Below are 144,179 nucleotides of genomic sequence, written 5' to 3' on the forward strand. Positions count from 1 at the left end.
TTGTTTGAAATGAAAATAAGCTGCGCAGAAAAAGGAGATATGAGTGCATTTGTCATTTCCTTAAAATTTACCTCCTGCCTAGGAAGCAGGCTGGGAGAAAAGAAAAGCTAGCCATGAAATGGTAAAGTCAGGAGGCACATGGTCCATAGTTCAGTCAACCTTCCACATTTTCCTCCTCTTAGACAGTTGTCCTTAAAAAATGTTCATCAAGATTATTGATTATGCACCTGCTTCACGCCATCTTCCTCCTGAGAAATGTAGCAATGCGCTATGTTTAATTGCTCCTATAAAGTGGGTATGACTCTGCTTCTCAGTTCCCCATTTTTTAAACCCTTGTTGTAACTGAAGTTACCAGACACAAAAATAAGAGTGATTACTAAATCCTGACACAGTTGTTTAATTCATTTACATGAATCGCATAGGTTCATCATTTTTAGCAGGTAGAAAGCAAAGCTTTTGATATGGGTTTTGACTTATGTAAGTGAACTATATGCTTTGCTAACATTCCTGATAGGTTTTTTCTTGTGCCCACATCAAAGACATTCACATCTCTGATCCTATTTCCTCATGGTAAGGTTTTCTGATTACTTCCTTTTTTGAAATTTCATCTCAAAAAATGAAATCAGAAACATGAACTTCCTTGATAATTGTGGGGAAAATGCCATGATCTCTTTTTTTTTCTTGCAGTTAGGGTCTTCCTTAAGAACATTATATCTGTTGATAACGTATTCCTTTATATAACCCAAGGAACATTGCATTTAATACATTTTCCATCAATGACAAATTACTTCTTGCAGCCAAGAGATAGTATATGATGTTTAATGTAGACCTCAGAGATCATTATAACTTGAAAAGTTACTTAGGTAATATCTAGGTGTCCTATCAGAGAAAAGAGATGGAATGATTCCAGAGGTTCATTAGTCTATAGGCTAACTTGTTTATTACTCTATATTACAAGTACAAATTAAGATCTGTTTATAAAAATAATAGAAAATATAGTTAAAAATTTCTTTTAACTATCAGGCAGAAGAAGAATTTCTGTTTCAAAATAGTACAAATCTTAATAAAGAGTATTAAATCATAAGAAAAATCTTTTTAAACGCGTTTATTCTGAAAATCATCTTAAGGAATATGGCTTCTTTTAGAAGTAAGGGATTTAAAAAAAAAACTTTAGGAGATTAAGATAGTTACTTAATAAAGTTAAGATGGTGTGCTAAAACATGGCTAAATTCAGATGTAAGAATATCACCCCCACCACCTAGGAAGATAACAAGGAAAAGTGAAAGTATATGGTGTGACCCCTTTAACCCAATTATCCTTTAAAAAAAACACTATCTCAGTTTACAATTTGGCTGTAAAATCACAAAGGATAGAAAGCAAAAAAGAAAGACTTAGAAGAACTTAGGAGAATATCAGTAGGATGTGACGTTATTTCAGTTAAGAAAGGACTGCAGTGGATTCTGATACTAATTAGGCCTAACTTCACAGATTAGGAGTACAGTCCTCTATAAAACTGCTTTCATTTCAGACATAGGCTATGAGGGGACCCTAGGGCATCCTCACTTCTGACTAGCTAGCTACAAATTTAAGGATTCTCATACCCTTCCCACTACATTTGATAATTTGTTAGAATGACTCACAGAACTCAGGTAAGTGCTATACTTATGATTATAGTTTTATTACAGCAAAGGTTACAAGTCATATACAGCCAAAGGGAGAGATGCATAGGGTAAGGTCTGGGAGTGTTCCAAACACAAAACTTCTGTTTTCTCCCTGTAGAGTCAGGACATGGTACTTTCCCAGCACATCAGTGTATGACAATATATATATTGCCACCTAGGCAAGTTCACCCCAGGTTTGGTGTCCAGTGTTTTCATTTCAGTTTCATTACATAGGCATAACTGATTGAACCATTGTTCACATGATTGAACTCAATCTCTAATTCCTCTCTCTTTTTCAGAGGTTGAGCTAGTATCACCTGGCTCAAAGCCCTAACCCTCTAATCACATGGTTTGCTTTTCTGGCATGGCCAGCCTCCATCCTGAGTCATCTTGTTAGCATAGATATTAAAGGGCTTACCATGAGTCACCTAGTTAGCATAAACTCAAGTGTGGTTTCAGAGGCCCACCATGAATAGCAAAAAACACTCCTATCACTCTGGGTTTAGAGGATACTTCAGAGTAACTAGGGACAAAGGCCAGACAAATTCATTATTAAATGAAAGGGAACCAACATATTATAATAGCTTTATAAAGAAAAGAAGATAAAATAATGTGATATTACGCTTGAATTTTTAGATTGTTTATGTAATTTGATTACATATTGTTCTGGGGCACTTAATGAGCCCAACTATAAGGTGAAGGCATTGCTAGGCACTTATTGCACTAACTGGTAGCAAAATGCGTTTTTAAGAGTTTTTTTGAGAGTTTCACATATTCGGAGTCCATTTTCATTATACAAAGAGTGACTTGAATTACCAGATGGCACAAAATGCTGAACATGTTAGATGATTTTATATGATAGAGAATATGGCAATTTTTTTGGTAAAATTAAAAAAAAACTTTCATTTTGATTCAAAATCTGCTTCATTGTGTAAATTAATCTGATTTTTTAAAAAACAGTCAATATTCAAGTTCTGACTTATTTGTGTTAATCAGCATTTTGCATGAGAACTCTGGTCTACTGAAAGTTACTCAGAAACTAATATATTCAATTATGATTAAGACTTGATATTTATTCACTGAGTTTCATATTTAAATGTTCGTAATTAAATATTTATGTAAGGCTAAATACTTTCTTTTATTATTATCTAATAACCTATTTTTCAGTATGGTGCAGGAAAATGAGGTGAGAGAGGATGGCTATGTCCCAGGTCTCAGGTGAGTCCCTGGGATACACCCTGCCAAGGGAGGGTCCTTGGCTTTGCGCAGGAAAGAATTCAACAATGAGCCATAGTTGAGTAAAAGTAGGTTTATTCAGAGAGATGCACACTCCATAGACAAAGTGTAGGCCATCTCAGAAGGCCAGAGAGGCCACAGGCCTTGGGGGTGGGTCTTTAGTTAGAAGTAAAAGTAGATACATACTCCATAGACTAAAGTGTTGGCCACCTCAGAAGTTGAGAGGGAGAGGCTTAGGAGATACACATTCCATAGGCAGACTGTGGGCCATCTCGAGAGGTAAGAGGTGGCCTGAGAGTATGGGATTGTCTAGAAAAGTGAGATGGCCAGCAGGTGTGGAGGGTGGTTAAAGTAAAAGTAGATACATACTCCATAGACAGAGTGTGGCAAGAGAGAGTGACCATGAGGTGTGGGGCTGTCAGTTTTCATGGGCATAGTAACTTCATATGCTAACAAGTGGGAGGATTTTTCCAACTACTTTGGGGAAGGGGTGGGGATTCCTAGGAATTGGGCCACCGCCTGCCCACTTTTTGGCCTTTTTTGGCCAACCTTGGAACTGTTATGGCACCTGTGAATGTGCCATTTACCATGCTAATATATTATAATGAGCATATACTGAACCTCAGGGTCTACTGGAAGTCAAATCTTCAATTGCTGTGTTATTCCTTGATTGTGCCCTGCCCTCTTCCCTCCTGTCTCAAATATTTGGGATATTAAGTGTTTGACTTTTCTGGTTAAGAAAGTAACAGGTGGTGTTCACTTGGTTCCAATTAAGAAATATGTTTCTAACTTTACATTTTAGGATTTTTCATTTTATACCCAATGATTTCCAAAACATTAGACTATGTTAATCTTATTTCATTTACCAAAAATATAATAATGAAAGCTATTCTAGAATAATTTTATAAAGTCTTAGCTCATTGGGTCTAAAAACAAGTTTTGAACTTCAGTCATTTTACCCCCAAAGACTATATTTTCTAAAGGTAATAATCTCAGGCTTTTTCTAGTTTGCAGAAAGGTACTTCCCTCTGGAAAATCCCCAAAATAATTTTTCCTCAAAGATATTCAGGAAGATGGCTTAGAGAGAGGCATACTGATTAAAGAAAAATAAAATAAAATACACGAATGAGAATTAGATCTGATTCTTTCATTGTAAAAATCACTAGAATTATTAGCTGTGTAAGAGTTTCTTTCATTTTTTTTCTTTCCTCCCTTTCTCCTTTTTCTTCTTCCTTATTTTTAAACAAATGGTGCTTACTGACAGAGACGTTTTGAGTTTGCAGATACAGACTTTCCTTCTTTTCGTCATTTATAGTTGTTTAAAATGTTGTTAATATTCTACCTAAAGTTGTCTCCTTGTAAGTTAAATTTTGGCACTTTTTGAAAAAACTACTCAATATCTTAGTATCCTCGAGTAAAAAGTAATGAAGCTCTTTATTTTTGTGTGTTTTAAGATACTTCCAGAAATTTAGCAAACTGCTTTATAATCCAGCTGTGTGATAATCAAATCCAGAATATTCTACTATTCATATCCCAAGTATGCAGCCCTAGGCAATTCAGAAAATTTATGGGTATTCAGCCAAGCTCTTTTTGAAAGTATTTCTCTCTCTGTTCTTTCTAGTCATCAAGCTAGCAGTTGCTAGGTGAAGACCTGGAAAAGAGCCAGGTTTATGAGTAGGAAGGCCACTGGAGATCAGAGCCTTCCCTAATTTCATTGTAGAAGACAGAACAGTTTTCTTTGATACTTCCTCAGCCAAGATTAATAGCTTTGTTCATCTCTTACCTCCATGGGCTTAGAAATAGCCCACAGCCTTATCTTTCTATCAACACATTTTCTCCTTTCCCTGTTAATACATTATCTCAATTTAATATTCTCCTATAAAGGATCTGACTAGTGAATTCACACTAATAAATTAATAATGATTAATAAGACCCAAATATATTTTTACTCTCCCAAAAGGATACTGCACCTTAGAGACATTGCTTTGATTCAAAGGAACAAACTTTTAATGTTAGAATTTTATAAAGACAGAAGAGATGATCATATTTTTCTACAGATGATTGGTTTATAATCCAGTCAGCACAAGAAAATAATAAAAACTGCTTAGATTAAAAAAAAAAAAACTAGACTGATATAATAAGAGACGTTTGAAAAATCAATGACTTTCTTATATGCAATTTTATATCTAGCTAAAGTAAAAGATATAATGAAGAGAGGGGGTGGGATATCCTTCACTGACTAGCAATAAAGAAAGCCATATAATATATCCAGGAATAATCCTCCAAACATTTGTGTATCCTGTGAATAAAGCTACAACAGTATATTGAGAGTTGTAAAGGAAGAGTTAAGTTTGTAGATCTGTACAGGAAAATTGCTTTTGTCTCTAAAGAGGTCAATTCTTACTAAATTAATTTTTGAATTCTTAATATACTTACTAATAGGGTTTCTTTTTTTGGTGGGTATGGGACTTGATTCAAAATTCTGATTTTCATTTGGAAGAATGAAATTAAATAAAAACATTCTTATAAAAATAGAAAAAAGGAGAGATTTGCCCTAAAATGTCTTCCTATTGTCAATATCACTGTAGTGCAAGAGTAGATCGACAGAGTAATAGATCAAAATATAAAATCACTCAGAATATATAGAGTAGATAGATTAGAAGGATAAATCATCCTAGTAAGTGGTCACATTTCATTCACAGCAGTCACGAGGGAATCATTCTTAAAAGATTTCTCATAATTCAGCAACTCATTCAAAATGAAGCCTAACTAATGGCATTTCTGTTTATCAAGTGGAGTCCCTGTTCCAATCCCCTGAGCCTCATTATTGTAGTGTACCCTCCATTCTCTCTGCCATCATCTGGCTGCTGAAGATGTTTGCCTCCAGAGGCAACCGGAAGTGTTGAAGAATTAGCACTACTGCTAGTAGCTTTTAACCATAGACTGATGAGAGTTTCTGCGTAAAATCTCTCTCATCCCTAGTGTGGACACCTCCAAGGCCTACATTGACTCAGGCTTAAACTCCAGTTGCCTACACCAGTAAAGAGCTGGATAAGATACTCTTTCTTTGTTGTTTTCAGTTTCTCTTTCAATTCCTCATTCTCCTACTAGTGTTTGCTCAGATCGCCGTCCAAATAACTGTATCCCTTTGATTCTTTGGAGGTAAGGGGGTAAATTCCAGGGGCTAACTAACCCACCAGTTGCTGGTTATAGGGCTTCACAGATAAGAGCTGCACAGACCATGGGCATCATGTACTAGAATCCATAACACTGTCTTATAGGCACCATGCAGCACAGGGTCATGGATGATATATCATTTTTTCCTACTTCTCTTTTTGGAATTACAATGTTCTTAAGAGATTTTAAATTTAGAGTGCAGGTGTTAATTTTTCTGCACAAAATGATTCTTTGCTAACATTTTCATAATGCAGTATGTTTTTCATATTCCCATAATTCAAATTTATAAGCAAGAATTACCTTCAGTTTGTGTATTTGAAATGAATTTGCATATTAGTAAAAGAAGAATTATTCAAAAAATGGTGCTGGGAGAATCAGTTAACTATTTGGAGGTGAAAAACAAGTTATTTCTACCTCATATTAAAAACATAAATACCAAATTGATCAATGAATTAAATGTAAATTTAAAAGCACTCTAGAGCAACTAGGAAATATTGCAGAATATCTTATCTTAGGGTGGGAAATGACTTTCTAATAATAAAAACAGTGAAAGAAACTACAAAACATTGTTAGATATTACTATATAAAATGAAACATTTCTGTGTCCAGCATAAAGAAAGTTAAAAGGCAAATTAAAGAGTGGGGAAATATTTTAAGAAGTTTTGTCAAAGGGTACTAAACCACAATATTAATATGATGAACTTCAGAGACAGAAATAAACTCATTGGCTTATGATTTGTCTATATTTTCTAGCTGGGTGACTTGGGGAAACTAATTAATCATGATAAATCTCCATTTTTCATATTTATTAAAGGGACAGAATAACATATCTATTCCTAAGTTTGTTTTGAGTGTTACATGAGATTATCTAAATAAAGTACCTTGCAGAATGCTTGGGACATGGCTAGAGTTCAATGAAATCTAAGTAATATTATCCTTATAACTGTGTTGCATCTTTATAAATGATTAAAATGGCACTTTTTAAAAAAGAGTGAGTATGTCATAGAGAAATCAAAAAAGGACATGAACAATTTACAAAAGAAGAGATTCAAATAATTGAGTACCAGGCATTTATTCTAAGTACTTTATATGCATTAGTTATTTTAATATTTATACCAGTCTTATGAAATAGATACTATTGATATTTTCCTTTCTATGGGATGAGGAAACTGAGGCACAGTGGGGTTAGGGAACTTGTCTGTGATCACACATCTAGTATTATATTTATTTCTCAAAAAGTTTCAATGATTGTTTAAAAATATTATTTGAAAATTCCTTTACGTACTGCAAAGTACCAAAAAAACTTTTGACTATTTTTATAATAATAATACAAATATTTAAAATATTTTTGATGGAAATTGGTTAAATTATTTCCCATTATCCTTACCAGTCTTGGGAGTACTGTAAAAATTAAACATGGTTTAGTTACTTGGGTCATTCTTTTTTATTTACTTTCTCCTATTCAAAAACCTGAAAATATTTGGTTTGTGGAAAAGGAGACTGAGTGACTAGGGATAGGAGTGGGAGGAAGACTCAATAATGTAATAAACATTTTTCCAATAACAATCTAAAATAGAAAAATTATGGCAAAACTAGAAAAATGGAAAGCTGGCAACCCAAAGGTCAGAAAAAAATGGGAAATTATGTAAGAAAAATTAATCTACTCATATAAAAAATTTCACATATAGGAAGGTGCTTCGTTGTTTAGTCATAGATGACAATAAGAGGGTCTAAGTCTGGACAGCTCAACAGCGTCATTGAGAGCCTCTGGATTCCCTAAATGTGTATCATATTCTACACCTAACAGGACAGGAAGGCTGAGCATCAACACTGGAGGTGGTGGGGATGAGTGTCATATAGGAAATTACCTCGATTCACTGGAAGCCTGAAAGTATACAACCAGAGAAACTCTCCTAGAGGTCACAGAACAGAAAGACAAAACTAAAAATATCAAAGCTTATGATTTATTGAATCAATGTAAAACAAAGAGTGAGAAGCAAGAGGAAGAAGATAGGGTAGATTAATACATTTAGGAAAGGGTAGTGTCAGGAGGGCCACAGTATGCGAATCCTGTTTTACTTGTCAATGTCTTATCTTTCTCTCTGCCTTATCAGCCATTTCCACTGTCAGAGTGATTTCACGGACCTGAGTTGAGAGTAGACAAGGAACTTAGCCAGTGGAAGGTGCCTGAAGTTAATAAATCTTTGTGCTATAGGAGAGACACAGGGGCAAATATGCCTGGCCATAGCTGTAGCTTGCCCATTAGCATGTTGAACAGTTGTAGATTTTATCTACATGTTTCAGGCAGAGGATATGTGAGCCAGGATGGGTGTCACCATGGGTGAGGGGCAATTTCAAATATCATGACTAGTGAGTATCTCATAAATATTTGGTGTCTCTTTTGTCTCATAAATATTTAGTAGAATATGAAATTTTGCTGTCTCATGTGCCATATGAATATTTGGTGCCTTTGCTCTTTCCCTCTTGACCTGTATTGATCAACTTATGTTCTCCTTACTTTATGTCTAATATAGCTCACAGATTACTAATTTACTACTTATGTTTAACATGTCTTATGAGTTTCTCCTGTGTCTCACAACTACTTTTATGCTTACAATCTGTATTTAATTTTTCTCATGAGTTTCATTGATTCCATTTGCTCTTCTTGTCTTCTGTAGGAGAATTAAATGTTCATAAATAATACAGCAAACACATCTCATAAACACACCTTACAGAGAGAGATCAGTAGTAATACAGAGGGAAGACTTCTTTGTGTTTATGGAGATTAGTTCCTCCTCAGGGTGGTATGGCTCTGCAGGAGCTAACAAAGGGTGAACAAGATACTCCTTTTCCCTCTGGGTAATTCATGCATTCCCTCTGAGCTTAAATATCTGGACTGTCTATACTGATTTTCATGGATGATTTATAGACAGGCACTGAGGGAGACTCTTCACATAGCTGTAAACTTTTGAAGCATTCCTTTTATAAACGGTTTTATGAAAGTCTCTTACCATCATGTCTTTACTAAAACTAATAAATTATTTACTTCAGGTTGACAAGGCTTAACTAGAAAAACATACCAAAAATTTAGAGTATCAGAGGAAAGAAGAAGGGGAATACAAATACTTTCTCAGGCAGATGGCTTCTAAATTATTCAAAGTAGAATTAAGCCTTGCACACAGAATTGGATTGTGGGTAACATGTAAAACTGGGACTCAGCAAGTATCCTGGTCTATAGAACTTAATGCAATTGACTTCTGTTTTGAGTTCAAATCACACATTTGATTTCGACCATTGAGTACTGTAAATTTCAGCTGAACTTTAATTAGCTGAGTTTTAATATAGAGGAGAAAAATCCCCACTACCATTTACAGTATAAGACTTTCTTCTTTGTTTTTCATTTTGGATCATGGAAATCACCAAAGTTTTACTGTTGTGTCTTAAGATTATGATCTGAGGTGGGTAGTCCTAATCCAACATTTGGCAATTTCTGTTTTCCCAGGCAGTTACTCTCTACTATGTCTGCCGCACTGAGACAAATAAATTTCAAAAAAAAAAATTTAGTTCAGAAAAATTTAGAAATTTGAAGTTTCTTACTCAGGTAATTTAATAATAATCTGCAGACTGTTATTAAGGCCAAAGCTGCAAATGTCCAAAAGCATTGGTGGCAAAATACTTTCATGAAAATAGGTGCCAGTTTCATCACAGGAAATCATGACAGCGCCAAAAACTGCACTGTTCAGAGCTCCCATATGGTTTTAATTCTAAAAGCTGGCTTTAATCAAGGTGCTTTTCATTTTTAATTTTTATGAAAAAAAGCAGTTTGCCATGTTTTAAATGGGCTTTCTATTAAAAGATTATGACAAAATATTCAACATGATTTTACAAATTAAAGATTATATTTCACAATAGTTTGATAATGAAACTGGTTGTCTAAACCTATGCAAAATATTGCTGAATTGATGTTAATAATGTGCTTGCGTGAACATATATTTTAGTATTTGCCCATTGAGTAGCACTTTTCCATGAGTGGAAGGAAGCTGAGTATGTGTTTCTGGCAAAGGGACTACAAAGTAATAGAGATTTCAACACAAGAAAGAATAGGTAAACATAAGTATACATCTAAAGTCAGAGATGCCAAACAGGTTTTATCTTTGCATCTCCTACAAACATTAACACAGTGTTTCATACAAGGTACTGCTGAGCATTTATTGAATAAATAAATGTAACATTTTATCTTTTTTATACATATTTTTACAAGTGATTTTAAGAGAAACAGATTATCTTTGCAGTTCCACAAAAAAAAAAAAAAAAAGAACACAGTCTTCCAGAATTGTTCCAAGACCAGTAAGAGTAGGAGGATTATCTATGAGCATAACATGACTGGAATCTCCCCAGAACTAGAAATTCCCTGTATTATTAGGAGAAATACTAGGCAAAAAAAAAAATACCAATTGTGATACTCAAATATTGTGCTATCCTACTCTCCTCCACTGACTCTAATCTCCATCCCCTCACCCCTAGCAATTTCTCCCTCTTCTTAATACTACTTCTTGCTAATAAAAAATATATTGAAAGAGGGCTCACATCCAAATGATTGGCCCATGAAGAGAGAACCTAGATAACTGGAGAAAGCCTCCTCATGGAGGAGGTAGAATTAAAATAGATCTTGAAGAGAGACAGGGATCCAGATAGGTGATGGAAAAAGAGAATTGTGGGTCAGAGGATGAATATCAATCACTCAAGAGAGTGAGGTACCACAGTTTAGGGTTTGTGATTGTATCTTGTACAAAATATGGTTGAAAATATAGAGTAAAGTTATATTGTGCAGGGTCTTCACAAGAAGCTTAGTTAGTTTGAAAGAACTCTTAGCAAATAAAGAACAAAAGGGAATTTCCTCAAATTGATAAAGAGCATAAATATAAAAGCCCACAGCTAGTAATGTGCTTAATGGTGAAAGACCAAATGCCTTCACCCAAGAGTTAGAATATAAAATGTCTGCTCTCATTATTCCTATCCAGTATTGTACTGGAGGTCCTAGCCAGTGCTTTAGGGTAAGATAAAGAAATAAAAGCCATACATATTGGAAAGAAAGAAATAATATTATCTTTATTTATAAGTGACATGTTTGTCTAAATAGAAAGTTTAAAAAGACTACAAATTGCTACAAAAACTAATGAGTGTAACAAAGTCATAGGATATAAGGTCAATACACAACAATCAATTACATTTTTCTATATTGACAATGGAAAATTAAAATAGAAATTAATAACAAATATCATTAAAATTGAATTAAAATTGAAAATATATATGGATAAATACAACAAAATGTATCTAAGATTTGTTTGTTGAAAGCTATGAATCATTGAGAAAAATCAAAGAACATCTAAATAAGTGGAGAGCTATATCTTGTTCATAGTCTAGAGGAATCAATATTGTTAAGATTTCAGTTCTCCCCATATTGATCTATATATTTAATAGAGTCCTAATTAAAACCTCTGCAGGCTTTTTAATAGAAACTGAAAAATGTGTATTTTAAAACATGTACAAAAAAGCAAAGTACCTAGAAAAGCCAAATAACTTTTTGACAAGGAAAAAACAAAGTTGGAGAATGCAGAATGTCTGATTTCAAGATTTATACTCTAAAGCTAGAGTAATAAAGCCAATGAAATATTGGTATAAGGATAGACAGATCAATGGAATAGAATAACATGTAGAAATAAATCAATGGAATATAATAGCATCTAGAAACACATATATACAGTTGATTTTGGACTGTGCAAAATATACAGTTGATTATGGACTGTACAAAGGATCAGTCCTTCTATACCCCATGTTGTTTGAATCAACTGTAGTCAATTGATTGTTTTTTAACAAAGGTGCCAAGTTTATTTAATGGGGAAAGAATAGTCTTTCTAATAAATGTTGCTGGAAAAATTAGACTTTGAAAAAAAAAACTCACACTGTATTTTTTATAAACTTAAAAATGAATTTTCTATCTAAAAGTAAACCTAAATTTATAAAACTTCCAGAAAGAAACATAAGAAAAAAGCCTTTTGACCTTTCGTTAGTCTGGGATTTCTTAGATATGACACCAGAAGTATGAACCACAAAAGAAAAAGTAGACTAAGTGGACTTCATCAACATATAAAATTTCTTCTCTTGAAAGATTCTGTTAAGAAAATGAAAAAAGAAAGCCACAAGGTGAGAGAAAACATTTGAAGAACACCTATCTTATAAAGAATTTATACTGAAAGTATATAGAGAAAACTTTTAACTCAATAACAAGAAGACAACCCATTTAAAAAAAATTAGATTGAAGGTTTGAACATACATTTTACCAAAGAAAAGACATAAATGTTGTGCTAGTTATCTATTATGGCATAACAATTTACTAAATAACTTGGTTGCTTAAAATAATGATAAAAATTTATCTCACAGGTTTTGTAGGTCAGCAAATCAGGAGCAGTTTAACTGGGGTTCTGGTTTTATTGAAGTGGTAACCAAGATGTTGACTAAGGTTGCAGTCATCTCAGCCTTACCTGGGGTTTAATGGTCTGCTTTCAAAATGGCTCACTCACTTGGCTGGCAAGTTCATGCTGGCTGTTATCAGGAGGCCTGAGTTTTTCACAGTGTGAATATCTATAGAGGGTTTTGTTTTTTATTTTCATTGAAGTATAGTTGATGATGTGTTCATTTCTGATATACAGCACAGTGATTGAGTCACACACACGTACACACAAATACATACTCTTTTTCATTACAGATTATTATAAGATATTGAATAAAGTTTCCTGTGCTATACCGTAAGATTTAGTTGTTTATTTTATGTATAGTCGTTTGTATCTCCTAATTTATCCCTCCCCACGCCTTTCCCCTTTGGTAACCATAAATTTGTTTTCTATGTCTGTGAGTCTGTTTCTGTTTGTAAATAAGTTCATTTGTCTTATTTTTTTTAGATTCCACATATATGTGGTAGCCTTTCCCTGTCTGACTTACTTCAGTTAGTATGATAATCTGTAGGTCCATCCGTGTTGCTGCAAATGGCATTATTTTATCCTCTTTTGTGGCTGAATATTATTCCATTTTACATGTATAACACAATTTCTTTATCCAGTCATCTGTCGATGGACATTTAGGTTGCTTCCATGTCTTGGCTATTGTAAATAGTGCTATTATAGACATTGGGGTGCATGTATCTTTTCAAATTGGAGTTTTCTCTGGATATATGCCCAGGAGTGGGATTGCTGGATCATATGGTAACTCTGTTTTTAGTTTTTTTTTTTTTTTAAGGAATCTCTATACTGTTCTCCATATGAGTGCACCAAATTAAATTCCCACCAACAGTGTAGGAGGGTTCCCTTTTCTGCATACCCTCTCTAGCATTTATCATTTGTGGACTTTTTAATGATGCCATTCTGACTGGTGTGTGGTGATATCTCATCGCAGTTTTGATTTGCATTTCTCTCATAATTAGTGATATTAAGTATCTTTTCATGTGCCTAATGGCCATCTGTATGTCTTCAATGGAGAAATGTCTGTTTAGGTCTTCTGCCCATTTTTGGATTGGGTTGTTTGTTTTTGTTATTGAGTTGTATGAGCTGTTTGTATATTCTGGAAGTTAAGCTCTTGTTAGTTGCATCATTTGCAAATATTTTCTTCCATTCCATAGATTGTCTTTTCATTTTGTTTATGGTTTCCTTTGCTGTGCAAAAGCTTATAAGTTTAATTAGGTCCCATTTGTTTATTTTTGCTTTTATTTCTATTGCCTTGGTAGAATGACTTAGGAAAATATCGTGATGATTTATATCAGGGAATGTTTTGCCTATGTTCTCTTATAGAAGGTTTATGATGTCTCATCTTATGTTTAACTCTTTAAGCCATTTTGAGTTTAGTTTTGTGTATGGTGTGAGGGAGTGTTCTAACTTCATTGATTTACATGTGGCTGTCTAGCTTTCCCAGCACCACTTGCCAAAGAGACTGTCTTTTCTTTACTGTATATTCTTGCCTTCTTTGTTGAAGATTAATTGACCATATGTGTGTGGGTTTATTTCAGGGCTCACTAGTGTGTTCCACTGATCCACATATCTGTTTTTGTGCAAATACCGTGCTGTTTTGACTACTGTAGCATTGTAGTATTGTCTGAAGTCTGAGAGGGTTATTCCTCCAGCTTCATTCTTTTTCTTCACTGTTGCTTTGGTAATCCTGGATCTTTTGTGATTCCATATTAATTTTAGGATTCTTTGTCCTAGTTCTGTGAAAAATGTCCTAGATAATTTGATAGGAATCCCGTTAAATCTGTAGATTGCTTTGGGTACTGTGGCCATTTTAACAATATTAATTCTTCTGATCCAAGAGCATGGGATATCTTTTCATTTCTTTACATCATCTTTAATTTCATTAATCAATGTTTTATAGTTCTCTGCATATAAATCTTTCACCTCCTTTGTCAGATTCATTCCTAAATATTTTTTTAATGTGATTTTAAAAGGGATTTTAAAAAGCTTTCCTTTTCTGATATTTCTTGTTAATGTAAAGAAACAACATATTTCTGTATATGAATCTTGTCACCTGCTACCTTGCTAAATTTGTTTATCAGCTCTAGTAATTTTTGTGTGCAGTTTTTTGGCTTTCCTACATATAATTTCATGTCATTTCCATATAATAACAATTTAACCTTTTCCCTTCCAATTTGGATCCCTTTTATTTCTTTTTCTTGTCTGATTGCTATGGCTAGGACTTCCAATACTATGTTGAATAAAAGTGGTGAGAGTGAGCATTCTTGTCTTGTTCCAGATACTAGTGGAAAGGCTTTCAGCTTTTCACTATTGAGTATTATGTTGGGTGTGGGTTTGTTATAAATAGCTTCTATTATGTTGAGATGTGTTGCCTCTATACCCACTTTGGTAAGACTTTATCAGGAATGGATGTTGAAATTTATCAGATGCTTTTTCTGCATTTGTTGAGATGTTCATGTGATTTTTGTCCTTTCTTTTGTTGATGTGATGTATCACACTGATTGATTTTTGCATGTTTAACCATCCTTGTGACTCTGGGATGAATCCAACTTGATCATAGCATATGATCTTTTTTTATGTGTTTTTGAATTCAGTTTGCTAGTATTTTGTTGAGAATTTTCCCATCTATATTCATCAAAGATATTGGCCTATAATTTTCTTTTCTAGTAGTGTCTTTGTCTGGTTTTGGTATCAAGGTAATGGTGGCTTTATAGAATGAGTTTGAGAGTGTTCTCTTCTTTTCAGTCTTTTGGAAGAGTTTGAGAAAGATCAGTGTAAGTTCTTCTTTGTATGTTTGGTAGAATTCTCCAGTGAAGCCATCCAGTCTTGGACTTTCATTTGCAGGGAGATTTTTTTTTTTTTTTTTTGGTTTGTTTGTTGTTTTTGTTTTTACAGATTCTGTTTCACTTCTAGTAATCAATCTGTTCAAATTATCTGTTTTTTTCTTAGTTCAGTTTTGGTGGACTACATGTTTCTAGAACCTTGTCCATTTCTTGTAGGTTGTCCAGTTTGTTGGCATGTAATTGTGTATAGTATTCTCTTACACTTTTTTTGTGTTTCTGTGGTATCAGTTGTAGTTCCTCCTCTTTCATTTCTTATTTTGATTATTTGGATTCTCTCTCTTTTCTTCTTGGTGAGCTTAGCCAGAAGTTTGTTGATTTAGTTTATACTTTCAAAAGACCAGATCTTGGTTTTATTGATTTTTTTCTATTTTTTATCTCTATTTTACTTTTTTCCTCCTTGATCCTTTTTTTTTTTTTTTCTTCCCTTTTCTTCTGCTGACTTCAAGTTTTATTTGCTCCTTTTTTTCTAATTCTTTTAGGTGGTAGGTTAGATTGTTTATTTGAGATTTTTCTTGTTTTTTTGAGGAAGGTCTATATCACTATGAACTTCCCTATTAGGACTACTTTTACTACATCCTGTAGATTTTGTGTGGTTGTGTTTTCATTGTCATTTGTCTCAAGGTACTTTTTAATTTCTTCTCTGATTTCAACATTGACCCATTGGTTTTTTTTAGTAGCATGTTCTTTAGTTTCCATGTGATAATTTTTTTCCCGTTTCTGTTTCTGTGGTTGATTTCTTGTTTCATGCCACTGTGGTCAGAAAAGATGCTTGATTTATAGGATTTTTTGAATGTTGTCATTACATGGCAGCTGGCTTACTTCAAAATGAGTAATCCAAGAGCAGTCAAGGAGGAAGCAACGAAGAACTTTCATGACTTTGCTTCAGAAATCACACAGTATCATTTTCATGATGTCCTATTACAGCCCTATCAAATTTGGAAGGAAAGTACATAGATATGTGAATACCAATATCTTGGGATCATCTAGGGGGGTATCTCAGATGCTGGCTACTACAAATAGTACAGAAATACATGAAAAGAAGTTTCACATCTTTAGTCATTAGGGATGTACAAATTAAAACCAGAAAGATAGAGCAGTATAGACCTACTAAAATGACTTTTAAAAATCTGACACTACAAAGTCCTAACATGGATATACTTCCAGTCCAACTGGAATACTTTTCTGTTGCAGTTAAGAATGTAAAGAATGTAAAATGGTACAGCCACTTTGCAAAACAGATTGTTAGTTTCATACACTAACCATTTGACCTAACAATTTTACTCCCAGGTCTTTAAACAAGAGAAACAAAACATATGACTGCATTAAGAGCTTTATGAGAATGCTTTTAGAAGCTTTACTCAGAATCATTAAAAACTTGAAATAATCCAAATTCTCATTAATCAATGATTGGATCATCAAATTGTGGGACATTCTCATACAGTAGAATCTTACAATTCATCAATATGTATTATTTATACATGCCAGCATGATTGAATCTCAAAAGCACTATGCTAAGTGAAAGAAGCCATACACAAAAAGCTATATATGGTATAATTCCATTCATATGACATCTGGAAAAAGGAGACTATAGGGACAGAAATCAGATTAGTGGTTGCCAGGGGCTTGGGATAGGAAGAGGGAATTGACTGACTATGAAGGGGTGTTGGAAACATCTGGATATGATTCTGTATCTTGTTTGTGATAGTGGTTATACAACAATATACATGCATTTATCAAGATCTGTTTGAAAGGGGGGAATTTTTCTTTATGAAACATTATACTATGATAAATCTGATTTTTAGAAAAGCAAATGTAATTTAGTTAAGTATTATGCTAGCTTCCATACTTGAGTATTGCTATGAGAAAATTGGGTTTTGGTAAATATCAGGTGAATGTCTATTCTGAGGGAAATTACAAGTTAAGAAAGCTGTTTGGTTATGGTAAGTGAAACCAGTGATTGCATGGAAGGGGGAGTGTGTTAGTTTCCCCAGAGGAACAGAACCAATAGGATGGGTGGATGGATGGATGGACGGATGGGTAGGTAGGTAGATAGATAGATAGATAGATAGATAGATAGATAGATAGATAGATATGTAGGTAGATAAATTTAAAGGAATTGGCTTATGTAATTGTGGAGGCATGGTAAATCCAAAATCTGTTGGGAGAAGCTAGCAGACAGGAGACTCAGGTAAGGTTTGCAATTTGCGACCAAATGCAGTCTGCTGGAGAACCAGGAAGAGCTGATGTTGCTCCAAAGGCAGTTTGCTAGAGAATTCCCTTTTGCTTGAAGGAGGTCAGCCTTTTGCTGGATTCAGTGATAGAACAAACTGATTCAGTTTCAATTTCAACTGATTGGATAAGGCCTATCTTCCTTATGGAGAACTCAAAGTCCACTGATTTAAATGTAAATCTCACTCCAAAACCCGTTTACAGAAATATCCAAAATACTGCTTGAACCAGGTATCTAGATACTATGTCCCGGTGAAGTTGACACATAAAATTAACCATCATTGATTCACTGGAAAGGGGCATAAAGAAGCTTCTGAACTGACAGAAATGTTCTGTAGTGGTTACATAGATGTGTACATTTATCAAAACTCATCAAGTTTTAAACTTAAGATTTGTACATTATATTGCATGTAAATTTAATGTAGGGAAAAAAATCCAAAGACACCATGGGCAGCTGTGTCATGACTGATGTGATATCTCAGTCACATAGAGTAAATGTATGTGAGTATGTGTATGAGAATGAGTGCATGTGTGTTTGTATGTGTGTATATGTGTAAGGGCTGGTAGATAAATGATGGAGATTTTTCCTGCTGTGACTTTTTCCTGTATCATTTGTCTCTCATTTATTCTTGAACCACCCACACGCATCATAAAAACCCACCAATGCCTTCACTCACCATTATTTTAAAAAATTCATTTACTTTCTCCCCATATCTTTGGAAGCACATGGGTTTCTTCTTCTATTCTGCTCTCGTCTTCAAATGATTACTGACTAATTAGGCCATTAGCTACGTATTACTAGAAGAGAGAGTTGAAATATATGCTTATTCTTACTAAATGACCAAAGAACTATAACAAAACTTAAATTGCATATTTATATTTTATTAATAAATGAAATTTAAAAGCTGACAAAAATACTTACCATTCTAGTCATACAATTTTGACTCAAAAAATTCTGCATTTTTTTTTTTTTTACCCAAATAGGCTCAATGTCATCAGAGGACAAAGTAATGAAATCTTGAAGCTTAATAGTTGGCCTTTTCACAATTTATCCAAGAGCAAAGGAGAGCACTGTGATCATTTTAAATATTAAAAAACATTCTATATTTCTATTTCTGTGAAAAATAATAACCTTAGTCAAACCAAAGGAAATAAGGAAATTTCCAAGTGAAAAGTAACCAGTATTTGCAAAATCAATCTGTAGATTAAGGTGAATATTATTATGTGCAAAGTAATCTCATACATTTTAAATGCAGTAAAATAAACTCTAATTTTTTAAACATAATAAATAGTATTTTGCAATGTAACATGCGAATGTTTTCAATACATGTATTTTGTTTTTCTCAGATTCTCTGGTCAGGAGAGAAGGAATTGTAAATTACATCTAAAATCATTGTTGAGAAGAGTCTAATAGTATTGTTTTGATTTTGAAAGGAAAGAACATGGCACTTACTTATTCTGTTTCCAATTATACTCTAACCTGTAGAGTGGGAATAGACTCTTAGAATTAGGATAGACATACCTAGTACTAGCCATTTATCCTCTGTAGTTTTCCTGGAAGGAGATAAAACTCAGGCCATAGCTTAAGTGTTATCAGCGCTAATCTATGACAAAGCTACTTAAAAAATTTTTTTATTGAAGTATAGTCAGTTAACAATGTTGTATCAACTTCTGGTGTACAGCACTATATTTCAGTCATATAGGAACATACATATATTCATTTTCATATTCTCTTTCACCATAAATTAATACAAGATATTGAATATAGTTCCCTGTTTTCTATGTCTGTGGATCTGTTTCTGTTTTGTAAATAAGTTCATTTGTCTTTTTTTTTTTAGATTCCACATATGAGTGATATCATATGGTATTTTTCTTTCTCTTTCTGGCTGACTTCATGTAGAATGACATTCTCCAGGTCCATCCACGTTGCTGTAAATGGCATTATTTTATTATTTTTTAAGGCTAAGTAGTATTCCATTGTGTAAATATACCACAACTTCTTTATCCAGTCATCTGCAATGGACGTTTAGGTTGTTTCTATATCTTGGCTATTTTTTTGAATTAAGGTTCCTCTGGATATATGCCCAGGAGTGGGATTGCTGGATCATATGGTAAGTCTGGCATGAACCAGGATCAGACTTCTCTCTCAGGTCTAGGGAATACTTTTCAAAGCTCCTAAGGGTTCCCTTGAAGCCACACTAAGCTGAAAGTTAGAGGGAATATCCCCTTCTTATCCTCATAGAGAGTTGAAGTGGGGACTCAAAGCAGGGATCTCTCAAAAATTATTTATGACAATCTCCTTTCCTTCCTATTTTTGTCCTCTCTTTATATCCTCCATAGCTTGAGGAATCCAGAGTCCCAGAACGGGTATTTATTACCATTTCTTATTCTTTCGGTCTGCCTGACCCTTACATACACATATGTATATATTTACTTTCCTATTTTCTATTCATTGACACTGTATGGCTTATTTTCCCTTTCCCAAGTTCACACTAAAGCAAAAATACTACCAAAATAAGCTTACAATTTAGTGAATTAGAGACAAATTTGAACACATGCCTGTAGAGCTACTTTTTTTTTTTCAAAGTGAGGTAAAACTGGATCTGGGACAAGAGATAAAAGGGTGAGTTAAATCTTTTTCTTAGAGAAAAGAGTAAACAAATGTCATTTCTCAAAGTAAGAGGGTGCAGAAGGATTTTCTACTCTAGTGAGGAGGGAGTAGAATGAAAGGGATGCTGTGCCTGGCTATCTTTGGTGTGCCTGTCCCAGTTGTATTCCCTGAAGACAACCAACACACCTGGATACTTGCAAGTGTTTCTGAACAGAGGGGAGGGGGAAGAGTTTTTTACTGTGGTGGCCATGAGAATATGAGAAGATTTAGTCCTCTGACCAACATGGAACTCCACAGACCATGTTAGGAATTTCTCTATTAATTAGGGCAGTGGTAGAGATCCTCCACTATTTCAAATACACACACAAATTACATGCATTTAGCTTTTGAAGATAAGCTCTATTTCTAAGAATAGAGAGTGTTACTGTGACAGAAAGAAGAGAACTGCCTATAGATAATAAAAATATTTACTGTGGGCCTCTACATACACTGGATATGTGAGGCCTGTTATAAAAAGCAACTGAAGTCAATATTACTTTGATTTTAACTATAACGAGTTACAGACAAATTTTGAGCAATCTTTTCACAGGGAGATGTCTGAGAGGCTCAGAGAAAACAGACCACTGACTCACTCAACACTTAATAAATAAATTTTTGCACTGAGTAGTGAGTATCAGGTACTGGCCTACATGCACCAGTAAGCATAATCTATAACTTTTGGTTTCCTGATGTTAATTTTCACTCTTTATGGAAATGGTTCTCAAACTTTGTCAGACATCAGAATTATTTACAGAGCTTGTTAAAACAGATAGCTGGGGCCCATGATCAGAGTTTCTAACTCAGAAGATTTGGGGTAGAGATCAAAAATCTGCTTCTCTAACAAACTTTCGTGTGACACTGAAGCTGCTGGTCTGGGAACTACTTGTTAAAAATCATAGATTTAGATTATCCTTGATTTAATAGGAGAAATTATTAAAAAATGTATTTTTAATGGTAAATTAAGATTTTCTTAAGTAGTAATTATCTCTCATGACTTTAATGATGGTTAGAATATATTTTGTAGTCATAACAATGGAAAAACAGCACAAAGTATGACAAAGCTCAATTAAGGAAGTATTTTCCTCTCACCACTATAGAGAGAGGTTTTTTAGACCTTTTAACAATTCACTGGAAGAAGTCTAAACAGCGCTGGGCCCTAAGTACTAAATAATGCACCAGTGCATATTAAATGCTAAAATATTGCCAAATTGAAAGCCAAGGTGCCAGTTGTTTTTCTTGTGCAGCCCACCACTGCTTCTAATTATGTTCAAAATATTCATATATAAATAACTAGGTTAAAAGGAGATACTGCTTATCTTGCAGTTAGGCTTATTTTGGTAACGTTGGAAGCATGACCATTGACATGGTTTAAAGATTCATAGCTTTAGTTTTGTCTGGCCAAATATTTTGACGAAGTTATAATTTAGTCTAAAAGTCATGGACTGGCAAGAACAATGTGGTTTGTGAGACCAGACTGAGAGTTTTATCCAATTTGGATAGACATCTGTAGTGACTTTCAGAGTTGGCATTAGAATTCTCTTCAACTAAATTCTTTCCTTAGCACCTGTATCTAGCCAGTCCCCAAATTCTCTCAAAATTTCCTTGTAGCAGTAGCTCTCATTCCCTCTCTTTGTACTTTTGTTTAAATCTTTACTTCTTCGTGAAAATTCTCCAAGCTCATATCACTGATTTCTTTGTCTTAATTTGAAATACTCCCATATTGTACCTTAGACCAATCCAAACCTTCCCAACATAAACATTTCTCTCTACATTGGTGCCTTCTCCTCTGCCACTATAAATATGCAAATCTCTCCCATTCAAAAACAGTTTATTTAACCAATGTCCTGTTGAATACTGAAGTTGTTAACCAGTGTTTTGTATTTGGAATAGTATCTTGCTCATTCTTTTTCTCAATGAACACAAGAGCCATGATTGTGGCACATTCTTGGATGGGATAATATCCGCCTATTAAAACAATAGTTTAAATCTTGACATGGAAAAATGTTTGACATGTTTTTGAAGAAAAAAAAAGTCTTTATACCATAATACTTACAGCGTATTTCTTTCTTAGTTACAAATAACACACACACACATACATATATATAAAATTCATGGCAATGGTCAACTCTGGGTGATTAGATTGGAGTAATATTTATTTTAATTTTAATATCTAAGTATTTTGGATATTTTACATCAAATATATGTTATCTGCTTTTATTTATAAAACTTATTTACAGCAAATAAGTTATAAATTTCATAGAAAAATTAAATGAAAATATGCCTACATATGAAAAAATTGCTGTTAGGAAGTTGGATTTTTAATTTTTTTTCTGCTTTTGTACATTTCAATTTTTTATACTAGTACTATATAAAATTTAAATATTTTATTAAATAGTATTTATGAGGATTAAATATTTAATATTATTAAATAGTATTTACATTTAATATTACAGAGTTGGTAAAATGAATGTTTAATTAAAATTATATTTAGTTTATGTTAGTATGTATATGCGAAACCATTTATAATTCTAATAATGCCACTTTTTTGTGTAAAAACTTCAGGGCTTGCTCCTTCCTGGTAACCACAGTTCAAACTTCTTAGCCTAGAAAGCAAGCTTTCCATAGACTAGGACCTGTAGGTTATTGCTTTTCCTTAGCCAATGGTGCATCTCAACAAGATTTCAATGCTCTTGGTTGGAATTCCCATTCTTTCCTATTGTGCCATTTCCCTACCTCTCCTTGACCTTGCTTTTCTACATGTTTATACTCAGCTTTCCTCAAAGTCTTAGGCCAAATGCTATCCTCCATGGACCTGTTCCAGTCTAATTACAGCATCTGAGTGTGCTTAACATTTTGGTTTTAATTTTTAAGTTCCCTTTAAGGTCTGTGGGAACAAACAGTATTTGTAACAAAATCAGTATTCTGAGTCTGAAAGACTGTACCCCAAACCCAACTGGGATGAATTATCAAAAATAAAGGCCTTGTGAGACCTTAGAATAGAATAGCTTCCATCCAATCTTTCCAGTGAAACCCTTCTATGTATAGGTATGCTACGTATACTCTTTCCTTCAAACTATTTAAAATCCTTAAGGACAAAGAATATGTCTACGTGTCTTATTTAACTTTCAGTGTGTCTCCCCATCTGTTTTACTTTCTCCCCTAGATTAAATAAAGGAAAATCACAAAACAAGGGTAGTCCATAAATTTTACTTGTTTAAATATGTCTCTGGAGAATGTACAGTTGAAGATTATGAACATGTTATGTTCATATCAAGGTAAATGTAGAAGTCTTTGGTAGAAAAATCCTGATTTATCTTTTAGCTAATTTTTCAGGTCTTTGTAATTAGGATATTCCTTCCACTTTCATCATTGGGCAGGTATGGAAGGGGAAATAGAGCAATTAGAATGGCCTCAAATCTTTATCATTGGCTCTACAATTTTCCAGAAGTAGTAGCTTTCTGGAATTATGTAATGTCTTCTACCAGTGACAATGTAAAGATTTTATTACACTTCCTAGTGTGACGATGTGCTATTGTCTGGCAGTGCTGAGGATCATGTAGCACACAATGATAAATAAAGAAGCATTCTGTACATTCTGAGATCTTCATATTTTTTATTTTAAACCAAAAATTTCATACTAGTTAAAACCTACTTTTAAACAGAATGATGTATTAATTAAATGTCTTGTCATAACTGTTATAAGCTCTGTTAGAAAAATAAACATCTCACAACAAACTACAGTGTCAGCTGTTTAATAAATACATAAACCAATGTTAGTAGTCAATCAGAATTATATGAACAGTTTCATAGTATATTATGTGAAATTACCATATTCCCCAATCTTCTGTGTCATTTAAGGCAATTTAAATTTATGTATAATTCAAAGTCAGAAATAATAATAAACTTATTTAATGAGAATTTGTTTCTTTCTTAGAAGTATTTTATATTCAAATATTTTAACTTAAAAATACACTCTATATTAAAATTCGTTTTTTACAAAGGCAGGACTTGTTAAACGAAACACACAGGTTGTATTACTGATAATTTAAAAACATTTCTAATTTTCTTGCAGAGGTTTAAAAAACTTTAGTGAAGTAGCTCATAAATGTAGAATAGTTTTAAAGTTAAATATACACAAAATGAATTTCTACATTAATATGTGCAAATTAATTTTCTTATAATTTAGAATTAAAATATTTTATATTCAATATTCTTAATAAAGTCTATGTGCCAGACTTGTCATTATGTGGAATTCTTATTAAAATCACATTTATCTGTGGTAGAGTATAAGTGTTCCTTACACAGATCACACATTTTACATCCTTGATGACTGCAGTCTTTTTTTTTTTTTTTTTTTTGAATTGTTGGGTTAGATGATTTTAACTGAAGTAGGTTATGGAGATTAGAAACCTGATTAATAGAGTTAGCTTAACAAGATAAATTCTATGCAGGAAAGTAATCCAGGTAGATAAAAGAGTAGTGTTATTACTCTCAGGTATTTCATCAACAGCTGCCCAGATAGTTGAACAATTGTTTCGTATAAGTAAAATAATTTAACTATGCAGTTTTATGACAGTCATTACATAGACTTGAAGGTGATTTTATCTGAGCCAAAGAAAAAAACAAAGGAACAAATGATAAAGAATAATAAAAATGTAGGAGGACGTGAAGGGAAAGTTTTCCTGCAGCACTGATTGGTTGTATCATATTTTTCTCTTGTCATTAATATAAGACATACAAGATGCTGCAAAATCTAAATCTAATTATGATGGTTTTATGTAATATTTTTCCAGTTAATTCTGTTGAAAAGTGAGATGATCATATGAAAGTATGCTTTAGAAAGGAATACAAAGAATAAAAATTTGTTAATAGAACTGGAAGAAATTTACTCATTGTCAATTAAGTTAGGATTTGCTGAAATTGTTCCCACTAGCATAAAGTATAAATAGGAGGCTGGAAGCGCTTTTATAACCTAAAGGTCTGCAAGCTCTGAGCTCTTAATCAGATAGTAAGGCTCCATGTTGAGTTGTGTGTTTTCCAGGTGTACTGAAAACTGACTTCACATGTTATATCATAAGTGGGTTCTCAAATATTTATGAGAAATGAAATGTCCCTATACCCATGAACATTTAGTGCAAGATACATTAGTGTAATATTTATTTAAGCACAACTACGAACATGGCATCTCAGATGCCAACAATTGCAAGATAGATGACAATTTCAGAAATGTTAAATTAAAAAAGTGGATGTCTTAGAATCAATGAATAGGAACATGTATAATTAGCTGCCCATAATAAATTTGTCATTGAGAAATTATAAGAGAAAAGGGAAACAATCTGAAAGAATGCTGGTTTTATATTTCTTTGAAAATATATCTTAGTTTGCATCACATGAAATGGAGTTTTTAAGGTCAATATAAATAAGGACAGTTGTAAGTTAAATGTTAAGAGTAAATGAAACAGAATACAATATGCACATGATTGAACTCCCAAGTGTCTATATTTCACTTGATACATTTATCAAAATATATAGATCTCAAATCCCTTAAAACTGAAAGAGCTAGAACAGTTGTGAAAATTAAAAATTCTTAGTTTTTAATGGGTATGTCTTTGTTCAGTGTATACATTCAAATCAGTTTTAAAATCAGTAAGAGATGTTTGGAAATACAGAACTTCATTATATCATTATAGTCAGTTATTTTTCACAATTAGACTTTTAGGGCATCCTCTTAGGAAAAGTGAGTGGAAAAAACAGGAGTAGGGAAAGGAAAGAAAAGCCCCTGCATCTAACTTACTATACCAGTACCAGAAGGAATAGAATTCTATGGAGAAAAAAATTTTGTAGTCAGTGAAAATCATATTTCAGTGTCTTACGGATGCTTGTTGTCATACATAAGAATATCTTCAGTGGAGATTAAGTACATAAAAATACTTGGAATTTATTCTTTAGTAAAGTGTTGCATCTGATGCATCTACTAATTTTAATTTTTGAGTGTTGAAAAATTTACCTCCAAAGAAATATTTTAACCTTAGATTTTTAAAATCTTTATAAACCAAAGCTAAATTGAACACTAAGACATAAAGTTTTAGTGAATCTTTGAGTGTTGCAGAGAATATTTATGACTTCAGAACTATTAATATAATTTCAGAAAAGATATCAAATGCTTATAAATCCATGTATACTGCAGTGTAAAGATATCTCCAGAGAAGTAAAATGTGTAAAGTTATATTGTAGTGTATGTATGGCACACTTCTAAATCATTACATAATACTCCAGGGCACAGAAATGCTGTTGTACCAAAAGTGTTGTTCAAGTTCTTAACTTTGTTAACCATTTAAAGTTTCATTACTTGCGTTTCATATCAATGAATCTTAAAAGGCTCCTGTGGTCATATTAGTTGAAAATAGGCTCTATTTACATAAATTATTTAATCTAAGAATACCCTGTTTTCCCTTACCTTTTAATTAATTCTAACTAGTCAAAAATTAATTCTCTTCTCACAAGGAAAATATCAATTATTCAAGTAAATATAAGCTCTAATATCTTTAAGAATTAGATCTTTAAGTAAAAAGAGAAAGCACAAGACATCACATGCATGACTACAATCATCATCTAGTATTGAACTGCCTGTCAGGAAGTTTGTCCCTTCCTATAATAAGAGCCCTGGTCCATTATAAATTAGTGCAAACTAGTGAGAGTGTCAAAATATAATCCCTTTATTTTAAGCATTTCATTTTATTGTGCTCTTTTGGATAATTCAGCCCACATGAAAGTTTATAAACATCATAATGTTCATTTTTTAAAATTTCAACATTTTAATGAATAGATGTTTTCCACTTTTTCCTTTTTAGGGTGCTGTCAGTTATCCATTTATTTTCTTTTTTTATAAAAGGATGGTACTTGTGACAGGCAGTCTGCAAAATACAATTTTTACATTATCCTTGGTGATCAAAGGTATTTTATAAAAGTCAGTCACAGTACTGAATTATGTCAATGCCCCCAGTCTCTCATTTGGGGAAGGAAATGTATTTCAGCCTAGCATCATAATTGCTTGGCTGCAGGGGACGGCTCATGGAGCTGCTGTTTGTTGGCTCCATATATTTTTAAAAATCCTTTTTAGGATAGAATATAGAGTGGGTTTAGTCTTTATCAAAATGCAAATATCTGGCACTTCGATTAACTCAAGTGCTGGAAGACAGCAAATCTGGGAAGTTAATTATAAAAAACATTTTAAATAAATTCCTTTGTTGCTATAGGCAAAACTCTGCACTGCACATGGGACTGTTGGACTTATAGCCAACAAAATCAGACTAAATAAGTCTATAAGGATATGGTGATTGTGAAGAAGTTCCCATTGGGGAAGACAAATTCTCATAGCCTCTGTATCAAGCTCTCAGGGTGAGCACCGAGCACTGTACAACTTGAGGGGGCACTGTTCACACAGGTATGGTGTGAATGGCTTTCCCTCTAGTTAGGTCATGCTTCGGTCTCTTAGAAGATCATTAGCAGAAAGACTGAAAGGCAGTCATGGACAATTCTGTTTGAATTACTTTTTTCTGCTTTGCTTCGAAGTTTTCTCATGCCCATGTAGTTAAGACACATTTAAAAATACCTGCCAATTGAATATTTTAAAGATTCAAGAGGTAGTATGACATTGTTCAGTGAACACTGGCCTGGCAATAAGAAAATAGTTCTCTTCGAAGGCTGCCACTTAGTCACTTGGGGGTTTTTGATAAATCATTTAAACTTTCCAAGCCTCAGTTCCAAGATTGACTAAAAAGGTGTATTAGCTTATTTCTAAGATATTGTCTATCCTCCCCAATTGTATACTTTTAGAATTCTGATGAGTGGGGTTGAGATGATTAGGGAAAGGATGTCCTTAGACTTCATCAAAGGGCAAAATAATATATCTTAACATAGCTTTTAATTTGAAAAATGCTGCTATCTACCTTGAGTAAGTATTGGAGAAAACTCATTCAGAAGTGTGGCAGTTTGCTTGAGGAAGAGTTTCTACATACCTTGTGAATGTCAACCTGATAATTAGACTAATGAAATGGTGAAGTAATCCACCCAGTTTATCAGGTAAGAAGACATAAAACTCCACATCTGCAAACAACGAAGCTGTTCCAATTTTGATGTTACTTAACAGTGTTCCTTTTTAATATTCAGCTTCTTAAACCAGTATTCTAATAAAGTGACATTGTATTATTAGTTTTTTTTATGGCAGTAGTAACTTAGCACTTATTAATCCAGTCATCTATGACATATATAAACTTATTCTATAAGAAAGAGAATGGAACTATAGTGACAAAGAGGAAAGAATGTTCGAATTAGTATCGATCTTAGAAAAGAAGAAAACATAATAACACATGCATAAAACTACAGTTTCAAAAGCAGTATCCCTCAAGATTAAGGTTTTATCTGTTCATCTCTTGAATGAGTAAAACACGAACTATTTATTCATCTAACTGTTCTTGTCTATTCACTGCCAATTGTTGAAGTGTTTGACAGCATTAGTATAACTGCCTTATTATTTTTGCTATCTGCATGTTTGGTGCAAGGATTACTATACCCTTGTAGTGACTCAACGTCAAAGCTATCTCACAGAATTGTCTCTCTGGGAAGTGTAGGAATGGTGGGTACCTGTAAAGTGTAATCAGTGCTCTTCAGATGATCTACATTCTATGCTGATCTAAATAAGTTATATATTACAGTAAAGTGCTACAATGACACTAGTATCAAACAGTAGTAAGACATTTTTCTCTGAAAAATTCAGCAGCAATATAAGTCACATGATGATGAGGATGCTTGTCAGTATTCATTCGTGTGACAACCAACAACTGGCATGACCTAGAAAATTTGTCTCCTCCTGTGACTTCTAAAATTACAATTTTTAGGAGCAATTATTAAAAATCCAGTTTTCTATAAAGTACTTTTTAAAAAATCTTTTTAGTAGTTGCACCTGAAAGTTTCATGTGCATTTAATTTGCTGATATCCATTTTTATTTCTTCAGGTTTCTCACGTCGGTAGGTTACTGCTCTTGTGCAAACACTTTGCAGAATCAGCTTGTCCTTGATGGAGAAGAAATATTGCCATTAATTAAGAAGCTAATTATTGAAAGTAAACAATAATAAACTGATAGTAATTCTTTTTAGAATTCACTGACCTTTTTTGAGGCTGATACCCTGTAATCTGCTGAAGACTTAATTTTATTACTATTCCATTGGAGTATCACCTGTCTAATGATAAGGACTTTAAGCAACCCAATCAAGAATGTAATTATGAAGATGATGAAAAATATTCTTAGATAGCTTGGGCTAGAGAAACATTCTGTAATGAAACAAACAAAGAAATGGGTTAAAAAAACAGAATGAGTAATTCAGAAGATTCTAGCAAGTAAACAACGCTCACCATCTAAACAGAATCAGAGATATTTGCAAATCTACACTTTCAAAACAGAGGACTGCCATGATTCAAAAAGTAAACTCTCTAATTTTTATTACATATTTATTATTAAAATATCTTCAACAGAAAATTCTCCTCAGAAGAATAGCCACAGTTAAGGTATTCAAAAAGATTATTTCTTTGCAGCTTGATTCTTTAATTGTTATTTAGTAGAATATGTCCAAATCCCTTAAATAAATATAATTTTATCCATAACAGAGAAAGGGACAGTTTTTTTTCGTGTGTACTCTTAATCACAAAGGGAGAATAGGATTTAAAAATTACTTAACAGCTCCGTTCCTTAGCATATATTTGTCTTATGCTTACTCTTCATTTGTTGCACATCAGTAATGGAAAATAAACATCTGCAGAACCTAAAGCCAGTACTATTGTAATAGATGGATAAATATTTCCTTTGAAACTGCAGTGTAAGTTTTCATTATTATTACACATACCTTCTCTAGGAAATGGGCGTGTCCAATTTGGGACAATACCCAAATCTCTTTTCTCAACTTTTGTTAATTAATTTTTCACTTGTCTGTTAATCAAATCTACCCTCTTTTGCTTCTAAAAATTCCACTGTGTGTTTTTTCAAGAACAAATAAATACTATCTGAAAAAGGGAATGCTGTGTTAAGAGCAGGGGCATGCTAGGTCTCTGTTTTAGCACTAGATCTTTGGCAAACTCTAGTTGGAAAGTCTACAGGCTCTGTGGCTGCCAGAGGTATTACCCTAATCTAAGAGGAACATGGTTGCACAATACACTAGTATTCCACAGAACTCACCCGCTGCCCCAGACTCACAAAATTATCCCTTGGTCTAAAGAAACATGTGTTTTCCACCCACTCTCCAGGCTTTGGGGATTTCACCTAAATGTCTTAAGGTCTCCTTGAGAAGAACCTTTTGGAGGGGCCCTGCCAAGGCTTAGAAGAATGATCACCCAATCATGAGTGGATTTGTGTCTGAATTCCCAGGGATGACCAAATGTACTCCTGAATAAGTCAAGAACTCAGTAACAAGGGTAAGGGCTTTTCTCCATGTGGGAAGACTTAGGGCCCAGTTTTCTCTTGGTCATAATAATAAGTATGGTTCCTTGAAAGAAAGGGTGAAGAGAGACTGGATGACTACTCACTGAACTAGAAGCACCACATGCAAGTACAAGTCTCCCTTTGTTACAGGCCTCACACATGGAGAGAATCCAAGATGCTCTATTCAGAGGTGGTGCCCCAGGTTTGTAACATGCATGCCTTTCATCCTGACGGATTGTCATTTCTCTTGATTAACTTGGAACTACTTAATCAGCAAAGGGGTCGCGTGTCTTGATCTCATACTGGCTTCTCTCCTAGTAGGAGCTTAGCCAGAAAGACCAAAAGGACACCCTTTAAGTGTGATCAAGTAGATAGATAATAGATGTGGCTAACAAATGCCGTTTCCCTCTCCTTGCACAACTGTGAGTGGGAGGGAAGCCCCCTAGCTACTAATACAAATATTTCTAAATGAGTTATGATGGAGGACATTTTCAGGGCTCAAATCTGCTTGCATTTTTAAATGTCATTTTGGAGAGCCAAACATTTAACCCTGGCTATGGCTCTTTTTTTAGTTTAGGTCAAGAAAGGGCTTTTCCTAAGGAGCTTTAAGGGAATACTTTTTGTGACCGCACTTCAGTCCGAGTAGGTTTGTTTACTTAACATAATAAATGACATGTTGACAATAAAGGCTCTATTTATTAGAAAAGGCTCTTGGCTTTCTGGTGTGATTGCTGCAGCCCCAGCTGGCAGCACATGGGCTCTTTTCAAAGCCAAATTCATTATGGGCTAAGATTAGTGTAGATGCAAGCGATGAGGGAAACAAAACTCTAGAGAAAGATTATTTTTCTGTGCAATCTCTCTACAACCTGGAATTATTCTTATTGGTTGGAGGGGAGATTAGAAATAATAGTAGCAGTATGTTCTCAGTCAAGACGCAATTTCAAGCTTTATTTCTAATGCATATGTAATACCTTCTACCTGAACAAAACAGGGTGCTGATTTTGGGGTTCTGAAGAACTTTTGTCTTTGAACACAGCTTTCACATGTTTCTCCCACTCATGTATCATCTTTTAATTTAAAATTATTTTCATGTTCACTGGCTTATTTAATCTCATACAACTCTTGATGCCAGTATTATTATCTTCATTTTACAGATAAGGAAACTGAGGCTCAGGGAAATTTTGTAAGAGGGCTGATATTTCTTAGCTACTAGGGTCAAGTGAATGTTTTAAGCCAAGGTTCTCAAACTGCAAGTTCCATACCCTTTCCATTGTGCCACCTTTATAATCATTCACCCCTAAATTATATTTATTATCAGAATGAAAAGTACCAGGAAGGAATGGCCCTTTTGAACTGAAGTACTTTGCAGAAGCAGATCATTGCTACTTAGAATTTTTTGGCTTGACCTGAAACATGAAAGTAAATATTGGTTTGACATGAGGAAGGTATAACTGGAAGCAAATTTGGGTTATAGAGGATAATTATGGCTTCATAGACTTGTCTCTATGGATCTATGTCTCTAACGGTGAAATGGACTCTACATAGAAAACTATTCTTGACTCACTGAGGCCTCTCTAGAAAATCTGTTAGGATACTTTCATGGAGGTACACAGCTTGGGAATTTAGCTGGGAAGTTGAGATGGGAGAGCTGGCAATTTTGCCAAACGATGGCAAATATACTCAGGTGGTTTTATAGAGTGCCATTTCTGAGAGATTGAAAACATTTAAGCAGTGAGTTTTTCTTTAGGATAGTTGATTATGGGCCCTCTTGAGGAACATGATTCTCTACAGATACTCTTCAGTGCTTTGGTTATTAAACTTTTGTTTACCTGGTGTTTGGTCCACATAATGTTCCTTGAGAGCACATGAGGTTTTACACCGATCAAATATAGCTTGAGACAGATTGTGAGGGTGAAGGCATTGCACACAATTCCTGTAAGGACAAACAGAAGTGAAAACATTTAATTTTTAAAAAGATTGTAGCCTGTAATATTTTTTACAAGAAATAAAATAACAAAATGGGGTATTACTTTAGGAAGGCAGACTTTTAAAACTGGGAAGGAAAGCTATGACATTTATTTGTAATCTTGCTGAATTTAATACCATGGCAAAGTTGCATTCTAACTAAATTATTTTAATAATGTATAAAATCAAAATAATGATTTTTCTGTATTGAGAAGGATATCTGTAGGAAATGAATGATATTCTGACTTCAAAAATAACTAGCACAGATGTTTTAGAAGATAAATATTGTGATACTAGTAGAAAAATTTAGCGATGAATATAAAGTTCAAATTTTGACTGGGTTCATTCAAAATACCTCCATTGTTGTTCCAAGTGAGTTACATAACCAACTATGCATAATTTTTAAAATTTTACTTGAGCTACCAATCTGAGAAAGTGAATGTCTTAAAAATTTGAATAAAATAAATTGGAAGGCAAAGTGATATTTAGAGTAGTGGTCTTTGAGCAGGACTTAAATTATTATTGGAAAATTAATTCTTAGCATAAAACAATAATGCCATCCTCACTTATATCCATCACTTCTTTCTAGAATGGTTCATAGCCACCACTTTTTATCTTTAAAAGAATAAAAAAAAAAAATAACAACAGTTGACGTTTATCCTATGATTACTATACACCAAATATAAAGGTTTAGGGTTTTTTTTTTTTGCATGAACATCTAATTTAATTACTTTACAGAATTATAGCAAGGTATTATTATTATTATTATCCTTATATTCAATATCATGAAACTGAGGCACAGAGAATTTAAAAAATTTGCCCTAGATCAAACAGCTAATAAATAGTAAGCTGAGCAGCAGGCAGCACCTAAACCATCACATTGTATATCATAAACTTACAGGAGGTTATATGTCAAGTATATCTCATTAAAGCTGGGGGAAAAACCCAATAAACTTATTTATAAATGCTGAATGTTACTCTTTAAAAAAAAACCTATTTCAAAAAAGCTAAGGTTATAATGGTTATTATATGTTTGGAATCAGAAAACACATACCAGTTTTCATTGCAGGCTGTGTGACATGTGGGACAGTGTTCACAGAAGCGGCCAATACTTCTGGGATCGGTGCACTCACATCTGCCACATACACATGTGCCTCTTCCACTACACACTTGGCCCTTTGGATTGACACAGTACTGGGCGGATGCTGATGGACACTGGCACCGATCCCCTTCCCAGCCCCTGAAGCACTGGCATTTACCTGCTTCACAATCTCCATGCCCTGCAAACAAAGACACTCCAAGACCTAAGTTATTGAGGTCACTGACTTTGTGAAGCATTTCCAAACATGAATTCCCCTTCCATCTCCATGGAAACATACTGACAGTCAAGTGAATGGAAACAGCATCATTTTCCATTTGTCTGACATAAACAATGCCAGGAGTTAGGAGTGTCTATTTTCAAAGCTGTTCTATTGTAGATAATCTCCTGATATTAATCTGTTGTGCTGACAATTGTGAATTCTGCCCTGCTGCAGCTACTGCCAACTACTTGAAGGTCACTATACAGTCAGTTTTACATTAAAAACAAACAAATATAAAGAAGCTACAGAAGCTGAAGTAATGTTGATTGTCTGATTTGAAATTTGAAAAACAGGAGTGTTTGATGAATAGCTTCCATAATTTACTCTTAGTCGCTCGTTATTGCTGCAGGCCTGGGATAACTTTGAAGGTCCATGGGGCATATCTTTCTAGTGTTTCAGTTCTGCTAGTGCGATGTTTAAAGATAAGGTCTTTGTGGAAGTTGGAGTAATCCTTTCACATTTTTGGGTCATTGTTTAGCAGGTTAGTATTAAAAGCATGTATTCAAGTATGCTGTGAGCTATTATTAGGTGGTAAATGAGAGAAAACAAAAGAGAAAGCAAAGTGGTACGTGTATGCATGTTGGAGTTGAGGAAGAATAGTGGTTATCTGTAGTTAAATGGATTTTATCCTGCAGGAAGTATGGAAAATTTAATATGCTAATGTGAACTAGAAATATTCAACAGAGGATACATTTTACAGGGTTATATAATGTTTTTCAAGTTTATTTGGCCACAGACTTTTCTTCTCTTCCTTCTTCGCTTCCAGGTTTCCTCCCTCTTTCTCTTTATTGTGGCGCACCTCAAAGGGTAACTGTTCCATGGCATCTACTGTTGGATCAGCTCAGTTTGCTAAGTGTAAAACTAATGAACTCCAGATGAAACAAATGCTTGCCAGACTTGGTTCCCCATATATGGGCTGTACACCTAATCCTAGCCAGCAGACCTGTGAACATGTGTTTTGATTCTCAAAGGAGACTAGCAAAGAAAATGGTTGTCAGTCAACAGTTTGCACTTACATCCTATATACAAATAATTCAAATCAGATTCTCAACTCCCTGTGAGTCAGTAGTATCATAGTCACATAGAAAGAGCAGTACATTGATTTTTGATATTTTACTATAAACAGACTGAGAATCTCAATGTATTTGAAACTTCTTTGACAGCTGTAGGAAATGATAATCTCAGAATTCTTTCTCTTCCCTGTCCCAAACAGGATTAATACTAATAATTAGATGACATTTGAAGGTTTGTTCTAAAATCATCTATAATCCATTCTATCCAGGATACCAGGTACAGCTGAATAAACATTTGGAATATAAAATATTATGTCTATTTAATATAATAAAAAGGAAATTTGCCACCACATATTTGTGGTGTAGGCCAAAATTTTAATTTACACAAGTGTAAAAATTTATTTTTTATAGGCTTGTACAAACTTTCCATATACTTATGACAATGAAATACTGCATTTCATCAGTGATTTAATTAATATTTGTTTACCAAAACACAAACATTAAAAAGATGTTTTAACAATAAGTGGATTTAGCGTACTGACAGAAAAATTAATTCATTGAACATTTTTTGTACTAATTTTCAAATGTTGCATCTATTTTCTAGAATATACCCTCTAGGTGGCAGTAAACTGAATTAGCCAACAAGTGCTTTTGATATTTTTATTTTAAATTATTTCATTTTTAAATTTAGTCTGTGTGTAGCCTCGAGGACTAATCTAAATTTCTTATGAAACCAGTATTTTCTTGAAGAATACTGTCCTTTGAAAATGCTGTTGCTGGTGCTGTTTCAAAAATAAACTGCAGGAGTTTAAACTACTACAGATTTACAGTGCTGTCTCTAATAATGCATTAAGAATTTTACAATGAATGAAAAGTAAATTTTTATCACTCACTATCCCCTGAGCAAGATGGAGGGAGTGACCACTTATTAGAATGACTCATCCTTCTAGAAGAATACCCAGATAATAGAAAATCTGTCAGACGTTATCAGTAATTTCCTTTTCTGGTGTATGTCTTTACAAGGTCAAGGCATACTTGAAAAATAACAGTTTTTGGTTTTAATTTTTAAGTATGTCCTGTACAAAATAATTTAAAATGTAAGTATCAGAATCATGTGCTACAAATCTGTGGCTATGCCCTAATTTCACAGACTTTGAAAGTTTAAATATTAAATTCAGATTGAGGGTTGGTAATTATAAAGATGTTATTTAAATATATTTTAACATATATGCTAGTTCAGTATGTAACTATATAAATAACTGTATGTACGTATTTATACTCACCAGCACACAGATTTCCATGGTGATATGGACAAGAAAAGTCATCCTTTTCACAGTATTTTCCATATACTTTTCCAAGCTTAATTTTGTGACATAAACATTTCCCACAAATACAAACTCCTCTTCCACTGCAAACAGGTTGATCCTTGTGTGACTTGCAACTTTCAGAAGGAAATTGATCTTCATCAAAATGACAGTTATTCTCATCACATTGGAAACACTTGCCATCTAGAAAAGTTTCTTCTACACACTTTCTTTTAGGTCCTCTGCTGTCATCACACTGGCAGCTGCAGTTTCTGTGTATATGAAGTTTAGTGGTTTCATTGAAACCAATAGGTTTGATTATTGCATAGCTTTTTCCTCCTGTGACATTGCATTTTTCCATTGTAACTGTTACATTGAAAAGAACCTAAATTTGGGTAGGGGGGAGAAAATATGTTTGTGTCTTGATTATTTTTATTACCAATATTATATCTGTTAATGATACTTTGAATTAATAATATACATATTTTAGAAATTAGTATTTACTGATTCTACATGCACTGTCATACATAGACATAACATCCCTTTTTAATTTCATTTATTTATTAATTAGTAAACTGGAGGCAAGACTGTGACTTGCCTATATTGTACCAATAAATAGACATGGGTTCAAGCCTATTTGAAATGTCTACTCTACTTCTGATCATTAATTTTATGTCCTCAATTGATTTCTTAGCAAATCTGAGAGATAACAGACCATTTTTCTGGACTGAGTCCTTACAATATGGAGCTACTGAAAATATTTGGTACTATAGATAGATCAGATAAAGTCATGGGCTCTACTGCTTTAAAGCCCTGAGATAAAAAGTTGTTCAAATGAACAATTTTTCTTTTATTTCTGTTTTTTAGGGGCTCAGGCAAAGTATCAGAGTTAAATTTTAGTTTTTACATGTTAGTGGAGGAAAACATGGGCTTTCCCTGATGTTACTCAAGGGAAAAAGATTTAGGACTCCTACTTTTAGATCTTAATACAAAGTCATACATTTGTCTCAGTGGAAGGTGTTATCCACAACTGAGGATCTGGCCTAGCAGAAATTGGTTTCCCTCACGAAACTACAGAATTTTTTTCTCCTGCCAAATTTTTCTGTTTTCTCTATTTTTTCTTTCTGTACAACACAATTGGCTTAATGTGCTATTTATATTTGTTAACTACCTTATGATCTTCAGGTACTTTGGCAAATAAGATTATATTTTTTCATGTTAGACTGCAGTGTATTACAATTAAAAATATTTTGTGCTAGACTTTTTGGTTGGTATGGACATAAATTAAATAGGAGGTATGGATATATATATATATATATGAATATATATATTACGTATATATGAACAGATATATAGTGAGACCTCTCTCTGTATATATCTATATATATATCTATATGTACCTATGATAGATATAGATATATAGGAATATATAGATATCCACCCCAACCAAAAAGCCTAGCACAAATACACACACACACACAGACACACACACATAGTGATATGAAAGATCTAAATTTAGGCTTATATATATATCCATTCAGAATTAGAATTAATCTCATAATATTAAAAGCAGTACACTTAGTGTGAGACTTGAAATTTTTTTTTAATGTTAAAGATTAACAAATATGTAGGATAATGTGGTCATTGCCAATATTAATAATAGAGCAAGACTTGGAGTTTATGTAATTAAGAGGTCATATGACTCTTTCTGAAAGTCATACTGTTTATACTACTTGGTTGAAAGTGAGAGGAAAAAGGTATGTAGAAAAAGGAAAGGAAAAAGAAAAGTTAAGAAATAAGGAAAATCATTCTGCCAAAACTGATTTTGAAAGAAAGAATTACTTCCAAGAGGGTAACCCTTTCTCAGAAAGTAACATAGCACTATGTTTTGCTTGCACAAAGTTTTCTCTGTATTCAATGGAAATCAAATATTTATTTTGTAAACTCATATATAACGTCTTTTGAACAAAATTCAAGGAGTGACTATGACTATGCAGGAGCCTACAGAATTAGAAACTAATTAATTTCAAATATACAGCTTGTTAGAGCGACTATACTACCTACAGATTCTGAACTTCCCATGAGAGAAAACTATACTCTAACTAAAGAGAAAGGAAGATTCTCTTTAGTCAGTCTTAGAATCTTAGGATTTCTCACCTCTTTCAATAGTTCTTTCTTGTTTTTCTATAGCATGATAGTAAAATAATTAATAGCATCATAGAACCTTGGAGATGGATGGAAGAGGGATTAGAAATTTTCTAGTTAAAGCTATTCATTTAAAAATGAGGCAACTGATGCCTCAAGAGATAAATGACTCACTGAAAATCATTTCATCTTATAAGAATTTCCTTTAAAAGCATATTTCTGTGTGTTTACTCTCTATTGCGCCAATCTTGGGAGAAACTCTATCTCCCCTGGTCCTATTTCCTGATGCTGCTGTAATCTGGGTCTCCCTTTTCCACATTTCATCCATTTTTATTTAAATGATAACACATCTTTATTGTTCTTAACAGATTTCCCTACTTCCTCCTATATCATTATATTGGGACAATACAAGTATATTGGGACAATCACAAAGTGAAAGATATTGTAATTCTTAGCCTTTTTCAACAATTCCATCACTCCCATTCTTTTCTGTAGCTTATTCCCTTCAACTTAACAGTTACTCTGAGAATTTTCAGATTTAAAACAAAAAATTATTATCATCCTCATACATATAGACACTTATTTGAGGAGATGTGCTTTCCTATACTGGCTGTGACACCCTAAGTGTAAAGTTATCATCATTAAATATTTAATATGATACTTATTTTAACTACAGAATTTGAGAGAACAGTCAATGGAGTTACAAGTAGGAACTTTAGGAATAGACAATAAAAGTTACTTTGAAGTGTAAATCAGATTCTTGAGGTCAGTAGTAAGTAAAGTTTTTCAGAACGGTTTGATTTTTTTCTGTGAGAAAACATGCCAAACAACTTAGTTTACTTTAAATGGGAAAAATGTACACTCACGTACTTCATCATTGCTTGTCACATTTCCACATCCGTCTGTGCCTGGCTTTTTGGTCCCATCTGGACAGATGGCAGTAATGTTAAAATAGACACCTTTTACCTGGTTTTCCACCTGAACTCTCACTTCTGAAATGAGTTTCTGCAGAGACGACATTTTTAATTGTATACTATAGCAGTTTCAAATGTAAGCAACTAAACAGTCAAGTTTATCATATCAGCCTGGATTTTATTTTTAACTAAATCAAGGAGTCTGTCTCTCTAATAAAAGGATGAATAAAAACAATGTTACCACATCATGACCCAATTACATTTGAAATATATAAAAATATTGAAGGATTAGATTATCTGCATTTAAATTGCTCTATTTTCCACATATTTCCTTGGCTGCATTTTGATCACAGTGATATTTCTCACTCAGCTTGTTACAAAACTAATCATTTTTAATCCAATAATATTTATATTTTATGATAAAATTTAACTAAAACATTGAGAATACATATATCATCATGGAGAATAAATATTGATAGTTTAAATCTGGAACTTTCTTCTGACATTTACAGATGTTAAAGTAACATTTCAGTTTCAAACACTTTGGACTATCATGAAAGCTAAAATACCTTATTGATACAGAATTGAAAGGTCAATTTTTGTGTTGCCGTTTCTATACTGCAGGTATAATGAATACCTGTCAGAGATAGCCCTATAAATTCTCCACAAATGGCCTAGTTTTTTTGCCAAGTGCCTGGGTCTTGCTTCTGTCAATTAAATTTGTTCCAAATCCTTAATACTGAAGTAGGGCCCCTTACTGGGCAGAAGATCATTCACTCATTTATACAATCATTGAAAAAACATCGATGTAATGCCTGTTATATATCAAGCATTCACTAATTTCTTCCAATCTCTGAATTTCAGAAGTTCTAGCTACATTAAATATATTCTGTAGATCTGTGTATATTTCATCACATAAAACTAAGAGTCTACCACATGCAGAAATCTTTAACTTATACTTGTAAACAAAAGGAAAGGGGAAAGGTGAAGTATATACCTAAAGAAAGGGAATGAATAGCAGGGTATGAAGAAAAAAATTCCCATGGCTTTTAATTATTTACTTGACTAATTTTTCCTCTTCAACTGTATAATCAGTAAAGAGATGTGTGCTTACTGATAAATAATTGATCATGGAATTATGGTAGTAAATCTTTAGAATGAGATAATTCCTCAAATAATTAAATTTTATTTGAATTAGGTAAGACTATATCAGTTTCATTTTTTATCTACCAAAGAATTCATACATTATAACAACTTTAATAATTTCAACAAAAAAATAGAAACTTCTAATGGCATACAAATGGTGTTGATATGGTGATGGTTTAACCGATCAGAAGGAAATGCCTAATATAATGAGTGTTCTTTTTCTCCTTCTGAAGTTAATGCTTCTCTTAAAACCTTCAGCTAGTTACACCAGTGCTTTTCAAGCAGGATATGAAAACAAATATCTAAAATTTTACCCAATTTTGAGATTTAGAAATTAAGCTCCAGACACAATCTTAAACTTCCCTTTTATTATCCAGCAGTACAGAGGCAGAATTTATTTTTTATGATGTATAATTCTTTTTTTATTCATTATAGTTTATTTTTTATTTCTTCATTTCAGCTAAATTACTGTTACTATAGTCTTGATTTTTATATAGTTTTAATTCTAATGGCAGTGCTAATGTAAAGGATAAAAAATAAAATGCAATGACATTCACCATGTACTAAGTTTGTATATAATTTTATAAAAGTCTTAAAAAGGAAATACAAAAAACTACAGGTTAGAAGAAAATATTTATATTCTATTTTCAATGAATTGTGAATGGTTTCTGTTGGACAAAATGACAAAATGAAATTTCAGAAGAATTTTGAAAGTACAGACATACAAAATAACAGCATCCCAACTTAAGGAGATTAATTAGCCAGAGTTTTTATAGATTTTGCTAGTATTTTAAATTGTTTAAGGTTAATCAGGACTGTAATTTAGATAAGTCATCACATACCTATCTTAGTAAAATAAAGAACATGAAACTAAAAGCTGCTATTACCCTTTCCATGGGTGCAGTTTGATGTACAGGAGTTTGTCGACTTATATTCCTTATTTGGGGTAATAAATGGGTTCATACTATGAAAACTAGGGTGACTTCTAATACTGTAAGCTCCTTTCTTATTTTGATTATCCTTGTGAACAAATTATGGATGGGAATGAACTGTGCACGTTTGATTTTCGTTGATAAGAAGGAATGATAAGTCCTAAGTTGGTTTTTTTTTTGTGACAGTGAGAAATGGTGAAATTTCTTGATAACAAATTATCTCTATAGCTATGATTTGGTGAGTCACTGAACATTCGATGAGGAAGGAAATTTAGATACCCTCTAGCTCAACCTGAGTTAGTAAACTGTGTCAGTGAAACACTATTGAGGCACGCAAAGCTGAAATGACTTCCCCAAGTTTTCATAACGAGTTAGTGGTAGAGCAAGGGCTAAACTTTTGTTCCTAATTCCAAATCTAATGTTCTTTCCATCACTCCTCTCAAGATGATAGGGCACTATTTTGTACCTTACAACAGAAATTGGGGTTAAATTTTATTTCAAAAAAGTGTGTACAATAGATACATACCTGATAGGCTTCTACTACCAAATTATTGAGGTTTGCAGCCTTTGATTCTATTTCACCAGCAATGGTGCCAGGCAAGAGGGGTAGAAGATCCTAGAAAACATATCAGTAACATTCACTGAATGACAGTAGCACATAGTAGTTTAGCAATCAACAAATATTAAGAATTCTTATAGTTATCAATAGAGATGAATCATTACATGAATTAAAAAATATAAGACACTGAAAAATATAAGCAACTAAGTAGGGCAGCCAGAAAATATATACCTGAAATGGTAATGTGTAATTATATGTGCATGAGTGTGTGTACATGCACAAGTTAATACTGACCTAAAAACCCAATCAAAATATAGACCAGCATTTCCCAAAGTATCTTCCATGGAACATAGTCCCAAGAGATTTTAAAATGAAAAGGGTTCTCAGGGAAAATAATTTTGATAAGTTCTGCATGTGGTTTCTTCCACATAGAGACTCAAAATACACATCCCTATGATTCAGAAATAATTTAGAATTATTAAATACAGCATTTCCTAACATTTAATTAATTACAAAACTCTTTTCTCATGATATATATGCATCATATTTCTCATATATATATGTATAAGTATTTTGCAGGACTACTTTTATATGGAATGACTTTTAGGACATGTTTTCCAAGACAGGAGAAAAAAATCATAGTCACAAATAGAAGCTTCATAGAGCTGGTGTTCTTGATGGATGGTACATAATAATAATGGAGTAGACTCTAGGTATTACTAGTGAGAAAATGAGAATCAGCAAATGCTTGAAGATTTGCTTAAGCTGTGGATGAAGTAAGAGCAGAGAAGAAACCAGTCTTACTAGAATGAAGATGCACAGTTATACGGAATCAGATTATGAAAAGTCTTGAAATCGATTTATATACTCATTTTTACCATTCACAAGTGTCATTAAGTTCCAGCTGTATGCCACTAAGCCACTACTTAGATACTAACAGTTTGGTATCTCAGGTAATAGGGAAAATGTATCACTTAAAGATTTTTAAAATCCATTCATATAACCTTTATTGAGTACTTATTATATACCCCTTTGGAAATGCTAAATTACTAGGCCACATAGTTTCCATCCTTAAAGATCTTACAGGCATATAAATGACAATTTCAAAAACCAATGTACATCAGCCATAAAAAAGAATGAAATAATGCCATTTGCAGCAACATGGATATACTTAGAGATTATCATATTAAGTGAAGTAAGCCAGACGGAGAAAGACAAATACTACATGATATCATTTATATGTGAAATCTAAAAAAAAAAATACAAATTTTATTTACAAAACTGAAATAAACTTATGGACATAGAAAACAAACTATGGTTACCAAAGGGGAAAGTGGGTGATGGATAAATTAGGAGTTTAGGATTAACAGATAACAGATATCTACTTTATAAAATATATAACAGATAATAGGTATCTGCTGTCTACGTATAGTAGATAAACTACTATATATAAAATATATAAACAATATGGACCTACTGTATAGCACAGGAAAGTATATTCAATTTCTTATAATAAGCTATAACGGAAAAGAATCTGAAAATATATGTATATATATGTAAAAATAAAGAGAAGCAAAGCAAGAGTGAAAATGTAAAGAAAAAAAAACATCAAGTGATAGACATATGCACAGACCTTAATGAGGGGGATACTGAGCAGGTATTTGAAGGCTGGAGTAAACTGTCACAGACTGCTTCCTGGAGGAGGTGATTCATGAGCTGTGTCTTAAAAGATGAGTAAGAGTTAGCTAAGTAATGAGGGAGATGGGCTTCCAGGTGGGGAATGTAGATAGTAAGAACAAAGGCACAAAGGAAAGAAAGAGCCTAGTGAATGTTTGTACACAGAAGGATTAGAAGTATGACTGGAGAGACAAGTTTAAGGCACAGAATAGTGAGGGGGATGAAACCGAACCAGGACCAGCTAACTTCATATGCCATGTTAAAGACTTGATCCTCTAGATCAGAGGGAAACACTGGAACATTATACTCTAAGGAGTACCATGGTCACACTTGTGATTTAGATAGCTCACTCTGCAGCCAGGTGGAAAATGGATTTGGGAGATGGGTTAGGAGGCTGTTACAACTCAGACCAAGGTGATTGATAAAAGTATCTCTGAGCAGCCAAAGTGGTTGACTGCAAGGGCACACACAGGACTCTTAGCAGAACCTGTCAGGGCTTTAGAGCCTGTTAATTCTTACTTTGCACATAAATCAATTAATAATAAACCTGGTTATATGGTTTAACAGTCACTGGAAATTTTCTTAAGCAAGTAGGGAGAAACTGCTACAGTCAGTATCACAATCAAGAAATAATAAATATCAGAGAAAAAGGAGGCAAGAGCAATGAAAAAACTGCACAATAATTTGAAATTCAGTTTGAAATTTAAGCCTAGAGATTAAGAACACAGGATTTAGGCTGTTAGGAAAGTCTGGGCAAGTATACAACCTCCCTAAATGTATTTCCTTAATCTTTAAAATGGGCATATTAGTGACATTGCCCTCATTATTATGAGTTGTTAAGAGTATTAAATAGTTAATATTAATGAACTCAGTGCCTGACAATGGTCGGTACTCGATAAGTGGAATCTGTTACTGTTGTTAATAAAATGATCTGGGCATTTAATTTGGGTCAGAGCCTTTCTTTTATGGATACTAACAGTTGTGACCTTAAAAAGGGGTTCTAAATTTGGGAAAACAGCAAATTGCATTTTCACTATAGATTTCTAAGGGAAGAAATGGTATGATTAAAGTAGCACTTTCAGGTGATAAATGTGGTAGTCAAGTATTAGAGAAAATGGTGGAAGGAACACCAGCTTTGTGGCAAATGCAAATGGGTTCAAGTATTTGTTGAAGCTGAGAGAAAATGTGGTTTCTCTGAAGTATTAGGTAAAGGACATTGAGAGCAGAAGAAAGAAGCAAAGACAGTAAAGGAGATGAAGAAGATATAGTGAACAGACATGTGCAGTGAAAATCAGGGTATCATAGCATTGTGGAAATGAAGAAAAGAGAATTTTCTGGAAGAAAGAACCTAAAAAACTGTGAAAAGAAAGCTGTAGCAGGGTTACAGAAGTTCTGTGTTGGGAGTGAGAGAAGGAATCCCATGGGGATAGTGACATAGGTGCCAAATGTCTGTTCTGCTTGTGGGACTCATCTACCCTAAAAAATATTGGACAGAACCACGATTATTCTTATGTAGAAATGCTTTGACTTGGTCAGTCAATTTCATGGCTTCTCTTATTCCTATACTAGATGATCTAGACCAAATCTAGGTATGTTGGTGCTATTGAAAATTGGCTGATATTCCCCAACCTAATCTATTATAAAGAAATGCTCATGGACCAGATTAAGCAGGACTCTAGACATGGATGGTATATTTGGAGTGTCAACTACTTTTTACTTGATAAAAGTCTCCTCCATTATTGTCATAGTGAGTACAATACCAAGTATCAGTGCCCACACTTGGTTCTAGGTGTTACAAACATAGGATTTATACTTATTTATACTTAAATGCTAACTTAAGGCACTGTAGTATGTATTCGTTAATACACTATTAAATTTAGATTGTACCAAGTATAACTCCAGAATGCTTACTTGTGGTTCTAAGAAGTATTCTAATTTTAAATAGAAATGCAAACATCTTAATTTTTATATTATGGAAATTAACATACCTTATACCAATGAAACTGTTTTCCTTGAACTGCAAAGATGACATTAATGTTGTTGTCTATTAACTTTTCTGAAAGTTGGCCTAGTGAGGGATGTTCCTGTAACAGATAATGAAATAATGAAGGGAGTGAAATTTAGTAACTCAATCCCACACACATCCAAACATCTATTATGAGGAAAGCTGTATGACCAACATGAAAATGTATTGTGTTGGGAAGGATTATGATTCTACTAGAGGCATTTAAATTCTTTTAAAATATAAGATCAACAGTCCCATTACCATCACATCAAAAGGAATAAAACCCCTGAAATAAACTTATGATATCACTTATATTGGGAATCTAAAAAAAATGAGATGAATTAACTTATTTACAAAACAGAAATAGACTCACAGACATCAAAAACAAATTTATGGCTGCCAAAGGGGAAAGGAAGGGAGATAAATTGGGAATTCAGAATTAATGGATACACACTACTATATATATAAAATAGATAAACAATAAGGACCTATTTATTGTGAAATAATTTTAAACTTACAGAAAAATGATGAAAATAATCTTTTATTTTTATAGTAAGTATACGGTACTGAAAAAGAAAGCAATTTTTAAGAATACCTGTGTTACACCCAAATGTTCATAGCAGAACTATTTACAACAGTCAAGACATGGAAGCAACTTAAATGTCCATCAACAGATGATTGGATAAAGAAGATGTGGTATATACATATACAATTGAATACTCATAAAAAAGAATGAAGTAATGCCATTTACAGCAACATGGATGGACCTAGAGATTCTCATACTAAGTGAAATAAATCAGACAGAGAAAGACAAATATCATGGTATCACTTATATGTAGAATCTAAAAGAAATGATACAAATGAACTTACATACAAAACAGGAGACTCACAAACACAGAAAAGAAATTTATTGTTACAAAGGGGAAAGTAGGGAGGAGGGATAAATTAGGAGTTTGGGGCTACCAGATACAAACTACTATGTATAAAACAGATAAACAATAAGGTCCTAATGTATAGCATAGGGAAGTATGTTCAATATCTTGTAATAATCTATAATGGAAAAGAATCTGAAAAAGAATATACATATATATAGGTGAATCACTTTACACCTGAAACTTTGTAAATCAACTATACTTCAATAAAGAAATAAGATCAACATCAACATATAAGGATATTTTAAAGACAAAATCTCCATAAAAACATAGAACACAGAAAAATGATGAGTGTTGAATTCAACATAGTACAGAGTGTTCAGCACCTCTTTAGATTAAAATTGGACTCTAAGTGATGCAATTGAAAGATAATTTAATATTCAAAACTGGACACATTAATGACAATCACATTCTGAGGTGAAAGTCAGTAACAAGTATTTAAATGCAAATATGTGCATATATATACACATATATATATTTATATACACATACATGTATTTGATATATAACATGGTATAGTACAAACTCTTTAAAAGCAGAAACACCTGTATTCAAATCCCTGGTTGTCAGTTTATGATAAAAATTGTATCTTAGGTCTATCCTCTATAACATGTGAATAGTGTCTACTTTGCATGATTGCTGGCAAGAAAAAAAGATAACCATAGTACATGAAATATTTAGTGCAATTTCTTGTATGTACTCAAAACTAATAGCAGTTATTATAATTTTTATTTTCAACAGCTTATACAAGGTGCAGGTTACTGATCTCTTAACCTGTTATTATTGTATTTAACTTTTTGTCATTCACATATATATTGACATTATAAATATGTCTCACATTGATAAATAAAACATGTAGAGCTAACTGTGACATTCTTTGTGGTCGTGAGAAAGCAAGAGATGAGCAGGAGAAGGGGAGTGAAATTTAGTAAATATGAGAATTCTTACAAATATGGAAATTTCTATATAAAGTTATATTGTTAGACATAGTGCTTGATATTTTTTCTTTCTATAAATAGTCTTCTAGAAATTAAAGTGAATTCAAATAGCAACTTCATAACTAGGTATTCTAGACAGACAATGTCAAACTTTACCTGCAGTAGTCCCCAGTTTTTGTTGGTGCCTAGTTGCATCAGCCAGGGATCATGTGACTGAACCTATTAGTATCATTTGATTCAAATTCAAGTTAATCTGTAGCTTTTATTCTCCCTCTCACTCTCCAGTTCCAGTTGTGTTTTATTTAAAGGAAAATTTTGCTTAAGCCATCTTGGTCAACATTTCTGTATTTTGGCATCTATGTGAACTCAGTGAAAAAGCTAATTTTACTACTTTCACTTATAGTGTAAATTCTGTGATCCACACATTAAACTTACATACATAAAGTTTAATATGATACAAGATACAGCCTTGTGCTTAAAACTACTGTCACTAACGTGAGTAACTGCTGTAATCCGAATATCTGTGTCCCCCTTCCCAAATTCATATATTGAAATGTTAATCCCAAGGTGATGGTATTAGGAGGTGGGCCTTTGGGAGATGATTAGGTCATGAAGGTGGAGCCCTCATGAATGGGATTAGTGCCATTGTAAAAGAGAGACAGTGGTGAAAGCACCCTTGCTCCTTCTGCCATGTGAGGTTATAACTAGAAGGTGTTTTCTATGAACTGTAAGGTAGGCTCTCACAAGGTCCCGAATCTGCCAGTGCCTTGATATTGAATTTCCCAACATCCAGAATTGTGAGGAATAAATTTCTGTTATTTATAAGCCGTACAGTTTACAGTGTTTTGGTATAGTAGCCCAAAAGGACTAAGATAATAATCATAACAAACATCCTTTTATTTCTATATAATCTATAATTGCTTTGTTGGAAATAAGTCAACTTTTCATGAACTACATTTAAATGTGACATGATACCAATTTATGAAGAGGTTTAAAAAGTATTACCACGTGGATTTGTATAAGAAAAATTCTGCACAGAGCAATTCTTAAGAATATAATTTTAAAGTAATAGAAAAACAGTCCCCAAATTATAAGTTCTGTCAGATAAATTCTTGTTCCTCATTCCTAATAATATGTATACTCTTAAAAAAGATTTATGACAGTTTGCATAATGCTAGTAAATTAAAGAGAACAAGTAAAGGAAGGTATATCTAGCTGCATTGGGAATATTTTTTTAATGGCAACAACTACTTTTCAAATATTTTTACTTAGACAAAAAAAATCAGTTTGCCAAGCATTCCCCTTTCTTAATTTTTTAAAATATTTTTTATTGATTTATAATCATTTTACAATGTTTTGTCAAATTCCAGTGTAGAGCACAATTTTTCAGTTATACATGACCCCCTTATTAATTTTTAAAACCATTCATATATTAAGGAAAATTTAATCCATATGTTTTTAACCAGCTTATACTTAACTCATAAAATCAGTATTAAAGAACACTGCAAAATGTAAGCAGCTTTTGGAGCCTTCTTAATCTCTTTCCCCCTTTCAAGGACAGGGAGCCACGTTGACCAAAAGCACACAAAATTTAAGCCTAGAAAGTTTTAGTTTGCCCAGAACATCATTAGAAAGGTCAGTTGGATTTTTAAGCTTAAAAGAACACATTTTTTTTAACCCTAGAAAGAAATGTTTTTAAAGAGAATTCCAAGTACCTTGAGGCAGATTTGTTAAAATTACAAATGTTTAACAGATGTTTAAATAAACCACTGTTGACAGGAGTGCTATGGATTAATGACCATTGTTGCAACCCCTTCCCCTTTCCTCCATGGAGCATAGTATCTTTTTAAGTATTTTATCTTTTATGTCTTGTATTTCACTAGCAGGAACACCCCCTGTCAGCCAGCTGTCCTGTTCTGGTGATGTCACTGCTCCTCATCTCTAACTCCCTCTCTGTCTAACCCATCACATGTTGTTGCTCTAAACTCTGAAAATAATTAATAGAGATAACAAGCGTTTCAGGGGCAAAAGCAAGAAGGGAGAGCAATGTGCCAAGACAGCTGCTAAGTAATTAAGAGCAAAAGGATTCCTTTCACATTTTCCTTCTTCACTAACACCATCACTGTGATTTGTGGGAAATAACTTATAAATGTCACAATAGAAGAGGGAGTAAGAAAGATTCAATGGGAATAGTTTCAGTTAAAGAGATAAGTGTGTAGAAATATATGAATTTTAATAATGTGCATATTTAGTGACAAAAATAAATGTTTAAGATTCGCCATAAAAGTGAGATTCATAATAAAAGTTCTTAGAAGATAATATAGAATTTGTAGTATTGCATATCATAAAAATATACAAAAAAACTCCAAGTTTCTTGGTTAAATAAAGTACTCAATTATCTGGATTACTTTTTAGAGGACAGAGACAACATGAAAGCATTATGATAGCACAGATTTATTTAGATATTAAGACTTTATGTGTTGTCAGTCCCCATGTATTGCCATAGCCTATTTTCTATCTAGATGGCTGCATAGTAATAATCACATAGACTCAAATTTCTCATCAGTGGCACTATTAACATTTTGAGCCATGTATTGCATATTGCGGGTGTAGGGGTGTCCTATGCATTGTAGGATACTTAGCAACATCTCCCTGGCCTCTGCCTTTCAGATGCCAGTATCTCCCTCCTCCCTTAGTATTAATAACCAAAATGTCTCTGGACATTTTGTAATGTCCCAGATCTGAGGGGCAAAATTGCTCCAGTTGAGAACTATACCAAGAGCAGAGGATCTGGAAACAGACCACCTGGGGCTTCAACTCCTGGTTCTGCAGTTACCAGCTGTGTAATACTGGGCTGCGGTCTTAATCTTTCTGTGACCAAGTTTCTTTATGTGTAAAATAGGTATAAATACGAGTTATCTACCTCTCAGAGTTATGGTTAATAGTGTAAAGACTTTCACTTAACATTTTGTAATTATTAAGCCCAGATTAATGGTAAGTTGGGGCTCATGTGCTGATGTCACATTGCTTGTCATATACCTAGGCACTACTACATAGGGCTGTTTCCTAATCTCCATTTTCTCATTTATAAAATGGAGGTAATAGCAATATCTACACTTCACTAAGACATTGGGAGGTGCTCACTAAATATAAAGGGACAAATACCATGGGGCTGCTTAATAAAGCACAACTTTCAATAAAAGACTGCTATTAATAAAACATATTTGGAGGCCATTTCTAAAGGCAAGATGTTGGGCTCTTGGATATGCTTTGTTTGACTTGCCTCATATATTTACTTTTTGCACCTGCTCCTGAAGTGTCTGAATCTGTGACTCCTGCCAAACATGGTTATCCATTGATATCTTGATATCCTCATTACTGAATGAGGGGCATGGACTAATAATTTCTGTAAGCTTTTCAATAAGAGTGGTTATAAAAAGTTTTTGGCTTAAATATGATTTAACCAAAACATATAGTTTAATTGGAACATTCTATTTCATAAGTATTTTCATCAAATTTTGGTTTTCTTGTATCACTTTGGAAAACCATTATTTTTTTCTCATTTTTAGGGACTTTATAAAAGCAGAGTGGGGCTACTCTGAGTCTGGCCCAGGTAATTCTGTGGGGAACTTTTGCTTTCAATTTTGATGGAAAAAATAAATTAAATATTGTTTGCAGAAATAATTTCCTGGTTATTTTTTGGCAAGCATTCAAATTACGTTTACTCTAAGGTTATTATTAAGGTCATTATTCTTCTCATGGCATTTACAATTTAGGACAGATAGATCATAGAGCAGTAAGCTCTTGGAAAATTGTGTATTTCTAGGAATTTATCTATTTCTTCTAGGTTGTCCAATTTGTTGCCATTAGCTGTTTGTAGTATTCTCTCATGATTACTTTTCTGTGATAATTGTAGTAACTTCTCTTTCATTTCTTATTTTGTATATTTGGGCACTTTTTTTTTTTTTCTCTTAATGAGTCTTGGTAAAAGCTTGTCAATTTTGTTTAGCTTTTCAAAAAAACAGCTCTTGGTTTTATTCATCTTTTCTTTTTTTTTTTTTTTTTTGAATCTATTTTGTTTCCAATCTGATCTTTATTTTTTCCTTCCTTCTGCTGACTTTGGGGTTTTTTTTTTTTCCCTTCTTTTTCTAATTCCTTTAGATGGTAGGTTAGGCTGTTTATTTGAGGTTTTTCTTGTTTCTTGAGGTAGGCCTGTATTGCTATAAACTTCCCTCTTAGGATTGCTTTTGGTGAATCTCATAGATTTTGGAGTGTTGTATTTCTGTTTTCATTTATCACAAAATATTTTCTGATTTCCTCTTTGATTTCTTCATTGATCATTCAGTTTTTAGTAGAATATTGTTTAGTCTCCATATGTTTGTTCTTTTCCCATTTTTCTTTCTGTAATTGATTTTTAGTTTCATGCAGATGGGGTCAGAAAAGATGCCTGATAAAATTTCTGTCTTCTTAAAGTTGTTAAGACTTGTTTTGTTTACTAGCATGTGATCCACCTTGGAGAGCATTCCATGTGCATTTGAAAAGAATGGACATTCTGCTGTCTTTGGATGGAATGTCCTGTAGATATCTACTAAGTCCAAGTGGTCTAATTATTCATTTAAGGCTACTGTTTATTGATTTTCTGCATGGATGATCTCTCTGTTGAGGTAACTGGGGTGTTAAAGTGCCCTACTATTATTGTTTTACTGTCAATTTCTCCCTTTATTTCTGTTAATATTTGCTTTACATTTATAAAGCTCCTATATTGGGCTGTATTGGGTGTGTATATGTTAACGAGTATAACATCATCCTTTAGTATTGATTCTTTTATCATTATATAATGCCTTTTTTGTCTTTTGCTACAGACTTTATTTTAAAGTATACTTTGATATGAGTACTGCTGCCTCAGCTTTCTTTTTGTTTCCATTTGCATGGAATATTTTTTTCCATCCCCTTATTTTCAGTCTGTGTATCTTTAGCTGTCGAGTAAGTGTCTTCTAAGAAGCTTGTACATGGGTCTTGTTTTTCATACAATTAGCCACCCAATGTCATTTGATTGGAGCATTTAGTCCTTTGACATTTAAAGTGATTATTGGTGGGTATATGCTTACTGCCATTTTGCTACTTGTTTTCTGGTTGTTTTTGTAGTTCTTCTCTGTTTTGTCTTATACTTTTAGTCTATTCCCTTGTAGTTTCATGATTTTCTTTTGTGTTATGTTTGTGTTCCTTTCTCTCTAATTTTTGTGTTTGTAGTTTTTTGATTTGTAGTTACCATGGAGTTCATATATGTTGACTTATAACTATAGTCATTTAAGTTCAAATACATTTAAGAGATCTACATTTTTTACTTTCCCCTCCACATTTTGTGTTTTTGAAGTCATATTTTATATCTTCACATCTATCCCTTAAATATTTGTTGTAGTGTTAGTCGATTTTATGATTTTTGTCTTTTAACGTTTGTACTTGCTTGTTTAAGTGGTTGATCCACTGTCTTTACTATGTATCTTCCTTTACCAGTGAGTGGCATTTTCCCCTTCCTATAATTCATTTTTTGTCAGAGCCATTTTTTTTTCACTTAAAAAACACCCTTTAATATTTCTTGTAAGTTCAGTTTAGTATTGATTAACTCTTAGTTTTTGCTTGTCTGAGAAGCTCTCTATCCTTCAATTCCAAATGATCAACTTACTGTATAGAGTATACTAAGTTGTAGGGTTTTTTTTTTTCTTTCAACACTTTTAAGTATATTATGCCACTCCCTTCTGGCCTACAAAGTCAGCTGTAAAATCAGCTGATAGTCTTATGGGCAATCCTTTGTATTTGAATCTTTGTTTTTCTGTTGCTGCCTTTCAAATTCTCTTTACCTTTAAAAGTTGTAATAATATTTTTAAAAAAGAAAAAATAACTGGCCATGGACTTAAAGCTTTTGGGGTACATTTTGTCTAGGTCACATTTCCTTTACTTTCCTGATTGTGTAAGTTCATTAAACCCAAAGGTGCTAACACTCTAAATTGATCTTGTTTCTTTAATTAATTTTGAAAAGTTGAATTTTTATGCAATGTTAAGCAGAGAAAAACAAAGTAAGAATCAGGAAATAAGGTGAAAATTTTTATTATATGCTTTAGTTTAGCCATATTAGAATTACTGTTACTATTCTTATAATTTCAACTGAGTAATTTCCAGGAGACTAAATAAGTAAAGGAATTCTGAGTAGTTAAATGATAGGAAAGGTGAAGAATCACTGACCATAATATGATGAGGCACACACACACAAAAAGGCTCAGTAGAGAAAGAAACACCAAACCTAAATTACTAAATACAGTTAGAAGTATGTTTGCATCTCTCTATCAGGCCTAAGAATCATGGTAACATTAAAAAATCCCATTAATAAGTGTTCATTCCTGTGTGCCTCTTCCAAATACTTGCTCCTTGACTCCCTTTCATTGTTATTGGAGACGTTGGTGTTATTCTTGGCCTCTGCCAAGGGTGGGGTGAATGGACGACTCTAAATAAGGTTGGGAATCACCCTGGAGGAGGTGGGTAGGGAGACAAGATGAAATTCTAGATCTTCAGTATTAATAACCTGTCTGCTACACCATTAACAATTTTTATACTAATATCTACCATTTTAGAAAGAATTCCTTATTTTAAACTGTCATTTATTACTGGTAAATTATAAAACTACATTTCTACTTGAGTTTTTCATTCTGGCATTTGGAAAAAAAGCAGTAGAAAATGTAATTTATTTAATATGATTACATTATTTGCCAATGGCCATATATAAAATATAACAATGTTTAAGTAGAAACTGTTTAAAATTGTATCTTGTTTTATAATTTATGTAAGCCAAATTATCTGCTTTATTTCTTTTATAAGTAAGACTGTAACCAGGTTAGAGCACGTTACACCAAGAACTTCATTGCTCTAATTCTTCTAGTTTTCCCTTGAGACACTGGAGCAAAGTGGCTAAGAATACAGATTTTAATATAAGGTTGAACTAGATTGAGCCATTTATTAACTTTTTAGCTGTCTGTCCTCAGTCACCTTTCTTCATTTCTTCTTACCCCAGTTTTTCTGTTTATGAAAGAAACATAATTATGACTACCTTACCTAGTTGTAAAGATAAATTTCATACTGTATACAGTGTAATGTTTGCAGTATACTGATAGTGTATGTAGCAAAAGTGGTTTCAGTTAATAAAAACTCAAAACATTGGTAGTTATTATTCTGGAGTTCACATTGACCCTCATTAAATAGCTATGTGAACAATCAGTAGAACTCTGGTCCATGTAAATTAGACATGTGATAGATCTTTTATCAGTTTTTTTCTTTTATAAATGAAAGCTCTAGAATCTTGGACTAAGAAGCTCACATACCATTCAGCACTACTGGTATTGGCTGCTGGAGATAAAGCCAGGAAGCTAAGTGTTTGCTTATGTAACTTATACCTTTAAAATTCTTCTCCAGTGGCTGAATAGCAAAGAATGGAAGTCGTTTAAAATGAGCAGGTAAATATGCTAAGAGTCAAGCTCAGGGTACTTTGGATGTAGGAGGTTTCGGAGCAGTAGCACATCTTGTATATATAAATGCATAGTTAAGGGATCAATCAGAATGTTTCAGCTTTTTTTGTTTTTAGGGTAGTGTCCCTAGAAATGTGGGGAACAAGACTTCTCAGGAAAAGGATCCTTTAAAACACAGATCTAGCATGAATGAGATAAAAGTATTCTTCTAAGGTATTAACAACACACTGCTCCTTGGTTTACTCAGTACATATCAGTGACATGTGGGAAGTTCATTCTTTTAAGTAGGTAAAACAGTGTTCAAAAAGGCAAATAAAGTTCTTGATGGTTTGTCTAAATTCCTGATGTCATAAGAGCCCAAACACTGGGTAAAATTCCACCAGAATTATAATTTATATTTCTATAAGGCTATATATATGGCATGGCATATGTCTAAAAATATGAAAACATTTCTTTTCCTTAAGGAATCCTTCCTAGGTGAGCAACAGCACTCTAAAATACAGTTATGGAGAGAGGACTTCAGTGGCTTGGCAAAACTTCAGAAGAAGAATGCAATGCAATTTGAGAATAATGTGATTATTATTTTTCCCTTAAAAAAATAAGCTTCTCCTTGTCTCACAATAGAATAGTTCCTCATGTCTTCTCCACTCCCAGTAAATGAATTAGAATTCTATCCCGGATTAAAAGAGATTAAATGGAAAGAAGGAAAGATAAGAAATGACTAAATTAAAGTGGATGGGTCTACCAGAGGGAAATGTGGCTGAGTAGAAGAGAATTAGCAAAGGGAAAGACACTAATAGAGTAACTCCAAATCCTAAATTTTACATTCAAACTCTAGTTACCTTTTACGATCTTTAAATTTTGATTCTGCTTTCAAGAATCTAAACCAACCGAGGATTGAATTTGTTTTATGTGGTAATACAGTTGCTTCTCTAGACTTTCAAAAAGTCTGGTAGGGTGTTCCAGATTAACTAAATTAAACTATTTAAATTTCACTTATGGACTCACACACAATTTAGCATAATTTATATGCTTCTAATACTGCATTTCCCAAACTGTGCATGAGGTGCCTTAGAGCACCACAGTATACTCACCAGGATGCCTTGAAATATCTTGAATTTTTAAGGGAAACACAGTGATACTCAGCATTTGTCAGGTACCCATGAACTACTAGCTGAAGACAGTTCATAGCTTTAAGATTACATTTGGCTCTGTTCCTTTAGACAACATCTTATCTTTTCAAAGTGGGGCACTAAGAAAATCATGTGGAACAGGAAATGAGGGTGGATATGTCCAACCTGATTCCAAGGCTTGGGAAATTCCCATTAGTAAATTATTTACTAAGAATAACACAAATATGCATACATATTTTTGATGATTCGTGTATATTTCTTTTAACTGGTTACTAAGTTCTTAGTACAGAAATAGTTATGTTATTTGGACCTAACTACTTAATAAACAGAACTGTCAGGTTTTTTATTTGTTTTGTATACATGCACCAGGGGAAAATATTACTGAGACACTAGCTACCAAGATCTAAGAAAGTTTGGAAGTTTTTGTTCTAACATTTGCATGCATGTATAACTAGGTGTCAATGCCACAAATAATTGATGTTTTATGCAGTTGATTTTCTACATGTAGAATAGCTAATGCTGGGTAGGATATGGTTCTAGGAGACTGTATTTAAATATATGATTCAGAGCTGACACTAACCCTCAGGAAGCTATCCAGATATGCACTGATTTAAAAAAAAAATAGGCCCTAAATATAAAGCTCAGAGGGAAGGGGCGAGGTATAAAATTCTAAAAGCTGGTCTTGTTTCAATCCATTTTTTTTCCTAGTCTCTATCTAGATACTACCTATTATACTGTGAGGATTCCTCAGGCCTAATACACTCTTTTTAACAATCCTTAATATGTTTTTCAATACTAACTGTGTAGAACTAGTTTAATTATATAAAGCAAATCTATATGTATGTGTTTTTTCCTTCTAAGTTCCTTTATTTGCATTGAAAGTAAGCTTTTCTATCATTAATTATACACTGCTTTACAGAATGTCAGAGAGTTAGCTAGCTACTAGATATCATCAAAGTATTTTAGTCTTATGTTTTATTGATCAGAATTTATAGATTCCATTGTTTTGTAACTTCTCTGTCATGGCTTATCCTGACTCCACATCATGCTCCTTTGGAGAATTTCTTGGTACAAGAATAGGTTAATTTCCAACTTAAATTTATACTATAACCAAAAGATTCATAACTACTAAGAGGCTATTGCTATGTTACCATGCTTGTTGATCTGACGTAGACGTTGTTTTTCAGATGACAGTTTCCATCATTTGGCACCACTATGCCTGCCAATTTGCTATCAAGAGCAAGATGAGATGTCTGATCTGTCATCACCAGCAGCAATCTTTTAGCTTCTTTTCGCCATCCAATATGACTCTTAAAATAAATACATAATTAGGTCTTTTACTATAACATAGATCTTTACTTTGGTCTTTATCTTAAGTAAACATTAAATTTGAGTTAACAAACATTGTCAGGCTAGAATGATATACATAAATTAATCTCTCTTTGATAAATAGCATTGAATTTTTTTTAACACCCTTATTGTGGGATGGTTCCTGTACACTAAACTACACATATTTCATATGTACAATTTGATGAATTTTGATAGATGTGTACACCAATGAAACCACCACCACAATCAAGATAGCTAACAAATATTAACTTTCATTTTTGTATACTTTTTTACCGTAGCCTTTTGACCACACTAACTCCTGCCTAGAGATGTCTGCTATTCTCCCAGAGGAAGAATAAGCCAGGTTTCCAAAGTGCAGAGTGCCCAACATGATGTGAGCAGGACAACAAGCTATTTCTGGTTCTTCCTTGGAGAGTGGTGAGTAAAAAGAGCAGTCCTTTTGGAAAGGATTTTCCAAGGGCTTAGATTATTCTTTCCCTTTTATCTTTTCCTATTTATAACCTTCGTCCAATTTAGCCCCTCTGTCCTGAACACATACCAAAATGAGTAACACTGGTGACGAATAAGAGATAGGAGAAGAATGTATTCTTCTATGCTCTGTTTTCACTCCATAAATCAAGGAGAAAAATGCTAAATTCTTGGGGAATTTTGCATCTGAGCAGACACTCAATCATGTGAAACTTCTTACCTCACAGACAGCTGCCTGAAGCATGGCATCAAAACCTCCTTCAGGTGTATCTATATTTCCAGAGATCTTCTGTCTGTGAACTGCTTTTTCAAACTCAGTGATGTTCTCCGTCAAAGACAGCACATGGATATATCCATGAGGAGGCATACAGTCTAAGTTGTAGTCACTATATGGATAAAGAAGAAATGCAAATTTCCTTCAAAGATCCAAAACAGTACCAACAGTAAAATTGTGTGATTGATCTGAGAAAGGAATACATTTTTTTGCCAAGGAAATTTTATTAGAGAAAATCTGTATTTTATAAAATCAGAGAAAAGCTCAATATTGGTGAATATTTCTTTGCAGTTAGGATTATAACAGCTTGTTGTTCAAAACATAAAGGAGATTAAACATGTTTCTTTAGTATGGGACACTTAGAGCTTTTATTCTGTTGATATGCACTATTAGTTTTTAAGAGGAGGTAAGAATTTGCAATGATTTCCTATTACATTTGTCCATGGAGCAGCTGAAAAAGTTTTTGGGAAATGTTTTTAGGAATTTTGTTAAAATATTATACTATTGTTAGATATTTTAAGATATTGTGCTCATATTTAAAGCGATGCTTGGTGTGGAATTATTGATGAAAAATCAAAATTCATTAAAATTATTTTGAGAGTTCCAAAAGTGAGGATCATTCCTCAGGTTAATCTGCATTCAGGGAGCAGATGCATGAAGCTCCACGTGGAGATATATCAGTCTTATTCCACTATAGCAGGTTACAGAGTTGTTTCAGTAAATTAGAGTGTATACTGTAGAGTAATCTGGGTAATTTATGCCAGTAGGAAAGAAGATGTTAAAATGAAATGTTTTATTAAGAAAGAACTGAACACATATTTCTCTCCAAAAATTCAACTGCTAATTAGAGTATTGTGTGAGAAATTTGTATTTTAAAGTCAGTTTTCCTTTCATAGTAGGGCATATGCTATTTAGAATCAGCCTTCCAAGATGATAAGAAAAAGGACTCTTTCTAGCAGACATTTCTAATCTTTTGATCTACCTATCTTCTATGTGCTAGCTGAGCTTTCTTTGAAATTGCATCATAAGCAACATAATTATAAACACATTCACAAAACAGTAATGGAAAGATAGATGCAATACCAGCAGAATAAGTGCTTTAAATTTGATAAACCTTAATTCAACAAATTTGGAGCAATCAAAAAGAGAAGTACAGAATTTTCAAAGAGGTATTTATATACAGGGTAGCTTGATTATTGGAGGTTTATCTAAAATTACCAATATGATTTGTGCTTTTTGTAATAAAAATTAAGTGAATGATATTTGAAAAAAATATAAAGTAAAAAGCCCCCTTTTAATCTTAAAAGTTTTCAGATACTACCTCTCTAAATATTTTCATTTCTCATTTAATTAAAACAAAAATATGAAATTTAGTAAGTCCTTGATAAAAAAAAGAAAATGTGATTTTATAAGAAAAAGCTTGTTTAGCATTATGAAATCCACATCAAACATTAGATACCTGCATTGATTATGAATTCTTTCTGGATGAATACTAATGTATGGTGAAACAGTTTTATCAACATATGAGCCAAATCCAAGGCGGAAGTCACGGGAGAAAAATGCCATTTTTCTAGATAAATCATTTCCAACCGAATTTAATTTCTCAATATTATTGTGCATCGATGCTGAGACATCAACCAGATAATAAAGATCCACAGGATATTTCTTCAGAGGATGGATTTTCAACATAAAATTAGCTGCAGCTCCTAGTTCAAAGAAAAGCAAATATCATTTAGCATTTATTTTAAACATCTCAGGAAAGCTATCAATAAATCAGTCACATTTTAGATATAGAACAATTATTACAACTTTGTGCATAATGAATGAAATTAGGAATATTCTGGAATAATTTGAAGGCAATTTGAAAACCATACCAATTTATTAGTCTCCCCCTTTTACAATGTATTTCTCATAATTCTATAGGACAGACAGAGATAATAGCAAATAGACCAGCTCAATATAAAGGTAATAGGGAATATATTTATCACCAAATGAAGCTGTATTTCTAGTGCCTAGAAAAGCATAGTACAAAACAGCAAGCAGCATTCTATTGTAAGAGAGAGTAGGTGGCTGTGTTTGTTTGAAGGTGACATTTAGATTTGAAGACAACTAGAAAGATTCCTTAAGAAAAATTAACTCATTGGATGCAGGTGTAAACTCTTTCTTTTGAGTGAAATATATTTACATATGAGATGTGAAAACTCTGGTACTGAGAAGTGCACGAAGTTACTCAAAATTATTACTACCTCATCGTGAATCATTTGATAAGATTCTTCCCAACAGTTAGTTGTGCGAAGGAATGAGACAGTGGTCTAAAGAATGGTAACTAGCGGTGCCACATTGAGGACCCAGGCAATGTAGGGGTCGACATCTGTCCAATGTATGATGGGTGCTTGATAAACATGTTGAAGAGGGTTCACAAAGGCAAAGAAACTGGGTAAGAAGAGAGGGTCACCATAAGGAGAATTGTTGGAGCCTCCAAAAGACAACTGTCTTTGCAATATAGTTTTATTTAGTTCTCTGTCCATTATCATTTTATACAAGGATTTGTTTGTATCCCTGTATACAGGATATGGCACCCTACAGAGTTAGTAGTTCTCAATTTAAATTTTAAAATATATGGTGAAAAGTTATCAATTTAAATACAGGCAATTTGAGAATTTTACTTTTTTAAACAATAAAGCAAATGCTTTGTAAGTCATTAATTATTTCTTCATGGGGAATATTTTGAGTGGAAAAAATTTTAATAAATACCAATTCGTACTCATAATTGGTAGCCTAATCTACTTATTAAAGGAATCCTATAACTTATCAAATCATATTTTTAGTCTTAATGTGCTTTAAAATATCAATATTTTCTTTTAAATTATTTCACAAGTCAGATGTTTTTCAGCCAGATTATGGAATATATTCAAAATGGTATTTTTTTGGTTTATGATAATAATTATGGGGAAAATGGGCTATTTACTTATTCCTAATTTGCCTTTACACGCAAGAAACTTCTTTTCTATAACACTCTTAGTTTTTCAACCCAGGAGTTTGGGAGGAGAAATTGGGCATGTATAGTCCAGCCCGGTCAACTCTTTCACTCCTTTTTTAAGGAGCTGGGCTGCCTCTAGAGAGCATATATTCAGCTCTGCTTTCTAGATATCTGCCCATGTGGAAGTATCCTGCAGTTTGGGTAGAGAAATTTAATTCAGGAGAGTGATAGAATCTGATAGACAAGGCTGAATCAATGAGAAATAGAAATGGAGCATATTGGGGGATGTGGTTTATGTGGAAGAGCTTGAATTTTAATGCATGGGTCAGCATTTATTTATTTATTCATTTACTTATTTATTTACAAATTGTATAGTTGTTTTTAACTGTTGACTTGGACGTATAGCTGAGGGCCTTAGACACTGGCCACCTGATATTTTCATCTTGATGGATCATTGCAGTTTATGATGGCTCTGTCTAAAGATGAATGGCTGTCTGTTTTTTTGTAGAGTTATTGAAAAATGTACAAGATATTCAGCATATTATGTGAGTTGTTATATTGTTGGCTGGTTGTTGCAGGCAACAGGTAGAGTCTATATAACAACAAAAGCACAGTCCTTGGAGGCCTAAGCTATTCAACGAGTTCCAACCAAATGCTTGCCATACTGGGGCCTTCAGCACATATCAGCTGCTTATAGCCTAGTAAGCAAATCCTAGTCTCACTGGCCTCAGCAAAGAAGAGGGCTGTTAGGAAGCCTTGCCAAATAGTCAGTGTTAGAGTGTGCAGGCTGCTGTAGCTTGATTTTGGATTACATTGTTGCTGGCGCTAGCCCACGTACCCAACATTAGCACAAGTACCTGGGTCAGTAGAAGACCTCAGCATGGGCTGATGATGCCTCAGTAAAACTAGTTTTCACTGAAGGAGAAAAGAGAATCTTTCTATACACAGGCCTTTTGGTCATTGCTGGAGAGAACAATAATCATTACTTTTAAACTACAAGGCACTTGATTTTCCTGTAAGATTCTAGCTTTAGGTAGTCAGTTCAAGGCGGGCAATCCTACATACTGACCCCAATCCCCACTCTGCTTTGCTTGTTAGGGAGGAAACTGAAGAGGCCAAGTGTGAATTACCACATTTTGCCTATGAGCTTGGAACAATTCCCACAATAAGCTCTCAAGTTGGCTTTGTATTGGATATATATGTGTGTGTGTATGTGTGTGTGTATATATATATATATATATATATATATATATATATATATATATATATGAGAAACTCTGTTTTGGAAAACAGTAGAAATACCTTTACCTTTTCATGGGAACATGGATACTGTTTACCAAGGTCAAACCCCATTCAGTTCATACTGAGGAGCCACCAACACTGGGCTCAAAGGGAAAATGACATTAAAAAAGGTTTTGAATATATTGAATGAGAAAGAAACACATCTAAAAATAAGACATTGTGGCTGTCACCATTGTGATATTATTAATGTCAGTAGCAATATCTTAAATGCTACTCTGAGAGAGGAGCTATGTGAGGGTGTATTCTTTTCCTGGGTAAAAGCTACTAAGTGAAGTGATCTATATAAAATATTTACCATAGTATTTGGTGTAAATATATAGACATTAGTAACTATTACCATTACTATCACTAGATTCTAAGCAACATTATGGTAAGAACGCTTTTTTCATCTCTGATGCCTCTGGGTTTGGTACATGCATAGCCACTTGTAAATGCTCTTTTAACTATATTTGAAGCATATTTTGATATAGCATTTCAAAAGGGCCACATAGTTATCACAGTAAGAAGCTGGTATCTATAACTTCTTTCCCATAGTATAGGGAGAGCTTAAATAGTTTCTCTCCTTAAGATGAAAAGAGTATCATCTGATCCCAAAATATTTATGCCACTGCTTATGTTACCTGTAGGGAAGCTTCATCCTCATATTTTGAGATTCTAATGACTCAAATCCTATTTCCCCTTAATTAACTTCAAAGGCAAGAAAAGAGTTTGTGACATAGAATAAGAAAGAGGACTTGGAAGAAAGTTGAGACCTACTTAGCTCTATTGCCAATATTGGTTTGAATAGACCAAAGAACTAAAGTTGTTAGAATGAGTTTTAAATCACTCAAATAACTGTGTGAGCATCTCTGAAGAACTGGCTGAAACAAGCATGACTGGATATTAAGGAAAAATAACTAAAAATATTCTGCATAGGATGAAACTGAAAAACCGTAAGAAAATATGGAGAACTGTAGCAGGAAGAAACAGCTGCCAATTTCTGTTCATTATACTTTGGCAGGGAAAGGAGAAGGCCCAAGAATGAGACTGGTTTGATACAGTAAAGTACAGACTCCAGCACATTTCTGAATTTCTGTGAGGGTGAAATGGAGGATATGTTCTGGGTGTTGAGGGGGAAAATGCATGATTCTATACTTTTACTTTTTTTAAAGTTTTGAATTTCAGAAGAATACCTGAAAAATCTTAGATTTTAAATTAAGCTATACTGAATTAAAGAACTTATTACAGTATTAAAATGAACCAAGTTGAAACATTTTCTTGAATTAGTGATGTATAGATTATACTAATCCTTGCCATATGCACTGTATTACTTCTGAAGTAGAAATCAAGAATTCTCTTCTTTCCCCTACCTTCCCAAAGATTTCATTTCAGTGTTTTTAGGTAACATCAACTAGGATCATTAGACTATTTCTGTTATTAATTTTCCGTAAGATTGATAGGTAAAAATAAGGAAAAAAGACATAGTTTAAGAAGTAAAAAGTGAAGGAAAATGTCATTTGAAATTCTCATTTGAAATGTTCAATTTATATATTATATATACGTTTTTATATAGTCCTACTAACATTCTTTTAATAATTTAGTCAGTATATGATGTAATAGAAATGTCCATAAAATTAAAAAAAAATTCTTAATAGATACGACATGGAAGGTCATGAATTTTTATCAGATAAGAAAAAAGTATATCTATAAATAAATCTAATAAATCAAAATCGGAGGAAGGGTAGTAGCTCAGTGGTAGAGCACATGCTTAGCATACATGAGGTCCTGGGTTCAATCCCCAGTACCTCCATTAAAACATAAAAAATAAAAACAAAAAAATAAAAAGACCTAGTTAAAAAAAAAAAGCATACAAACACTAGAGAGCCTCTTAGACAGAATACAGCATTCAGAACTGAATTGAAGCCCAAGTTCAAATCAAGTCTTACCTTTAGCTACTAGATCACTTTACTTTCAAATTCTATCACCTTCCTATTTCTCTTTAAATTAAAAAAAAGGAAACAAATCAGTATTAGGGAATAAACGTATCTTACACTTAGATATTATGTCAAACCCTCAACTCTTACAGGTGTCAGGGTGGAAAGGACTTTTATATCATAAGGAATTTCTCATAATTCTACAGGGCAGACAGAGGTAATAGCAAATAGACCATAGGATCCTACATATTTTTTAGAAAGTTTGTCTCTAGACAGTTTACATTTTGGGCTGCTGCTTTGAAATGATTGCTTTTTAAGTTAATTTTATTACTACACAGGAAATTAATTGATTTTTCAATATTTTAAAAACATCCTGCTTTGGCTTTTTATTTTTAATTTTAATAGTTTTACTTGATTTGCTTGTATTTTCCAGGTAGACATATAATGATAATTATGCTTTATCTTTTCAAACTGTTTACAACTCATATTTGGTTTCCTTGCCTAATTGTCTTAATGTAAAACTTTTCAGAAGGATTTTAATATATAAGGAAGTATTCCTCAATTTTGGTTTGGGCAGGAACGGACACTAAATTTTATTGTATGATTTCAGGATCTATTGAAATAACAATATATATTTTTCTTCTTTTGGCAAATTGAGATGATAAAAATACATTAATTTTAAAATAATCAGCTACCCTTGATTTTCTAGGTTAAATCCAGTTGTATGGTGACATTGTTCTTATTATCATATGCAGTTTAATTTGACTTCTTAAAATGTTATTAGGGATTTGATACTAGAGTTATGAAAACTGTATAAAAATTAGTAGCTTTTAGGCTTTCTCTAAACCATGGAAGAGTTTATGTCACATAGGGATAATGTGTTCCTTGAATGTTTGGGTGAATATGAAATCATTTCTTCCCATGACAACATTTAGACCTATTGTTTTTAGGGCTAAAACAATAGGTTTTTCTTAACTTTTTATATCTTTATTAGGTTAGGGTCTCCCTCTTCTTGATACAATTTTAGTCATGTATATTTTCCTAGGAAATTAGGAAAATTTTTACATTTTACCATAGATTTTTGTGTGTAATATTTTCTTAAAGTCTTTTTTTCCCAATATTTGTTTCTCTGGTTATAGTCTATACAATTAGGTCATTTGCTTTTTGTCCTCTTAAATAGCTTTGCCTACAATTTATCTATTTTATTGGGCTTTACAAAGAATTAGCTCTTAGATTTATGTGTTCATTTTACTTTTACATTTCTATTCTGAATTTCACTAATTTTGTTTTTTCTGAACTTATGAATTCCTTCCTCTTGTTTTCCTTACATTTATCTTGTTTGTTGTGGATGCTTAATTAATTTTTGTTCATTCTTCTGTAATAATAAAAGCATTTAAAGTTTCCTGAGAGTAACTTCAGACACATCCCATATATTTTTATGTGTGTTGTTATTATTATTGTTATTATTAAATAGTCTATGACTAGAGTTTTGATTTGTCCTTGGAGATATAACTTATTTAGGAGAAGCTTTTCTTAGTTTCTCTATTAATATTTGTTTATCCTCTTGTATTCATTTCAAATTTTATTGGAGTATTCATAGATCTTGTCCTGTAAAAATTTCACTTTTTGGAATTCAGTTTTCCTGTCTAAAATATGATTAATTTCTAAACTTTGAAAATATTTTATATATTAAGTGCTGTGGACTGAATTTTGTCCCCAGCCAAATTTACATGTTAAAGCTCTAAGTCACAATGTGATGGTGTTTGGAGATGGGGTCTTTGGGAAATAATGAGGTCATTAGGATAGGGTTTTCATGATGGGATCAGTGCCCTTTTAAGTAGAGACAACAGAGAGCTCCTTGTCTGTCTGTCTCTCTGTCACTCTCTCTCTGTCCTCAGAAACCGAATCTGCCAGTACCTTGATCTCAGACTCCCTATCCTCTAGAACTGTGAGAAAATAAATTTCTGTTGTTTAAGCAACCTAGTATATGATATTTTGTTATGGCAGCAATAGAAGGTAGAAAGCATCATAATCTTACCAACTTAATTACTTTCATTTTTGTATAGCCAACTGTTTCTGATATATGTCCATACTGGGCTTTATAATTGTTTGATATGATGAAGAGTAGTTTTAATTGGAAGCTGGGAGTATGCCTAGGGCCAAGAAAGAAATAGACTTTTTTTTTTTTTTTTGATAATTCAAGAGACAGCTCAGCTTTGGAATAGGGAGGTCAATATGTTGATAATGGTTATTCAGATATTTAATAACAAGACCACCCAAATGAAATAATGAAGGCTTGAAAGCAATTGCATACTGCTTAAAACTGAATGCTTCTGAGTGATGCATGTCTTTGTACCTGAGCTTATTTTGCCATATGTAATTTGTACACTGGGATTCTCTGGTACTGCGGAAAATGAATAATTTCCAGTGGCCTACTACATGTGCCAAACTGTGGAATACAATATGTGGAAGGACAAATACAAGAGAAGTGTAGGAGGAAAAGAATGTGTTAATCTCAAGGGCCATCACAATACAGCTCAAGTTAATTATGATAGTTAGGAATTGTAGTTTTGTGTTTAAAAGTTTGTCATAAAGGCTCTAAGACTTAGCTATATTCACATCTCTTACTAATTAATTAGTCAACTAATAAATTCAGCAAACATTTATGGAGTGCTTACTACATGCCAGCCTTCTGCTAGACGTTGGAGAAACAAAATGGAATAAAACATGTTCTCTCTTCCAGAGCTGGCAGTGGCATAGGAACACAATTATAGTACAATGTGATCAACTCTAGAAACACATAATTATAATATCATGTGGTCAGATTTGCAAAGTGTCTGAGGCCACACAGCTAACTAGCTATAAGCACAAGAAAGACTACAATTCTCATTTCTTGATCCTGAGTCCACTGTTATATCTACTATAAAAATATACCCTGGCACAAAATGTTAAATATGAGCAAATAAAACTAAATATAATTTCAAATTAAGAATCATCATAAATCTATTTGAAAATAACCATACCTGGACGCAGCTGGATCAGCACTTCTCCTGGTGTCACCTGGGTATTAATTTCATTTTCACTTGGTATTACATGCACAGATGGATATTCTATCAAATCAATCGAGCAGCCTTTGTTTATTAAATTGGAAAGAATATCACAGCGTTCATTCCTTGATCCACCTGAAATGAAATCCTATTTAAAAGAAGAAAAATCACTGATGTTTTAGTGTATATCATCTCAATTATAACCAAAGAAAACCACTTAACAAATATTGCAAAGAAGCCATCTTCTAATATTGCACAAATTATACAACTATTCAAAATAGCTTCATGTTTCCAATAAGAGTACTGGCAAATTTGTCTTAAATAAAGCTTTACTTTCTGAATCTTATTTTAAAATAATAAAATTAATATTAAAAAGGAAATTTGAACCAAGTGCTTTAAATATTATTAACTATTCACTGTTACATTATACCAACTTAATTCTTTCTAAATATTTTACTTTGGAAAGATTGCTCCAAAAGAAAATTTAGCCAAAATAGACCATTCAGTGGTTCCAAATGTAAGCTTCAGTTCTCAAACAACCCCACTGGTATGTTTACTATATACTGTTATGTTTGGAATATGAGAGCAAGTTCTCAAAAGTCATATGCCTAATTAGGTAATGAAAGTTTAAAAAAGAATGAATTAAAAATCTGTTTTTCTTAGACTATAACATCTCCCAGCTTCTTATACACACAACAGCCTGTAAGTAATTCAGAAAACCAAGGAAGATACTCATAGAGAGACTGGAAGATATAAAATTGCAGCTCAAATTCTCCTGATTTCACAACTGAATATGAAACTTTCATTACCATTCAGCATTGGTTAGTTGATGGTTATCAGTAGTCATCCAATAAACTTAGAATCAATGGAGCAAGCTTAAAATTTAATTTATCCTGACTGAGAAAAATTTGATATTTTTATTTTTCATGTAAACATTCAAGTTTTTTTCCCCCTAAGAACAGGAAATACATTGAAAAGTATAGATATATAGTTTATTATCTGTAATGTTGGCCTGAATTGTTTGGGATATTTGCTTACACATTAGCCAGATATTTGCTCAGTGATCTTTCTGGCAGTGGCTATTTTGATCTGGCATTCAACCATTCCCCTTTTAGTTCAGCTGATTCAAAGAATTGCATTTCCAATCAATTAATCATTCAATCAAGGAATATTGATTGAATACTTACTCAGGGACAGCAGTTTGTTGGGTGCTGAGGAGGATACAGAATGGAATAAGACAGGGTCCCTATCATCAAAGGGTCAACAGACCATCAGTAAATTCAGTCATTAAATGAGTAAACTAATTATCATAGGTATTAAATTTAGGGAAAGCACAGAATGTCATAGGGTTATGGAGAAAGATTATCAAATTTAATATTAGTTGAATATGAGATCACTAATTAAGAACAGTGAGATCCCTGGCACTGGTGAGTAATTAGATGGGATGCTGGTAGGCAATGTAAAAACATTCATACAAGAATTCTAATTTAATTCTTCTCTCAATTTAGAACAAGGATTGGAAAACTGGGGACAGTGGAACAGATATGACCCATGACTTGTTTTTGTGTGGCTTGGGTGCTAAAAAATACTTCTTACATTTTTAAATGCTGTAAAACAAAAAGGAAAAGAAGAATGTACAACAGACAGTATGTGACACAAAAATTTTTACTATGTAACCCTCTACAGTACTAATCCTGAATTAGTGTGCTTCAAACTTGTAATATAAATATAATTAAAAGACAAAAGAGAGTATGTTCTTTTTAATCAAGCTCTCCAGATGTCATTTAGTGAATGACTTCATGGGAACAGAAAAATTTAGTTTGCTTTGTTGATGACCATACACCTAGATTTTAGCCTGATATTTAAAATGTTCCAAGCCTTAATTTCTTGTATCTGAATTCATGCTATCTATTGATTAAACTTAGAGGTGCTGAATGTGAGATTTAGGTTTTAAACAACTTGGAAGCCCTCAGAGAAAGGTGGCATACACTGCTATCACACATGTCATTCTTCTTCAGAAAGCTTCAGGCTAAATGAGGGGATCCCATCTGTCCCAGAACCTGGGGAATACTGAGGGCACATAAGGCTTAGTATATGTATGCTCATTCATGCCTCCCATGACAGGCCACAATCCAAGGACCACATGAGTTTTACAGTAGTAAAAACCCCAGGATTTCAAATCAGGAAATAAAATACAAATAATTCTGATTTTTCTTTTCAGGCAGGAATTTTGTGATTTGTATATACAGAATGGAAAAGAAGGGAGTGTGGTTAATTCACTGCAGCCATACATTCAGCTATGCCATTTGACCTTTAAATGTCAAATTGTTTTGCTGAAATAGGCAAGAAAATTCTCAATTGTTTTTGCAATGTCTGAATCAGCATGGCTGTTTTTATTCCACTGTAAAAACTAAGTTAGAAAAACACTTCCAACTTGATAATTAGGTTTAAAATGGGAAGAAAAGACTGTGGCATCAAAATAAAGAATGGAATGTTGCCCCTACCCACTGTGGCCTACTTCCCACTTTGTGTAAAAGAAAATAATTTGAAACCACACCCTTTTAATTTTGGTGTTTTGTGTAATTTTAATTTTTTTGAATTCTCATATTTTACTCTTTCTACAAGAAATACTCAAGCAAAGTCATACTCCAACTGTCTGCATCCAAAACCATTTTGAAAATAAAAAGCCCAGGTTGAAGTTACCCTGTTTGGCTTTTCATCAGTTGTTACTTTTATCCATTTCATGTAATAATCTGGATGTAATTAGGAAAAGGTTTTTCTCCTGTCTGAGTCTTTCTGACTTCGAAGCATGGCAATCTGCACAGAAATGAAAGAATTCTATCATCTTCCTTTTGACAATGTATGCCCTTCGTATTGTATTTTAGTTTAATTATGCTTCAAGGCTTCCCTCCAAACTTTTGCCTATGCAGTCACAACCTGTATCTGACATATCAGACAGGAGAGAATGAGAAGTCTTCAAAACATGTCAAGTCTTTCACATATATTAAAAGGAACATGAGGCATTAAACTAGGTAATATTGATACAATTCTGTCTATCCTAAATATTTTCCATTAAACTAGGTAATATTGATACAATTCTGTCTATCCTAAGTATTTTCCAGTTACTTTTATGTAGCTTGGAGAGAAAAGAGAATGGCAGATTAACATGATACACAAAAATGCAGACAAATTGATGATGCCTTGTGTAAATTTTCTAGTGATCTGTTACTTTTGACCAGCCTTGAAAATTATACAAACCAGGCTTAATTTGTTAATGTTTAGTCTTCTAATCATGAATAGAAAAAAACTGCAGCTTCCTTTCTTGTCACTTTGCCCTTGCTGGCTGAGAAATAAAACTATCATTTGTATATGTGCCTAAATGGTGAACAGTCTTTCAAAATTAACCATTGCATTCTTCCCTTGGATGATGTCAGGTCAGCATGTAGGGAGTGGACAGCTCCTTCTGTTAATGATATGGCCAGTGACTGAGTATCAACACTAGTTGTTTTTCCTGATGCTGTGTTCTTAACACAGGCAATTTTCTTCATTTCCTAAGCCTGAATGAATTGCTCCAGAGTCTCACTGAATTTCTTACAATAACTACTCCCATTTCTTAAGCAAATGCTTCCCACATACAGTTTTATTTAATTTTTACAGTAGTGTGTCATAGCTACAGTTACTATTTCCATTTTAGAGTTAGGGAAAAGTGAGGTTCAGTTTAACATTTCCAAGTTTATGTAGTTAGAAACCAATGGAACTGGAATTTGAATCCAAGATGCTTTCATTTCACAGCCTGCTTTTTCAACACACAAAGCAGACCACCCTGCACTACATAGAAAAATTTGGGGGGGACCTGAACAGCCAAATCATTTCTTGATGTTTTCTGAGATCCCCTTCTGAGGACTGGACCAATGGACACCTCTGGCAACCACTCCACCTTCCCTGTTGGCTTACATCCTTCTGTTTGACCACCCATTCTTCTGAATACTCAGAATCCCTCCTCTGTGGCAGGACTGACATTGCTACCCGCCATAACTGTGACTTCACACTTTTCATGCCAGCAGACTTGTAAGATAGAGATGGGTGCTCTCTGGAATCTGACGTTGTATATGGCTGGCATGTTACATTTAGCTGACAACCGGGTTTCTGAACTACCTTTTGAAAATTCTTCTGAACTATACTCACTAAACTACTCAGCAACTGAGATCAAGTCGGCACAAAATTTCACAACTCTAACAGTCTTCCTCAGTGATGTTAAAAATCTAAAATGGAGTACTGGGTGAGGGTCAGGAAATATCAAGCCATGAAACATTCCTGACAGAGGAAAAACCTGGATGTAAACTCAAAACTCAAGGTTAAATAGATGAAGAAAAGGAAGTTCAGAGAATAGAGTGAGTTCTGCCTGGTCATTTGGCCAAGAAGTGATGAAGAAGCGATGAAATTCATCCCAGAAACTCTGGAATTGTCCTCTCTATGACATTGCCTGGATCCATGGGTTTTTGTGAAGCCCTGCCTACCTCTGAGTGGCATCTGATTTTCTGACTGGTAAAGCCCAGAGTATATCCAGGAAGCCTTCAGGCTGTCAATAGGAGAGACACTAACTTTCAGATATGGCTACTCTCCCTGAACCTCTCCCCTGACTCTTTACTGACTTGCTGCATAGAAGAAAGTAATGTCCACCATCCTTTATTGTTTTTCAGATTTCTTTTTCCTCCTAGGGGAAGCCTAAGGGCAAGAAGTAACAGGAGAGGTTGGAAAGATGATGGTAGGTGCAGCTTTTCAGCTAAATCAGAAGATACAAAAGCTAAAGATTTCTTTCCATGTCAAGCAAAAGGCCATTAAACATCTATTTGTTCCAATTCCAAGGAACTACATAAATAATTGTAAAATTACTTAGGAAATCTCATGAAAGAAACCCCAAATTAGCAGATGGCTTCCTCATTGAAACTTATTATATAAGGTAGTTCTGGTTGAAGACTATGAACAAAAGAAAAAGCTCAAAACAACTTTAGAGCCAAAAAAGAAGGAATGTATTGTTTTACTAAAAAGTTTTGTTATTGAGATATGTTACTCTTATTAGAATATTAAAACACTAGTTTTGAAGAATAAACATTTTCTGAATTTTTCTCCATTCCAAAGAATTTAAATGTGCATCATATTGCAGGGTCACATGTCAGAAGAAAAGCCTCCCATTTTCCATAAGTAACCAGTGAATTGATGTACAGTGTTATGAAATGGAGTAAATCACTTATCTCCAAGTATTTCAAATAAAAACAAATGAAATGGACCAATAAATTAGCTTGCTTTTCTTTAATAAACAAGTACAAAATGATGATCCAACTTCGATATATAACTTAATGCCCCAAGCTGCAGCAAGAATTTCACACAAAGCCTACTGACCTATCAAAAATTACTATCCGTGTTTGCCAGTTCTCTCTATAGAACAGATGGAAAACATAAAATGGTTTGCACTTCATTTCAAAATTACCATAATTTTCCTAATAAAAAGGTTATACTTTATTTTATATTCAGCCAGATACTCTGCTTCCAAGCATAAAACCAAATAAAATTTTCCTGATGCTCAGCAGTATCTTTCTTTTTCCTGATGCATCTTCAAGGCACAGAATATTAGGGTAGTGAAATCATGCTAGAAAGAATTCTGGTCAACTGTGAGGGGAAAAGAAAAGAACAAGAAAGGAAAGAGAGAAAGAAAAAGGCACACCTCTTGAGCACACCATCCACATTCCGGACCCAGCGCAAGGCACTTGGTGCAGGACACTGCATTCGAAGATGCACATCTATTGTCTTCTGTAATGGAGGATAAAATGAGGCATTACGGTATACTCTCATATTGGGATGTATGTACAATTCTAGACCAAAATGTATTTTGAAAACTAAAATAAGCTGCCCAGTAGTTTCAAGTACATGATATCAAAAATATATAATTTCTTTGAGAAGAATTAACCTGATCACTGCAATTAATAGATACCATATCTCCTGGGTAGTTACTATTTGATGTTACAAGATTAGGGAAAAGGAGGGTGATAAAAATGTGATGTTAGTTAGGTTTGGGTGTTTGGTTTGAATTTTCCTAAAATGGTAGAGGACCCTCCAAATTTTCTAGTGTGCTGAAGTTTCACTGTATTTCATATTATCTGAACCAATGAGGTGTTTTTAGATCTAGAGTTTTTCCTGTAAAAATAATCATACAGAGATGTCAACTCCAACATGTGGCATCAGTGAATGCACTTTCTGAGAAACAATCTTGATGGACATATGGAATAATTAATTAATACAGAGTAATTAACCTTGTAATTCTGACTGCATTATATTGATTATTTTGGTCTGAAGCATATCAGAAACAAATAAAATGACGTGATTTGGTATTTTAGAAGTAAAGTGGTTAAAATGAATGAGTTGTTTTAGTTAATTTGATTTCTCTGAGTGGATCACTTTAAGGTCATGACCAATTCACTTTTCCAAAGATACCCCTACTTGGCTTGACATTTCAATAACGTAGTTGTACCTCAAAACTATTTACCTTTATCCTTCTAGCCACCGACTACTTACATCATGAAAAAGAGGCTTATCATTATAGATTTAAACACATAAAATAAATAAAGAGACATAAATTATTTTATTATGAGGTTTTAGTGAAACAATTACATGTTTCCCATATTCCATACTTTCCTATGAAATGTCCCAAGGACACTGGAAAACACAGCATTCTATCCAGCTCATTCACAGGCATGCAGCAAATAATGTAGACATCCTGGCTGTAAGTAGTTCACAGTCCAGGTGAGGTGAAAACTATATAAACAGACAATAAAATACAGTGTGATAAGCACAACAAGAGAGATACCACCAGTGCACTATGGGAAGAGCTTTTCACTCTGTTTAGAGGGAAGGGCAGAGGTCGTTTGGGGAAGAGGGCATGCTTAAGAGTGGCTTCCAGGAGGCAGTGATATCTAGTGTGTCTCTTTGCCATCTCATTTTGTTTCTTCCTATTTGTCTTTATCTCTTAAAAAATGTAATAGTCCTGAAAGAATACTGTGTATGTGCCCAGTCACACATGGACATGGTAGTCTGAAAGGAGATAAAGCCCACAAAATCTCTCACTGTCTCTATCTAATTGGTTTCTCTTTTTCTTCTCTTTCAGTTTGCCTCAATATTCTAGAAGACAGGGTTAAAACAGTTCTGACCTGGAAGTGACATGGGATAGGTGCTGGCAGTGAAGACAGAGAGGAACTATCGGGGAGTGGACATAGCAGAGAGATGCTAACCCTGGGTAGTAGTGAGCACTCTTCCTTGTATTTCCCCAGACACCAAAGAGTTAAGCTAAAAGCATTCTTCCCTAATACCTTGTTGTTTTATTATCTCCTCTCTGTATCCCCTTGTGCCTTTTGTCCTTGGCTTTATATCAACTTTTAAAATACATTATCCAGAACTTCTCCCCTGATCTAGATATACTGGCCTAGAATTTTCTTTACTGGCCTAGAATTCTAAGGACTAAAAATAACTAATGTTTGGGCTCCCTTTACTATTAGTGTGGTCACCAACTATGAAGATTCTGTAACCTAAAAACCTTCCATCTGGTTTAGCCTGCAAAACTGTAAAAACCTACTTATTCCTAAAGTATTCAGAAGAGGGAGTGACCTTTTTAGTTTTATTCCCATAAAGAAAACCAATTTAGGTCTAGAAATCAAGCACATTTGCAGACATAACTTGACCTTTATCAACTCTTAAGCTAGATCCAACTGGAACATGGAATTAAGTTTATTTCAGATCAGACTTGACCAAGCCTTTCATTGAATGGGTAGGACTTTTGCTTTGGCAGTTTATGATTGCAGTCTCCTGGAAGAAAAGCTGCAGATTCTATGACTCTGGTCTTTATTTTTAATGAGTCTGACTGTGTCTTAAGTTAACCCAGATTCAAGTTCAAATCAGGCTCTGACTTCTATCATGTAGTGAATAATGAATTTACAAGCAAAATACTGTTTTCTTTGAATTTTCTTTCCGATTGTTTTCTTTAGAAACTTCTAGTGCCAACCTCTGTTCTCAAACTTGAGACACAGAAGGATGATGACCAAGAGAGATAGAGACTTTGGTTCTATCAATATTTCCCAGGTTCCAAGGCTGACATTTCTGAGTCTACTTAACTACAGGAAAAATGATCCCGTAAATGGATATAGAGGAGGTGGGCTTTATGGTTCTGCAGAACTGGAGGAAGGCTATAAACTGAACTCTGTGGGAATAGGGTCAAATGTTACTGCTGGAGAGTGTCATGGTTAGATCTTACAGAAGACAAGCTAGATACACTTTGGTTAGCAGAATTTTGAGGATTTTCTTTTCAATTTATAAATATGCAAGTAAGTAAATACCCAACATGAAAATATCATACCATTTATAGGAATTCTTTATACTGAATGGTTGTTACTATGTGGCTTATTAGATTCTAAGGGTTAGGAATCTGTGTGTGTGCATATGTATCTCACTGGCCTCCAGGTCTACTCAGTCCATACCCATCCCTAATGCAGCAGCACAGGAAGGTGGTTTCCTCGTAGCCTTGAGTACTGACACCCCATTAGAGAGTATGTCTGAGTGGTTCTTCTTCCCTCTCTGTGTTAGCAGTAGCTAATTGTCCAGCTATTTGTCTAGTAATGTGGCATTAACTACCTTGTTCTTTATGTTCTAGCACTGTTTTTATTATGGATAGTTTTTTATGGATCCTAATTAAATTCTTAAACCAATGGAAGCAGAATGATAATATTTTAAACCACATATCCTCAGAACTCTCTTTTGTGCCCATTTGTTTTAGTCCTAAGTACATCACAAACCCCATGTCATTAAAAAGTGTGCCGCCATGACAGAAATCAGTAAATGATTTAATATCCTATTCTTAGTAAGTGTGTACATGCTGAATAATTCTATTCCTTGATCTGTGAGCATGAGTTTAAAAGTATTAACTTTTTCTCACTATGTTACACCTGGAGGTTACAGACATGATGAGGTAGCAAGTAGTTACTGGGAACAAAATTCCAAATTTCCACAGCACTGCTACTTAGCAGCTATGTGCCCTTAGGCTAGTTACCTAAATTCCCTGAGGCTCCGTTTCTTCGACTGTAACACAGGACTAACTATACCTATATCAAAATACTGATGTGAGATAAAATGAGCAAGTATTAGCATGCTAAAAATAGTGCTTAAGGGAATATTTGGCACTCAGTAATGGGACTATTGTAATGTTATTATAATTAATATTATAATAAGTTACATGTCTGTATATACAAAGATGTATATATGTATACATACATATGTGTATATATTTAGTTCCACCTTAAAAAAAGGAAGGCATTAGATGTAAATGTAATTGATTGTCTTTAAAACATTAAAGTCCCTTGTTTCATAAAGTTTTAAAAATATAGCTAATGCATGAAAATAACCATTAAGTTAAAAGATACTGCATTTATTTTATTTAATTAAAAATGATTCTCAAAGCCAAATTAGTCAAATATACACACATCAGTCCAATCTATTACAAATACAATTTGGCATCGCTACAATTGAATTTATGAAAATCTCTTAGAACACCTTCATTTTGTTCACATTTTACAAAGTAAACATTGACTTAATCTGAATAATTTTTGAATTATTTTCCAGAATTAAATGTTTATGATACATGTGAAATGACCTCTACAGCTGTCTGTTATGAAGTATATCAACCATCAACAGGAGAGAGCACACAAAAGTCAGAAAACTACATACTCATGATACATATTCTTTGTTTTAAGTGATGTGTTTATTAATATCATTTTTAGAATGTTTAATCTATAGAAGTGAAAGGAGGGAAAAAATGAACCAAAAAACCCCTAAAGAAGACAGTAGAAGTTTCAATGTTTAGATTGGGATCTTTAAGTCGAGTGATCAGATCAAGTGAAAGTTTTAGGAAACATTTCTAGTGTTTTTCTGATCTAAAGTCTGCACCACAAAATTTCAACAAAATTTAAAGGCTGTCTATAGTTATCTGGAAGAATGAACAATGAGAACTGCTAAAGATTATAGCCTTTGGTATTTGGAATCAATCATTTTAGATTCTCCTGTTACTCCTAGACAGAATGATTTGTGAAAAATGCAGAAATGCATTTTTTCCCAGACAGTATCCTCTTCCTAATTGCATTTACTATACAAATTAAATCAAACTTATATAATTATATAAAACTGCTTCCTTTTAAAAAAGCAACAAAGTAAACACTTTTATAATGGGTACATATTCTACTTTGATAACAGTCAAAACCAGGCAAGTTGAGCTAAGTTTGGAGTATAACCTCAGGATTTTCTTATTCTAGATGTATATCATAGTCATATAAATGTTACAGATATCTTCAAAATACATTACTTGATTATTGAAAGCTCTCTTGTACACAGAAATGTATGCTATCATTTGATATAAAAATTAAAACAAAGAAATAGATTAGTGCTCTAATCACTGGCAGTTATCTAGTTATTCCAAATTTTGATTGAGAAACTTTTTCCTAAAGGCCCCTAAAAATATAGGGAAGGAGGAGGAGGTGTTTTAGGGCTACTTCTTTGAAAATCAGGCACAGGAAACAGAACCAAAGTTACAGTTAAATTTTATTAAGGATTAAGTAAAGGAGCAAGGGAGAAAGGGTGAAAGCTCTTTACAAAAGATGGATTTGAGCTGGAAAGAGCTTAGAAATGTATTCCAAGGAAGTTAGTGTTTGAGGCAGTATCTCAAAATAGGGAGAGCAAGGAAATAACACAACTGTTGGTATTCTTCTTTTTCACCTAGTTTTTTCCTTGGAGTTCATATGTATAATACAAAACTGAATTCTTCATTTATTAGTGTTTTTCATTTGCTCTTTTAATTAGTATGCAGAATACATGAAACATAATTTTACTTTTGAAATAGAAAAAGAAGCAAACATAAAGTAATTATAATAACACATCTGTGGCAAAACTTCATCTAATAAAATAATTTTTATGCAACAAATACATATTTCAACTGTGCTTACCTAGAATTAGTTGAAAAATTCACTTTAATGTTTGTAGTTTGTTACTAAACTATAATTCAGAAAATACTACTCTCCAGCAGCAACACTCAGCCTAGGCTGGCAAATTTCTCTGCTCTACCTCTAACATACTGCTTAATTTCTTTCAGACTTGTGGCAAATAAGCATTCAGCCCATGTAAATGAAAATAAGTATCTTTATGGAGAAAACCATTTTGTCTAAATAATTTTGCCTCTACTTACACCTGAAGAAACATATACCTGTATTTATGTTTAGTGAAAAACAGCTTGGCTTCCTTTCTTTCTTGTCTCCCCTGTTAGCGGTTCCAGTGATTAGATCTGATAGTCTAAAGGTGTATTTGGAGGAAAGAGTGACAGTATAATAATGTTCAATTCTTAAATAGTTGGTCAGGAAAAAGAGTGGGGGAATTCTAAGAAAAAATAATTGTCTTAGGCCTCCAGAGGAAGAACCAGACATATAAATTCTTGACAAATTATTTATGAGAAGGGAAGTAAGGTAAGAAAGTCAGGACAGGGCAAGGCACTAAGCAAAAATGTTGGTGCAGTCCAAGTCAGGTCTCAGCCTGATCCCACCTAGAAATCAGAGCAAATTGACACCACAAAGTTATCCCACCTTGAGGCCAGGGTGTTCTGGCTTTTATACCCTTATAGCTGTCAGTCATCTGCAGCCTGGAGCGGGTAGGGTAGGGGCAGGATGGGTTAAAGTCCTAGGTATCTCTGAGCCATATGGCTCACTTTGGTGAAAGTCAGTTCTTCTGAGAAGGTGGCTGCTTCAGCCATTAACATGAGCCATTAACAGCCAGAATTCAGAGCATCTGGGGATGGTGTGCCAGCCCATAAAAGGATTCTGGGTGTGGCACCAGCAATATCTACTACATGATGTACCCCAGAGAGTGATAAATAATTAGAGTAGCAGGCAGAGATTACTATTTGCCTGCCTTTACTTTACTAACAGTATCCTAGGTTTGCTAAAGATAGCATTGAGAAGGACTGGAACACCACATAGTCCAGCTTCTCTTGTGTGGTCATATGACTAGTTCTGATGACTAGGCTGGGGAGGCAGAAGTTGATAAACATGGCTGCTGTCAGAGTTTCTGAAAAAGAGGGCTGATTCAGCTGCTAGGCCCCTTTTTGCCTTATGCTTGTCCTGCTTCTTTCTGCCTGGAAGATGAACATAATTTCTTGAATAGCAGCAATGATCTTCAGACTTGAGGTAACCTTTATCACGGAAACCTATAGTAAGGATGGCAAAAGTGAAGAGGCCTAGGCCGCTCTTTACTGTGGAGTTGCTGCCCTCTTTCTGGGTTGTTTTTCTGAACTGTTTCTGACTTAAGAGGAAAATTCAACCCAATCTTACTTACGCCACTGTTAAGGGCCTTCTTACTAGCAGATGAACACAATGCCTCAGATCATTTTTCACCTGAGTTTTGAAAGATAAATTAATAAGAGATGTTCATTGCAGCATTATTTACAATTGCCAAGATATGGAAGCAACCGGAGTGCCCATCAACAGATGAATGGATAAAGACATGGTGTTGTGGGGGTGGGGTGGGAGGGGTGTATGGAATTGGACTGTTACTCAGCCATAAAAAAGGATGAAATTTTGCCATTTGCAACAACGTGGATGGATTTGGGGGGTATTATGCTAAGTAAAATAAGTCAGATAGAGAAAGACATATACTGTATGATGTAACTTATATGTAGAATCTAAAAAATAAAACAAACTAGTGAATATAATAAGGAAACAGACTCACAGATATAAAGAAAAAACTAGTGGTTACCAGTAGGGAGAGGGAAGTAGGGGAAGGTTACGGGTAGGGGATTAAGAGGTACAAACTATTATGTATAAAATCAATGAGCTATGAAGACATATTGTACAACACAGGGAAAATAGCCAATATTTTACAATAACTATAAATAGAGTATAACCTTTAAAACTTGTGAATCACTATGTTGTACACCTGCAACTTATAATATTGTATATTAACTATATATATGAAAAAATTAAAAAAATCAATGAGTAAAACTTGAGCATGATTAATTTAAATGCTTTTTTATAAATGATAAGCATAACATTTCCTTATATGAAACAGACCATCCACCCTAAAGAGACTGTTTTTTTCATGTTTTGCTTTTCCTTGGAAAAATAAGACTACTAGACTATTAGTTCCTAGAAAACAGGTGCTTACACATACTGTCTTTCTGTCTTCAGTATCTGAGCCTAGCACCTGGTACACACTCAGTAACTGTGTGATGAATAATTGATATTCTAAGTTGAGTTTGATTTGTCAGTTTAATTTCTGAGGTCTTTATAGCTCCTGATTATTTGTATGTTTAAATAACCTTCATTTTCAAAACCTATTTATTTCAAAAGACAATATAATATGTTTACTTAATTATTCGTATCTAGATAAATTCATCTTGATATTTCCAAATGAAAAAACCAAACCTACTTATATTGACGGATTTCTTTTCCTTACATTTGGTCTTCTGATATTGTACAATTCTGCTGATTTATTTTAAAGGAAGGTTAATTCTTTCTAAAGAGCTCTGAATATATTATGGAATGTTACTGAATTGAAATAGCGCTTTTGAATGCTACTGTTAGCAGATGCAAAAACACCAAATTCACTTTTTTTTTTATTGCTCAGATCTAAATTAAATTCCAATTCAACAAACAGATTCTTTTCCTTGTTTAGGCTGAATAACTTCTTACTGAGCGGAACTTTCTTATAATGCGAGTATTATGAAATAGCACTAATATATTTTCTTCTCATTAACCAGGTTTATTAGGCTTTTATTATATATAATCCTTGTTTCAAGGACAAGTTTCAACCTCCCTTGTTACATAGCAAACAATTCATGTGAGTACTACAGGGTTTTATGCTAGCATAAAGATTTCTGGAGCACAAAAGGGGAAAATAAAATCACTTTCCATGCTGGGCAGGTTACGAAATGTTAGGGCAATGCTGCACATTCCATTAGTCTGCCCTGCCCTGTTTTGGGCAATCCCAACATGAGTCAGTATTGAAAGTGGGCTGTGATGGCATAAATCAAAACTCTAGTACATGGTGGAATTTATAAGAAGAACCGTTGAAAAGCCACTGATAATACCCATTTGTGTTGAAATGGGTCACCTCAAGAAGGCTGGTCTGAAGGGGTCATATCAGAAATGTTTGTTGTGACTCATTTATATACATTTTAATCAACTTTGCTTTGAAAGAGTTCTGATTGCAGGCTACTTTGGGTGGTTGTAAAATTTATGCTCTATACCAGACCACTTTTTAACTTGAAAGGGGGCACTATTAATTATACTGGTGAAACAGGTATAAACTGGATAAATCCTGAGGCCTAAATGCACAGTAGCTTGGTATGTAGAACACAAAATAAAACAAAACAATAAAAGGCAATCCATGCTGAGGTAACAGGAAATGTGAAAGGAGAAATAAAATGCCATGAGTTATTATTGATGAAGGAATTTCTTCACATTAAGGAAGACCTGTAGGTAAAATGCAGAAATCTGGTTGAAACTTGATTGTTTTTAAATTATATCTTCTTTGAAATGGGAAGGGGATGAGAGTATAATGATTATTTGTCATTTGCATTTAAAAATAACTTTGTAGTTCATATTATTTCCTAAACAGTGAAGTTGCTTTTGGTGGGCCAAGCAGGCTATTCAACATAAAACAAGAAAAATTCCTGATGAGGCTCAAATTCAGTTTTGCATTTGCTCCTTTACCTGAGCATATCAGTTTGTCTCTGACATTCAGTCACCTGGTGGGAATTTGTGACAATGTGTGGGAAACTTAGAAAGAAAGGTGAGTGGCAAACAAACAGCATCTCTTAGTATATAGCCTTCCTACTTCAGACTTGGAACTTGAAAAAGGATCAAAATCTCAAGATTCGGGGAGGGCTCCAGAGGCCCCTCTGAGGCAAATTCTGGTTAAAGCTGCATTTGTCTAACTTGGAAAAGCAATATTAGTCATGTGCTTTCTGTCTTGTTTTAACTGGAACTTTTCCATACATTCCAACTGTCCTGTTTATGAGGCACACTCCCTTTTTATAAAAGCCAAAATATTCACCGGTTTCCCCCTGTTACTCTAAATAATATTTTTAATCTAACACACTAGAGTTCCAGGGGCTCTTCCTATTTTCCTCTCCAACTCTTGGCAGGTATGGCTTTCCTTTCTTCCACCTAAAAAAAAAATCACAGTGCTATTCATGTCAAAACCTCAAATGCCATAGATAAGAAGGTAAAAAAATGCCCCAGGATAGTAGGAATACATTTTTTTTTCATTTTATCTTTTAAAACTGAAGTCACGTTGCAGGTGTGCTCTTGATTAGAGCAGCAAAGAAACACCCTATATTGTAAAGAATTTTATTCTAAGTAAGAAAATAAAACTCAAAGTGAATTTTAGTTCATTCAGTATTTGGTTTTCCTGTAATTACATTTCAAAGACCACTTATAGCTGACTCTGCCACTTCAAAATTTATATATACAATACGATAAAATTAGGGAAAAAATCAAATATTTATCAAGTGATTTTTCTGTTTTGGACACTGTACCAAGCACTGTGCATGTGTTATCTCACTGAAACTTTGTGAAAGTCCTGTGAGGAAAGCACTACTATGCCCATTTTAAAGATGAGGAACCAACTAAAACTTAGGCAAAGTTTCATCTCAAAGTCACGTAAGCTAGTAAGTACGGAGACCAAGTCTGAAACCAGTTCTAAGCTTTTTTTTTTTTTTTACAGAGCCTTTTCTCTTAAACATTGTCCTTTATGGAATAGAGAATAACATAAGGATAGTTATTCCAAAGTATGGTTTAAAACCTTTGCTAATTAATACTATTATTAGTTCTTAAGTGATGACTCAATAATAATTTCCATGAAGCTGAAAATAATTCTTTCATATTAGTAGTATGCCATTACTTTTCCTATCATCAGTCCCACCCCAGAGATGATCAGGATGCTAGATTCTCCCCAATAGGATTATTTTCTATCCTCAGTGCCAAAGACTTTCCTAAGGACTTCAGTGCCCTTTGCAAACTTCATTTATTTCTATATATAAGGAAGATTTTAATTTTAACACCAAAGCTCCAGGCTGAATGTCTTACCAAATGTCTGAATCAGATTAGTTGGCATTTTTTCATCATGGGGGAGAGCTTCTCCTTTTACAACTGTGTTTTCCCAACCTCTTGCCAAGGGACAGTTCTGGGCTGTATGCTAATTAGGCAAGAGCACTTGAAATGGTGTTTGCAGTTGTAGTTTCCATTTGTGAATTTCCAGTTCTACCCTGGAAGCCAAAACTGGAACAGGGTAGCAGGCAACTTGTTCTTCTCCTAACTGCCTATTCTCTGACCTTGGCTTCATAATTTAACTTTGCTGAGGTTTTGCCTTCTTGCTGATGAGGTAGGGAAAATGCCTCTCTCTGTGTGCTGTATTTTATCCACTGAGCTATAAAAACACTTTAAAAAGTAGAGCATGATTTAAAATGACATGATTGGTAGGGAACTTTTGCTTTATAGCATGTATGATTCTGTCAGTTTATTGGGACATTCTAGATACAGTTTAAAATGTGAAAGATATATTTTAAAAGATCATCCAAAACCCTGTATGTTAGATATATCAGTTACCCATCACTTGCCTGTAATGCAGAATTATGCATTGTTTATGTTTTAACATTATTTTATGTTTTAACAAGCAAACTTTTGCTGGGATGGAAGTGTTTATATGTTGTCTGTAGTGTTAATATCACAGGTCTATACATTTGTCAAAAATCCATCAATTGATACTTTAAATGATGTAAATTTTTAACAGTAAGGTCAATTTATTGATATAAATTTTATCAATAAAGTTTATTTCAAATTAGCATTGTAAATTAACTTAGATGCTGAGTATTATTTGTTAGATAAAGGACAGTCAGAGCATAGTGGAGAAATACAGTCCTTTCTTGAGAGCATATACAAAAACATTAAATTGCTTCATGTGTTTTTTAAAAAGTATACCAGTGGCACATTATATAAATCTTTTGACTTACAGATCAATTTGTGGTCAACTGAAGTCATTTATCCCTATACTATATTTACCTGGTTTATATAACTTCTATTCAGATCAAGGGGTAAGATATTTTAACACCCCTTCAAATGGATTCAGCTGTGGGAAGCTAAATTTTTTTTCTAATTCAAATATTATTTTTTATATTCTGCTTGGAAGTTTTTGCAAGACTTCAGCAGCATGAAAAATTGAAAGGAGTAGGTAATAATACCAAATGTAAGATTAAGTATCTTAGTAATTAGTACTATTATTAGCACTAATACTGATATAGTTCGAAGTACACTTTAATAATATCCCATTCTCCATAGTAAGATCTCTTCTATCTTCAAGCCAAAGATGATTCTAAATACTTCAACGTCTCTTACAAAGCTCATTTTACTTTTGGGCTCAGACAAAGGAATAGAGTGAGCCCCTTCATACCAGAACTAAGTCAGGCTTTCTCAGACCTATTCTCTTCCTTCCATAGAATCAAGAGCATGCCCCAGAACCTGCACCTTCCCCTTGCCACGCACAGCCTTGTCACCACTAGCTACCTTGAGTTCACAAAGACCTCACTTACCCCTGTTTACATCAGTACCTTCAAGTAGTCTTAAAACTCTCAAGTGCTCTTCATTTTCTCTAAGGATTCTAAACTCTGTACCTTGATGGCTTCATGAACTAACATGACTTTGTCTCACCTGCTTGCACATGACCACAGATTAGTACCTGCAGTTCCAAACTCTCACCCAAATTTCTGTCTTGAATTTTCAACAATCTTCTGGACATCCCACATAGATTCCTACTGGAACTTCAAAAGCTGCAAATATCAAATAAAAATCATCTTCCCATCAACCAGGTGCTCTTCCTGACTTGGCTGACCTATTTCTGTTAATTACATTATTTTCCTAGTTATTCTGCTTCAAATCTTTGTGGTCAACCTTGTCTCCTCCCTCTACCATCATCTCAACAATCTGTGAGTGACCAGGACTTTCTGCTTTTACCTCAGGATCTTTAGCATTCATTTCTCCCTTAGTGGATTTCACCCTAGTTTAGACCCTCATTATTTATCATTTGCTTTATTGTAACAACTTTTTCACAGTCTTTTTCTTTGGGCATCTCCCACTGAAATTCATTGTACATTTGTTCCTCAGTACTGTAGAGGATTGGTACCAGGACCCCCACATACCAAAATCCAAGGATGCTCAAGTCCCTTATATAAAATGGCACAGTATTTCCATATGGCCTACACCCATCCTCCCACATACTTTAAATCATCTGTAAATTACTTATGACACTTAATACAATGTTAAGGCCATGCAAATATTTGTAAATACAATGGAAATATTATGGAAATGATTGCCAGTGTGTGGCAAATAAAAGTTTTGTTTTTGGAGCTTAATGGAATTATTTTCCCCAAATATTTTCAGTGTGCGGTTGGTTGAATCCAGGGATGTGAAACCCCTGGTTACTGAGGGTTGACTGTATATATTATTGCCTACTGTATTAAACAGTCAAATAAAAAGCCCTCGATGATTTCCCACCACCTGGATAGTAAAGTTCAAACAAACCCACCTTTATCTAGCTCACTCTCTCACTTTTCCCCTAATATCCTATGTCATGGTCAATATGTATGCCTCCTCTCTCTGCCTGCAGCATCATCCTGGGCATTGCCCTATTTCAGTCCTTCCAGTCCTTCAGCATGCAGTTTTGACACATCTCACTTTCACATCTCTGCCATCAGTTCTTTCCTGCTCTTTTCAGGTGTAGCTGATCTCTCTTCAAATTCTTATAGAATTTGCATTGCTATCCTTACATTCTGCATTGAATTATTGTTATTTGTATGTATGCTATTTAGTTATTTGTGTTTTATTTGTTTATTTAGTTAGTTGTACATTATGCAACAGTGTGTATAATTTACATATTACACATATGTAAATATATTTAGCAAGAAACAAATTCCTCCAGGGAGGAGATGATGTTAGGTAGTTTAGAAAATCTTTACTAAACTCTTTTACTTCCAAAGCACTGTTGGTTTGTACCACCTTCAGGTATAATCTTCAGGTAATGTGTTTCTCAAGATAGTCAGCTACATCTGGGGTCAAGGGTACCCCAAGGCATCCCAAAAAAGTGCATCTTCTACTTGGAAGGAGATTGAATAGAGTGAGCCCCTTCACACCAGAACTAAGTCAGGCTTTCTCAGACCTTTTTCTCTTCCTTCCATAGAATCAAGAGCATGCCCCAGAAGCTGCACCTTTCCCTTTCCACTCACAGCCTCGTCACCACTAGCTACCTTGAGTTCACAAAGACTAACCTGACTTATCCCTGTTTACATCAGTACCTTCAAGTAGTCTTAAAACTCTCAAGTGCCCTTCATTTTCTCTAAGGATTCTAATTCCTATCAGGTTCTACACAGTTTATCTTGTATACCATCTGCACTCTTTTATAACTCCAGAAACCCCCTTTTTGTGCTCTCCAAAATTCATAGTCCATTTTTAGAAGAATTCCCTGTATATCAGTTTCTCCTATTTCTTCTTGCCCTTACAAAACCTTGATCTGCCCTTGAGGATGCAGCTTCCCTTGCTGACCTCACAAGTAATGGCTGTGTCTCCCATAACCCTCATGACACTGGACCTGGAGGCAGATAGCTGCCCTCCTTAGTTCTCATTGCCATTTCCAGGGCATTCTCCCTTTCTCATCCCTAACCTCTCCCAGCTTTGAAACTCTTAAGTTAGGTTATATCATTCAGAACCCTGAATTACTACAGGCATTTACTGACCCCATGGTGATGCCTTCTCATTTCTAGACAGTTTTGACTCATTCCTTCTTATCATGTCTCCAACACTACTCCTATTTCAATACTTGGCAATTTCAGTATGTATGCAGAATATCTTTGCAAAACCTAGATGTCCCACTTCCTTGTTTTCTTCTCCAGTTATTTGTCCTCCATTCTGATTTAGCTACTTTCCATGGTCACAGCTTTAGACCTTGTAATTACTAGTAACTGCAACCCCTCTACAATCCCAATATTTCCCATATCACCCTTTCTGACCACCACCTACTGTCTTTCAGTCTCACTCACTCCTTCTAGGATCCAGACACCAGCAATCTGCCACCTTCAGTCCTTTCCTCTATTTCACATCTCTTATATCCCTTAATATTCTTCCTTTCTTCGATCCCCTCCTCCAATTATCCACAAGGCTAACTTTCCCACTGCCTTCAAGACTTTGCTCAAACATCACTTTTCTTAATGAGGTTTAGCCTATCTAATCCATTTAAAATGGCAACTCCCACCCACCCCCCTAATCTGCTCTACTATATTTCATAGCACTTATCACTTTCTAACATACTATATAGTTACTTATAACCATGCTTACTATTTATTTTGTTTCCTTTTCTCCCAAAATATAAGACTTATGAGGATAAGGATTTTTGTCCTTTTGTTTCCTAATGTTTTTTACACACCTCCAACTATGCTTTCCACACAGTCATTGTTGAAAAAACATCTAAGTGATAGCACTTATTGGATCTCAGTTTAAATTATAGAGTATATTAAATTATAATGTATGTTTAAGTGTCTATTCCTTTAAAATGATACATAATTGAGGCAGATGCTATCTTGTTCATATTTCCCTCCAGGTTTAGGGACCTGACCAATTTCTAATGGGAGGAGGCAGACCATAGACAAAATAAATAGAATGTCTGGCATGCTAGAAAGTGCTGTATGTCTAGCACTTTCTGTAGAGAAAAATAAACTCAGATGGGAGTAAGGAGTGTTAGAGGGGAAGGTGTGAGCACTGCTTATGCCCCAGCTAGACGTATACTCCTTTCAGGTTCAATCTCTACACTTCAGCTAAAGACCCCCAAGCTGCCTTTTTAAATATAAAATCAAGTATGATTATTTTTGAATGGTAAATAGGAGCTGCTTCCTCGCCATGACTGAGGCTCTTGAGTGCCTCTCTACCGTGTCAGACTCATTTTGTAGATCTACTTAGTGTGCAGAGATAGGTCAGTTTATGTACCCCTTCTGGCCTGGAAGGCTCTGCTGTATTCCCAGGTAAATGACAACCAGACTCCAAACTCTGTTCCACAATTTCTGCGCCCTCACATACATGTGTAATTGTAGTCATTGATTCCTGACCTCCTCAACAACCCTAAACACCCGGATTTCCACCACACTTCACCTTTGCACACCAACAGTTGAGAAAGGGGATGAATGAAAGGCCTTTCCCCAAGTATGGCATGGGTATACAAGTTATTGGTAATGTCCTCTCAGATTCTAGAATTTCCTGTCAGTCTCCCAGTTTCATGTGGTATCTACTGTGATCTTTTAGATGGGGAGGGGGTCACTATATATCTGGGTAACATCCAACAGCTTGCCTTGTATAACCAACTAATTTGGACTATCCTAGGCCACTTATCATACACTGTCCTCAAGGCCTTAGAAAGGTGAGTTTGTGCTATTAAGGGTAAAGTTCTTGGGAACTCACATCCTCTATCCTCGTAGGAAATTCATAGATAGTAGTCCCCTGTGCTGGAGAGATGGGCTTCCAAAGTTTAGGAAATTTTATGTTTCATGAGATTGTCTGGGTGTTTTAGTTCCCTGCTTGTCAATAAGTGCCCCCTAGCAAATGTCCTAAGGTGGATTAACCAGTTAGTAGGTCCTTTGCCATTATGGTAGCTCCACAGAACTCCAGGGCCAATTCTGGAGTACTCTGGCACTTGAATTCTTTAACATAGAGCCAGGAGCATCTACAGCATGACTTCATTGTATTGTGCTTTGCTTTACTGCACTTTGTAGATACTGTGTTTTTTATAAACAGAAGGTTTGTGATAACCCTGCTTTAAGCAAGTCTACTGGTGCCATTTTTCCATCAGCATTTGCTCCACTTCATATCTCTGTGCAACATTTTGGTAATTCTCACAATATTTCACACTTTTTAATTATTATTATATTTGTTATGGTGATCTGTGATAAGTGATCTTTGATATTATTGTAATTGTTTTGAGGCACATGAACCATGCCCATACAAGATGGCAAACTTAATTGGTAAATACTATGTTCCAGCTGCTCTACCGACCTGCTGTTCCCTTGTCTCTCTCCCTCTCCTCAGGGTCCCTATTCCTCAAGACACAACAATATTGGAATTAGGCCAATTAATAACTGTACAGTTACCTCTAAACATTCAAGTGAAAGGAGGAGTCCCATGTCTCTCACTTTAAATCAAAAACTAAATCTGATTAAACTTAGTGAGAAAGGCATGTTGAAAGCCAAGACAGGCTGAAAGCTAGGCCTCTTGCATTAAACAGTTAGTCAAGTTGTGAATGCAAAGGAAATATTCTTGAAGGAAATTAGAAATACTACTCCAGTGAACACACAAATGACAGGAAAGTGAAACAGCCTTACTGCTGATACAAAGAAAGTTTTAGTGGTATAAAGTTTTGGTGGTTTAGAAGACTGAATCAGCCACAACATTCTCTTAAGCCAAAGCCCAATCCAGAATAAGGTCCTAACTCTCTTCAGTTCTATATGAAGGCTGCAAGAGGTGAGGACGCTGTGGAAGAAAGGTGGGAAGCTAGCAGAGGTTGGTTCATGAGGTTTAAGGAAAGAAACTGTCTCTGTAAAATAAAAGTGCAAGGTGAAGCAGCAAGAACTGATATAGAAGTTACAAGTTATCCAGAAGATCTAGCTAAGATAACTAATATAGGTGTCTACACCAAGCAGCAGATTTTTATTGTAGACAAAGCAGCCTTAAATTGGAAGAAGATGTCATCTAGGACTTTCATAATTAGAGAGGAAAAGTCAATGCCTGGCTCCAGAGCTTCACAGGAGAGGCTGCCTCTCTTTGGGGGCTAATGCAGCTAGTAACTTTAAATTGAAGCCAGTGCTCATTTGCCATTCTGAAAATCCGAGGACCCTTAAGAATTACACTAAATCAACTCTGCTTGTGTTCTATAAGTGGAGTAATAAAGCCTGGATGAAAGCATATCTGTTTATGACACATTTTACTGACTACTTTAAGACCACTGTTGAGAATTACTGCTTAGAAAAAAAGATTTCTTTCAAAATATTACTTCTCCTTGACAATGCACTTGGTCATCCAAGGACTCTGATGGAAATGGACAATAAGATTAATTTGTCATGCTTGTTAACACAGCAGCCCAGAGATGGAGTAATTTCAACTTTCAAGTTTCATTATTTAAGAAATACTTTGCATAAGGCTATTGCTGCTGTAGTTGGTAATTCCTCTGAAGAGTTTGGGTAAATTCAAAACCTAATATTGATATTTTGACCTGTTCCCATGAATCACAAATGTTCCTAATGTCATTGAAAGGATTCGCCATCCTAAATGACATTAAGAACATTTGTGATTCATGGGAAGAAGTCAAAATATCAATGTTAACAGGAGTTTGGAAGAAGTTGATTCCAACTCTCATGAATCACTTTGAGGGGTTCAAGACTTTAGTGGAGGAAGTAACTGCAGATGTGGTAGAAATAGGAAGGAACTAAAATTAGATGTGGAGCCTGAAGATATGACTGAATTGCAACAATCTCATAAGAAAACTTTAACAGATGAAGAGTTGCTTCTTATGGATCAGCAAAGGAAGGGGCTTCTTGAGATAGATTCTACTCCTGGTGAAGATGTTGTGAAGATTGTTGAAATAGCAACAAAGGAATCAGAATATTACATAAACTTAGGTGATTAAAGCAGTGGCCGGTTTTAAGAAGATTGATTTCAATTTTGAAAGTAGTTCTACTATGGGTAGATGCTGTCAAGCAGCATTGCATACTACAGAGAAACTGTGAAAGGAAGAGTCAGTTGATGCAGCAAATTTCATTGTTGTCTTATTTTAAGAGATTGCCAGAGCCACCCTTACCTTCAGCAACAACCACCCTGATTGGTCAGCAGACATCAACATTGAGGCAAGAACCTCCACCAGGAAAAAGATTATGACTTACTGAAGGCTCAGCTGATGGTTAACATTTTTCAGCAATAAAGTATTTCAAGTTAAGGCATATACATTTTTTTAGATATGATGCTTTTGCACACATAATAATCTACAGTATGGTGTAAACATAACTTTTATATGCACTCAGAAACCAAAAAATTCATGTGACTCTCTTTATTGCAGTATTTGCTTTATTGCAATGGTCTAGAATCCAACCCAAAATACCTCCAACGTATACCTGTATGTAATTTAGTGAAAGGGCCAAGAAAAACCCAGTTCTATATATGGGCTTTCTTGTTTTTAAAAAAAATTAAACCCAAAAGAATTAATAAGTGCTCAATGTAGGAGGAAAAAAAAATGCCATCTGGGCAGTAGTTGAGAAGTCTATCCTGTGGGGAAGTAGGGTGTAACATCCAGTTATAGGTCTGACCGATCAAACATTTCTGCACTACCAAGTAATTCAGTCAGAAGCAGTACTTATCTTTTTTAGACTTCAAAGTCAAACACAAATTTGTCCAAAAATCCCTGATATCTGACTTTTGATGATGTCCATTAATCAATTTCTACCCCAACAAATCTATATCACCAGATAATCTAGCCTGCAACTCTGTTCTCAGAGAGCAGTGGTCTCTGGCATCAATGCTATGCTGACCTCCAAGTAGTGAAGGGTCTGCCCTGAACATGTGTATTAACACCATGTGCACCCTAACAGGGGGCTCTAGGACTTATTCTTCAGCTGTGCCATGCTGCCTTCATTGGGGTACAGCTACATGTTCAGGATGCCCCTCCCCTTCTAACACCCTGTCTTAGTCTCATCAGATATTACCGAGCATCGTGTGGCCTTGGAGTCTTTTAGAAGCATCAAACATGCTGTATCCTCTGAACTAAAGACTGGTACTAACAACATTTAGTCCTTGTGTTTCCATTACCAACCTCAGGGGTTAGGCACTGTGATTATATACACTAGCTCTCATCAGGAGTTCTGGTTCTAGATGGTTGTGGATGAAAACATTCATCAAAAGGGACATTTTAAAACAAAATTCAGAATACCTGAAACTAACTCACTTCTTGAGTGTCTTTTAAAGTGTTAATCATCTTCCAGATAAATTCTCTTGGAACATGAGCCTTATGTATCGTTTTTAGAGGTTTTCTTTTGAAATTATGGTTCACTTGTGTTCAATTCACCATAAAAATCCAAACCAAATGTACAAGAAAACAATAAAGCAATACATACCTCAGGAGGCGTGCCTAAGAAAGAGACCAGCTAGGTCATTCTTTTGCCAATAATACAGTTCTACAGTGAGTTCTTTGTTTCCAACTAGAACAACCAGTTCTACAGCAATTACTGTACACCCCAGAACTTTCCTGCATTCTTTATTCTACTGTGGTCAATGAACACCTTACATCATTAGGTACAGCAAGCCTGGCCTCGTAGCCCAACTTGAGCAGGCAGCTAGAAAAAACATTCTGTAGTCTGGCACTCCTTAAGGTACTTCCTTACCATCCTGAAGAATTTGGAATTTTCCTTTTAATTACTGTCTTTGTTCAAATTCATAATTTTCTAAAGTGCCTTTGGAGTGGTCATCCCTCATTCCATAAAGATGAAGTTTTCCATCCAGCTCTTCTCTCTACCCAGTACCTGTAACAGTTACTAGGGAATTATGCTGAATGTATGGCCCCTACTGAAATTAGAAAAAATGCTTGTGCCTTGGAAAATGTTTGTGGTTCAATTCCAAGGATAGGACCCTAGTACCATATATATATTTGGAAAAACAGTACCTTGACTGTGGCTGTATTTTACTATAGGCATATCTTGAAATATCAACTCTATCTATCCTAAAAGGAAGCTGGGTCCAAAACATCAAAACATTCCCGACCAAAAGCCACTGCACACCTCACATACCTAATGAGAAATATTTGGCACATTTCTTCAGAGCTGACATATTTCTAGTCTTCCATTCTCCTGTCTTCATTACCAGACTTTCTCTCCACTTCCTAACTCAGTCTCTCCCACGGACTTTAGCTTGAACTAGTCTTTGGCTGCTCACTCTGTACTACCTGGGGACTGTGATTTTTCGGGCAATTCTCTAGAATAATCAAACTGTACCAATACTGATCTAGAAAGGAAACAGACTCTATTTTTGACAAATGTAACAGTATTTGTTGATTAGAACAAAACAATAACAAAAACACCTGGAAAAGAGAGTAAAACATCTTCAACATAACTATGGTAAAGAGAGTTGGTTCCTTGAGAAGGTCAGCATGAAAGGCCACTTTTTAAGACTTTATATGTGACTTTAAAATAAGAACATCTAGTACTTTGAATAACAGCACTCAAAAGAATCTTTTAGAATCATCTTGAGTATATATCTAATAAGACTACTATAATTTAACACTGCAGTTTTAATTTAATGAGCTTTTTCTTATTTCCTAAACTAATTTTATTTGGGAATTTTAAAAAATAAGTCAGATAAGAAATTTTAATATATCTATTTAATATTAGTAGTTTCCTAGCAAGAATCAATGCCAGTACTTTTGTTGGAAGATAGGACTGCTTTAATTAAATTATAAAATCCCAATGGAATTTGACTTCATTATATTTTTCTTTGATACATAAACTATACTAATTTACTTACTGTAAAAACATAAATGGGGTCACATTAAGACTTATTTTTAAATTGAAATTAGTCCTTTTATTCCATGAAGGCAGTATGGCACTGTTTTCCTACACATTCATTCACTTATAGATATTAAATATATGCCAGCTGAATAATTCAACCAGATTTGGCTAATTCATGTCAGGAAAATGTCCTTTTCTGTGACGTGTTTTAAATTAACAGAGGGCAAAACTAAATTTAAAATATGCATACACTAGATTCTTACTGTGACACTATTTGCAAGAAAATAGAATTCAGTGTATTTCACTGAAATAGAATTCAGTGTCTTTACCAAAAGACGTTTAATTACTGACAAAAGCACCTTGAAACAAAGTAGTTCTTTTTAGGCAATGATCTATGGTGCTTATAGTGTCTGTCACCCTCCTCCCAGTAATATTTAATGTAGTAGACAAGTCTTCCCCTAACTTTTTTAGGGCCAAAAGCAAGAGTACAAATGGAGGGAGGCATAACAGGGTTAAATATTTAACAATTACAACCCAGGATAAGAAACTATTAAGTAAAATAAGTTCTGTTTTTCTACCTTGATAAATACAGATTGAAAATGCCCTAGAAGGCTAGGTCTGAATTGAGAATATCAGACTCTTGAGATTTCTGGTTGGGAACTTGGCAGTGTGTTTTGTTCCTCCAGCTCTTGCTTGATCTGCTCCTCTTCTCTCTCACTTCTAGCTTTATTCTGCACTACAAATAGCCCATCACTTATCTGCATACACACTCCAGCCTACATGTCCAAGCTCTGTTTACTTCCCCTCTCCTAGGGTTTGGCATATGGGAAGCTCAGTCTAAAAAATGTAGTTTGGGTCTGTTTGGGCAGAGAATTCTAGACATGCTCTAGAAAGGAATTGAAGACTCTGGATAGGTATGCCCCATGGATTTCCTTGCCTGTGGAGAAGGCCAGAGAAGGGCCCTCCAAGGCTCAGGATAGGGACTCCTCTGACACCTGAAAGATAGTCTATAATGACGGCTAAAAGTGCAGGGTCAAACCCATGCAGGTCTGAATTCTGGTTCTAAAACTTATTAGCTAAGAGATCTTGAAGAAGTTATTCAATGTCTCTCTAACTAGTTTGCTTACCTGTAAAATGGGAATTATCAGAATGCATACTTCAAAGGGTTGTGGGCATTAAAAGATATATTTTCATACCATATGTATAGGAGCATGTCTGGCATACCGAAAATACTTAACAAATGTTAACTATTGTTACTCTTCTAACTCCAGAACAGTGCTTGACACAAAGCTATATATAGGTGCTTTAAGAAAATCTGAATGACTAATGATTAAATAAATTAGAATCATTTGTCTTTTCATTACCTTTGTTAGTATTTGGTTAAAATGACTACAAATTTTAGTTTGTATAATCTAAATAGAAATCAGTTTTAAAATACACATTGAAAATAAAGGATCAGGATTACTTTTCATACTTAATTAGAATAATGAAAATAATTATTAACACAGAAATTTGAAAGCAAAACAAATTTGTAAAAAGTAGGTTAAAAATACTAAGTCTCTATTTTGATCTTTGCTAAAGATTCACCTATCAAGTCAAGAAACTGCTTTTTTGGAGTGGACTGGGACTGCAGAAACAAACATTTTTATGGTGTTAAAATTTTTATAGTAGAACTCACTTTTAGAAGAAAACTGTATTTCTTAAAATTCAAATTCTTGTGAAGATTAGAGCTGAGTAGGGCTTATTTGCTTAGTAGCCTAGTTTAAAGCTGATCACTATTGTCCTCATTTCATTCACTAAGTCATTTACTCCAGATAATTTATTAGTACCTACTGCATGCCAGGCATTGAAAATGCAGAATCAACAGGCACAATTTCTCCTCTCAAGGAGGTCACAGATTGATGTGGAGACAAGACATGAACAAGGAGCCATAGTGTTGGGCATGGGATGCTGTAGAAGGGAGTCACATACCATGGACAGGAGCTTGAAGACAGTGGGAGCCATGGAAGATTCTGAGTAGGGAAGTAAAATATGGACAAACATTTGAAATAATGGAGACTAGTTAGGAAGCTTATAGAACTTGCCAAAAGATTTGGCTCATGGAATGAATACTTCAGGCTTTCTCTACTCTAATAGCATTGTATTAATAGGAGGGGATTAAGCTTGAGAAAACATTATAGACAAAGAGTTCATGCTAAAAAAACAAAAATCTCCATTTTTTTCTTTAGTCATTTCACCTATAATCACTCATTTATCATCTTGTCACCCTTTATTATCTTTCAACTCTTTTATTCCTAGGCATAAGTGATATAGCCTTTTATAGCAAAGGGGAAAATTCCTATTACTGTTAACAGCTTAGAAATCCTAACATATGTTTTTTCCTCTCTTTTTCCAGAAGGAGCTAAACTGTAGGAAAGATTGTGAAATGTCTTAAAAGTGTGCCATTGAAAGAAAAAATTTAAGAAATTTAATGTCATCTTATTAGAATGGCCTGCTCTGACTATCCTGTATATAATGGTAGTCTGTCCAGTCCTTCTCAGGTCAATTCCCTCACTCTGCTTTATATTTTCTTCTTTTTATCATATATAACAGAGATATACACACACATATGTATGATATATATTATATATGATAAATTGTATATCATGTATAACACATCATGCACATATACACATGTACATACATGTATTTGTCCTCTTCAATTAGAACGTAAGCATTATGAAAGCAGGGACTCTGTTTTGATCTCTGCTGTAATCTTAGTGCTTAACAGAGCTTTTGATGTCTCTGTATTGAACTCTGCCTGAAGAGTCACAATTCCTTGCATTCTTTGGATGGCTCCCACAGAGAAAAGTGATGAGAAGAGGAGCCATTCAGCCATCAGTGAGTTGGATACCAGTATTTACCTGTGTATACATGCAGTATTCTTTAAAAGAAGCAGGACCCTCAGGCACTCAATGAGATCTGGAAATCTGCCATGAAGGAGATGGGAACTGCAGATGTGTATGTTGACACCAAGCTTAACAAAACTGTCTGGGCCAAAGGAATAAGGAATCTCCTATACTGTATCCATATGTGGTTGTCTAGAAAACCAGGGTGAAGATTCACTAAATAAGCTCTATATGTTTGTTACCTATGTATCTGTCATCACTTTCAAAAATCTATAGACAGTATAGATGTGAATTAATTGCTAATTGTCAGATATTTATAAAACTGAACACATACACACACAAACACTAAAAACTTCTGCCTGAAGAAAGCATAACAGTAGATGCCTTGAGCCTGGCATTTACTGGAAATGCCATGCTCTAAATGACCAATACTGGTAGACTATTGACTATAGCTAATCACTGCAAATATTTAACAGCTGAAGGGATATCAACTTTATAAAAATGTATGGAGAAAAAAATAATATGAACATACTAAACTATATAGAGTGTCAAGCTATATAATAGAGTGGCTCCAAGGAAACAGGAATGTGATGAGCCCTATGTTGATCAATAATGTGACACCTAGTACCATGGTTTTTTCCCTTGGAACACTTTTGACTGAACTGGTTACCAGCTACTTATTAGGTCAGTCTCTTTCTCTTTTCCTTTCTCTTTCACAACCACAAGTCATACACATATATAACACATTGGAAATCCTGTGGGAAGTAGAGGTTCATTACAGGTTACTCCCATAAAGACACGTGTCTTCTCTGCCTTTCTTACTCCCATGTAGAAAACAACCATAGTAAGGTGTATTTAAGGTTGAGCTGAGAGTATATGGGGGCTTCCACGAGGTATGCTTTGACCATGCCCCAATTCACGAATCTTTATCCTTCTCTCTGCAGTTACTTTGTGAGGGCAACAGTGTTACAGGGCAGAGCCCGGGAATCTCCAGGGAAGGAGGCCCAAACTCTGTTCTTAGTTTCTGTGTTCTCACATGCATGTGTACCTATGGCCATTGGTTCCTTGCCTCCTGGACAATCCTGAAACACTCAGATTTCTACCATGCTTCACCTTTGCACACCAACAATTGAGAAAGGGGATGAATGAAAGGCCTTTTTCCAAATATACTGTGGCCCTCCTTATGAAGGCCTTCTTTCATCTGACGGTCACACTTAATGTATAACTTAGAGCAACATCCAGAAACTTTTTGAATCAAATATGAGGCAACATAACAGAGTTCAAATCCCATCTCTTACATTTACTAGCTAGATGACCTTGAGTGAGTTAGTATGAGTTAGTATGAAGATTAAATTAATGTAGTATATTAGTGCGTGGCACCGAGTGAGAGCTACCCAGGTGTTTGTGAAATTACATTAGCATTACACTTTTCTTTCCACTACATATAAAAGTCACACTTACATGGCATCTTTAGGATACAATTAGAAAAGTTACTTCTTTAGAGATTAACAATTAGGCCACCTACTTAAGAAGTTCAGTATTTAATTGTTCAATTTAATAAAATACAATATGCAATAGGATGAGATTTTATTTTTTCTTATGGCTTCTTTTATAATAAATAGCTTACAGAAAATATTTCATGCATAACTGGAGAAGATAACATAGGGCCTCACAGTCCTTAATGCTGGCAACTAAACGTGTAAACTTGGGCTGCCACAGGGACTAGAGTTTTAAGGACCAAGAAGGGCTGAACATAAACAATACAGGGTTGGTTATGAATGTTGTCAGGTCATTCAGTGAACATATAAAAAGACTATTTCCTTATGTCAGTTTGGTAAGGTAAGATTCAATAATATTCACAGGTAACATAATTTTTATATTATTTACTCACTGAGACCTATCAAACCAGCAAAAAGACATTATTTAATTGACTGAGAATGCTATATAACAGGCATGCTTTGAGCATCTTTGTTTAATAAGTACAAACAAGAGAAGGACTGCATCACAAGGCAAACAGTTTATTACTTTTTAAGAAAACTGGATAGTTTCTACACATCAGGCCCTATTTATTAAAAGACAAAAGAACTTTAGATCAAAACTGTATCCTCTCACATCCATCAAGTGGTCATTAGAATGGCTTTGGGGGAGAAGAGTGGTGAACAAAGTGTAAAATTTAACATAAACTGTATCTGGATAAATCAAATTTAACGGGTGGGGCAGAAAAGGCCCTAAACTAAGCAACACAGGCCAGAATACCTCAAAAATTTTGTTTGTCCCAAGGAAGTTTCATTCAAAATTGAGTACAGAAAAACTGAAAAGACAATGTAGTGTTGCTATGTCATGATATTTCTCATGTCTCATAAAAATATCAAATTGGAATGAAAAGTGATAATTTATTTTGTAATTGTCTATATTAAATTCTATTCAAAAAATGTCTCTTTCTCTTCTAAACTATATCCTATGACTTCCCTGGTTTATTAAAATTATTAGCTAATTTTATTTTCAGTCCAATCAAGCCAGTGTGTATATTCAAGAATAAATAATATATCTTCAGACTTAAACATACATTTAAAAAATTATCAGCTGGTAAAATTATTCTGAGAATTTTTTCCACTTGGACAGTTTTCTTATTCTTTAGAGTCCTATAAATGTTTCTACCACTTGAAGATATCCTACATTTAAAAAGTTACAAGATTAATTCAACCTTTATCAAATCTGAATTAACAAAAAAATCACAGGAAAATCAGCTTATTAGGCAGTGGAGGTGGTGAACTGACTGTGGAATGTGAGACAAACAGAAATCAAGAGTGCTGTCGAGGGGAGGGTATAGCTCAGTGGTAGAGCGTGTGCTTGGAATGCACGAGGTCCTAGGTTCAATCCCCAGTACCTCTGTTAAAATGAATAATAAATAAACTTAATTACCACCCCCACCCCAAAAAAAAGAGTGCTGCTGAATTATTACCCTGAACTAATGGAAGACTGACATCCCTTTACTGAGATGAGGAAGACTGTGAAAGGGGCAAGCTTGAGGGAGAAAATTAGAAGTTTGGTTTTTAATGTGTTAGGGTTAACTTTGCCTTTAGACATGTAGTGGAGATGTTGACTAGGCAGTTTGCTAGACCCTCTGGAGATCAGATAAGAGGTCAGGACTGGAGGTGTCAGCATACAAATAATATTTAAGACCCAAGACCGGATCAGTTCACCTGAGACCCAGTATGTATCCGGAAGAGAAAGTCTGAGGGCTGAATTCTGGGCCACTCCTCTATTCGGAATTTGAGACATGGGGAAGAACCAACATCAGGAATGGAAAAGGAGCTTAAACCAAGAGAATGTGGGTCCTGGAAGCCAAGGATCACTCCCACTCTCAAAGGTGGGAGTGATCAACAGTGTCAACTCACTGACAGATGGTAGGTCAAGCAGAATGAAGACTATGAATTCACCATCAGATTTGACAATAGGAAGGTCACTGTGACCTTAACAGAGTGTTTAACTTCAAAGGTGATAAAGAAAGCCTGACTGCATTGGATTAAAAGAGAAGGTGAGGAGAATTGAAGACAGTAATATGGACAACTCTTTCAAGAATTTTTGCTATAAAAGAGAATAAGAAATAGAAGATGAGAGATATTACAGCATGTATGGATATGCATATGCTATAAATGATCTAGTAGAGAGGAGAAAATAATGATTCAAGAGACAGGGAGAACAACCCTTAAAACTGAAACTCAAACGAGGTATACCTGCTGTGATTCCACTGAAATAAAGTAACATTTGTCTGTATTTTTTCTTTCTCACATACATGCATACTTAAAAAAAATACTTTAATGGAACCATAATAGAACGACTGAAAAGTAAATGCTTGAAACCATCTTTGTCTTTACTTGCCTCCTTCACTTCCGCATTCCTCCCTTTAAAGATAGTGAACATTCTTGTGGCCCTAAATTTCAGCTTAAAAAGTTCATGCTGTGGGGATTAATGACAATGTGTTTCTCCTTCAGTAGTATTTTGATTTACTGAAATATTTTAAGATGAAATGATACAAGATATTTGCTTTGTAATAGTCTCAGTGAGGGAAGGAGAAGAAATAGCTGGGAGAAGACATGAAAGAAGTTGGTCTTGAGTTGAGGGTTGATGAAGCTGGATGATGGGTGTATGGTAATTCCTTATACCGTTCTTTCTTCTTCTGTATGTGTTTGAAAATGTCCATAATATCAAGTTAAAAATTAGAAGAAACAGTGTGAACACCATGCTTAATCCAAAGAAATCCTTAAATGATAAAATTTCTGATAATTTCGTAACAGGTGAAGGAATTACTTGGGGGCAAAGGAATTTTTCTGGCATTTTTCAAATCATATCAACTACTTTGCTTTCATATACAGCACATACATAGCCTTTTCACGTACAGCACAAGCCTTTTTTTTTTATCAGAAAGTACATCAGTTGCTTTATGATATAATTAATTTGGATGCTTATTGTGCAAAAATAATTTGGAAAACTAGATTTTTAAAAATGAAGCATTGGTTCTCTTAAATATCCTTTCACTTTAAAGGTGAGCATAAAGAATTCTGAAAACACTTATGCTATGAAATATGTTCTGAGGTAAAGTAATACTACACTTACAAAACAATGCTAATCTGGTTATGTAAAAGAATAAATAGTTGATTATGCAGAGGAGGTGAAATTTCATTGCAACAGTTATCAGTTTTTAAAAAGAAACGGTAATTTCTGAAATTTGTCACTCTGATATTGCTATATAAAATTTTAGGTTAAAAAGATTTTTAATGTTTTAAAACTAGCAAATGTAGAAACAGCAGTGTTGCTACATTAACTCTTCAAATATTAACCACTAGGTGTTCTTTAGTGTTTTCCAGTTACTCATTAACCATTTTATAGTGTTGTTGTTTCTCTGATTGTCGGTAATTTCCAGCAAGGAAAGTTGAAAAACAAACTCCAATAATTTTTTTCTAGGTAAGAATAATGTTCAGATCTTTAAAATAATATCCCCCTTGTTCACTATATATTTGTTATTAAAAGTCCACTATGAATCTGGGACCTGTAAATTCTACTTCAGAAATTAAAACCAAAATTACGTTGTTGTACAGTTTATGGTTTCTTTTGTATGGCTTTATTGCCCTCAGCATTTCCTTGGTGTAAACTACTGAGCAAGGGAACAAGATTTCCTTTGTAACTGATATCTAAATTTCTTTTCTGCTGCAAGTATCTAATTTGTACTATGAAGACATATAATTTGAGACTTGTAGCTATATCACAAAAGTGCAGCAGTTTACTCTGATCTCTAATTTTCTGAGTTGTACTGGCTATAATTTAAATGTTTTGCATGTTTTTTAACTGCAGTGCAAACCAGTATACATCAGAAATCTTTGTATATTGACAGAGACTGGGAAAAGGATGCCTTGTTCTGATTTCAGATGAGCATTCCCTTTTCACAACTGCAGGTGCAAGGGAGCCCATTCATAATATTTGCTTCAAATCAGTTACAGTCACTGGATGGAAATACAATGCTATTACATGAGAACTTGACTAATCTTTACAAACACAATGAATATTATTTAAAAAACATATCAGTATTGTTAGCAAATTCTATAGGCAGGACTTTTTCCTTTGCCTATGTACTGGGGACAGAATATACTCTGTGGACACAAATTTTGGTCATTTTACTAGTGTATATGTTTGTGTATTTACTAAATCTAGAAAAAATACTTTGTCATTTTATTAACGCAGGATGGAATTATGCTCCGTGGAAAATTTGCAACAAATATATGTTTCACTTAAGAGGTCATTGATAATGCTACTATTTCCTTTGCTTTTAGTTTCGCTTATTTTAAAATCAATTTATTTAAAAGTCAAAAAGTAACCACAAGATAAAAATTAACTCTAATTGCTCTCATTTCATGTGGCTCAGAAAATCTCCTTTGTAACAAATATTAGACAAATATATATGTGATCAATAAGTGAAGCTAGCGTGTTTCCATTACAAACCCTTATTCATAAGGTTATAACTTGGTTTTAATTAGCTTCAGGCAGAAACTTGTCTCATCAATTCAAAGCACAGGAGAACATTTTAGTCTACAAAACAGTTAACTCTCATTCAACAGGAGAGGTCAGAGAAAGGCTCTAATAGAATTTAAGGGCTCAATGACCAAACACAGATAAAGTAAAATTTTTCTCAAAAAGTATGGCAATAATTATTGCATTGGTAAAAATAAACATTTGGCCTATGTTTAATACCAGTAAGAACTCTTCCTAAATTCATGATCATTACTTTTACTTACTGTATGTCTTACCATTTGTTAACAATCCAGTACTGCCACCTTAACATTTGCATATAATTCAGAAGTGCCAGAACATCTTTTCATACACTATTTAACTTGAGCTTTTCTTTGTGATTTATAAAATTAAGACAATATATTTTCTAAAGAAGTATCATCTCCAAATCAGGTAGTTCTGACAAAAGTGGCTTGCCTGGAATAAAAGCTATGAATCCTGGTCTAGGGTTCGTCTCAAGGTCTCTGTCTCAAGGATTGATCTGACTGAGGGATCGATTAGCTAGAAATTGGTTTTTTTGAGCTGAAAAAACAGTGACTTAAAAGCAAGACTATTCTTCATGTGTTTAATTCATTCAGGCTGAGCACTGTGATAGAAGAAATTTGCAAGCTGGCATCCTCTTCTTTTATGGACTCAAAAACAGAAGACTCACTCTCATACCAATTTATCCTCAGCCTTAAATCAAATGCAAGCTAGTGGTTAGTGGGCCCTCATACTAGAAATATGAGGAGCATCTTCAAGGATACCTTCAAGGAGGATGCCCTCAAGGATGGAGTAGAACCCCTAAATAGACTTCTGTAAATATGACCCACCACCCTTCCAAACTTCCATTCTATTACTGCCTCCCTCAGAAACACACAGTGTCTCCTCATATAGTTATTGCTGTCACTCTAGGGCGGAAATGCTTGACACCTGGCCTCCTTCAGGCCGCCTGCGATGGAGGACACTGCCACACACCCGCCCTTCTGAAGTTCTTAGGGCAGATGAAGGCTGTCATCGAGCCACTTACCTGGCTAGGATGCTCTTCGTGACAGCACAAGACCTTTGAGGAAGAGAAGAAAACAAAAGAAAACAAAACAACTTACCACTTTGGCCCAGTCCAAGAACAACTGAAAACATCCAGGCCGCCCGGAGGAATGGGGCAGGACCTGGCCTGCAGTTTTGCAGGCAGACAAATGTGGCAGTAAAAAAAGCCAGGGCCGAGCGGCGCATAATGCAAAGCAGCCCGCACTGCACCGCGCCCGCCGCCTAGCTGCTAACCGTATGCGCGATCGCGCCTCCCGGGCGCTTAGTGCCAAGTGTCGCTAGGACGTTTCCAGCAGGCCCGACAGGCGGACCCTGCGGCTCAAAGCAAACGGTGCAGGTATGCCGGCCAGGGCACCTCTCGGCATCTCAGGGCCCCCGCGGCCCTCCCAGCTCGGCACCGCGGGTCCCGCGATCTCCGTGAAAAACACCTCCTCTAAAGGCAAATGACCCGGGGCGGCGACGCGAGCAAAGGCTCCGCAGCCGGCTCTGGGACAAAGAAAAGAGCTTTTGTCTCTCTTCAGCCGATGGGGCTTCTGCTGCATAAATCAGCTTAGCGAAGAGCCAAACACAATCAAACCCAAACAAAGCCTGAAGCTGGGGGGAAAAACCAGCCTAATGTACATTCACTGGGTGATGCTGCATCTGTGGGAGGGGACGCCAGCGAGGCCGAAGGGGAAAAAAATCGATGGCGCATCAGTCAGCTCGAGCTTCTTCCACAGGTGGGCAGGGAGGCCAACTTCACTTAGTTGCAGTCTTGCAGCCTCCTCAGCTGAGCGGCGGGCAAAGTCGAAGCGGCAGAGTCCTGGCTGGCGAGGGAGGAAGTTTGAGGTGCCATCCGCCGGGGGAGGTGGCCCCGGAGCGCCCTAGAAGCCTCCGCCGGGGCCCGCAGACACAGAGCGGGGCATCGCAGCTCGTTTGCCCTGGAGTGGATTGCAGGGCAGCGAGCTCAGGAGAGGAGGTTCCGCGGGGGTGCAGGAGCCTGGCTTCACCGGGCGGGAGCTTCGTGCTCTCCCCTTTTTGGCCCCAGTGTGCGGCTCAGGCGTCCCACCATCCAGAGCCCGGACAGCTGGCGCGCTATAGGGTGCACCCCGGAGAGGATGCAAAAGAGGAGAGGCTGGTGAGGGGCGGGGGAGAAGTGGTTCTGCCCCAGCCCCCTGCTTGTAGAGGGGTGGGGGGTACTCCCAAAGTGCGGGTAGCTAGGCGCGTTCGGGCTGCGAGTTGCTAGGAAACCGCCCCACGCTACAGAGCTGCTTGCCCTGGCCGCCCGCAGGCGCGGCGGCGGCTCCGGCGCAGCAACAAGCTTGGAGCAGCGTGGGCGGGACATTTGTGAGGCATGAAGTCACCGCGGCCCACACTCGCTCTTTGTTTTGCTCACTCCAGCTCTTTTTCTCTCCTTTGGTTCTGATAGTTAACATTCCCATGAACTCCTGATGCGTAGCGGCGCATCAGGAATCGCACACCCTGTTCTCCTTCCTCCTCCTCCCCGAACCCTGTACCCCCGCAACGCTCTCCTGGCGGGCAGAGACTCGCTCAGCACGGGTGGCAGCTGCGCGCAAACCCCAGGCTCAGACCCTGACGCTGTGCGCTGCTTTGTTAGGAGGTACTCACTGCCCTGCAGCTTCCACAAAGTGGAATCCCTGGGCCTCTCCCCGCCCCCAACACCCTCTATTCCGCTGGCGCGCCCTGCCCACTTCACTTACAGAGTCAGGAGTGAGGAGCTCACCCTCACCCTGTGCCCCTCCCCAATACCATCCGGCATCTCCCCAACCCTTGGAGAGTTGGGCCGGTCCGCAGGGGCAATTGCAGCGAAATTTCTCGAGGCTCCTTCTCCACTCGGAGCCTCAGCTCTGAGCTGGACAGCCCAGCTCTTCCCAGCGTCTGGTGGTGCCTCTAGGCTTTGCTAGTCACAGTGGGTTTTTTGACCTTAAGCGTCACCTTCCAAATAAACGAAACAAAGAAGTTACAGAAGGCGGCGAAGCAGGAGAGAGAGGCTGAGGAGAGGAGGTGGGAGGACATTTCTGCCTGCTTGCAGCTCAGAAATTTAGGTACAAGCCGGGAGCGTGTGTTATGTCGGGAGAACCGCGCGTCTCCTAGGGTCGCGTTACTACTACGCTAGGCCAAGGGAGGGAACCCAGTCCCCCAGAATGAAAACAAGGCGCTGTTTCCAACCGAAACACAGAATGATGGTTCTCTTTTTCCTCTAGGGGCAGGAGGGGTTCCCCTTCGTAAAGTCTGACCTCTCATTTTTCCACTAGAAGCCTGCCTGATCTCTTCACTGCCTCTTAGAGGCATCAGAGCATTCCAGCCAGGTCAAGGTGAAATATGCGGGAGTTTCCTTCCTTCTTATTTGTTTAATAGTTTCCATCTCCATATTTGGAGTAAAAAAACAAGTAGGAGGCTTTCTCGCTCTTTTTTTTCTTTCTTTCTTTCTTTTTATTTTCTAATTGTTAACTGAGTGAATGGAAAGTACCTGGTTAATAAACCACGGCATTAGAAACTCCCCTTTTTCAGGTGTGGACTGCACATTGAGGCCCACAGAATTAGCTAAGCAAACCAGGAACCCAGCTGGAAAATTACAAGTGCCCTGGATTTACAAAGCAGGTCCTTTTGAGAAACCAGATGAATGATCCAAACCTGAAAAACTGGTATTTGTAAATGTAATTCCACTACTGGCAATGTACTCTAAGTAGTTAGAATAAAGTCCAGCTCAGCTTTGTTTTTTAATTTTCTTTCCTTAGTTTCAAGTTTGAACAGCTGTAGTTTTGCTTTTGATGGTCTTAAAGGTAGGGCCTGAAAACTAGCTGGAATGGGGATGAGGGTTTGAAAATTTGAACACAAAAGGAACATAGTCAAGCTCTGATTAGTGGCTCTTCAGTGGGGCAGCATGTGTATTTTCCAGAGATTATTTCACAGTCCTAAGGAATGCAGCCACCCTTGAGACAGTGCAGTGATACAATAAAGAAAAAAGATCAATCCATAATCCCTAAAAGGATGTGTGTGTAAGTGCACTCTACATTGTTAAGTAACTATCACATCAAGTTTTGACATATTTTCAACTCTAACATGATGTTGGAAATGTAAAATAAAAATACAATATTAGATAAATATAAATTATACAAATAATAATGGATGTAACTTTTTGACATTGATATTTCACAAACTGATGCACATATTTTTAAACTCTATATTGTTAGATGTTAATATAGTCTGTATACTAAGCCAAAACAACTATGTAGCATGAGGAATAAAATAAGGCTTGTAAATCTGTAAGCTTATAAATTTTGAAGCCCTTTGGAAAGAAAGGATTCTGTGTTGTGTTATATGAAGCCTATGCAAATAGATGTCAGGATGCCAATTTTACAAAGATACTGAAGAATAAACATAGCTCCATTTATCATCACTTCCTAGTTGTAAAGAGGTTGTAATTCTGGTTCTCAAATAAAATAAGACAGCTTATCCCACTATGAGAGTGTGATCCTTTCAAGTTGTTTACTAACATTTGGGGCTATAAAGATAAAAGTGAATTCTCCTGAATCTTTCAAATGATCTGTAAAGTTTTCTTACAGTAAATATAACTAGTGGCCCAGGAACAAAAAGTTTTCTTGTTTCCAATAAATATCATTGGTCACCACAACTCATCCTTTTGCCTCTGAGAAAATGTACAGGATATTGTGAAGAAGTATAGTATTGTTCTCTTCTTATATTAACTGAAGAATTCTAACAGAAAAAAAAAGTCCCAGAAGTTGGTGACTTGATTAATTTTTGTTTCTATCCTGTTCTGTTGACTTGCTTTGAAATTTCTGACAGCTAATTTTTAATCATTTTTGGTAATGAGAGAAAGTGAAATTCACAGGTAGTCTAAAAATAACATTTTAGCTGTTCATTTCTGGCTTCCTATCAGATCTTTTAGTTGGTAATAAGTCATAAATTATGTGACTTAAGTGTCTTCCCTATTCCTTTAACCTTGATTTCTCACTAACTCAGTTTATGGTGAGAAATGAATAAGCTATAGACATAGATAGCAGGAGTGAGCAAGACGTCTGAGAGACTGCTCCTTTTAGTGTGTGTTCAGTCTTTAACTAGATTTTGTCCAAATTATTGACCTCATGGTTACAGCTAAAACTATATTCACATTTTAATATTATATATTTCTGAAGTCAGAATCAGAGATATTCAAGCTTTTATTCAGAGGTTTTAAGCAGATGTTCACAAGATGTCTATGAACTTGCTTCATCTGTAACTCTTAGGAGATGATGAATGGTTGAGCCAGTGGGATGTATTATTGTGACTGACTTCTAGCTCCTTCTAATGATAAAGAGCGTAAGCCATGAGAAGGGTTTTTTCACTGAAATATTGCAGAAATCACTGTTGCTCATACTGTGTACTGAAGACTGCCTACAACATAATCACCCATGAGTGATTCCTTATCTTTCTTCCAGGAGATTCTGAATTCATAGATCTGGTGTGATGCCCAGCAATATATATTATTACACATTTCTCAAATAGTTCTTTATGCACTGAAATTTAAGAACCCCTACCATAATGGATTAATAGGCCTTATGCATGCTTATTGACAAACTCCATTCTCAGGTGCAAAGTCAGAGAAGAATGAACTGCTGGAGCCAATGTCTCTTTCCAGGGTATTCTACAGATGGTTAACTCTGAGATGTTAATGTTTTTGGAAATAAGACTTCCATTATTAAGTTTGGGAAATGCTGGGTTAAAGTTAAGTTAAATCCTTTGCTGGAAAATTTTTCAGGAACTTAAATAGGCCAACATGCAATTGTAGTCTTCAAAGGAAGAATATTTATTCAGGGAACATCTCACAGACTAATTTTGCATAATAACTGCTGAACTAATACTATGTTACAAATGTGGAAACTAAAAACCAACTTGGTGAAGAAACTGACCTAATTTCTTCAAGAGAATTATTGAGCAGCTATGAATCAGAGCTCTGATTCTTCACCACCTCATATCAGTGATGACTTTTGGATTCAAATAACAGAGTCGTTCTGTAAGTGCCATAAGTAAAAAAGGAAATTATTGGAGAAACTTGGGAGTTCACAGAATCAGCAGGAGGCTGAGAGACCAGGATTAAACAAGGCCAGAAACCAAGGAAGGCATAAGCAGTAGCAGTAAGTGTCCAAAAAACAAGAATGCTTTCATCTTTGGACTACTTGCTCAGGTTTCAGCATTCTAGTTGAGGGTATCTAATTTTCAGAACTTTAGTCACATGCCAGTCCCCTGGCCTTCTGGGAATGGAGAGGGAGAAGGAAGAACTCTTGCTTTTGACATCCTTAGTGAAAAATATAGTACTATTTCCCAAAAAGATGACACAAAACTATCTTGAGTTGATGAAGGGAGCCCTATAAAGTGACAAATGCTCAATACTCAAGTATCCTGAATTCCACAGGGTACTGCTTTGCATTATAGTTGTATATTGAGTAATGATGCAGCTTTAATTTAGCTACCCTGCCCACTAACCACTGCTTTGTTTGGCAGTATTAGTTATTTGCATGGGTGCTTTTGAATGAAACATTGTATCTGTGCACAGTCAAATCCTAGCTTTTTGTTATCCTTCTATAGCATGCAACAAATTTATGCTTATTTAACCTTTAACTCATTATCAGGATGATTAGGAGATGTGATGATATATGAATTAATTTCTTAGCTTTGTGAAATTCTTTATTGACAAAGTTTGTAGGAGACACTATTGTTGACATTCTCGCCTCCCTCCAAGTACACCACTTCATTCCACCCAGCCAGAAGTGCTGGGAGATGAACACTTCTGGACACCATCTCAACTAGGGACTGACCTGATGAAAAGTGAGGTATAAACACCCCAGCTCCTTTGCTCCTTGTATGGAATAACTTTAGGGCTTGTATTCCACACTAGTGCTTCTCAAACTATTTTTGGACCACTTTTTCGTTCTCAATACATCGTGGATTGGTACTTTTAGAAAATGAATTATTAGAAAAAAAGATGTCACAAAAATGTCAAGTTGTTATAAAAGTTTCTAAGTACTTGCTTTTACTTTTTATATGCTCTTTATCCTGGATGGGTCTCAAACAGTTTAAGGACTGTTACTATCGCACAATATATTTTAAGTAATACTGAGCACCATTTCCCTAGGTTCTCTGTAGGAGTAAGCTGCAGTTGCCCACAGGAATAACTGTATTCAAACATCCTTTGTTTGCTACCTTTCCCTCCTTCTTTTTCCCACTGCTCCATGGTATTTCCTTGTTTCAGAGTCCTCTTCTGGAGGAACCTAAATTAAAACAAGTAATAAATGAGCCTGGAAACTACTCTCTGGTGTTCTCCATGTGTGAATTTGAATTTTATTCTTGTCTAGCTATAAGGCAACCCACAGAATAAAAAGCACAAGTTCTTTGGAATCTGAAAAAAAGAAAAAACTAAGTTTGAATCTGCTACTCAGTAGTTGTAGAATCACTGGCAAGTTATTTAACTTCCCTGAAACTGAGTTTATTCATTTATGCAGTGATGAAGTTAAAATAACTACCAAAATTGCAAATTAAAGCAAGAAGATACTATTACATTTCTATTAGAATGGCCAAAATCTAAAACACTGACAACACCAGTGAGGATGTGGAGCAACAGAAACCCTCATTCACTTCTGGTGAGAAGACAAAATGGTACAGCCACTTTGGAAGATTTTGGTGATTTCTTACAAAATTAAACACACTCTTACCATATAACCCATCACTTGCACTCTTTTGTATTTACCAAAAGAAGTTGAAAACTTATGTCCACACAAAAACCTGCACATAGGATGTTTATTGCAACTTTACTTATAATTGCCAAAACTTGGAAGCAACCAAGGTATTTTTCAGGAGGTGAATGGGTAAATACATGGTTGTACATCCAGACAATGAAATATTCTTCAGCACTAAAAAGAAATGAGCTATTAAGCCATGAAAAGACTGGGAGACAACTTAAATGCATGTTGCTAAGTAAACAAAGCCAGTGTGAAAAGGCTACATACTGTATGATTCCAACCGTACAACATTCTGGAAAAGGCAAAAGTAAGGAGACAGGACAAAGATGGTTACCAGGGGAAGAGGAGAGGGAAGGATAAATCAGTGGAGCACAGGAGATTTTAGAGCCGTGAAACTACTCTGTATTATACTGCAATGGTGGATACATGTCATTGTCCATTTGTCAAAATCCATAGAATGTACACCACTAAGCGTGAACTCTAATCTAAACTAAGGACTTTGGGTGATGATACGTCTGTGTAGATTCATCCATTGTTACAAGTGTACTGCTGTAATATGGGATGTTGATAGTGGGGGAAGTGATGTATGGGAGGGTAAGGAGTAAAAGGGAGCTCTTTGTACTTTCCATTCAGTTTTGCTGGGAACCTAAAACTACTCTAACAAGAAAAGTCTATAAAGCACACACATGCGCCAAAAACAAAAACAAAAATAAAACAAAACAAAAGCCAAACAAACTACCAAATAGGGTTATTGTGAGAATTAAAGGAAAATGAAACATGTCAGAATTCACCATATATTATCCTAAGGGTTTTGCCATGGTAAATTTAGGTTACTTTAATTTCAAAAATGTGAAAAAAAATTGAAAATACATAAATACTTATTTCAAGCCTTGCATATTGTCATAAAAATAACATCAAATATCTTTGGTTTTGCTGAATACATAACTTTCCTTTTCTGGTAACTATACAATTCTTTACCCAAATTAATAGATGTAGTGAGCATGTCTTTATTTAGAAGCCTGTAATCCTAGCATTCTTTATGACAGTCTAGTTTTATGTCTCCTTAATCAAACAAAATTGTTCCACAATCTTTTCAGCCTGAAGTCATCGTGTGCAGTTTGGCATGTAACTATATGAAAGCTTTCCGTATTTGTAAATGACAGGGACAACATCCTTAAGACTGCCTTTTATTTAAAATTTAACGTGTTAAAACTTAGATGTAGTCAGGAGGGGAAATGAGTATGTAGTATGTTTTAAATGTTGTTGCTTTATTGCTCAGTACTCCAAATGTATAGCAGTGTTAAGGGCCCACAGCTGGTTCTCCCAAATAAAGGTATCAACAGACATTATAAAGACAACATTTCACCATTGACATAGTTCATCTGTTGAGCCACAGTGGTATGTGGACTGATTTGCACATCATTACACAGCTAAAGGCCTTTCTGAACTTCAGTAATTCAGAGTGAACCCAAGACTAAAATTTTCTCTCTCAGCATTTTCTCATGATCACATTGCCTCTGGAGAATGAAGTCACTACAAAATTTAAATTATTCTAATCAAATTCACATGGCATTTTTATACTTGGAATGTTTCCACTCTCAGCCCCCTTCTCCAGTTTCAAAATTACTTCATGTTTCACCTTGAAGAATGTGACCTTTTAACACAGTGAGGAAATTCTTTGTAAATTAGGCACAGGATATTCAATTTAAACATTCATTTAATAAATATGTAAATATTTATTGAACATTTACTACATGTAAAGTGATAGGTCCTATGGAAAATACAGGGATCAATAAAACCCAGTCCCTTTTCTCAAAGATACTATAATCTGATTTGGAAATAATATGTAATAATTTTTAAAAAGATGATTGGGTTAGTAAATAGAATAGCTCAGTAATAAACTCTCAGATCAATGATAACTTAATATAGCACAAGATATGCTTTGAATATCAATGGAGAGGGAATGCAAAATTTGATAAATAGTGTTGGGACAATTGTGAGCTATTTGGAAAAAAACTAACATTAATTTAGAGACTTATTTTTTTAGTTTTTTTAACTTCTGTGACTAAGTCTTTTTCTCTTTTTTTTTTCAATTGAGTATAGTGATTTACAATATTACATTAGTTTCAGGTGTACAACATAGTGATTCAGTATTATTATAGATTATACTTCATTTAAAGTTACTATAAAATAATGGCCATATTTCTATGTACTGTATAATATATACTGCTACTTATCTATTTTATACTAGAAACTTACTTTATACCGAAATATATTCAAGATGGACTGAAGAGCTTAGGGTATATATATATATTTTTTTTTTCTGATACTAGTAATAAAAGTTCTTTCTAAATGTAAAAATAATGTATCCAATCTGAAAAAAACAAATCAACAAATTTGATGATGATTTCTTTAAAACTTAAGTGTTTAAAAATATTTCAAAAAGGGTAAAAATTCATACCAGAGAATATGTTCATACAAATGTATAAGAAAATATTTAGTCTACAATAGATATATATGCAAAAAGCACCAGCATATGATTCAAGGATGGGAAATACAAATGGTTAAAAACATGTGGGAAAAGTTCAGCATCATCAATTATCCAAAAAAATACTAATTAAAAAATTGAGATGCCATTTTTACCCATTAAACAATCAAGGAATTTTTAGATAAAAATACTTAATGTCAACAATAGAGGGTTGAAATCAGAACTCATTAATGGTGAATTGGCTCAAACTTTCTTGCAATCAGTTGACAACATGTAATAAAATCTTTAAAATATCTAAAATACTAATCTTATATCAGGAAAATTAATCCTCTAAAGATTCAGAAATATAAAACAGCTGTTTATGAAGATGCACATTTCAGTATAATATACCATCACAACAACAACAAAAAATGCAAATAATATTTTCAGTCACTAGAACCCTTTTCAAAGCTAACATAGCAGAGATTTTCATGTTTTCAGGTGTGCCCTAGGTATCTCTGTTCTCTCTTAGAGATGTATGCTGCCCATCTTTCATTAACAAATTGTATTACTCCCACCTTAGTGAAGTGTCTGCAGTCTTTTCCTTCCTGCTATGTGCCTTTATTGCTGCCTTAGTTCAGACTTTTCTCATCCTTCACTTGAACTCCTAGCCATCTCATCCCCAGAGTGCTATGAGACTTTTCCTTCTGAAATACAAATCTAAATCCTTTTCTTAAACCCATCTATGGTTCATCTTATGCCATTCCCAACCTCTTTCTAGGCCATGAAAGAGACCCTTAGCATCAGCTATGAAATCTTGAATATTCTGGTCCCAAATCATATTCTAGGTACCACTTGCAGTGACATCTCCCCTCTTTCTAACTCTACCTACATGTTCTACAGAACAGAATACTAATTTTTCTACAAGCACTTTTACTTATTTTTCTTATTTATCCTCAGCTGGACATGTTTCTCCCCTTTTCCTTCTTTGTTCTACTTTGTTGTCAAAAATCATTTCTAATGTCACATCTACGTCTTTCTGGATTCCTCTACAATGTCTTTCACTTTCAAGTAATCTTTAAAGGAAGTTTTTTATTAAAAGAGTAATGTGTTTTTATTATAGAAAATGTGAAGAATATATTGCATTTTCATGGTAAATTTCATTTGCCTTTTTTTATGTAGCTTTGTTCATACTGGATTTACCATTTTTGTTGTTACTATATACTCTTAATCAATATCTTTCTATGTTTTATATTATTCCCAAGTGAGTTTGTTGTTCAGTTTACTTCAATATGCTCCTTGATTCCACTGGATTCTTGGCAGTGAAACAGATGGTGTACTCAAAATGGGTAATTTGAGGAGAATTTGCTAATAATGGGACTATTTACAAATATGTGATAGTGCTGTATACTTGTGTTGGAAACAGTGGGGAGATAAAATCGCTATCTTTAGGCTTCAGAGGGCAAAAGAAGGGTGCATTACTGAACCCCAGAGATACTGTGTCTAGATATTACCTGACATGTTCTGTCACATTTGTTCAAGAGTCACAGCCAGCCTGAGGTCATCTGCAGGGAAGGGACAGGAAGAATAAGCTGCCTACCCCTACTTCATTCTACCCCTACGTTATTCTTTTCCCTTTCTCTCATTTCTGATCAAGATACGGTATTGGCAAAGCCCATCCTGAAGCTGGAGGGTAATAGAGCCATAGGAGAGTCCATAAAGGCTAGCCCCGTAGGGCAGAGAGCAAAGTGGAGCAGAAAGCTGGTGGGGCCAACAAAAGACACCTGGCTTAGTCCTGAAAGATATAATGTGAGTTGTTTATAGTTTTTGGCCACTTCACTAATAAACACATTTGTATAAATTTTCTTTCAAATTCTTAAGTATTTAAGATTCCTTCCTTAGTTAATTTCCAAGGTGAGGTAACTGGGTCAAAGGTTAGATACATTCTCAAGGCTTCTGATACTTCCAGACAAATAGCTTTCCTTTTTCAAAAAAACCCAGAAAAATAAGAATTAAATGATGAGAAGCTTTGTCCAGTTAAGATCCGAGTCCTAGGAAAAGATTGTGTCTTCGGAAATGGCATCTTAAGGCAGGCTCCCAGCAGGAAATAGAAAGCAGAGTTACACTGGGTAATTGAAACCTGCAGAGCAGGTTTTAAGGAAGGGAACAAGTGGTAGTCCCCTGGGACTTGTAACAGTGGGAAGCCTTTAGCACCCTTGTCTTAAAGGGTCAAGAAGAGGCAATATTTCAAGGAACACACACACACAAAGGGCATGACTGAGCTGTATAAAGAGGGTCTCCAGATGGAGAGGAGGGAGCTAATCAGTGAAACTAGCAGGGAAAAAGTAGGGCAAATAAATGCCCTGATGTCAGTTTCTTCCTATCCTCCAAACTCCCTCCAGTGCCCTAGATGTGCCAAACATAGTGGAAGCCAGAGATGAAGTAACTCTTTCATGCAACCTACACTGACCAGCTTCCTGGGACACGAAGAGGGTAGAGAAGGAAACTGGATGGGTGAATAGAAAATAACCAACATATTTGGCTATAAAGGAGGTCAAATAGCCAAGGGAAAGGAGATTGGCTTTATTAAGATAGCCATAATCTCTCTTGGCAAGATTAGAAAAAGAAACATGAAAATTGCTCCTCAGTCTAAATTTTACATCTTTGCCTAATCATTAAGCTTTTGTATTGCTGCTAGCTGAGGTCCTTTTCCTCTCAAATATACCTGTAATTATTTGCTTGAATTTCCTGGATCTTCCTCACTGTGAAACACAACTTTCAGAATCAAATACGAACACCTGTTTTGTTTGGCCCTCTAACTATCTACCTGTAGAGTGGTTTTAAAAATTATTAATTTTTTGCCAAATATTTGAAAAACAAGAAATTTTATGAAATCCTATTTTCAACTTCTCTTAAACAATCAGAATATTGGGCACAGGTAGGCCTACAGTTCTGCAAGGCAACGAGCTGGAACTGCATTTTTGCTGCCACCTAAGGAGCTCAAGCTCTCCAGTTTGCCACAGTCCTCACCACTCCCTGTTGTATTTTGAGTGTCAGTTACCATTTTTCACTGCAATCATGTTGCCGCTTTTTATATACCCAGGCTGGGTTTGCTCATATATGTTACATACCCAAGTCCTGTAGACATTTAAGCTTGTGATTCCTGCGGTAGCGGCTCATGGACAAAGGGGCCAGTGCCCAACCTCCAATTCTTTGTTTCCTTAGGATCAACTGATCATTTAACATAAATGTAGTGGGAACTACGTTATGGTCAATGGAATGTAGCATAAGTAAAAATACTCAATCTTTTCATAATTCCTTTTACCAGATAGTGATTACCTGTTACCTATTCTGAATCCTGGCCCTCACCACTTTCCGTTGTGCCTCTTCTATCTGTGTTTTTTTGTTGTTGTTGTTTGTTTTTGTTTTTCTTTTGGCCTGCAGGAAGTAATTTAGAATTATAACAACTTCTCTCCTGTTGAAACAGATTTACTTTTATAAAAATAGGTCCTATCCAATTGGTTTTAGGTCCTAAAACTAAATAATAATATGGCCTCCATCATGGACACTAAAGACAGTATTACAGACATGCTCAAGTGAAGATGTACATATATCTGGGCAACATCAGGTTTTGTTATTTACATAAAGTTTCAGCAAGACATTAGGCCTCAGACCTTTAAGAAACTATTTATAAATACTCTTCTGAATATTAGAAAGTTTAAAAGATAACAAGAGTTTGAAGAACGTAAAGGTTCATTTTACCCAGATAACTGACAACATATCTCTAGAGAAGGGAGAGATGTAACAACTGGAGGCATGATTGTCATTTGACTTTCTTTTAGAAGGATGTCAGAGCTTGAAAAATCATTCCAAAAACCTTACTGTGTCTTGGTTTTCTCTTATCTATTTTTGGCCCTAGGACAGAAGATTCGAGGACATACTGGAATACACAGGCATTTATGTTTTGAAGAAGGTGAAAAATAATTTTTGCTAACCAGGAACCAGATTCTTAAGACTAAGCAAGATTCCAAGAGATAAAGTTCTTGGTAGGGCATATTAGATTAAGTGAGTGGTTAAAGCCTTTGAGCATAACACAAGAAGTTCTCTCAAGGCTTAGTCATCCTGGGATGACCTGGAACAACTCAGTAAATGGATAAGGAAGATTAGAGGTGGTACCAGGGTTGGGATGAGGTCAGTGTGGGACCCAAGTCTAGGTGTGAGTGAAAAGTTTACAGATGGAAATTAAAAATAGGAGTTTTAATAAAATTAATAAGATCTGAGGATCTAATGTAAAACATGGTGACTATAGTTGCTAATACTGCGTTGTATAATTGAAATTGGCTTAAAGAGTAGAACTTAAATTTCCTCATCAAAAACAGAGATAAATATGTGAAGTTATTGATGTATTAATTAACTAGGTGGGGGGAATCTTTTCACAATGTATACCTATATCAAATCACTACCATGTATACTTTAAATATCTTATTATTTTGTATGTCAGTTATACCTCAATAAAGCTGAAATTTTTAAAAGAGTTTTATCTATATACATTTGTCTTAGGACTTTATCCCTAGCGTTTTATACTGAGCTAAGTCATTAGTAAACTAATTTATATCCTTATTCTAGTAGTAATTCAAGAAACTTACAGAACTCTGTTATATACCCATCTTTCTCCTAGGTGCTAGGATACAATAGTGAAAAGGCATAATTTTTATGTTCAAGGACTTCATGTTATACTGAGAAAGGCAGTAATTTAAAAAATAACCATAATACAGGATTATATGAGCATAATAGCCATATGTTTGGAACATGGTGGGTAGTATAGGGATGTGCAGAATTTACTCCATCTGGGAATCAAGAAGGACTTCATGGGGAGAGACTTGGGCAGGGTTTTGAAGAATGAATAAGGAATATATACTGGGGTAATGAAAAGAGAGGAACAGAATGTGCAAGGGTCCAAAGATAGTAGGTTTTATAGTGGATTCCAGTTTGACTATGGAAGGACATAGCCAATGATGAGACTAGAGAGTGTAGAAATAGATCATGGAGGACCCTGTTGGTTGGCCAAGGAGCTTAGACTTTCTCCAGCAGATAAGATGGCACCATTGAGAAGTTCTGAGCAGGCAGATGATTTGGTTAGAAAGGTGTTTTGGATACATCACTCTTGTGTTAGTGTGGAGAGTAAATTTGAGAGGATGAGTTTGGAGCAGGCTTAGGTGAGAGGTAAAAATGACCTGGGGCAAGAAATATTTGATGATAAAAGATTCAAGAGATAATTAGGAAGGATATATTTAGTGATTACTTAAGGCATATAAGAGGAAAAATAATATATATGGAGGAAGAGAATTTAGAAATGACCTGCAGGAATTTCAGATGGAAATATTCAGAAGGCAGTTGCAAATATAGGTTTGAAGATTAAAAGAGAAGTATGAATGGTTATTTCAGATTTGGGATTAAAAATACATAAAGACATGGCATTCCATGGAGGAATATATTGAATTATAAAATATGACCAAGAAGAAGGATCTGGGAAACATATCAATTGATGACTGAGGCAAGATTGTCAGAGAGGCAAGCAAACAAGAATAGTAGAGACTCATTGATGGAAACCAAGAGAGCTGAAACATTTCTAAAAGGAATGAATGATTAGAAGGTCAAATACTGCAGGAGAGTCAATTATCATAAGGGCTTCAAATTCCATACTGGATCTTTCCCCAGGATGTTACTGTTGTTATTAGGGACAGCATCCCCATTAGAAGCCAAACTACAGTACATGAGAAAGTTAAGAGACCTCTTCTGAGATGCTCAGATGAGAAGAGGATGGAAGAGTTCAGAGGGTAACCTGACTAAGTGAGAACTCTACACTTCTCAGAGAATCTTTCTATATGATACTGTATTTAATATTTGTATGTCATAGAAACTTTTGTTTGGTATCACAACTTAAGTCATATCTATAGGACAGTTTACCTGTCATCAGCTTACCTGGAGGAGGAATTGACCTTTCTGATTTCAATCTAAGAGGAAATAAGTCATATGTATAACACTTAATGGGGAAATTCAAACACCCCAGTGTTTCAGAACATACTCAACTTGATGCTGTTAAGAAATGAATCTATGGAGACCGACTTTGCACTACATTAGTTAAAATAACAGACAAAATTAAAAAAAAAAAGTATTCACATAGATTGGACACTGTAATATGGGAAAATAGGTCCATACCTACTTTCTTGGAAACTCAGAGGTAGAAGAACCTGGCACTATAGATAATTGTTGAATTGAACCTTAGAATTCAATTTCAGAATTTAACTAAGGCTTTTTTTTTATAATACAAAGAAAAAATGAATACTAAAGAGATAAAGTATCTTAATCTAAGTTGCTCAACTAATTAGTGATGGAGTCAGTGTTAGTTAGATTTGACAGTTATATTTGATTCTTATTCATGAAGTGCATCTATGTGCCAGGGACTACGCTGAGCACTTTCTATTCACTTTAACTTTTAATCTTCGAAAGCAATTATGACCTCAGTACTGTTGTTATTACCATTTTGCTGAAGAGGAAACTAAGTCACACAAGATAAAATAACATGCCCAAGATCACTGGGCACAATAAATGGTGGAGTTAGGATTCAAACCTAAGCAATATGCCTTAAAATTAATGCTTTTAATCATTACCATCTTCCAACAGATTTAGGCACACACACTGTACAATTAGCACGAGATAGGTACACACAGGAAACTATTAGAGACATTCAGGCTTCTCCTTTATAGATAGGGATCCTACATAGGACATTAAAGATTCTTTCTGGCTTTGGCTTTAATGGGAAAGAATCAAAAGACAGAAAAGTTTCAACGTGATAATTATTGAGAAATTTAATTTATCAAATTGGTGTTTTCCTTTAACAAATACATTTTGAAAAGGAAAACATAGTCTTGAATTTTTTTCTTTTTACTGCAAATGTAATGTAATAATAACATGTTCAGAATAGCTTATTGTCATGATGAAATAACACATTTTTGCCAAGGTAATTATTATAATAATAGCTTATTTCACATTTTTTCCTTCTCCACCCAACTCATTTTTTTAAATGAGCAAACTTTCATCTGCTTAGCATCTGAGGCAGATGGCAATTCATTTGCATTACTAGTTGTTTTTTTTGGTGGGGTGGAGAAAGGTAAGTCCTATTTAGGAGATGAATCTAAGCATAATATCCTATCAACAACTTAGTTGTCATCTTAAACTATATGAATTGTATAAATTATTTGATTTAGCTTGACATTCTAATGGTAAAATTCTAAGAATATTGACTGATGTTTTTATACCTACTTTAGGCTACTAATGGAAAATCTAGTAAATAGAGCTGGTTTTATTGGTGGAGTGGTACATAGCAGAGTGATCCTATTATAACTGAATTGATTGTTTGGTGTTTACTGAATGGTGCTTCTTTTTGACTTAACATGCATTTACTAAGCCTTAGGGTTTGCTTCAGTCCCAAAGAAGTGCAGAAGAATGAAGTAAGAGGCTGGCACAGGTCCTTTTCTTGCCAGAACATGGCAGGCTAAGTGCAGGAGAGCACGTAGGTTAAAGGTTCTCAGTAGGGATGCCAAAAGAATCACCTATAGGAATTTTCCAATTTTACTCTTTAGGCTTCACCAATACTTCCCAAGTTAGGACTCACAATCTCCAGTGCAGGGATTCTCATGTTTAGCTACATCTTAGAATCAGCTCAAGTGCTTTAAAAAAAAAAAAACTACTGGCATCAAGTATTTTCTTAATCAAAATCTCTAGAGTTGGGAATTGCAGTGGTATTTTAATACAGTTGGTATTACAAAAGAAAAAATAAAAATTTCACAAATTATTCTAATTTGTAGCCAGTAACCACCACAGCTCACTTGTGTAAGTTGAAAATCCTCACAAATAATCCTGATATTCCAACTTTAGTGCCCCATCCCCCTTTTCCTCAACTCCTGGTTGAGAACTCCAGACCTGTATGATGAGGAGAATCATGGGTGAGAGTGGAGTACCTCACTGTTGGATCAGATCTAGGTTCAAGGTTCTCAATCTCTGCACTATTTAGGGTCGATAATTCTTTGTTTTGTTGGGGGGAGGGGCTTGCTGTCCATTGTAGGCTGTTTACCAGCATCCTTAGCTTTTACTCACTAGATGACAATTGCATTTCCTCTCCAGTTGTGACAACAATTAAGTGTGTCTGGACATTGCAAAACCTCTCCTGGTTGAGAACCACAGATCTAGGCAATAAACTAAAAGCAAAGCCTAGCAAGTGGGTCTGGGGGGGGAGGTGGGAATCTGGCTGGATAGACTTAGAAATCCTTAAATGAAGATTTATTTGGAACTTTTCATTTCATCTGAAAAAGCCATAGAAGTATTTCAAATTTGTTCTGGTTAACTATTGCTATATAAAAAAAACTACTGTAAAACTTAATGGCTTAGAATAGTGACAACATTAATTTTATTCACAAATCTGAAATTTGGCCATGGCTAGGTGAGAGACTACTGGGGTGGCCAGAAAGCTGGGGGCTAGGATTATCTAAAATCTCACTCAGGTGTCTGGTGGTTGATGGCTGGCTGTCAATGGAGACTTCGGTGGGAAGGCCATCTACATGTGGCCTTTCCATGTGGCTGCTTGGCTTTCTCACCACAGGGTGACTGGATTCCAAGTGAAAGTATCCCAAGAGAATTAAGCAGAAGCTCTATTGCATTTTATGAATTAGTCTTGGGAGTCATGTAGTATCATTTCCACTGTAGCCAAATGTCTGCCCAGATTCAAGGAGAGGGAACATAAACCTATATTTTTGTGGAGAGATGTCAATGTCATCCTATAGGAAGGGCATATAGGATGGTATGCATTGGTGTAGTCATCTTTGGAAAATGCAAACTGCTACAAAGTTGAAAAGGCAGATTGTTTAGGATTGCTTACCTGGAGTCTATGACAATGCTATGTAAAGATTGTTCTGTGAACCACTTATATCAATAAGCTGGGGAATTCTTGTTTCAAATGCCAGTGTTTTGGACCTCTCTCTCAAGGACACTCATTTGTCAGATCAGCTCTAGGCATTTGGTATCCAGTTGTTCAAGAAGTCCTCAAAATAATTCTTATGCATGTTAAGAATGCTCTTTGTTTATACAGAGACTTTAATCATTTATACATTTCCATTACACATTTACACATTTTCTTCCCTCATACAAGGTAGTGATACAGAGAGAGCTTTGGAAAATGTAGTTATTCAGAAGAGCTGCTTCAAACGTGTCTTTGGGTTTGTAGTATGCACAGGTTACTTGTCAAAAGACACTTTGAAAGTAGTATTGCTGATTTGATTTTGTGAACATTTGATTTGTTTTAGTTTCCATGCATGTCAAAGTGAAAAGAAGAAAGAGATAACATTATAGTCCAAGACAAGAACTTTGGGATTTTGGGGGATCTAGTTTTATGGTCAAATTTTATATGCTTTTATATTACATTTAAAATTATATTTTAGGTATCAAATGAAAAACCAACATTTATAATGATGTAATTGATGTGTCATAAGAAAGGATCCTTTGCAGAAACTTAAAATGATAACGTATATGGTAATGTGAATTCCATTTTCAAGGAGCATCGTGAAAACTCTGGGAAATAAAATAGTAGTCTAGGAACATTTCCTTGATTTGAATTTTGCTAATTAAGCAACATCAGTGACCTAAAATGTACTTAAAAAAAAGTACATGTGTGTTAAAAAAGCCTGTATGCAATCAAAATAGAATATAAAAATTCATACTTTACCTGAAGTCTACATACTGCTAACTTGCATGAAAATCTGATAGCCCAGCTTACAGCAAAAGAGAAATATGTTAGAGTGGGTCAGAAGTGGATGGCTACAGTTTGGTATAATGAGGACTAGGAGCAAGTGAGGCAACAATAACACAAAATTTAATCATTTCAAAGCAGAGTAGTTTTCAGTTTCTCAGAGTAGGGGAAACCCACTTTTATATCTCATTATTTTTAGAACTGCCACCATAATACAGAGGTATAGCAACTATTTTTCATCCTGGTGAGCCTGAGTTTTTCAAAGGCTTAACTTATTTTAAATATATTCTGTTTAAGAAATCAGGGAAATATTTAACAACTTTCAAAAATATTCTAAGTAGTTAAAATTAAATAAGCTTTACTGCTTTCAGGAGACAAACTTCCATTATACATAAAATTATTTTCTGTAGATTGCTTCATTTGCAGAAAAGGCTAGATAATAAGTGTATATTGACATGCAAATAAGTTATCCTATTAAGGTTTTGTAAAATTTTATTTAATCTTCTTTTTTACTTCTTATTATGGAATACTTTTTAAAAGTTATTTATTTATTTTTATTTTTGAGGGGGGGTAATTAGGCTTATTTATTTATTTTTAGAGGAGGTTCTGGGGATTAAACGCAGGACCTTGTGTCTGCTAACCATGAACCACTTGAGCTAAAGCCTCCCCTAAGATATTTTATTTATTTATTTATTTATTTATTTATTTATTTATTTATTTATTTACTAAATTAAAAGCTTACATATGGCACAAAATCTAACTTAAAAGTCTAAATCTAACATGGAGAACTATCAACATTTGAATTATATTCATATTAGCAAATGCTAACAAGCTGGGAAGGATCGGCAGAACCAAGGGGTCCTCTGACCTACCACCAAGTCCTATTGAATCTAGCTCCAAAACTTATCTCAAATATGTTTATTTCTCTTGCCTCCACTTCCACCACCCTTGTTCATGTCACCATCATCTCTACCACCTGTACTTCTGTAATAACCTTTTAACTGTTTCCCTTTTCTCTTGGCTGCCTGCAATCCCTTTTCCATGTAGCCATCTGATCACGCTATGTCCTTCTCTAATCTGTTACTGTGGCTTTCCATTCTATTTCAAATAAAGCTCAGTGTCCTTACCCTGGCTGTCAAGCTCCAGTATGATTGGGTTTCTTCTTAGTTCTCCAATCTCATCTCCCAAAACTCCCCTTTGCTCCTGCTCTATATCCCTTGGCCCTCTCTTAGGATTTTGGTCTTTGCATAATCAGTTTCCTCAGCCTCTTTCTCTAAGTTCTTGGCAGAGCTGGATCCTTATTCTTCAGGTTTCAGTTGAAACATTGCCTCCTTCATGAGGCTTTTCCTGATTAACCTAATATAGGTCTGTCTCCTCTCAACATTATCCTCTATCACAGTACAGTGTGTTAAGTTCCTTTGTAGTTTGTATCATAACATTTTTTCTTTCTTTCTTTATTTTCCATTTCCCTCACAAGCCCCTGAGGGCAAAGACCAATCTGTTTTACTGAATACTGACAATGGTGAATGCCTGACACATAGCAGATGCCTAATAAGTATCTTTTCAATTAATGAATAGTGGTTTATAAATGTGTCAAGGGCTAAATAGATAGATTCCATTAATGATAAGTGCACATGCCAGTAAAACATGTCTACAAGTTTAAGAATAATTTGGGTAATTCATATATGCTCTATCCGTATGGATTTTGAAATGAGAAGTTTGTGAAGTTCATAACTAACTTTTCACGATGATATCATATTGCACTGATTTTAATCTCCAAACATGACTTTTTCAGAATCCAAGTAGAAAGTTGGAGATATTTGACTTGACTCAGTCAGATGTAATTTCAGAGGAGAATCAACGGAGTGAAAATAGGATATGGAGCAGGGACTTATTAATTCTGATACTCACTTACCCTCAAGCATAATCAAGAGATTACACCTGTTATTTATGTTCTGTGTGGACTTTGAAGAGTTTTATGATATACATTACATTCAGCAAAGGTTCAATAAGCATGAGTTTAATTGTATTTACCTTGGAAAGCTGGAAATGAGAAACATTTTTCTTTGTTCAGGCTTCTCCTAGATTTACTCTCTGGCATCCAATTAATGATAATTCTAATGCAGATTATGACAAAAGAGAAGCCAGTTCCTTATAACATCAGTAATTTATGCATGCTTCTTGAAGCCAGAAACCATGACTTAAATATATATATTTTTATTTTTAAGATAGGCCTAGGGGTGGGAGTGATACATAATAAGGATACACTATTTCTTGAATGAGTGGAAAATTTCAAACCACTCAGAGAAACTAGTTTGAATTGACTCTGTGTACCAAATAGATTGAGGAGTGGGCATAACCATACAGGATGCTGATGCAAGTATATATAAGTGAAAAAAAACCTGGAATGTCTCTTTATCCTATACTTATGTAAAAACAAGTAATGATACAAGCAACAATTTTATTATAACAGGAATGCACAGTAGGTCTTATGTAAAATAAAACAAGAAAGAAACCTTTAGGTGGCGGCCAAGAGCTATGATTATGAATTCCATAGTCTGGTTTTATGAGAATTTATTATCTTGTTTGAAAGTGGTCATGTTAAACAGGCTATTTAAACCACAAAAATTCAGTACAAAGCAAATACAAGAAACAACATTAAGCCTGGAAGGAAATGAATTTGAACATTAATATCATCAATCAATCAAATCTTAATTTTGATTAAACAATGGGTACTTAGATTATGAATATTAGTTTGGAAACCATATCTGGGAAGATAATTATATTGGTATTGAGTCATGGAATTAATTACTCCTCTTGGCAGTTAAATAATTGTTTTAATCTGGAAAGAAATAATTTTTAAACAAAATAGTAGCATTTTAAAAACTCAGAGAGTATAATAAAGATATCAGAACTGTCCAGATGCTAATTGTGCAACTGGAAACTCCACTCGAAGTTGACACAAGCCTCCAGAAAAGAAAGGTCAATGATCTAATTCATTCTTGCAACATCTGCCAGAAGCTATGGCTTATTGGAGCACTAATACGTTCTTTTTCTCTTCTTTTGTTGCTCTTTCTAATGAAGAGCTGACCAAATCTATCATATACCTCTTTCAGTTCTAGAAAAAAAGGGAAGTAATTAAATTTTTTAAAAAGGCATCATGATTTTGTGGTTGTATAACTAGTTTGTCCTCTCTGCTTGTTCTTTTCATCAGTATGCAATAATCTACTAGAAGAAACAGTTTTAAGCATCACTGTTAGAGATTGCTTTATAGTAATTTTTATTTAAAAGTATTTCCATTAATGATTAGTTCTGTTAGCATTTAGATTCATTACATACAATTTTGACAATGTTTTTGGCACTATGGACTAAATTTGGATATTTGCTTCCATTTGATCAGGACCTCACTGATGCAGTGTCTCTAGTTCAATTCTTGTCAACCTCAGTAGCATACATTTAACATCTAACACCCAGGATTATGGAGGAGAGAAAACAAATAAAAGACAAACTCAGTACACATGGAGTTGACAAGCTTTCTAGATGCAGTAAGAGGACAGAAACAAATTACAAGCAAAATCCACATATTATTTTTGAGTAATAAAAAAGAAGAGAAGGATAAATATGCAGTGATACTAATCAAGATAAAGATAACAAAAGATGAAAGTAAACTGATGGTTTCCCAGTACATTATTGGGAAAGTAAACATTTTAATTCTTAAGAAACCCTGTTTCAATTACTTATTGTTAATATTCCAAAATTATACTATAGTAATAAAGGTACAACAATAGCATTGAACAGTTTCTTTTCTAGTTATTCTACACTATGTTAGTCACTGGAGATGGGTGATATCCCCTCTCAAAAAAACCATTTAGTATGTTGCTGGATTACATAGCAAGCTGCACAAGGAGAATTACTCAGAAATTATTTCAGTCGTCTAGCAGTTTGCAATGTAAAATTGTCTAGTAGTAAAATTGGGCTTTACATAGCAAGCTGCACAAGGAGAATTACTCAGAAATTATTTCAGTCGTCTAGCAGTTTGCAATGTAAAATTGTCTAGTAGTAAAATTGGGCTAAAAATCTAGAAAGTTGAACCTATGAGATTTATGTGGTAGAAATATTTCTATGTCACCATGAATGTCTTTAAAATGATATTCCTGAAGCTAGGAATCAGAGAGTTGGCTCTAACCCTGACTCGGATGGTGGAAATGGTGATAAAATTGCTGTCAGGATACTTCATTTCTCTGGAACTATCTTTCTTCTATGTAACATGAAAGAGCAGAACTAGCTGATCTCTAAGTTTCCTGTTAACTCTAAAATGTTATATTTCAGAATTTTTAGAGAATAAAAACCAGACATAATTCAACATCATCAAAGGAGAGAATTTTGTTCATCTGATGAGTAAAAGCATGGCATAGTTCAATGAGAACTGCAAAAGGAATCCAACTGCATATAGGGCCCCATACATAGGTCAAGAATGACCATTGTGCAGTACTCAACTTGCAAGACTGTATATGTTGGCTCTATAATTGTATCGATAATAAGGGAAAGAAGGTGTGGAAAATTCCTTTGTACTAAAATTTTTGTTAGAATAGAAAAACATTTGTTTTAGTTTCCAAGTCATGGTCTCTTTTCAGAACCTGGGGTCTTTAAGCAAGATAAAAAATTTAAATGAAAAAGCAGTACACTGAAGGAAACAGAAAGGGCAGATATCCTAACAACTGTGAATGAAAATGATTAAGCAAGGTGTTGAGTGCTGTAAAACCAGTAGATATCATGCAGCTTGAATATTTTCTCATGGATTTAAAAGACTGAAAATTTGTCAGTGAATGAATGTGACTTTTAGGTGCTTAAAATGTAATCTACATTAAAATTTAATTTCAAATATGACAAAACATAAAGAATCTGCCACTATGCTAACGGAATTTTATATATACACACCCACACACAATTTATACATATGTGTGGCCATAAATAATTTAGCTATTGGGATATATATCTCATTAGTTCAAAGCAATGCATTTAAACCTGAATAACCATTTATCTTTGCATGCAATTCACTATTGAATACTTCTGGAAATTAGGTGAAAGTCTATAAAAGAAAGATGAACACTCAACTCCCAAAATTATAAAAAAAACACACACAACTCAAAGTATATGCCAATTTGATGATAGGGAATCAGCAAAAAGCTCTGTAGTCAATAAATTTTTATTATTCTATCTGCCATATGGAATAAACTATATAACACCATACAAAAATAAGTAAGAGTAAAACCTTTGTGCTTTAGTTCCTTCTAACTATTGCTTCAAAAGCTACAATTAATCCTGGGCCACATCTTTGTGCTGCTGTTTGTCAGTTGACCACATAATTTACAAAAGTTATTTTGTCTTGAGTGGCAGCAACTCAGCACACTGGACTTGCTGATTCCAGAGTCTTGCTTTTCTCTACTTGTTTAGCGTGAATAATGGCTACTTTAGACAAATATCGAAGATGATAAATCTCAATGATTCTTTTTACTGTGAACCTACAGGGAGGACAAAGAGACTGTTTAACAAAAAGGGCAGTCTACTCTTTAAGATGCTATTTGCTAAAGCTAATTTTTCTTCTCCCTTTTATTATAATAAAGACAAACTTTAAATTGCTCCAATCGTAATCTTTTGCACAAAGTCAGTGGGACTGGAATTCAAACAATCAGGAAAAAATAATACATGAAAGGAGAAAGAAAAAGCATTCATCCAGAAACAATACATGTTAATAAAAAAAGAATAAAATTCACAAATTTCTAGGAGAAGAGGGGGAGAGAGCAAAGAGAGGAAGAAAAGATGGTAAGAACAAAAATAAAGGAAGGGAAGGAGACTAAATATAAAGATAATACAAAAAAAGCTAAAGGTTGAAGAGGGAAGAAAGTAAGAAACAAGAGTGAAGCCAGGAAAAAAGGGACAAAAATGTCAAGTAGGAACAGCAGAACAGAATGGGGAAAAATGAGGTCAAGGCTTAAGAGTATAAAAAGAACAAAAAAGGTTGGAGGATGGCAAACAAAGAAGTGAGATACAAATGGAGAGAGTGCAGTGTCTGGATCATAAAGTTGGGTCGGGGGAAGTAAGCAGACAAGAGAGTGGGAGATCACAGAGCAAAGAGCCACCAGAGCCAGTGATTTTGCTTTGTCTTTAATAAGTGAAGTTTATACCACTTGGATGGAGCTTGCAAGTGAGTGTGAATTATTTTACTGGTATCATTTATCATTCAAAGCCCTGCTATAATAATGTTAGGAATTTGGCATAGTACTGTGAGCCTTAACTAAGGCCAGCACCTTCCCTTCATATTTAACCAGAGCAGCCAAATTTCCATCCACTTGCAGTTTGCATGCTCTGGTCAAATGGCATAAACTGGCATTAGGTTGGCTGGGAGAATTCTGGACATTAAAATAAGGAAGAGTGAAAAAATATCTGTGTTTATTAAAAGATAATCTTATGTTCATTCGCTCACAGTCTGATTAATAGTGTATGGGTTGGGTTGTTTTTCTGTTGTTTCCCAAATCAAGTTGACTTAAATTTAGGCAGTTTCATGAAAATTCCAAAAATCCTTGAAACATGTTAATACAAATTGCCGCTATGAGGACCAAACAGCTAAAATAAAACAAACCATTCAATCACTATTTTAAAAGACTGCTTTTGGGGTAAAAAAGTCTATTTAAAGTTGGTAATAAAGACACCAAGAATTATCTGTTCAGCAGGTCAAAAGAGATCAAAAGTAGTTTCCTAACTTTGAGCTAGAACTTGAAACTTAGCTGTATTTTCTGCTTTTGTGTCTTTTCGTTTTGCTCCTTAATAGCCTCTGAGCAAACTGTCTATCCTGTGAAGGTTTATATTTTCAAGTTCAACTCTGTTTAGGTGTTCATTTTTGTTTCTCTATGGGAACAAACATGTTACCATGGAAACTGGGTAGCACAAAATATAGATATTACAGAAAGCTTTGTAGGAAAAATCAAGCTCCTAACACAGAGTTAACTACTTAATACAAGTACTCCTAACACAAAGTTAACTACTTAATGCAATTACTTCTAATACCTTACATATCATGGCATCTCAAAAAGAGTAACTTCATCCTATGGCTTATCAAATTTTGGAACAATGAAACAAAAGGAAATTATACTGTTTTCTCATCAGAAAAGATATAAAGATTTATTTTTCATTAAAAAAAATAGAAACCACCAAACAAGATTAATTGTAATGATTATTTGCATTGAATAAAAAAGATGTCTTCAAAGATTTCCTTTATATGATAAGTGGTCTTTGCACTCTGACATTGTCTTATCCCAGACCACACCCACTGTGAAGTGTACTAGACCTCAGATCATGGAAAGAGCAGTAAGCAGGAAAAAGGGGTCTGGGATCAAGGGTCTAAAGTGAGTGAGTGACCAGCATTCCCTATCAAAATATCTGAGATTAGGAAAATTGGGTTTGTGGGCCAGAATTGATTTATAAGGAGTTGGAATATGGTGGGAGAAGATACAGCAACAGAAATTTCTGGCAGTGCTGGTGTTGTAGCTCTAGGCAAAGGAAGGAAAGAGCTTATTCACTTGGAATCAGAGCTCCAGTCATTGTCTGTGGAAGGGATGCGAAGTATAAGGCCAGATTCTAGTCAGGGGCAGAGCCCTTGTTAAACCAGCAGTGGTTTCGCTTAGGACGTGGGTTACAGTCGCAGGAGCGGATGATGTCTGCAAGGAAAGGCATTCGATAATGAGGGTTGGGCATGAATGCATAGGACATTCCACATACACTCTGGATTCTGGGCCCAGGGATGCATGTTTAATTTCAGGCTTCATTTAATGATTGTGGATAGAACTCTTAATATAGGCTGGTTGCATTAGGATTGACTCAGAGAATGGGAGGGGTAGAGACTGAAACAACGAAGTTTTAGGCAACTAGGTGTTGCCGATACAGTGGTTGAAAACAAGAAGACACTTGATGTGTTCAGAATCAACCCACAATAAGAATTCTGCATTTATGGTTTAATGCTAGTACAATTATATATAGGAAGAAGTATTTGCAATTCATTGGCAAAAGAAGGTCACTCACACAGGCCCTACATTTAGTTTCATGTTTTCAGCGGTATGCTATCCCAGCAATTATTTCATATTACTTTTAAATAAGCAAAATGTCTGATGTGACACCAACCTGTTTAATAAAAGTAGCAAAATAAACTTCAGTAAAAGAGGTAACTTTCTAAAAATGTGTCTGGGTGCCATCTCCTTACCTTGTATTTTTTTCAGAATCCTACAGTGGCTATTTGGCAGAGAGCTACTGCAGGGAACCAATTTCAGCTGCACTTTGGTTCATGAAGTCTGAGATCAATAGACTGGCAACTCTTCAGCTTTCTGAAATAATGTGGTCATGCTGTGTGTGCCTCATTGTACTTCTGGGTTATGGTTCACTTAATTTCATGGAATAAAATAGGCTTATGTAAAGTAGCATTTTAACCTATAAGTTAGTAGCAAATAAAACAAAAAATGAATTTTGAAGTAAAAACCCAATGTCTCCCATTACTTATGTGTAAATTCCCCATACCACAGTTTTAGACATCCTCTTACTAATATAAAACAAAAGATATAAAAAGTAGTAGGCAATTGTTATTTTAATAGGAAGTGGACACCCAAAAGAGGAAGATGTGAGGTTAAAGGAAACATTGGAATTAAAAATGATACTGACAAAGCTAAGAAAGGAGGAAAATGAGCTGATAAAAATTTTTAAATTATTTTTAAACTGTGAAACATAATACAATGTGTGATGTCCCTCTTATGATTTGTAAGTTGAGACAAAAAACAAAACAGTATGTTAGATCCTTTCCACATGGCCCTGTTCATAGTAGTCAGATAACAACCCCCCCCCTTTCTGTGTATGCAGTTATTTAAAGTTAAATATTTCTCTCAAGAAAATACCACCTCAGTGGTGGATGGGTATCTATGTGACAAAATATTGTATAGTTATTTCAATACATGATACATATATAGTACAAAATCTATCTGAAAAAATAGTATTTAATCATTTCCCTTTATTAACCTGTGAGCAAAAAAAAGTTTGCAAGCTTGACACAACATTGTAAAATGATTATAAATCAATAAAAAATGTTAAAAAACTTTGCAAGCAAAGTCTCAATGGAACTTTTCAGGGAATTAAAAAAAAAAAAGTGGGAAGGGAGAATTTGGTTCGTGTGAAATACATCTGAGTTTGCTAACTGGCATTTATCAAAATTAGGCTCCTGCTCCCTCACAGAGGCTGGGAGACAGAAACCCTATCCTCAGTTGTTGGCTAGAACAAATATTGAGTTCTCTTGGCAGTCCTGAGCTTTCCCAGGCAGGTATTTTAAGGGGACTAGGGTCATCCTAGGGATACAACCTAGAGCTGCTAGAAACTATACCAGCATTTATTCACATCTTCATAAGACAAGGTTGAAACTTAGTTGAGAAGAGGACTCAGAAGAACCTGGCTAGAGTTTGGCCAAGGAAGAATGTTTGTCAGTGCTAAGGGGAAAAGTCCCTCAAGACTTCACATCTGAAACCTCTTGAGTAAGGCATTAGTTTTCCCAGCAGAAAAAATGGGGAAATTAATGGGGACAAACATAGTCAGGGTATGTGGCTTGCGGGGTGGCAGGAAATTAGTTTGAAAGGTATTCAGGAGTGAGATCATACCAAGCTATTGAGTTTGGATTTTATCCCATAGTCTAGTGCTTCCCAAAGTGCAGGACTTGCCTACAGATGGCATTTTAATAGTACAAGGATGCTACATTAAGTCATAATTAAGTCATACAATGAAACAATAATTTCCTAATAATTTCCTTTTCAGTTGTCTTTTAATCCCACTAATTATTTTAAGAAGAAAATTTTAGATTGATACTAATCTGTGTCTTAAGTAGTATTTTCCAATCAGTCTTTTTGACAATGAGGGAGTGCATTTCTGCTAAAACTTATTGACATTGCTTTATTTTCATTGAATTTTTAAAAATAATTTCTTTTATAATAACTGATGGAAGTTTTCTGTTTTAATTAATACTATGAAGATTTCGTTTTAAACACATTTAAGTTAAAAAAAATGCTGAGTCCATTAGAAGGCAAATATTAGGTACAGCAGCAGAAGGAAGAATGAAGATGACTCCCTTGCTTTTCAGTTGCTCAAATTAGGGATGGTGGTGTTGTGAACTGAGATAGAAGGTAAAGAAAAATAGCCAGAGCCAAAGAAAGGAAAATAAAACAAAGAATAAGAAATGCCTTGCCAGTGTTTATTGGATGTCCAACAAAGTTTATTTAGACCTATTATCTTCTAAGATCCCATTGCTTTAAGATCAGACTCAACAGACCTTTACATTCTCTACTATACAGAATAAAAGCAAGCCATGAAAACAGCCTTATTTGCAAAACCTGCCTTCTCACTGCTTTGTTTCACCTACAGTCATGCTCAGGTTACTTTTCATTTTGCCAAGCATTAACTCTAGATTATGTCCTTGGTTTCTAGTATACTTTGGTCTTGGCCTTAAATGTCAGGATTTTCTTTCGTCTTTATTTTACTGCTTTCACTTTTGGGTGTTTCTGAATACTATATCCAGCCAAATTTTGGAACATTGTGTATCAGATCCTGGCACCAATGCCCCACCAGTGAAAGATTATCTTGTATACATACCCTCTGTCTCACAGGATGATCCCTCTCTCTTGTATAATACAGGCTTAGTAATACGACTTTGTAACATATGGCTTTTTGTGTATCATTCATTAAGGTATCTGAGGTCAAGAATGCCAAATCTTTCTTTATCTTTGGACATCAGCCAGTCATTTTCCTTTTTTGCAGTAGTTTAAAGCAAAATCTCCCTTTTGGACCAAGACCTCAAACATTTGTTTCTTCCTTTTGAAATAGATTTCTCTTCCTTTTGAATTTCTCTTTGAGGCATGCATCTGAAACTATTCTGTCTTGAGATGCTATGTTTTGTCATATCAAAAAATACATATTGTATATGGCTACCATCTCTTTAAGGATGGCTTTTCACTGCTGAATGGCTCTGGTGAAGTGTCTGCCTTTTAATTTCAATGGACACCTGCAAACTGAGTCTTAGAATAGCTGAGTCTTTAAATAAAAAATTAGCACAGTCATATTTTCAATTCATCACGTATTATTTGTAATCAGATGAATTACTTAATGGTTTCTCATTTTAAACATTTTTGGAAATTTTATTACATTTGGAGGTATAGTAATAGATGCACATTTTTAAAATAAGTAATGTTTTAAAATTTCATATGAAACTTACAGGTATAATTAAAACAAAGAATAGATGCTCCTTTCTGCTGATAATCTATTTATCTTTCAATTAAGGGCTTATTCTTACTGAAATTTTGACATAGGTACCCAAGAATTAAAGGCCTACAAACACAAGTACATACTTCCTATAACATATATAGACTTGTAAAAACACAAGTACATACTTCCTGTAATATATATAAAGAGATATTTTTGTCTTGACATTTTATGTTAACTTTAACACTTCCAGTTTTTAAAATAGGTGAGTCATTTCCTCTGTCTGGGGGATGACTGTGAGTGGTAAAAGTCTGGATAACTATGTTAAGGTCACAGACATTTGTTAGAGTGCAGGATCTAAGTTCAGTTTCAAATTTCATCTTGGCCTAAAATAAGGTCATGGTGTAATTAGGATAAATCAATGAAGGAATGACTGATTTAGCAGGTAAAATTTTAACTCCCTTATTACTGTCTCTGGTAGAAACATGTGATATCCCAAACCTTGGGTTTCTGAAATTCTCTCCCATGAGCCTGTAATAATCTTAAATTCCTACTAAGGCACATCCTATGCACTTAATTTTCAGTCAGTTTGCACACACAGGAACAAGAATTTAGGTTGAAGAGTGATGTCATACCTATTACAAAACAGATGTTAAAGAAAACTTACACATCTATTCCAATCTTTAGTTCGGCATTGTAGCAGAATAAATGTGAACTTCACCTGTCCTACTTAATAGCTGTTGTGACCTGGAGAAAGTTACTCAGTCTTTTTCAGCCTCAGAATTCTCATCTCATTTATTTGTTGTGAAGATGCAATTAAAAAGGATATTGAATGTGGTAATACTTGTAAAATGCCTCAGATGTCACCTAGCATAAAGTTTTGTTTTGTTTTTTTCCCCCAATTCCCTGTCTCATTCCCCATTCCTTCCTTGGAAGAGAGAGAAAATATTTTTCTTCTCAGTGTCATTCATTTCTTGATGGAAGATGATATGTTAAAAATCTATAAAGATGAATGATAGGTAATGATAGATAATGACAGATAATGGCAAAAACCAAACAGATTATTATCTGGGTAAAATATCAGGCCCCATTAGGCAAGATTGTCTTCTGCATTCGTGTGTATTACACACAAAATGAAATAGAGCAATTTTTATTTGCTTAGTAGATGGAGAACACAGTTTATTCGGAAAGTTCTTGATAAGGTAAATTTTTGATAAGATGAGGTTAGTTTTCCAGGTATGGTGTTGCCCTCACTAGGGGTTTAGGAATAATGTGTGTGATGTAGAGATAAGGTTGTTTGCATACAAGGGAGCAGTGGAAGACAAGGAATGAGAGGGATGAGAGTGGAAACAAAGCAGAGGCAACAGGAAAGAAAGCTGCTCTATGAATAATGTTGCTTTCCTCATGACCATGGAAGTTACTAGACTCACAGAATGCTTGTTGTGAGTGGATTTTTGTGGATTATCAGAAAGGTGATATGTCTAGATCCATGCCAGGGCAATAGGCTGCATGGATTTAGGAATGGAAGCAACAGGGAACTAAAAGTGTAAACTAAGAAGTTTACAGGTAGAGTAATAATCTTCATAGTGAGGATTTGGAGCATCAGACTCAAACTGATGGTTTGAATGAGACTCGTTTGGAGCTTTCTGTGTGAGGGTCTTAGATGACATTTGCTTTATACATGGCCACATGGCATTTCAGCCATCAATATAGAGAGAGTTATGGTTTACATTACTGCATATATGACACTCTGTGATGTAATGTTTGCACTAGAATTATTTTGAAATAGAAATGTTAAGTTTTTAAGTTTTTTTGTGGTAAATATTTTCTCCATATATAAAGCCAAATCTTTTAATAGAGGTCTAATTCTGAGGTATTCAATGGGTCAAACTGTATTCTTCTCTCATGACAATAGAGCTAGCAATGGAGATCCCACCTTGGTTGCTAGTTACCAACAGTTTAACAATATTTAGTCTTTGCTGTGTTCATTCATTCTATACACTGACAAAAATTTTTAAGACTTAACATGTACCTGTTAAGACAAGATAGTCAATGACCAACAAGGCTGTCAAATGGAAAGAAAAATATTGTAGTAGAATGAGAAAAAACTGTTGCAAAGGGTGACTTTTGGAAGAAGACATAGAAATGGTTGATTTTCAATGCCCTGGCTGCTGGTAAATGATTTGTTTATATATATATGTCTTTAAACATATTTGATTTTTAAAGGAATGTGAATTTTCATATAATATTTAAACCTATCAAAAGAATCTGTGAGAAGTGTTGGATTCTTCCTGGGAATCTTAACATATTTGCATGGCAAAGGTATAATTTTTATACTTAAGAATAATATAGAAAATGGCACATAACCTTCCTTTTCACTGCCACTGACCTAGCTCAGATGAGGAACTTCTGGGTTCCTGTGACAGTCTCATCTTTCTCTAATCTCTCTCTCCTTCAGTTTATTCTCTATGACTCTGTAAGTGATGCTTGTAAAGTCGTACAATCCATTGCTATTAGGATTAAAACAAAACTCTTAACAAGGCTCATTATTCATCAGTCTTCTTTGTTTATCCATACAAACATAATTGCAGTTCATCACATGTGTGCTATAGATACTGTTTCATCTTTGGACTTTTATTGAAGCCTTCTGAACTTTCTTCTCCATCTCTCCAACACTTGCTCCCTCACTCTTTATTTTCAGTCCCAGATCACAAGTCTCTTGCTTCAGAACATTTCCTCAAGCCCTCAAGCGAGTTAATAATAGTTACCCTTTATTGAGCACTGTAGAGAGACTGGAGATATCTTCACTGAGGAGGTGACATCTGAGTTGAGTCTTGAAGGACTGAAGGGTCAGGCTGCTGAAGAACAAAAGAAGCTTCAGGCAGGAGAAATGATCTCCATTACTATGAAGAGGAGGAATGAAGGGTTATCGAGAGTCAAAGGAACAGACAGTAGTTTGGTAGAGTACAGAATGTCAGAGCAAAGGAATGGGGAAGGTTGAGAACTAAGGATGTCAGATTGTGATGGGTGTAGAGTGATTTTAATGCCTAACCAAGAAGTTTTATCATATCACATAATCTATAGACCTTCACTGATAGAAATTTTAAGTTGCATCATGGGGCAACATGGTCAGTCATATCTTAGAAAGATTATTCTACCAGAAGTGGGGGGGGGTTAAACAAAGAGACAGAGAATTGTAGTTGGGAGAGAAGTTTTTGATTAAGCACAAATGAATGAATTAGTACATTTGGAGAGAATGAGATGACAATGAAATAGTCTTTAAAGTGAAATAATCCTTGACAGTATAGAAAATTGTTATAAGAAAAGTCAGGTAATAAATCCTTGTAAGATCTTAAGAAGCTGTTTTTTCTTTAAATTTTGAGAGGAATTTATTGAAGGGAATATTAGATGATGACAGTGTATTGGTTGGGGTTGTAACTGGAAACAAAATTTCTCTCGAATGATTCAAATGAAGTGACATTGATGCAATGGTTCTTAACCTTGCCTGTATTGGAATCACTTGGGGAGCTTTAAAAAAGTAAACTGATGCCTGTATCCTGCCCTCAAAGGTTCTGCTTTAGTTGGTCTGGTTTGTGGCCTGGCCATTGGGATTTTAAAAATCTTCCCAGCTGATTCTAATGGGAAGCCTGAGTTGAGAGCCACTGCTTTAATGATAGGACTGATTTCAGAGGTGTGGGCAGTATTAAGAAATAAAAGGTGGTAAGACATCAGAGACTAGTAATGAGGAAGGGGACTGACATCATTACTACCCTTATAGCCAAGGACAAAGAAGACAATGGAAATAGATTTACTCAGTGAGAGCTGCACTTGTGAAGAAGGGGCCATTTTACCTGAGCTGTAGTTCTGGGAGGATACAGCTACTTCTATACACGAAGTGCTTAACAGGTGGTATTTGTCAGGGTTCTCCAGAGAAACAGAACCAATAGGCTCTCTCTGTCTCCCTCTACCCCTTTACAAACACACACACACACACACACATACACACACAGAGAGAGAGAGAGAGAAAGAGAGAGAGAGAGAGAGGTATTTTAAGAAATTGGCTCATGTGATTATGGAGTCCAGTAAGACCAATATCTGCAAGGTGGGTCTGTGGCCTGGAGACCCAGGAAGAGCCTATATTGCAGTTCAAGTCTGAAGAACCTCAGCTGGAAGAATCCCCTTTTATTTGGGGGAGCTCATTCCTTTCTTCTATTGAGGTCTGCAGTTGATTGGATGAAGCTCATCCACATGATGGAGGGCAATCTCCTTAACTCAAAGCCTATCAATTTAAATGTTAGTCTCGCCTAAAAACCCTCTCACAGAAACATCCAGAACAATGTTTGACCATGTATCTGGGCACTGTGGCACAGCCAAATTGATACATAAAATTAACCATCACACAGTGAAGGATTGGGGAGCTAGTCCAACTTCTTTTTCTTCCCTCTTTCCTTCCTCTGGCCGAATAGCCTTCCAGGAGGGAACTGTGTGGAGAAGAATGGAAAATAGATCTGAAGGGATGAATGCAAGATGTTCTGCACATACCACTAACTCTTTATCATAGACTTGACAATTAATATGGAAATGCCTTTTCTATTCTCACAATTTCAGTTTGATTAAATTGAGCAACATTATGACATTCTTGAATTTTTTTTAAACTATGATAATTACCTGGTCATTTCTAAAATTATTTTCTAATGACCTTTGTTGAAATAGTTTCTCTTGAGACTAGAATACCATAAGGAGGTTTGTGTCACAAGCACTGATGTTGTTTTTATTAACCAAGGAGTGCAGTATTGACATTGTCAGTTTAAAAAGAGATACTATCCTCTTAAATTTTATATTAGGTAATATGAGTATTTTCAGATTTTTAGAAAAATTTTATTACATATTATGTATTTTAGATAGTCAGAAAGAAAAGATGTCTGTATATAAAGGTATAAAGAAAATATTTGCTATACAGCCTGGATGGTGATTGTGATAATTCAGGTGAGAAATAATTAGATTCCAAGTAAGCAGTCATAGAAATGAGAAAGAGAGCTTTGAGTCCTGTGATATTTGATCTAGCCACCTCACCTGTTTTCGCTTGTGTGTTATGATGTACTCCATTAAGGAGTGGAGAAAGAGTATGTTGATATTAATGTATCTGTAGCTCATTGAAATGGAGATATTTGGGGGGAAAATAATTAGGAGCCACTAATATTTAAGAGGTATATAGAGAACTAAATGAGGAAATGCTCAGAGAAGTGAGAGAAAAACTAAAAGAGAGAGGAGTCAAGAAAACCAAACAAAGGATTTCAAAGATAATGTAGTTTCAATTGATTAGGAAGAAGATATTAACCTTAGTGTATACCACAAGGAAATATATACAAGATCTTGTGGTAGCTCACAGCAAAAAAAAATGTGACTATGAATATATATATGTTCATGTATAACTGAAAAATTGTTCTCTACACTGGAATTTGACACAACACTGTAAAATGACTATAACTCAATAAAATAATGTTAAAAAAAAAAAAAACCTTAGTGAGAACAGTTTCCACTGTTGGGACGGAGTAGCAGGCTGAAGAAAGAGTGTGAACTGAGGAACTAGAGCTAGTGAGGGCAGATCATGGCCATGAAAGAAAGAAGTAAATGAAGCAGGAGCTAGAGAGGATGAATGGAATTTCTTCCTTCCTTCTTTCTCTTTCTGTCTCTTCTTCTCTTTCTTTTCTTTTTTTTTTTTTGTTTTTTGTTTTTTGTTTTAATGAGACAAAAGAGCTAAGATAGTGGTTTGTACCCAGAGCTTAATATTTTAGGGGTGAGTTAATTTTAGAAGTTGACTAAACCCACAGTATGACTCTGGAATTACACTGTGGAAGTTGAATGGTGGTAAAGAGCTTTGGGATGGAGGAGGTCAGTGGAGTAGCTCAGATGTGGAATAGGATGCTGGATAGTTAAGGATGAAGACAGTGGGTCAAATGACAATATTATCTTTAAATGTAAGGGAAATCTCTGAGGATTAGATGAGAGCGGCAGATTCAGGTAAATGGATGTAAAGTCACACAGCATGAGCTTAACAGAAGAGGCTTCTTGAATGAAAATAAATGTGCAATAAACAGGTAGTGGCAGTTGAGAGCCAAGAGGATGCCAACCATGCCTCAGGGGCTGAGATGTTCATGTTGACATATGGGAGAATGTGTCCTACTAGAGAAGTCAGTATGAGAAGAATTGACCTCCCATTGAAGTTAGGTTTCTGTTTTTAAAAAACAGCATTCAGGGCATTCCCTGGGAGAAGTTAAGGATTTAAAGATATAGAGGATTTGGGTTTGCTTGCTTCTTTTTCAGAATGGAGGATTCCAAAGACCTGTGGAAGGATCTGGAATGAGAGCAGAACTGGAAGCATTCAGAGGGAAAGGAGGAGAAGGAAGATGGGACCGCAGGACTAATGACCTTTATCTATGGTTTCTAGGGTGGATAGGGAGGTAGGAAGTTGTGGGTTAGCCAGAAGTGATATAGACCTAATTAATGGAAATTTGATTTCTAATAGTTTTGGTAGTGGCATGGATCCAAGTTTCTGGGTATCTAATTTCATAGATATCCTGTTCCCTATTGGTAAATGAGAAGATTCAGCCTGCCAGGAAGCCGTGGTGATCATTAAAGCCTCCTGTTGCTTCTTAGCCTCTAGCATGTGTCAGACGGGTCCAGGCTTCAGGAAGAATGAATATTTACAGTTAGTGGCAGTCAGTATAGTAAGGATGACTAAATGTTGTGATTCCATTTTGCCCACTTATCCCTCAGCATGACCTAAGGGAATCTGAGAGATGCTTATGGGAAACCTGTGGTTGATCCGTGGGATTGTTGAGGAATACTTATTTCCAACTCTTTCCCCACAGGAGTTAGCAGAAATTCCCCAGTAGTCTCATAACACAGAGTTAGTTCCTTTCAGTTCTAAGAGGGAAGAAGTAGGGATTTTCCAGGGGAAAGTAGAATCCCCAGCCTCAGTCCCTCCATTGTTTATACTCATAAACAAAGAGACAAAATTCCTCAGGTCATAGCATGTATTTTCATACCTCACACTAGAACTTCACAGGGCATGTATTTTCACACTTCATACTCTGTCACCTCATAATCTATAATTGGATATTATTATTTTATTGCAGTTTTCTGTATTCATTACATTCTTACCTACCATATAATGTTTTTTTAAACAGTTATGTGGATATTACCATTTAAAAAATACAACTCAGATAGCATTTACTTCTTGCTTTTTACTTCTTTTTTTCCCCCAATATCTAATTTAGGACTGTTAGAGCAAATACTCTGAATTCTACAGGCAATACTGCCAGGCAAAGAAAATTATTCCAGTCAATAGGCATTTGTGGAACCCACAGGAGAAGTACACTCCTATTGTTTTTGAGATGGAGCATAACTAAATAGGATAATACATAAGAAAGAATATGGAAAATGGAAATCATTGAAATTTTCCAATGTCAATTCTTCAACATATCTATTAGAGTTCCTTCTGGAACCACTGAAAAAAAGATTCAAAGTTGTACAAATGTATTAAGAAAACAGTAGGACAATGGTCCTAGCATCATATTTCATCTCTAACTTAGAAAGTATTTTTTGGAAATTATATTCTCATTTTAATGACTCATTTTATTCATTGCAAGTTCAGTGCTATTGATGACCCTTAAAAAGGCTTATGTGGACATGATAGGATTCTGGGAAGATAGTACAGTAGGAAGCATCAGGAATTCATCATCCTACACAAACAAGAGTCTCAAGGGTAGAATTTGGCTGATGTACCTATTTTGAAACTCTGGAGTCTAACGAAAGCCTTCTACGTCCAGGGGGAGGCTTGGACATTAAAATATGATTAATCTCAGTCAATTTCAGCACTTATGAGCTACTCATCTCTCATTCCCCAGCCCAATGGCAGGTAGCTATGCACATGTTTCTGAAGCAGCTTACATACAGATTGCAGGAGCCAAAGTGACAATAAGGACCCTGTCCTTCAGATATCAGATATCTGTGATCTGATTGCAGATAGCCATTTCTGATCATGAGGTTCAGACACAGAAAGTAGGCAGCTAGGTTTGTTGTACCTCCCCTTATTGTTGGAAGCCCGTCCACTTCCAGATGGAGTGAATTCAAGGATTTTAAAGGGTTGGCACTCCTCTGCCTCACACTTTATTTCCTATTTTTTCTTTTTCCCATTTTGTGAGCCAGACATTAAAGAATAGAAAATTCTAAAGTGACCATATAGATGGGGGAAGTGAGAAAGCCACCATGCATGCCCAGAGAAAGGTGCAGGTTCAGAAAAGATCTGGTAAGACCTTAAGTTTATATGTCACACTCATCTTTGGCACAGACACAGCCTACAACAATCAAAACAAAACAAAATACCCCAGCAAACCCTGGGGAAGGTGGAGAATGTAATTTCCAGAATTGTAGCATTGTTAGATTCTAATGTCCAATTTTCAAAATAAAATCACAAAGCATGCAAATAAACAGGAAAGTATGTCCCATTCAAATGTGAAAAATAAAATGAACCAACAGAAATTTTCACTAAAGATGACCTGATGGCAGATCTACTAGAAAAAATCTTTCAAACAGCTATCTTAAAAATGCTCAAAGAACTAAAGAAAATGTGGAGAAAATCAAGAAAATTATGTGTGAACAAAATGGAAATAAAAATAAAGAGATAGAAAATATATAAATAAACCAAAAAGAAATTCTGGAACTGCAAAGTATAACAACTGAAATAAAAAAAATCCCTAGAGAATCTCAAGGGCAGACTTAATCAGGCAGAGGAAAGAATCAGTGAACTTGAAGATAGAACAATTGCAATTATTGAGTATGAGGAACAGAAGAAAAGAGATTGTGGAAAAGTGAGCAGAGCCTAAAAGTGAACATCATCCTCCCAGTACCTCCATGTGCTCAGCAACCCTGCAGCTCTTAGAACCCTATATCAAGTGGATCAACATATGCACAATGAGAGTCCAGATGGAGAAGAGAGAGAAAAAAGAGTAGAGAGAACGTTTGAAGAAATAATGGCCAAAATTTTCCTAAATTTGATGAAATACATGAATATAAACATTCAAGAATCTCAGTAAACTCAAAGTAGGATGAACTCAAAGAAACTCATACTGAGACACATTATCATAAATCTGTTAAGAGACAGAGAATCTTGAAAGCAGTGAGAGATAAGTGACCCAGATACAGGAGATTCTCAGTAAAATCATCAGCTGATTTCTCATTAGAAACTTTGGAGGCCAGAAGGCAGTGGGTTGAATATTTAAAATGCTAGAAGAAAAAGTTGTCAACCAGAAATCCTATATCAGATAAAACTGTCCTTCAAAAGTGAGGGAAAAATTAAGACAGTTCCTGATAAACCAAAACTGAGGGAGTTTGTTACCACTAGACCTGCCCTGCAAGAAATGCTAAAGGGAGCCCTATAGGTTGAAATGAAATTATGCTAGACAGGAACTTGAAGTCATGTGAAGAGATAAAGATCACAGTAAAGGTAAGTGCATGAGCAATTATAAAAGCTAGTATTATTGTAACTGTAAGGGAAAAACACACTCCTCTTGTGTGTCTCCTTTATTCTCACTACTACTACCATA

At 34.8% G+C, this 144,179-nt stretch overlaps 1 protein-coding gene and 1 non-coding gene across 3 annotated transcripts; one reads left to right on the forward strand and one right to left on the reverse strand.

The window, feature by feature from the left end:
• Nucleotides 1-24,050: 24,050 nt before the first annotated feature.
• Nucleotides 24,051-106,549, reverse strand: ITGB8 (integrin subunit beta 8). 2 transcript variants are annotated; one of them, XM_010967184.3, is made up of 14 exons: nt 104,348-106,549; nt 73,381-73,466; nt 67,635-67,806; nt 59,876-60,122; nt 58,363-58,528; nt 57,476-57,634; nt 45,791-45,886; nt 42,093-42,182; nt 39,445-39,579; nt 36,409-36,814; nt 33,806-34,031; nt 32,616-32,719; nt 29,482-29,645; nt 24,051-29,386 (listed from the first exon to the last, which is right to left on the reverse strand). In XM_010967184.3, the coding sequence occupies exons 1-14, from the start codon at nt 104,472-104,474 to the stop codon at nt 29,264-29,266; spliced, it is 2,301 nt and encodes a 766-aa protein (XP_010965486.1). In that variant the 5' UTR covers nt 104,475-106,549; the 3' UTR covers nt 24,051-29,263. The 2 variants fall into 2 exon arrangements, with proteins under 2 accessions (XP_010965486.1, XP_045360411.1); XM_045504455.2 differs by lacking the exon at nt 73,381-73,466 and having other exon boundaries at nt 104,348-104,477.
• On the forward strand, nt 100,019-100,091 carry TRNAS-GGA (transfer RNA serine (anticodon GGA)). Its single transcript has one exon. It is a non-coding gene; the product is annotated as a tRNA-Ser (tRNA).
• Nucleotides 106,550-144,179: the final 37,630 nt, after the last annotated feature.

The sequence above is a fragment of the Camelus bactrianus genome, chromosome 7, assembly GCF_048773025.1.
Source record: "Camelus bactrianus isolate YW-2024 breed Bactrian camel chromosome 7, ASM4877302v1, whole genome shotgun sequence".
NCBI classification, from domain to species: Eukaryota; Metazoa; Chordata; class Mammalia; order Artiodactyla; family Camelidae; genus Camelus; species Camelus bactrianus.

What these genes read in the sequence shown, in the direction of transcription:
- ITGB8 (XM_010967184.3), bottom strand. Translation starts at nt 104,474, where the DNA reads ATGCGCCGCTCGGCCCTGGCTTTTTTTACTGCCACATTTGTCTGCCTG. An exon ending in CCATGGAAATCTGTGTGCTG is followed by an intron (nt 34,032 to 36,408) that starts GTGAGTATAAAT and finishes CTTTGTTTGCAG; the next exon opens with GGCATGGAGATTGTGAAGCA. An exon ending in GGGTATCAGCCTCAAAAAAG is followed by an intron (nt 29,387 to 29,481) that starts GTCAGTGAATTC and finishes TTCTCCATCAAG; the next exon opens with GACAAGCTGATTCTGCAAAG.